Below are 127,439 nucleotides of genomic sequence, written 5' to 3' on the forward strand. Positions count from 1 at the left end.
CGATGTACCAAACACGTGATTTTTTTTTTCAAATTTTCTTTTTATATTTTTAAATTTTAAATAAAATTTAAAAATAAAATAATTAATCTATTAAAATTTTCTTTTCTTACTTTCATTTTTTTTTATAAATATAATATTATTATATAAGAATTATGGGCTGAAATTTAAATCATAGGTAGCATAGCCCAAGTGGGAAGGCCCACCATTCCAAACTCAAGTGCATATGCATTGGATACCCCCACATCCTTTGATTTTGAATAAAAGGACAATTTGATATCTTGGTCAAAAAGCATGCAACGAGGGCAAACCTTCAATTTTCATGACTCCCGGTTTCAAATTATTTTTCTAAAATTCTAATTTTCTAATTTAATTCTTAAAACTTCAATTTTCAATATTTTTAAAATCTCATTTTTAAATAATTCTTCAAAATTCCTATTTTCAAATTTAATTTCCAATTTCAAAAATTTCATTTTTCGTATTTATTTATCTAATCATTATTATTTTTATTATTATTATTTATTTATTTATTTTTAAAATTCCATCTTTAAATAATTCTTCAAAATCCTGACTTCCAAATTTAATTCCCAATTTCTGAAATTCCAATTTTTCAATTTCCGAATTTAATTTCCAATCTCCAAAATTCCAATTTTCACATTCATTTATTTAATCATTATTATTTTCATTATTATTATGATTTTATTTATTTATTTATTTTAAATTCCATCTTTAAATAATTCTTCAAAATTCCGATTTTCAAATTTAACTCCCAATTTCTGAAATTCTAATTTTCCAATCTCCAAATTTAATTTCCAATTTCCAAAATTCAAAATTTCACATTTATTATTATTATTATTTTTTAAATACCATCTTCAAATGATTTTCAAGATTCTAATTTCCATAATTTAATTTTCAAAACTCCGATTTATTTCAAAATCAGTTTTCAAAACTTCAATTCCTTAATTTAATTTCCAAAACTCCAATTTTCAAATTTAATTTTTCAAACTTTAATTCTCAAATAATTTTCCAAAATTCCAATTTTCAAATTTAATTTTTAAGAAATCTCATACCCAAATAATTTTTTCAAGCTCCAATTTCCATGACTCCCAGTTTCAAATTATTTTTTTGAAATTCTAATTTTCTAATTTAGTTCTTAAAACTTTAATTTTCAATTTAGTTTCAAAACTTGATTTTCAAAATTTGTCTTTAAGATTATTTTTAGCACCTTACAAAATAAATGATTAAAAAAATGAACCAAAAATATAATTATATCTAATCTACCATATAATAAACGAGCTTCTATTTTGATTGGTCCTTTGATCTCAAAAGTTTATAGGTGAAGTTCGTCTAAAGTTGAGTGGTCCAAGTGTGCAACTTGCCGGATCAATCATACCAAGCTATTTTATTTATTTATTTATTTATTTTGGTAATATTTGTGGCAATAGATTAAACACCTCCAATCCCCAATAAAACTGTGACTAAATCCACTGATCTTTTGGATAAAAATTCTTTTGGATAAATATATCGTAATTAAGATCCCTATATTAATCACTAAACAATTCATGTTTGAAAGTGAGAGTGCACTAGACTTTTACTCTAACCAACCCCGACTCATGTCAAGCCAACATCAAAATCACTTTAAAAGAAAAAATACCAACACACCGACATTCAACCAGATGAAGTTGAAAAGAAAGAAGGCCCTTGGATGGTAGGTGTGAAGGCATCATGAAATTTCCATATATCTCTGTAGAAGAATTTTCAAGAATGCTCACCTAATAGACAACAAAGCTTTCCTTGTACTTTTCAGTCATCAATGCAATTGAAATATATGGTTTTTCAAATGAAAAATTATAGGTTGTGTTTAGTTGTGGGAAAATTGTGAGAAAAGAAATTAGAAAGAAAAAAAAATGAAATATAGATTTAAGATTAATAAATTATTTTTATTTTATTTTATTTTATTTTATTTTATTTATTTAATACTTTAATGTAAAAATTAAATAATTTAAATATATATAATTTTTTAATTTTAATTAAATTTATTATTATTTTTAATACAACTAAATACATAAAATAATTTTCCTTATCATTTTATTTTTTTCCTCCTTTGAATATCCTGAAAAACAAATATAGGCATAGTTTTTCATTATACTAGAAATATTTATCAAAAATGAGATGCAAAAAGGGAGGCAGTGGACAATTGTGGCTTACAACTTTACATATAGGTTCGGTGGATTAAAGGCTAAATGAGATACTAATCATTTTCTCACTTTTCTCACTTTTCTCTCCTATCTTTCTTCCTTACATTGCTTTTCTTTATCACTTCTTCACTTTTCTTTTGTTTGCTTCTCACTTTTATTTTTTCTTGGGCTCATTCAATGGCCATCCTTGGATCTTTTTTCAAGAAGTGGAATGTGTTTCTTTTCTTATTTTTTTGTCTGTCGGTGAGGAAAAGAACTGTCGACTTTCTTTGTAGTTTCGTAGAAGGGGGGGCCAGCACTTTTAAGACAAGAAACTTAAAACCCCCATTGTATTTTAGCAATCATGGTGATGGTGCTCGTACAGTGGGCTTGAGAGGAATCATTGATTTTGGTGGGGTTCTTTATCTTTAATTATTTTTCATTTATTGGAAGATAGTGGGATTGGAATTTTTCCTTATTTTGGATAATGGTGGGATTGATTTGGTAGGAGCGAAGAGTCAACAATTCTTTTATAACTCTCGTTCACTTTATTTTTTTTTCACATTTCTCCTTTAGATTTTACTTGGTATTAGTGTATTACACATCTGTGGACCCTGCATTTTGGCAGTTTCCACGCTTTTTATTTATTTAATGAAAAATATAATTGTTTTAGAAAAGACTTGGAGTCGCCACTTATTTTTATTTTATTTTTAAAGAGAAAAACAAAATAAGAAAGAAAAACCCTAAATGTGACTCATAAAGGAAAAAAACAGGTTTGTGAAAAACTGAGTGTAGGTTCGGGGGTTAGGTTACTTATTGGAAAGGTACAGTAATGATCGTAACACCCCTCTAAGCCCTTAAAACGGGTCTCTACTAAATAAAATGAAGCAAGTATGACAATTGATTGATCAAGTATGGATACCAAAAGAATATCAATCTAAAAATAATCAAATGAACAAGAAAGGTAGAGACTGTACCTAAGTGATGAGTTGATTATTTCATAGAAAACGAAGATTAGTGAACAAATACAAAATAATTGCATACATGTCATAAAGTAAGGCAAGTCAATACAACATATCAATCAATCAATTAATGGAAAAATTACACATGTTGGGCCCCACCAAAACCCGATTTGTCTTGCATGAATTGGTCTCATAAATTTCATTATTTCAAAATTATGAAAAATTCATTATTGCTTATGCAAAATCAAGGGAAACAGAAGATTATTTAAAAAAACCGGAGTGGAATTAAAACTGTTTAAGAGAAAGCTGGATTTTTTAAATTTATTTAAAAATTGGAGTCTTGGGAATTAAACTTAAGAATTTGGATTTTTGGAAATTAAATTTGAAAGAAATTGGATTTTTTTTAAAAAAATTATTTGAAAATTAGAGTTTTGAAAATTAAATTAAGGAATTGGAATTTTGGAAATTAAATTTGAGAGAAATTAGAATTTTGAAAATTATTTGAGAATTTGAACTATGAAAATTATATTATAAAAATTGGAATCTTGGAAATTATTTGAAGATGAAAATTTTAAAAATAAAATAATAATGATAATAATAATAATAATAATAATAATAATAATAATAATAATAAACAAATGTGAAAATTGGAATTATAGAAATTAGAAATTAAATTCAGAAATTGGAATTTTGAAGAATTATTTAAAGATGGAATAAAATAATAATAATAATAATAATAAGAATAATAAATAATGATTAAATAAACAAATGTGAAAGTTGGAATTTTGAAAATTGAAAATTAAATTCGGAAATTGAAATTTTGAAGAGTTATTTAAAGAAGGACTTTTAAAAAATAAATAAATAAACGAAATAAAAATAATAACGAAAATAATAATGATTAAATAAATAAATGTGAAAATTAGAATTTTGGAAAGTGAAATTTAAATTTGGAAATCGAAATCTTGAAGAATTATTTAAAGATGGAATTTTTAAAAATAAATAAACAAATAAAAGAATAATGATAATAACAAAAATAATAATGATTAAATAAATAAATGTGGAAATTTGAATTTTGAAAATTGGGAATTAAATTTGGAATTTGAAGAATTATTTAAAGATGGATTTTTTTTTTAAAAATAAACAAATGAAATAATAATAATGAAAATAATAATGATTAAATAAATAAATGTGGAAATTGGAATTTTGGAAATTGGGAATTAAATTTGGAAATCGGAATTTTGAAGAATTATTTAAAGATGAATTTTTTTTAAAAATAAACAAATAAAATAATAATAATAATAATAATAATAATAATAATAATAATAATAATAATAATAATAATAAATGTGAAAATTGGAATTTTCGAAATTAAATTCGGAAATTGGAAATTTGAAAAATTATTTAAAGATTGAGTTTTTAAAACAAAATAAATAAACAAATAAAATAATAATAATAATAATGATAATGATAAACAAATGTGAAAATTGGAATTTTGGAAATTGGAAATTAATCGAAAATTGGAATTTTGAAGAATTATTTAAAAATGGAATTTAAAAAAGTAATTAAATAAATAAATGTGAGAATTGAAAGTTTGACCGCATTGATCCTCATTTGACCATCCAAATTATCGCGATATATTGAAGATAAAACGATAAAATGCCAATAAATCACAAGAAAATAGGTGAAATTCACGATAAATTGATAAAATATCGTGGAACCGATATTTCTCTAACATATATCGTGTCGAGATGCTCCGATACACGATAGTTTCCTCCTTGCTCCTGGAGCACATCCTCTTCGATTAGAAAACTACTGATTTCCTCTCTCTCCCACCCACAACTCTCCTCCTCCTACTAGCTTCTCCTCATCTCCTGCCCAAAAAAAAAAAAATATCTCCCTCTCTAAATCGCCTCTGCTCCTATTGTCTTTCCGTCCCCTCTGGCCGCCTCAACCAGCTCGCCTCGTCCCATCTAGCCATGCAGCTTCAACATTTTTTAAATCCTAGTCCTTTAAAGTGTGAGTCTACAGGACTATACTTCTTACTATTTATATCTAATTAAAGTCTCTCAATTAAAATTATTTTTTATTAAAAAATAATTAGTTAAATAAAAATTCCTACTAATAAAAAAAAAAGATAAGATTATAGCTATAGGAAAAAGAGATTTTCACAAAATTTTCATAAGATTTTCCTAAATTTTGTACCTTAATATTTAGGTCATATTTTTCGTACCTCAATACATAAGTAACATTTTGTACCCTAGTACCTAGGTCATTTTTTTTAAAAATTCTTTTTAATTTTTTGTATTTAAATCACATTATTCATAACTCAATACCTAGGTCACCTTTTCTGTATCTTAGTAACTAGGTCACATTCTTTGTACCTATGTCACGTTTTCTATATCTTAATGTTTAGCAATTTTTTTCAACAAAGACTTTTATTATTTTACAATTATTTTCCTAATGTTATTATCTTTGTTTTGTTTTTACCTTTTATTTTTAATATAAACTTATTGAATAATCAATTTTCCTAAAAGCTTAAACTTAGAAGATTTGATTTAATATATATATCATGCTCCTTAATAAAACTTACTTTGTTTATTTATTTATTTTATTTTTTCTTATATGATTAGGATTCATTTGTTCCTGTTCTTTGTCATACTGATTAATTTTTATTATACTTTGTTAAATTAATAGGTAAAAATAATTAAAAAAAAAATATATGTGTCTACATGCATGCACATATTTATTTATCTAGATATAAAAAATATCATGTATTTCTATATGATTATATTTTCTCTCCTCTTTCAATTTTTTCCCAAAAGCATCATTAAGAAACCCTTATTTTATTAGTTTTGATAGAATTTTTGAACCATTTAACTTTTAGCTAAGACCACTACAATCCATGTAATTCTTTTAATCGTTTTTTCATAATATTTATATAACAAGATATCACAATTATGAATATGAGAAATCCCCTATTAATATTTAGGTCATTGACGATGTTATTTCGTGGGAGTTGGATAAGAAATTTCCTGTACCTTTCAAGAAATGTAGATCTTAATAGGAAATGTGCATGAACCCAAACTACTACCCAAAAGTCAACAACACCGATAACCTTTCACATTGAAACGTTGGATTCAAGTAAACCTTCCTTCCTAAGTTATTGCAATATTCCTCTCTAAGTTTTAATCCCTTGGTATTCAATAACATAATTGTAGACCCCTCTTTTCAAGCCATGCTGGGACTATTCTATTAATTTTTGTTTTCATAACTTAAAACAATAAAGGGCACCTCAAGACCCGTGGGGAGAGGCCCTTTCTGGAAAAAGAGAGACCTGCTGCGGGATGATCGGCCATGCTGATGGTCAGAGGTGCCATGCTTGCTGAGGTGAGGAATAGTAGGGCAAGTAGTGGCTTGCCAAAGAAGACATAAACAGGAGGATAGTCTGGGGTTTTTTTGGGTGGGGGATCAGTTTGGTTGGCATTGGAACGGTTCTCTATTCAAAGCTCTCCGCGGGTATTATTCGATGTAGTCCGTGGCATTAAGTCTCAAGATGCCATTGAACTGATAAGTATGCAGCCAATTGTTTGTAATTTGGCAGCCCGGAAAGGAATGAAAGATGTTGAACTTATGCACATGCGATATGCTCTGGAATCTGTGGTGCTTGCACTTGGAACTATGGAAAAGAGAGTTATGGATGAAACGGAAGGCTACTACCAAGAAGTTATATACCATTCGAAAGGCATGAGGAACCATATGGAGGCCATGGGTAGTATTCCACGCAAGTTCTTGATGGTCTACTCGGGATGTACTGATCTTACTACTTACGAATGGGGCCGAGCTTCTCACATGAACAATCAGTGTCAATTGGGCCTTCCACGATGGGCCGTCCCACTAGAGGGGATTCTGGTATGGATGCGCATGGATCCTGGATCAAGGGGGCCTTTCCTTCGTTTTGATACGCTACCCGGGCCCGCAGCTGCATGGCTACCTTCAGGCCTGCAAGCGCCGACCACTGCACTTATTTTATCCATTCTTCTTATTTCATTTACTCGTTTCATTTATCATTCCCTCGTTTTCCTTCTTTATACATCCCCAAATTAATTTCCAAAGGACCCTATTATCACCCTCATTAGTTTGATCACTTCTATTTCCGTTATCATTATCTCTCTAGTTGTTCATTTATTTATCTTCCATCTCTAAATATTTCTTCTAATTTCCAATCTTGAAAATCCCACTATTCACCTTCATTTGTTTAAACATCATTTTTGCTAATTATTATTGTTATTTCCTATTTATTTACTTATTTCTTTTAAAAATTTCAATTATTAAAGTTCCATTCTTTAAAAGCCCGACTTCTAAAATTAATTTTTAATCTCTTCGAAAACCCGACTTCCAAATTGAATTCCCAATATAAAAATTCCATTTATCTCCGCTATTATTATTATTATCATCCCATTCATTCATTGATTTACTCACTTCTTCATTTCACTTAAAATTCCATCTCTAATAATTCTTTAAATCTCCAAACCCAATTTCCAATTTCCGATATTCTAAACTTTCACAAATGTTTATCCAATCATTATTAGTTCATCATTATTATTATTCCCTTTGCTTATTCATTTGCTTAAAATTCCGACTTTAAATAATCCTTTAAAATCTTGATTTTCAAATTTAGTCTCATGAAATCCCAATTTTCCAAATTCCAAACTTAATTCTCAATTCCTAGATATTCTAATTCTTGCATCCATTCCGTTATTTGCTTGCTATTATCATTATTATTGTTATTTTATCCATTCATTTCTAAAAATTCTACCTCCGAACGATCCCCAAGATTTCCAATTTTTATAATTCAATTTTCACAGTTTCCACTTCTCAAATGACTTTCAATTCTGGTTTCCTTCAAAATTTAATTTCTGAAGCCCCAATTTTCGTAACTTAATCCCGAACTTTCAAGTAATTCTTCGAAATCCCAATTTTCTTTCAAATTTAATTTCTAAAATTCTTATTCTTAAATTTAATTCCTAAGAATCCAATATTCAAATAATCTCCAAAACTCCAAATTTTCAAATAATCTCTAAGATTCCGATTCTCAAAATGAATTTCAAAAATCCAGTTTTCCTTCAAACATTTTTAATCCCTATTTGGTGATGCATGTGATATGTTTCGTGCTCTATATTGCACACTGACTCTCTTTTTATGATAGCGCAATGTTCGTTCGTGGCCCGGGTACGCATCCACTCCTATTCTGGTCATTCTCTATTGCATGTTTCGACTCTCATATGTGCATAATCGCTCTGAGTATTCATTGATTTTCTTATTGATTGCCACGTCAGCTTCATTTTATTAGTAGAGACCCGACCTTAGGGACTTAGAAGGGTGCTACGGTCTTTACCGTACCTTCCCGATAAGTAACCTAACCCCTGAACCCGATTCGGTTTTTCGTAGATCACCTTTTCCAAAATAAGGAGTTGCACTTAGGGTTTTTTTTCTTATCTTGTTTCCCCTTTTAAAAATAAAACAAAAATAAGTGGTGACTCCAAGTCATTTTCTTAATCAATAAAGATCATTTTTTTTCAAATAAAAATCGAGCTCGCCATCGAGTGGGAAACGCATGAGCCAAAATGCGGGGTTCACAATAATGCCTTTCACAAAAGTAATTTTCTTTGTCATAAATAATTAAAGTGGTGAAAAAGTCCAATATCATTTCAAATATAAGATTACTTTAAAAATTAGATCTTAGTAGTATATTACAAGAACATCTAAGAAGTCACAAATTCTACCAAATTGAGAAATCAAAGAACTTTTCTAAAAATTAGATTTTAGCAAAGTGAAGCTTACACGTAGAATTTAAGGATCCCCATCTTCATATGCTTCTTTGCTAAATATTTTATTGCTCCCCAGACAATGATATTATTTCCCCATATAACCATGGGATCCAGCTGTGTCTGCTTGGAGAAATCAAAGAACTTTTCTAACAATACCCATTCATCTAATTATTCATAAGCAATACAAATCCAATTCTAAGTGCTAAAACCTCATGTTAGGGTTTTAAGAATTAACATTCGATTTGTAGCCCAAATAAAGTTTATCAATAGAACAATTGTAGGGTTGCAATGATTGATATGTGTGTCACACTAATGCATGTGTATGTATGATAAACATCATCAAGTTCCTAAGATGCTTAAGCAAAGGGTCAGTATGACTTTTCTTGGACTGACAGACATGGCTAATTCGTATATCCTCAAATTTCCCAATTTCCCACATAGCCAATTTGTATGAAATTGGATTTTCTTCTGCTCCATAAGAACTTCACTGTTTATGGATCTGTCTTAAAGCAACCTGAATGCCATTTATCAATTTTTATGTGATAGAACAGATAAAATCCTTCTCAACTATGTCCCTCACAAGAAAGCCTTTAAGCAAAGAGTCTGAAGCCATGGTCACAAAGTTGCTGATGGGGAAGCCTACTCTGTCATCCTATCATCCATCTCTCTAGATGGGTGGGATTGGACAACAGAGGAGTTCAAGGGTTTTTATATTGGCCACATAAGTTTACTCATAGACAAAAGATTACATGCTAGTTTTGGAACATATAGAACAAATTTAAGATCTATGTTCTCGAATAATTTTACTAAGCCTTTTCCGACTACAAGTGAGAAACTACCATCTGCAATCCTAATTTTTTCACTGCCAGAACATGGTGAATAAGTGTTGAACATATTTGAAAAACTAGTCATATGGTCAAAAGCTCCAGAATCAATTATCCATGGAGTAGAATTGAAACAACATGAAAAGGCATTAGGTGCACTACCTATTTGTGCTAGAGAAACACTAGGAATACTAGATGGAGAATTGGATTTTAGCAGTTTTAGAAGGTGATCTATCTGCTCCTTGTTGAAGGGACTTGACTTTGATTCATTGACAGTAGCATTGGCCTTGGGATTTGAACAATTGCTTCTCTCTCCGGGCTTGCTGTTCGACCAATTTGTTGGTTTTCCATGGATTTTCTAGTAGGTTTCTCGAGTGTGGTGCAGTTTGTTACAATAATCGCACCAGACCCGTGGCCTTTCTCCAGACCCTAGCTGAAAACTAGCTATTTTATTGGTAGAACCTTCAACAACACTAAGAGCAAAAATTTCAACAATTCCACTATTAGATTTCTTTCCCAACATTACGTTTTGACGGATTTCTTCCTTTCGAACTTCAGCAAAGACTTTGCTGATTTTAGGAAGAGGAACTCTACTAATAATCCGTTATTTTACCTCATCAAACTCTACATTGAGTCCAACAAGAAACTTATAAATCCTATGAGCCTCCACAGTCTATTTGTAATGATTAGCATCATCAATGGACTTCCATTCATAGTCTTTAAACATATCCAAATCCTGCCAAAGATGCTTCAATGAACTGAAGTACTTGGTGACAGATTCTTCTCCCTGTCGAATCTCACCAAGTTTAAGGGTCAGTTCATACACTTGGGATTGATTACCCAAATCAGAGTACATCTGATTCACATTATCCTACAATTCTTTGGCTGTGGAGTAGCACATATAATTGGAGTTAATCTCCTCATTCATGGAGTTAATCTCCTCATATTTGTCATCACCATTGAATTTTCTGTATCCCAGGTTGTGTACATAGGATCCTCCGATGCCAGTGCCACCTTGTCTCCAGTCAAGTACCCAATCTTCCCTCTGCCTCTAAGATACATGCGAACTAATTGAGACCATCTTAAAAAATTGTCACCATTGAGGCGAATTGTGGTAATTTGAATAGGATGGGATTCGGTATTATGGGTTTGGGTTGCAGGTTTAGTTGCTGAGCTAGAAGAGAAAACAAGTGGGTTTGACTCAGAAGAAACGTTAGACATGGCTATTGGTTAGGAAAAAAAATATGCAGAAGAAAAAAAAAATCGCAAGGGTTTTTTGGGTGAATTAGGGTGACTCTGATACCATGCAAACAGAATAGAAAATGAATATATTTTTTTTAATTCTATTCTATATTTAAAACTGTATACATGGCATCCTCTTTATAGAGGATTTTTCTCAACACAAAAATAGGAAACAACTTAAGAACCTAACAATATACAGTTGTCTAACAGATTACAAAAAAATAAATCTCCTAATATCTTGTGCATTTAAAACTCTTAATATCTTTCTAATTATCTCAGCCGATCCTATCTTTTTCAACAATATCCATACGAGTTTAGTGTGAAATCAAATCGTGAAGTAGGATTTTGATGTACAGAGAAGGGTCAGGGTAACAGGGTTTGATTTGGGTAATACGAGTTTGCAATTATTTGTCATGACTTTCTATTTTATTTGCTTCTTTTGTTTTTTTGCATGATTTGAATCAATCCAAAATCTTAAAGATCTCCAGATTCAAATATGATTGGTCTGAGAAGCACAAAGAGCACATCGTCACACCATTATCACAAATTTCCAACGAAAATAGGGAAGAAGAAACTCTCCATAATTCAAAAAAAAAAAAAAAACTCAGTCACTTTGATTAACAAAACTAGAAACTAGGAAAACAAATGATTTGATCATTACGAGCTAAACAAATAACAATTAAGAGATTTTCCTATACCATAGGTGCCTTGTATTCATCTCCACTAAAGCCTCAGATTCTAAGCTCCTAGAAGCATTAGGGGTGTGAAGCAGAGGCAGTAATTGTAGAACATTGAAAAATGTTTGCATTGTTCACGTTATTGTAGGAGAATGAGTAAGAAGTCATCGAAAGAGTTGATAGATAGTCTCTTGATGGATTCAAAGGTCTCCATGGAAGAAACCGTCGTTGTTTGAGAATCAAATTTAGCATATCGCTGGAAGTCTAGGTGCCTTTTTTTCTGGAGTCATTAGATAAGATTCAAACTCAAAAACAGGGTCCTTTAAAAAGTTGTTCTCAATCATCCCACAGTCTTTTGAATACCCAAGAGTAAAAGGAGAGGAGTTGTCATAGCTGGTTTCAAAGTTTTCAACTGTTTGTAGGAGGTTTTGCTTGTCTGGCCACTCGACACAGAACCCAATCATCCAACTGATTAAAAAATTAGAAAAAACACTAAAATTAGCAGTGACTGGGTTGTTGATTAAAAACACAAGAAATGAAATATTAAACAAGTGAACACATAAAGATTATCCAGGTGAAGTTCATTAGGTCCATATAATTATTTTGTTTTTGTTTGCTCACGGTTCCCAAGATTCAACCAACATGGAAACCATGCATTGTTCCCCTTTCCCTTCTCTTCATCTCTTTCATTCATCAGTTCCCCAACAAATTGAAAAAACTCAAAGACTCAGTTTCTGATTTCATCATAAGGTTTGCAAATTTTTTGCTTAAAGAAGCACTTCCCAAACACTTCAAAAACCTGAAACATAGGATTCCTGTTTTAGTAAAAGAATCTACGAAATTTTGTTTCCGAGAAAAATAATCCCCTTCTCCTTTTTCTCTTTTCCCTCGCCTGAAAAACCTCAAACGTTCAACTTCATTTTCCATCATATTTGTTGTTACCTTACATAAGAAACGAAAAGAGAGCTAAAAAATGAAGCTTGAATCTCAAAAGATTACCTGACACAGAAACCGTCTTCCGGATTCACAGTCTCCTTCTCCATTAGGATTCCACTGAGAAATCAAACAAGCAATACTAAAACTGAGATTGAATGAAAACGTGAAGTAGAAACTGGGAGTTTCTAGGGGTTGAACACGCAAACCCAGTTTCAAGACAAGTGCTTAAGCCCTCTGCTGTTGATCTCTTGGCAGTCAGTGTCTGGACAAGACAGATTTCGATTTCCCATTGGATGATTTTGCCTCCCAGCGGAGCTCGCTGCTACGCGCTTTTCGGCGCCTGCTATTCGATTCCTACTTATGTCACCTTCCTCTGAGTTGGCTCCTACGAGTTCCATGTCATATTCCTCTAGTCCATCCAACGATACAAATGCAACTGAGTAATATTATGTTATCTGAAAATCGGTTTTTACGAATATACTATTAACTCGAAATTACAAATACATCGAATGTTATCTAAGATATCGGTTTTTTCAAATATATTAATAATTTGAAACTACGAATACATCGAGATGCATTGGACAAATCAATAGATGGAATAAAATTAATCAAAACTTAAAAAATTATTAGGTTAAAGTTGTTTTATTAAACAAATTAATGTAAAAATATCAAAATTAATGATCTTAAAAAGCTTAAAAGAATATTAATATGAAAATAAAAATTTTATTTCATTAAAAACATATTATATTTGAATATTTAGAAATCAAAAGCATTATATTTATATTTTTAAAATAATTTTGTTTTTAAATATTGACAATGATTGGCTAAAATAAGATTTTATTATAATTTATTTTTTTGATGTAAGGATAAATTTATATTTATAATAAATTAATCATTATTGCATTGAACTCTAATTCATAATTAGATTAGGAGTTGTGACTAACTTAAAAAAAACCTAAATAAATAGCAAATTCTAATTCTTATAAAATTCTTAAAATTTTTCTAATTAATTTTATCCAAAAAAATTATATATTAAAAATTCTAATTTAAAATCAGAGTCATATTTATCAAATTTTCTAGAAAAAATATCTTAAATTCCTTTAATATATTTATATTCATTTATTAAAAAAAAATTTAAAACTACTATTATTAAAACATGTTATATTACATTTTAAATAAAAAAATTAAATCATTTTGAAATTTCATTTTGAAAGCATAAGAGTTTATATAAAATATGTTATTTTTGAAATTTAAATTCTAAAAGTTTATTTTAAAAAAATGTGATGACAATTTTATGCTGTTGGTTAAAATACTTATATTAACATTGATTTATTTAAATAATTGAAATTAGTAAAAATTATATTACTAATTTATCTTATCAAATTAATTTTAATTTAAAATTATATTTTATAAAATATAATAACTTTATTAATTGTTTTAATATTTTATTAACTTTTGAATAAAGTTATCTTTTAAATATTTTAAATTTTAAAAATTAAAAATCAAACAAAATTAAAAGGATAAATATTAAAAAAATAAAAGCGAAGTGATATTAATTTTTTAAAGTAAGATTAATGTTGTAAATCTGGAAATAATTAAAATAAAAAGATAGTATAAAATAAAAGGGTAATATAAATTTAAAATAAAAAATAAATATAAAAAAATAATTAAAAAAAATATTTTCAAGGTGATTTTTCATCAAAACATCGACAATTTTAACCGACACGCCCAATTTTTCCACCAAATTTATACCATTTTATCAATTATTTCAATCCATTTTTTTTATTTTTCGTTTTTTTCTCCTCGTTGACTTATCTTCTTCATTTTTGGCATCATCCACTCCCAATATCCTATATTTGGTGACAATTTGGAAAAATATTCTGAAATTTTCATCCTTGATGTTACCTATCCATTTACATGTTGCTTTATATTTTAATTATATTTATTTATACCTTCGTCTCATTGATTGTACTTGATTATATTTTTTATACATTTGTTCCATTATTTGTTCTTGTTAGCCTAAAGATTCTCCTAAGTATGTTTTGATGATAATAAATCATGGTTAGTATGCTAATAATTGAACATTGAGTTAAGTTTTAGGTATTAATGGAGAAAATCGAAAGAAATGACAAGTGAGGCATAAAAGAATCCATGAAAATCAAAGCCAAGGGTGTATGAAGTCCATTCAAGCTTAGGAACTCAATGTGAGATGAATATTTGGGTGCACCTAAGATTTTTACTTTATTATGCATCTTTTGTGTACTTGGTTTTCTTAAGCATTAAGCTTTAAAGATCACATCTTATCTAAACTTGAGTACATTTTCACAAAACTTAGGCAAAACTATCATAAATTAACCCACTACTTAAAGATGTTGTCTAAGTATTAGATGGTTTTCAAAAAGAAAAAAAGAGGTTTAGGCCTGTTTTTAGTCCAATCAATTGAGGACGAATTGAACCAGCTCAACTAGTTGAGAATTGACTCAATCAATTACCTCTTCCTAATCGAGGATACAAAATTACTCTTGTTTTTGTTCAAAATCAGACAATGAGTTTGCATTCTCGTTCGAGGATACAAAATTACTCTCGTTTTTGTCCAAAATCAAACAATGAGTTTGCATTCTTGGTCGAGGCTTGACCCTTCTCAGTCCAGGTCCAGTCGAGACCCAATGGAACCTCAAAAAGGCCAACGCTCAATTGTTATGCATTTAGTGCCTTAATGACTAGTGTAAACCCTCCTTTTTGTCTTCTTAACACATGTGGTTCTAGGTGTTTCATGTACTTTTCTCTTGATTTGTAGTCATCCCTTGGTGGCCCATTGACACTTGGGATTCTTTGTTGAGGGATTTATTTGGACCTTTACTATGAATTTGACAACCTCTTTAGTTTAGTTCTAAGCATAAGTTACTTAGATTTTTTTTAGGATAGTTTCACTTAGGTGCTTTTTTGGGCATGGTTACTTAGTTCGATCTTGAATTAAATTTCATGCTTTTAGTATTAGGTGAGCATTTGGCTTCGATTTTTTATTGCATGAGAATACCAATCTTTGGTTGTCTGAATTTAATATTTTGATTATTACCTATTGCAATAGTTTATTTATTTATTTGTATATGTAATGTTTATATTTTATTTATTTATTTATTTTAGAAAATTGCATGAGATTCATGATTCTAATTTTAATTTGCATGAATTAATATTTTGGTTTTCTTATATATGCATGTGATTGATCTTGTTATTTTCTTTTTAAATTTCATGATTTCTAATTTTCTTTAAATATAATTGCATTGCATGCATTTTAATTTTAATTTTATCTTAATTTGGCTATGTAATGGAGAATTCATGGAAAGTGTGGATGCATTATGGAGATATTCACAACTGAATTATTTTGGGAAGAGGCACCACCAGAATTTGGAAAAGATCGAAGGCACTCCATTGCAAAAGAAAAAAGCACAAATTCTCACATATTAAAAGGAAACCCGGACTGCTAAGACTTACCTTAAGGGCCATGCTTTCACGTAAAAGGAAGCTCCATTAGTTTTTTTTTAGGAAACCACAACTGTATGCTTAAAAAGCATATTGTGCACTATAGGTTTGGAAGGAAGATCAGTTGGAAAGGTCAGCACGCATTCATGGGGGAGCATGCCATCTATTTGTAGGAAGAGTGTCAATGTGAAAAAGTGTTTTAGCAAACACGACAATTTTTTTTACAAAATTCAAAATAATATATTTTTTAAATTTTAATTTTTATTCCGTTTGACTTAGTCTTTTATATTTGGGAAAAGTCCCATTGGGATTGTGCTAGTAGAGTCCCGTTCCACTTACAAGTAGAATCTTGTTCCACTTACAAGTAGAGTCCTGTTTTGATTACAAGTATTGGGACTGTGCTAGTGGCTTATAAAAGCAGGTCACCTTTCATTCTCTATATACCAATTTTTTAGAGAGTTTTTCAGAGACCCTTTCATACATCTATCTGGAGGAATATTTTAGAACCTGAGCTATACATGTCTCACTTACATAATGCACCCAAGGTGAGATTCTCTGGCTTTTGAATCCTGGAGGTAGACCACTGGTACCCTTGTGCACCGAGTTCGTCTTAGAGGAGGGTGGATCTATTTCAAGGACAGTGTTTGTCATGCCTTAGCCGATAAGTTTCCTTGTTATTTAGTATGTTATTTGTTTCTCTGTTTTGGGCTAGTCCTTTGTTATACCCTTAAAAACAACAATCTTGAAATATATCCCAGATGGAAGCTTCCTTAGTTCACACCTGTCCTGACACCTCTAAGATTGATCCCTTCAATGAGACATTTTTCAAGAGATGGCAAGAAAGGTTTTTCTCTGCAATTGATGTAGTGAACTTGGGACATATTTTGACTGACCCAAAACCAGAAGATAATTCTAATTTGTTGCCTACATGAGAAATGGGAAATAAACAAGTTAGACATGTTATTCTGAGTACCATTTCTAATGAACTTTTTGATATTTATTGTCAATTTAAAGTTGCAAAAGAAATTTGGGATACAATGAATAAAAAAATATATCTTGAAAGATGCAGGAACTTAGAAATATGCCATAGGGAATTTTAGAAATTTCCAAATGACTGAGGATAGAGAATCATCTCAAATCCATGACTACCACTTGTTGATTAATGACTTATCTATTGAAGACATTAAATTACTCGAACTTTTGTGGCTGGTTATTTAGTAGAGACTCTTCCAAAGTCTTGGAAATCTACTAAAATAACATGAAATATAAAAGAAAACAAATGTCCCTAAAAGATGTCATAATCTATATTAAGATTGAGGAACAAAATCGAAATAGGGACAATGTCGAGAAAGCTAAGGAATTGTCTTATAAGGCTAATGTAGTAGAAGAAAAACCCAAACCCAAAAAAAAAAAAAAAAATAGGTCCAGAAAACAAAACTTTGGGACCAAGCCCAATGCATCAAACAAGGACCAAAACTCAACTATTAAAGGGTAATTTCTTTGTCTGTGGCAAGTTTGGACACCATGTAACTCAATGTCACCATAGGAAGAGAAATGAGAAGTCCAATTCAAAGGAAAATCTAGTAGAGACGAAGGTGATCACAGTAGTAATATCCTCTGAGGTGAGCATGGTCACCAATATGGAGGACTGGGTGGTAGACTTTGGGACTACCAGGCACATCTGTGGGAATAGAAGTGCATTTACTTCCTATACCACTATAAAAGAAGATGAACAAGTGTTCTCGAGTGATTCTAGATTTACTCCAATGATTGGCAAAGGGAAAGTTCTCCTCAAGCTAACCTGTGGAAAAGTGTTTACCCTCAGTGATGTTATTCATGTGCCAAATATCCGTTGGAACTTGGTGTTAGTATCTCTGCTTGGGAAAGTAGGAATGATGATCTTGTTTGACTCTGATAAAATAGTTTTAACAAAGAATGATGCATTTGTGGGGAAGGGCTATTGTAATAAGGGTTTATTTATGTTAAATGTTTATGATATTATCAATAATTATGCATCTTCTTTTTCTGCTTACATAGTTGATTCTTGTGATATTTGACATGGTAGACTAGGACATGTGAACTTTTCATATATGAAGAAAATGGTTGAATTGAGTTTAATCCCTAAACTATCCTTAGAAAACCATGGAAAATGTGAATCTTGTGTAAAATCTAAAACCACAAAGAAATCTTGGAAAACAGTTGAAAGAGAATCAAATCTACTAAGTTTAATACACAGTGACTTAGGAGACCTAAAAAATACAATGAGTAGAGGTGGTAAGCGATTCTACATAACTTTCATAGATGACTACTCAAGGTATACAAGGGTATATGTTTTGAGAAACAAAGATGAAGCAAGAGATGCTTTCATCAAGTACAAAAATGAAGTGGAAAATCAACTAAGTAAGAAAATTAAAAGGCTTAGAATAGATAAGGGAGAAGAGTATAAGTCCAACCCCTTTAATTCTTTTTGTGAAAATCATGAGATCATTTACGAAACTACTCCTCCTTATTCTCTTGAGTCTAATGGAGTAGCAGAAAGGAAAAATAGGACCTTAAAAGAAATAATGAATGCAATGTTGGTAAGTTCAGGAGCACCCTTGAACTTATGGGAGGAAACTATCCTCTCCGCTTGTCATATTCAAAATAGAATACCTTACAAGAAAATTGGTAAAACTCCTTATGAGTTGTGGAAGAGTTATGCACCTAATATAACATACCTGAAAGTGTGGGGGTGTTTAGCTAAAGTTCTTTTCCTTGAACCTAAAAAATGAAAACTAGGTCTTAAAACCTTTGATGCAATGTTCATTGGCTATGTTGAGAATAGTGCAACATATAGGTTTATTGTTACTAAGTCAGAAAATAGTCTTGTAGATGTCAATACCATAATAGATACAAAGAATGTAGATTTCTTTGAAAACATCTTTCCTATGAAACTAAATGGTGAACAAGAAGTTCAAAAAACAAGTAGAGACGAGTCTATTGAACCTTCTGAATTTGAACCTAGAAGGAGTGAAAGATATAGGAAAGAAACAAACCTTGGAGATGGTTTCTACACCTTCCTAATAGATGAGGACCCTAGATCCTACAAAGAAGTTATAACTTCTCCAAATGCACCATTCTGGAAGGAGGCCATTAACAGTGAAATCGAATCAATCATGTATAACCATACATGGGAGTTAGTAGATTTACCTCCTAGTGCAAAGACTATTAGTTGTAAGTGGATCATTAAAAGAAAGTTAAAACAAGATGGGTCCATAGAGAAGTATAAAACTAGTTTAGTTGCCAAAGGCTTTAAACAAAGGAATGATGTAGATTACTTTGACACCTTTGCCCCTATGACTACAAAAGAATCAATTAGAGTATTGATCGCTCTAGCTTCCATTCATAATCTAGTGATACACCAAATGGATGTCAAGACTACATTCTTGAATGGGGATTTTGAAGAGGAAATTTATATGGAATAACGTGAGGGTTGTGTAGTTCTAGGGAAGAAAAAAAAGGTGTGTAAGCTAGTTAAATCACTATATGGGTTAAAACAAGCTCTGAAACAGTGGTACAACAAGTTTGATCATGCATTAGTAACTAATGGATATTCCATTAATGATGTTGATAAGTATATCTACAGCAAGTATGAGGATAACACATGTGTAGTCATCTGCCTTTATGTTGATGACATGTTGATCTTTGGAACTAGCCTAGAGGTTGTGTGTGAGACAAGAAATTCCCAGGTTCTAAGTTTGATATGAAAGACCTAGGAGAGATAGAGGTGATTTTAGGAATTAAAATAACTAGAACATCCAATGGGCTTAAACTTTCTCAAGAGCACTATGTTGAGAAGATCCTAAAAAAGTTTGAACACTTTGATTGTAAACTAGTGTCAACTCCTTAATTTCCTAGCTCACAGCTGAAGAAAAATAAAAAACAAAATGTTGCCTAAATAGAGTATGCTCATATCATAAGGAGCCTAATGTACTTAATGAAATGTATTAGACTTGACATTACTTATGCAATAGGTAGATTGAGTTGGTACACCTAAAGTCCTAATCAGGACCATTGGACTGTTGTTCGTAGAGTCCTTAAGTATTTGAGAAGCACCATTAATGATTCATGCCTAATTGGTGTCTCAGTTGATTCGTGTCCAGCTGGTGCTCCTTGATTGAGGGATTAATCAACAAAATTTATAACCTATTACACCATATACTAGGGTAGCAAAGACAAAGCTACTATAGCATAGTGGCTCTAGGATCGTTCATTGGGATGGGTTTTCACTTCACAATTGATATTAATTCAAAGCTGAATTGGTGCCTTTTCATTTCAAGGTTAGCTTTAAAAGAAAACATAAAGATGCTTGAAAAATGATTGGTTTTAAACTAACCAAAAATAGTAACTGATTTTAATTACAAAGAAAAGTGTTTCTTGGAGTTTAGATCACTAGGCTCAGATTCTTCATACAAAAAGGGAGTTCCGGTCACTTGTTTCTTTTCCTCGCATTAGAGAATTAACATATAGTTCCTTCTCCAACCGGTGTTGTACAGATGCTTCCCATTAATGGGTTCAAACACTAAATCCCTCTCACTGATGCACCTTGCAATGGCTCATACCTCTCACCTAGCACTTGCCATTCAAGGTGATCTTTAACCTTGGATTACCCGTCAAAAGTTCGCAAGAGATAACTAATGGATGTCTCCTTGGAGTCCAAAAGCTTACCAAGTGTTGGCTATTCTAGAAAATCCTACCTTCAAGTCACCTCCCAGAGGCTCGCAAGGGGTAAACTAGTGAATCTCTATGGATGGAGATCACTTGCCTTACCAAGTGTTGGCCCAGGTGATTTAAAGGAGTTTTAAGTTAACTAAAAAGATAAAAACCATTAACGGGTCACTCTTTCTCTTCATTAAAAACTAAAACAACAAAACTTCCAATTTATGCATGAGGGAACTTACCCGGCTTTCTTCACTCCAAGAGACAAAAAGCCTAGCCTCTCATCCTCTGAGGAAAAATCCTCAAAGTTTGATTGGCTAGAAAGAAAAAGAATGAGAAAACAAGAATATATATGAAAAATAGAGCAAGTGCTCTGTTCGTTGATTCTATATATGATATATTATATGATGGATTATCCATTTTACAATAGATGCAAGGGAGTTTATATAGGAAGGTAATTTACCCTTCCTTGGATACTTCCTAGCTAAGGAATTACATGAGTGGCTGAATACAAGGAGAAAATGGAAATTTAGACACAAAAATATCAGAAGAAAAGATCTAAAAGAGTCGGTGCACAACTATCGGGAAGCTTCAGGACCGTTTCGCAGGTGAAAACGTGGTCTGCGAGATTTCGCAGATGCACAAAAAGGGCTGCGAAATTACTTCGCAGCAAAAGGTTGATTCCGCACCGCTGCGAAGTTGGCTTACATCTTGTGGTGTTTGGCTTCCATCGCGTCGTGAAATTTCAGGGGGAATTCATAGCACTGTGCAAAAAGGCTGCGAAATCATTCCGCAACAAAAGGGTGTGTGGACCCCGCATTTCGGCTCAATGCGTTTCCCACTCGATGGCGAGTTCGATTTTTATTTCGAAAAATTGATTTTTATTTGATTATTTGAAAATGACTTGGAGTCGCCACTTATTTTTGTTTTATTTTTAAAGGGTAAACAAAATAAGAAAGAAAAACCCTAAGTGTGACTCCTTATTTTGGAAAAGGTGATCTACGAAAAACCGGATCGGGTTCGGGGGTCAGGTTACTTATCGGGAAGGTACGGTGAAGACCGTAGCACCCCTCTAAGTCCCTAAAGTCGGGTCTCTACTAATAGAATGAAGCTGACGTGGCAATTGGTGAAGTAATCAATGAATAATCAGCATGATAGCACATATGAGAATCATAACATGCATAAAGGATGACCGAAGTGAGAATGGGTACATACCTGGTCAGCAAACGGCAACACGCTATCACAAAATGGGGTTAGTGCATAGCAATGAGCATAAAGTATATCACTCATATCATCAAACCAGATAAAGAAACACCAATAGCATGCATGACATCTCATTCAAATTCATTTTTATTTTAAAGAAGATTATTTGATGTGGGGCCCCCACCAAAGCCCATTTATTTTGCATGAACCAAATCCGTAAATTCCATCATTAGGAATTACAAAATTTGATTCTTGCTTATTTTAAAACAAAACAAAAGAGATGTGAAAATGGTTTGCCAAGAAGGAAAGATGGCAGCAAATTTTATTAAAAACAGAATTTTGGAACCTAAAGAAAACCTAAGGATGAAAGATGGAAAATATTGAAATTATTTGAAAACTGATGTTTAAAAAGTTATTTGCAAGAAAGGAGTAGAAAATTATTTTCTAAGCCAAAAGATTGATGGAATGGGAGGTGACACGTGGCATAGGAGTGACTAAGCAAGCCATGCAGACTAGAAGCGCAAACTGGGGGCACCTGGAGCACTGACTGCATAATATTCTCTCTGCCTTTGATGTTCTTGTTCTTTCACTTGTCTTGAGAAGTTGTACTGATCAAGCATAGAAAGAAGTCGAACACCATCATATGAGAACTCGATTCCTCTTTCTTCTTCTCAAGCTTTGGCTTTCAAAGTCAACGCCTCTGTCATTGCAGGAATTTTGCTGACCAAAGTTCGGGCTTTTTCAGCATGCTTCAGATGAACATGAGCACCTCTTCCAGCATTATAACGACTACCATCCCTGTTATACTCCCCAAGCCAGCACTCCTCATCACATGCAGCCAGCCATATCACAATACTGTCAAGTATTTCTTTCCTGCTAAAAACTTCCTCTGTTCTTGCCGCTCTTGAAGATGATGACAGTTGGTATGCTTCTGATCCCGTACCGTGTTGCAATAGAAAGGCTCTCATCAGTGTTCATTTTCCATCACAATCTTATCATTCGCATACCTCGGATCAGCCATGGTAACCCCTTTAACGCCCTCCATTGCTGCCTTGAGAGCAACAACGTAGACCAAGTTTGCAATATCAGCACCTGAAAAACCAGGAGTTCCTCTAGCAATCATCATCAAATCAACATCATCCTCATTCAGAACCTTTGACGTATTGGATTCCATGATCTGCCTCCATCCTTCTGCATTTGGGTTAGGGACAGCAAATGTGATGATCAAATCTGGGAATAGTATAAGTTAGCAGCCATCATGCTAGCCAATAAACAAAAATCCCTGGTGATTTCAGTAGTCACCCTAGGATTATCATCACGATCCCCACCCTCATCTCATCTTCTAGAGTTGGAAGGATCCTCTGGGATTATGAACTCATCCTTAACCACATTGAATTTATCAAAAGCAGCCCGTGCCCGCTGTCGCCACGTATCAGAATCATGTTCCTCCAATCATGAAAACATCTCCAGCCTGTGACCCCATTTCATCCTGTAGCTGTCCTTTCAAAGATTTCAGTATTATTCGACCCCATTTCTCACTTCTCATCCAATACGGAGTTTAAGTTTCCGTTCATTTCCCCACTGATTTCGTCCTTTGACATGACGTGTTCAGTCTTGAACTCAGCACAAGATTTCATAGGAAAGCTCATAGGATCTTATGCATGGAGGAGCAGATTGGGGTAAAAGGGATTTACTGAAGTCATATAAGTTGCTGCAGTTGCATGGAATGGAGGTATGAATCCAGATGACTGAAGCACAGGCAGCGCCTCGAAAATTTCTGGAAATATCTACAGGTGCACCACGCGATGCTGCCCCGAAGGTTGGTGATAAATTTTCTGGTGCATGTGGAGGAGATTGAGGTTGATTAGGATAATCTTCTTCTTGTGCAGTTGAGGCTATACTTTGATTGCTTGGGGAAGGACCCTTAGTGGTTTCAATATTCTCCTGAGAAGATTCTGCTGGTGTAAGAGTAGCAGCATCTGTAGCTGCTGATGTAATTGCAAGCTCCATCAGTATGCTTCCAGTGGCTTGTCTGAGGGCTTTTTGGGCTCATAATTTTGTATCTAGTATCTCAAGAAAAGTCAAGCCCTTGCACTGGTCCAGACTAGTGAGTTCTTCAATCATATTGGCATTTTCGAAGTTTATCTTGTGACTCATTCCATGCAAACCTTATCAGTGGGTCAGATTCAACTCTTCCATTAACTTCACTTGCCACATCTACATGGACTACCCTTGCGTGGCCTCTGCATGAACCCTTAGCTGGAAGATCTTATCTCCGCCTCTGCCACCTTCGCCCTAACTGACGCAGCATCTCTCACAATAGCTTCCCAGAAGGATGAAACATAGGCAAGGCCTGCCATAGAGAATATAGATACTGACCAGAATTTCGGTTCTGCATTATGCAGAAGTTGGCGCCCCTGAAGTTTCCTCTTCAATGAATGCAATGAATCCACATGACGGAAAACCAAGTTCTCATGACGCATGTTAGAAGAACCTTTGCACACCATTACCAATCCTTATCCAAGATACTTATTTGGTATCAACTAAGCCATAACTATATTGCTTAATCATCTCTTCATTTGATCAATCTTTCGGAACATGCCCAGAAAACATTATCACATCCTTGTAGAAGAGGGTCTGGGCCTTCACTGGTATGATTTGCAAAATGGAAGCCTTATTGCCAAACTTCACGGCATGGACGCCATATGCCACATCAAAATACATTCTGCCAGGCTGAGGCTCACCTGCAACGTACCCAATAGTCCACTTCCTGCATGTCTACGCAACTTTAAAACATCATGATGGCGCTCCTCATCTACTGCACTTTTCAACAAAGTCATGGATGCTATGTATCTTGTGCCTCAGGCATTTGTCAGCGCCATCACTACCAAAGTCATCTCAGAAACTTTCATTTGCATTGAATAATTCCGGTCAATGGTATCCATATTCTTCTTCGTTATGCACATAAGATCTGATACCTTCTGCCATATGTGACCATATCCCCATGCCCCAAGGTGACAGCTGAGATCGCACGTGATGCTATGTTGCAAAGCTGGCCAGAATTCCCATTCAGGACAGTTATCTGTCGAGCTAAGGCAAGTTGTTTAACCCTCATTCTAGCCGTCAGACCTGGGCAGCAATAGCACCAGAATAGTCAGCTTCACCACATGATGAATCCTTTTTGGAGCCCTTCAATTAGATCAGCTTGCCCCATATAGAAAAGCCGATCAATGACTTGAAGAGCGGCTCGTTTCTCATAGAGTGTCATGCGCCCTTGAGGGAGCACGCGGGGTGAGGGCCATTGGGGCTTGCTGAAACTGGATCCTATTTCAATTTGTTGACATGGAAGATGGGGAGTATCCAGTGTGCATCTTCATTTGATGCTTCATTTCTGCTGGCGTTTTCTCAAGAAAAACCTTCAAACTCGGATCGGGCCTATGTCATGCAATGGGCAATATTTGGTGAGAAAGAATGTACTGAGCACTTGGAGTTTGTTTCTTCGGTGGGCTTGTGGATGGTCATGAAGAAGGGAGGCTATTTGAACTGCATCCTGATCGCTTTTTGGAACTGGAAGAATGAGAACCATTGCGGGCACATTAATTCCCCACGGGATATAAGTGATTGGAGTATCTCAATCACTGACACTGAGACCACCAAGTGTTGTGGCTCACTCTGTGATTATATGCAGCGTGGTTGCTGTAGCTAAGGTGGGAGGAAGATAACACAAGAACCTCGAATCAATAATGACAGAGAAGAGAAGGTGCTCACACATCTCCAGAAACTCCCAATGCATTTAATCCCAACGACAGTCCCGCTGTAGGGCAGCTATTCCAGCTACATGTGGTGCAGCCATGCTAGTTCCAGAGACCATTGCAAACCCTTTTCCAACATAATTGGCCTCATCCGTTCCATTTGGAGACCAGACAGCCCAAATGAGAGAACCTGGAGCCAGAATATCTGGTTTGAGAAGATCCGCATCTTGGAAGTTGAAATCTCTTATATTGGGTCCCCGAGCAGAAAATAATGCCACCTGAGGTGCTGATTTGTGGAGATATGTATGCAAGGGTTCATGCATGCAAAGGTCATGTGAGCGTGGGTGAAATGGCCAGGAAATAGCTAAGGAATGGGTAACAGGGCAGTGATAGAAATAGGTTCGTGGTGAGGTGGAGAAGTGGTTTGGTGATGTATATGAGATGAAAACGAGGAGCATGGGAATGAGTTTGATCCATACGAAAGTTGAGGAGACAGGTTGGGTAATGAAGGGTAATGAGAAGGATGCACTTAATGGCAGAATGGATAGGTGAGAGAAGATAATGAGGAGAGTATCAATTTTGAGCAGTGGGTTTATGGGTATTTACAGAGTAGTGACATGCATGGGAAGGTTTAGAGAGAAAAGTGGGGCAATGGCATGTAGAGAGAATGAAGACTATGACGGCAATGACTTTGCTTGAATTGTGATCGATAATGGGATGCAGCTGCCTTCATATAATGCATGGATAGAGGAGCTTTCATGTCAAGAAACGACAAAGAAAGGACTTGGGCATGGTTTGACTGGCGCACCGATGAATACTCAAGTGGTGATATAGCTCCTGCAAACTGAAGTCGTTATTATCCAACAGTGCCAACTGTGGGCCTTGAGCTTACAACTCATTAAAAACCCAAAACTTGATTCCCCAACATGGGAAAACCACCAACGCCGTTTGCAATCTTCCTCACTCGAGAATAATCAAAGTCTCAAGGATAGACACTGCCATGAACAATAAGAAACTTTGGTCTCAATAAATTAGTTGTCTTCTCAAGCAGGTCATAATCAGCAAGGCCTGTAGATTCATCGAGTCGTTGGGGCCTAGACTCACAATAAATTGAGGTGCCTGATATCCGTCTTTTAGGGGCCATGAAACTATGAGACAAGTGGCCCTACGAGGTAAGTCCAAGCCTATGATCATGCCATGTAGATGGAGAAGGACAGTGCATACTTCAAAGGCATCTGGAGAAACAGACAATGGTTGAACATTGACACCTCTCGTCTTTCCATTTAGGTGGAATGCTGCCAAAGCCCTCTTCTGACTGAAGATTTCCAGCTCATCAAAGAACTCATTGCCACCATAGTATCCTCTACAAGATGATCTCTAAGAATATTTGTTTGTGAGGCAAGAACCAACAACTTCCATCACTCCTCGGGATATGAAATTCTCTGAGGCAAATGAGCTCTAATATCTTCATTTGTCGTTGTCTTTCTTTGTAAATAATTACACACACTTCATGACCAGCTGCATTCAGGTCATAGTCAATACAACCGACTTCGCTACCTCCATTTCCAGGCACAGTGACAGACACTAAGGAAGGTGACTTCCCAGTAATCAAGCTTCTTGTGATATAAGATCTGCATGGCTTAGCCGAGTTCAGTTTAATTGGGTGTCAAATCCCATTGGTCAGTAGACCCATTTGGAGCGAAACTGAACCCTTTAATCCAAATGGACTGTTACAGAGAGCACAAAGCAGCAGTAGGATTAGCAAAACCCAAAGCATAAAAGCGGGTTGTGACCATGGCAGAGATTCCAAATTAGAAAGCAAGCACAAAACCATCCATGGAAGAGGTTATCCAAGGTTTTGGATGCTTATGAAGTTTTCCTGCAAGTTGAACGAATCTGTGACAGAGTGCTTTCTGATCTAACCTGCATAGTTTCAACATGTACCACATCATCCCCATTCACGGTACCTCCAATCACTATGTCACCCTTCTTTCTTCGCCATAGGCCTAGCATCCTCTGTGAGCATGTTCTTGAACCCACAATCTCCCGCTTTACCTCATGGAAACACGTCAACCAAAATAGCCCACCCATCAAGTGACTGATTCAACTCTGATATCCAACATCTCAGATGCACCAACAACAGAGGCACAAAAGGGTAGGAAAGGGGGCCAAAACAAAAAAGAACGAGGGAAGGATAAATGAGGAAGAAAGTAAAACATAAGTGTATAGAGCCTCATTTCAGGTGACATCCATGGGCTAATACAAGTGAGGAGATCTCAAGCTAGAGTTACAAAATATATGAGGAACAGAGTTCTATTAACTCCAAGCCAAGCCACAAGAACAGCAGTAAAATCAACAACAATAGAGTATAAAAACGATCCAGAAATCAACAAAATTCAGTACGTATGACCCAACACAAATTGATGAGCAATGCAGAGCAAACCAAAATGAGAAAAGGGTGAGAAAAACATGAATCAAAGTAAGCGAGAAACTCACCTCAAACTCACCTGCGGACGCTCCTTTCTCTGTTCTCTCCTTCTCTAAGCTCCAGCTAGCCAAAAACACGCGCAGAATCTCCGTCAAACAGCCATCCAAAACCTCCTCCTCCGCAGCCTCAAATCTCTCTCTCTCTGGTTATCCCCCTCATCTGCTCATCTCCTCCAACTGGTATCCCCCTCTCTCTGGAAAAGCACCACCTGAAAAGCACCCCCCCGGTTCTTCTAGCTGCCCTCCCTCCTCTCAACAGAAAAGCACTCCTCTTCCTTTTCTTTAGGCCCTGCTCTCTGCCAATATCTCTGCTTTTCTCCCGGATTTGCCCCTCCAACAATTTCTGCAGCAACAGCCACCATCACCTTCAGGAGACGCTCCCCCACAACAGAAACGTACCTCCTCTGCAGCTCCCCCTCCAGGTGTCGCCTCCTGATAGCTCTTCAAAAAGCACTATCTGATTCCATGGCAGCCAATTAAAAGACGCCATGTGGCCTCCGATGGTTGCGACACTTGGCAAAACAAGCTGCATGAAAGACGAGCCCCAAATGGGGGTCTACAGGGTGATTTCGCAGCACTTTGCAAAATTCTTCCTTCAACTTGGAGTGATCGGCTTCCAATGGCTGTAACTTCCTCATTTCAGCTCCAAATCGTACATGGTTTGAAGCATTGGATTATTGACTTCCTGAGCTTTCAAATGATATATAGCATGCATAAATTGGACATCAAGAAGTGCTCCAAAAGTGGCTGACATGACTGTCATCAAGAATGCTTCATGACTAATTTCTCTTTGCTTCCCCTCCTTGCATTCCGGATTTGCTTATGGCAAAGGACTTCAAAGATTTGGTTCTTCATGTTTTTGAGCTCTTCATTGCTTTGCCATGGATTCCAAATAACTCTCCTCAATCTCGTATTGCTTTGGTGATCAAAAAGTTATCAAAACACCAAAACTTAACACAATTTGATTAGAATTGATTGCAAGGGTCCTTAACATGTTAATTGGGTTAAAAGGTAATAACTACTACTCAAAAGTGTTTAAAAGAGTTAATTACAAGCTATAAAATAGCACTTTTTGAGTAGTAATCAATTAACTATGGTTTGTGTTATAGTGGATTTCCAAGTGTCCTTGAAGGATTTAGTGATGCAAATTGAATCTCGGATTCAGATGAGATTAAATCCACTAGTGGATATGTTTTCATCATTGGTGAAAGTGCAGTTTCTTGGAAGTCTGCCAAGAAAACTTGCATTACTCGGTTTACTATGAAGGCTGAGTTTATTGTCTTAGAAAATGCAAGTTCTGAGGCCGAGTGGCTTAAAAACCTCTTAGCAAATATCCCTTTATGGATAAGACCAGCCTCATCTATGTCTATGCATTGTGATAGCCAAGCTGCAATTAATAAGGCTAAGAGTAAAATATTTAATGGGAAGAACATGTATATACGCCTAAGGCACAATATTGTGCGGCAACTGCTTGAAACAAAGGTTATATCCTTAGAATTTGTGAGGTTAGAGTTGAAATTGGTCGATCCTTTTATCAAACCACTAAATAAGAAACTAGTGGAAGAAACATCGAGGGGGATGGGGCTTATGCCTATTACAGAAGTCAAGAGTGGTGGTAGCCTAACCTATTAGAATGGAAATTCCATGAAGTAGGTTCATAAGGGTAATAACAAATCACTTGTTGACTTGAGGTGCTCTATCAATTTTAATTGTATGAGAGTTTATCCTTATGGTGTAGATAAAGCGTATTTTTCATTGACTAAGGTTGAGTGTTTACTCTTAATGAATGCCATATTCCTTATGGATGGTATGTTTAAATGCAGAACATACTTGATGGATTCACCTATATGAGAGTGGAGGTGGGACCGCTTCCTATGCGAACTTAAGCAGGTTCTCTATAGCTCTCATGAATATCCAAGTAGGGTGCATGACTTACTTATGCCAACCCATTTTGTACAGCTCGTAGTGTATTTGAGAAAACCAATGTGGATAAAAGTCCTTAGAGTTACATCAAGAAACATTGGTTCATAGAAATTTGTTTTCACCGTGTTTTGTGATTCAATACTTATTTGTCCTAAGATTGGTTCATAGCCTTTGGGCACCAGTACTAATGCATTGTATTTTCTTTTTTTTTTTTTTTCCATTTTTTCTTTCACATATACACTTTGTGAGGAATTGTAGGAAGAGTGTAAATGTGAAAAAGTGTTTTAGCGAACTCGACTTTTTTTTTTTTACAAAATTCAAAATAATATTTTTTCTTAATTTTAATTTTTATTCCGTTTGACTTAGTATTTTATCTCTAGGATTGTGCTAATAGAGTCCCGTTCCGCTTACAAGTAGAATCTTGTTCCACTTACAAGTAGAGTCCTATTGGGACTATGTTACTGGCCTATAAAAGCAGGTCACCTTTCACTCTCTACATACCAATTTTTCAAAGACCCTTTCATACATCTATTTGGAGGAATATTTTAGAACCCGAGATATACACATCTCGCTTACAAAGTACACCCAAGGCGAGATTCTCTAGTTGTTGAATCCTAGAGGTAGACCACCGGTACCCTAGTGTATCGAGTTCGTCTTCAAGGACGGTGGATTTGTTTCAAGGATAGTGTTTGTCACGCCTCAGCCGATAAGATTCCTTGTTATTCATTCTTTTCTTTGTTTGTTTGTTTTGGGCTAGTCCTTTGTTTCCATACCCTTAAAAACAACACTATTTGTACCGAGCTTTCAATTAACAAAAAGATGTCGGTCTCATTGAACATTTTAACAAGCTTTTATGATGCTTTGGTAAGATCATATTTGTGTAATTCTGATCACTCTCTGGATTTTCTAGTGCATATATCATTGCACAAACATCATTTTAAAAGACACCATGCATAGCACATAAAAGGATACCATAGTTGATTTGTGAAGATGGAGATAAAAAGGTGGCTATTTTGTGGGCCACACGTATCCAGAAGAAAAAGATACCACACATAAGAGATTAGAGGCAACTGGATATTGAGTAGGGGGCTTTCTTTGGAAGGAACACAAATTGGTCTTGGATTAATGGAAGAATTCTAATAGGATACTGTAGACCCTCAATTTTGTCCCTTTAACACATGTCTTTAAGTTCTTTTTCAGTGCTTTGCAGTAGTTCCTTGGTGGCCCAGTACTACTCACCACTTACCTTTTTCTGAGTCACCTTGGAGACTTTGGTTGAGGGATTATCTGACCCCTTATTGTGACCCTTGGCAGCCCTATTTTAGACTTAGGCTTTTCGTTCATTTTTAGGATAGCTTTTAGGGTAGCTCATTTAGGCACCCTAGTGTCACGGACTTAGTCGTTCACTAAGCTCGTGCGGCACTTAGACAAGCCAAGACGCTTGATCTTGCTAAGTCAGCCTTGCTCCTTCAATGCTTAGCTTGCTAAGCTAAGACACTCGTGACTCGAAAGCCTAAGAAGCTTGGTAGGCAACTCTTTAAAGAATGGAAGCTCTATTAACTCAAGAAAGCCTTTACAAGTGCTTTGATGCTCACTTGCTTGGTGCCTTGGCCAAATGAGGCCCTCATCTATTTATAGGCACCAATGGAACTCTCTGGAACCTTGGAGGGTTCCTTACAACTCAAGACTATTCTAGAATGTCCTACATCATTCTAGGTACAAGCCTATATACAAGTATATACAAGAGTCTTCTAGATTTCTCTAGAAAGCCCCGGACTCCTCTCGTGCCTTCCACCATGGTGTAGAATTGTGTGGATTCCTCCAGGCTTCTCTAGAACCTTCCACACTCTTCTCACTCTAGGAGTCTCCAGAAGCTTCCTGGCCCTATATAAGGCCATGGGGGAGGCTCATTTGAATCAGCTTGTGACACTCTCCCCCACCTATGCCGCAGACGTCCTCGTCGCGCCTGCTGCCCGGAACCGCTCGATTTGCTCCTGGAACTGCCATAGTGCCTCTGCTGGTTCCCAACTAGCCTCGCTTTCTGGTAGTCCCTTCCATTTCACTAAGTATTCCGTAGCAGGAGGTACCTCTCGTCTCCTGATGACCCGATCTGCGAGGATGTGTTCTACCTCCTTATCATAGGAGGTCATGACTGCTGTAGGTGCCCTCTTAGACAACCCTCGGCTTGGATCATCCTTGTCTCCGTGATAGGGCTTCAAGTAGCTTGCGTGGAAGACGGGATGAATCTTCAACCTCGGGGGCAGCTCGACTCTATAGGACACCTTGCCGACCTTCCCAAGTATGGGGAAGGGTCCTTCATACCTCCTCACAAGGCCCTTATGCACCGGCCTTAGGGACTTGAATTGTTGAGGAAGGAGCTTGACAAGCACCATGTCTCCGACCTTGTACTCCATGTGTCGTCGCTTTTTGTCAGCCCACTTCTTCATTTTCTTAGCGGCCTTGTCCAAGTATGAGCGTGCTATGTCAGCTTGCTCATGCCACCCTTTTGCGAACTTGAAAGCCGCTTGACTTCTCCCCGTATAGCCAATCGTTAGAGTGTGAGGAGTTAACGGTTGTTGCCCTGTAGCTAGCTCGAACGGGCTCTTATTGGTCGCCTCACTCCTTTGCAGGTTGTATGAGAACTGGGCTATGTCTAGCAACTTAGCCCAATCCTTCTGGTTGGCACTCACGAAGTGCCTCAAGTATAGCTCCAATAAAGCGTTCACCCTCTCGGTCTGCCCATCTGTCTGTGGGTGAAAGCTTGTGGAGAAGTGAAGCTCCGAACCCATAAGCTTGAAAAGCTCCGTCCAAAACTTCCCAGTGAAACGCGGATCACGATCACTGATGATGAACTTCGGCAACCCCCAATACTTGACTACATCCTTTAGGAATAGCCTCGCCATCTCTTCCGCAGTGCAGTCAGTCGGGGCTGCTATGAAGGTCGCGTACTTAGAGAACCTGTCCACTACCACTATGATCGTCCCACTGTCCTCCGACTTAGGTAGCCCGACGATGAAGTCCATGGTGACGCTGTCCCATGGGCGCTCTGCTATGGGTAGTGGCTCCAACAGGCCTCTAGGCTGTCGTTGCTCCACCTTGTCTTGTTGGCACACAAGACAAGTCCTCACATAGGCCTCAACCTCATCCCGTATCTGAGGCCAATAGTAAGTTGATTCGAGTAGTGCCCTTGTGCGCCGTTGCCCAGGGTGCCCCGCCCACTTGGTGTCATGGCACTCCTTTATCAGGTTCCGCCTTATATTCCCCCACTTAGGCACATAGAGTCGTCTCCCCTTAGTGTAGAGTAGGCCGTCCTCCACCCAAAACCGCTTAGTCTTCCCTTCATGAGCCAGGGTGATGAGGCTCTTAGCCACTAGATCATGTTGCAACCCCTCCCTTAGAAGATCCATTATGTCTCCTTGAGGCTAACTCGTCATAGACGCTAGCTCCGCTTTGCGGCTTAGGGCGTCGGCCACATGATTAACTGTAGACCCTCAATTTTGTCCCTTTAACACATGTCTTTAAGTTCGTTTTCAGTGCTCCACAGTAGTTCCTTGGTGGCCCAGTACTACTCACCACTTACCTTTTTCTGAGTCACCTTGGAGACTTTGGTTGAGGGATTATTTGATCCCTTATTGTGACTCTTGGCAGCCCTAACTTAGACTTAGGCTTTTCTTGTTTTTTTAGGATAGCTTTTAGATACACTTGGCCCATTAGGCACCACCTTAGGCTCATTTAGACACTTGGCCCATTAGGCACCACCTTAAGCCCATTAGACACCACCTTAGGCCCACTTAACCACCTTAGGCTCACTTAGGCATCTTAAGCCCACTTAGGTTACCTTTTAGGGAATTTTTGCATGCTTGCATGGTTGGTATGGAATGCATTTTTGTATGGCTTGCATGACTTGCATGACTCGTTTATTATGGAGTTGCATATCTTGGCTTTTTATTATTATATTTTTGTTTATTTTATTTATTATTTTGTCTATTTCCTCCTTTATTTTATTTTCCTATTATTTTGTCACATTTTCGTAATACTTGTCCTTAATAATCTAATAATTTTGTTTAAATGTTTTATTTATTTATTTATTATTATTATTATTATTAGTATAGTTACTTTTACTGATTTTTTTATCATAGATTAGCCAAATGGAGGACTTGGAGCACATTTTTGGTAAGGAGTTGGCTGCACATTCTGGAGGATTCTGAGCACGTTTCTATGAAATTCTGTAGGCTGATATTTGATAGAGGCCATGGATAAGGAAGGTTATTCATTTTATAGAATGATGGATCATTTAGTGTTTTAGAAGGAAGGAATGAATAGAGAATATCTTTGGGAAGGTGACTCAGCAACACGCAACTGCTTGCTAGCTCTCTCCGGGTTGGTGAGTGATTTTTCCTTGAAGGTGGAGTCAACGAGAAGGTGCAGAACACGCTCATGGAAATGGATCACGCCAGTTTTGGAAGGGTGGATTCAGGGCATGATAGAAGGACACTCATGGGAATGAATGAAGACAATTTTGTGGGGAAGATACAAAGGGAGAGAGGAGTTTTTCTTTAGAAGGAAAGGAAATTTTTAGGGAAGAAAAAAGGAAAATAACGCAGCATGGAAGGGGAAAAGAGGATCAACTGAGGATTTTAGAAAAAGGGGGAGCACTCTGCAGAAAAGGGGAAGAAGTTGCAGCCACACGGGGGTAGGAACACATACACAGGCCTGCCATCTACAGGGGAGTCTAGGGGAAATTCGCATCTGGGAGAAGAGAACCATCAGCCGGTTGAACACGGGTTTCCTGCTGAGAGTAGTCTACGCATCAAATCTTCATCTCCACGGGCTGCATCCATCATCAGTCCGTGCATCTGCTCTTCATCGAAACGGCTCCATATCAGGTTGCGGAGCGTGATCTTACACTGCAAGTGTCACGGCTGCACCCTGCGCCATACCAGCCGCACATCTCCGGAAGCACCTTCAACACGCACCTCCACCTGAAGGAGATCCACTTACACGGCTGCCACTTTGGGAAGAACAGACCACGCACTTAGCCGCTGGGTAAGTTTGGTCTTTATGTTGTGTTTGCTTTAAAAAAAATATAAAAGTCTGGTCTGATTCCTATTTAGATTATTATATTGGGTTGAATGTTTTATGGTCCAGTACGTTTCCTTTAATATGGCAGCAAGAATACTACTTTTTGGTTTAATTGCTTTAGTTATTATATTTGGTGTACCATTGTCAATTTGGATTATTATATTAGGTGAGTGGGTTGATTTGTTTATTAGTTCCAATACGTGTTTGCTTTAATATGGCAATACAATCTCACATTTGTTTATCTATTTTTTCTTTATTCATCACGTTAAAGGTTAGTTTTAATGTATTATATTAAGTTCATAAAATATGATTTTAGACAGCTTCACATGAAAAATATATATATATTTTAATCTTCATTTGATATGGCTTTAATTCGTCTAATTATTGATTGTTTATTTATTTATTTGTTACCAATTTAATGCTTTGTAATTTATTTAATTATAAATAAAATTGATTCTATAGGATAGAGATTTAGTTTTAAAAATCATTTTTGTTAGTTTTTAATTTTACCTTAGATTTAAGCACTCTTATAAAATTTTAGTTCATTAAAATAATTGATCATATATATATATTTATCCAACTATAAATTAATTAATTAATTAATTAATTATTGATTTATTATTCCATCTTGAAAATTATGATTTTTGTCTAATGTGGTTACAATTCATTTTCTTAGTTTGACAAATTAGTTTTTTTAGTATTGGTTTGGGTAATTTTTGTTAATAATGGAAAAGTTAGGATTTTTTAGAGTTTAGATAATTTGTGATGATAGTTAAAAATTTAGAATTTTGATTAGCATTCTTTTTGTTCTCAATTAGGAAATTCATAATTTCTTTTAGTTTAGTTTTAATTTATCTTTTAGTTTAAATGTTATTAAAATTCAGTTTATTAGTTCAATTGCTTCCATGTCACTCTTTTCATATCTAAAGGTTGTTAAATTTAATTCATGATTTATCCTTTTAGTTTATTAGTTTTAGAATTTAAGTTGGTTAATTTATTTCATTCCGCGTGATATATTCATGTTTTAAAATAAAATAAAATAAATAAATAAATAAATAAATAAATAATTAATTAATTATTTTAGTTTTGACTGATCCTGTGTTAGTTGATATTTTTTTAGAGTTTTAATTAATTTGGTTGGTTTCATATTGTTTAGTTTATGTTAAGATTTTTTTATTCCATTTTTCCATTAATTCTATGCTTTCGAATTGTAGACAATTAGTTTAATCCATCCCCATGTTATCATTTTGTGTTTAAAAATAGTTCATTTTAGTTTTTTGACTAATTTTATTTAGTTTGTGTTTGTTTTCTTTTATTCAATCGTTTAGTTAGCCGATTAAATTTATGACTCCAAATCGTTAATATTAGTTGATACGTATCGTTTGTACTATTTTAAAGGTCACATAATATTTAGTGCTTGATTAAGTTTATCTTAAGATTAAATGTTGTTAAAGTTTCAGTGCTTGTAAGATCTAAGGTTTTGGTTTATCACTTTGGTCATCCTTTGTCAAAATCAATTTTTAGAGGCTATCGAAAAATAGTGAAGATTGGCCTCCATTCCCACCACTTCAATGTATTTTATAATTTAAGCTGAAAAGTGGATAGAATAAAGCTGATAAAGTTGCAATTGAGTGAATAATGAAAAATAACCATTTTTTAAAAATTAAGAGTGAATTTGAATCAAACAATAACTAAAATTTTAAGAAGAAATAATCAATTCAAAATTATATTGGATTTGAATTCGATATAACAACTGGTTCTTATTGGTGGAGATAAATCTTAAATTCAATATATTGTTCATCAAAATAGGGAAAGAGCTAAAAATCTCCCTAAACCAATGTTAGATTTACTTTAAGTCTAGATTATCATCTACCTGATTGGTGCAGAACCAACAATGAGGTATCCAATTAGCCTCCACGTGACATAGGTGATGATTGCACCTACACAAAGGAATGTTCAGATGGGTTTTCCAAATGCACCCCTCTGAAGCTTAAGTCAAATGTGGAAGACTTGAGCAAAAGATTTTTTAGAAAAGTGACAATCGACCTTCCTTTTGGTGAATAATGACTATTTATCCTCACCCAAAAGTAACGTCTTCTTAGTGCCTTAATTATGCCTTTGATTGCACTTTTATTGTCTTTAATGCCAATGATTGTCAGCTTGTAACGATTGTTGCACCTTGATGAGCCTTGAAGTTTGACGTTTTATGCTTAGTAACAATTGCAACAATCAGTGCACTTAATATCAGCCATACTAAATGCTTGACAGGCAAGAATGCATAGTGCCCGAATAGTTTACGTCTATATGCACCTTGGGGTGGACGGATAGTGCTACACGGCTACTGTCTCAACATGAGTCATGTTGGACGGTAGAGAGCACCATACATACCCTTAAGATATAATTCATCATTCTAATTGTCAATTTACTCAATTAAGTCATAATTTTAACTCAAATTATCTTGTAGTTTATATAATGAATCCACACAACATTATTGAATTTAAAGGAAAGCCTAGCCACTCATGGAGAGAAGAATCATCCAACACTATATGTTTTGTAAGTTAGAAAAGGAAAATGAAAATTGCAATAAAACTCAAAAGAGAGAAAATCTCGTTTATAGTTGAAGTTATAAGTTGCTAACAAACTACCAAGATGAGTTGGCATCATAACTCCTACAAAATTGCATCTCTAGGAAATGGTTAATGTAGAGAAAATAGAGGAAATGGTTAATGCAGAGAAAATAGAGTTTCATATCTACTAAAAATTTTCTTAAAATAAATTAGGATAATTCTTTTTCGCATTTTTAAAATAAATAATTGAGATTTGTTTTAAAATTAATTTAGGGGTAAAATTGTCATTCATTGAAGTTTTCTTAAATAATGTAGACATAAAATTATAATTTGTAAATTTCAATAGGATTTTTTTTTTAAAAAAAAGAAATTAGCATAAAATTGGATTCTTTTGATATTTTCAGTTAATAATTGGCATTTGTTCCGAAAATTATGTAAGGATAAAATGCCTATTTAGAGGAACCTAAAAGTAATAATTTAGGCATGCATAAAATTATAATTTTGTAAAGATTTTTTGAAAGTAACTTTAACAGGATTTTTCTGAAAATAAATTAGAGATTGTTTTGATTTTTTTTCTTTTTTCTTTTTGGAGATTTGTTTTAAGAGTGTTTATATTTGCTATCACTAAATATCTCCACCCATCAACCTGATTTAAAATTTGTTTTAGGACAAAAATAATCAGAAATAATGAAAAAACCTTTAAGCTCCCAAACCATAAGGCTTGAATTTATACTTTCAAACATATTTTTGTTGTTTGGTCTTGTAGGTTTAGACACTACAAAATTGATTGTTTTTTATTTTTTTCATTTCTATTCTACTTTTTTCTTTGAAAAAAATTCACTCAAACACTTTTTACTATTCATAATTTTTTTTAACTATCTTTACAATAGATTTTAGTCAAAATTTATATAAATTATAAGCACTAAAATATATTCATAGGACAAACATAACATTAATGTGTGGATTGAATATATATATATTGAAATTAACTTTGAACTTATCTTAAATATTTTTTTTTGTGAACAAACATGTTTTGAAGAAAGGATTTTGCCCTAAGGTTTGTTGTTGAGAAAAAAAATTGAGAGAACAAAGCAGAAGACAGGTGCAAAAGAAAATAATTATGAGAGTTTAAGATATATTGAAATTTTTTATGCAAATATATGTTAATAGAATTAATGTTTTAAAGCGAATGTAAATAGTATTCATGTGTAGTAGAGTGATTAGGTGAATGAAAATATAAATTCTCTTGTTTTAAGTTTAATTTAGACATAAGATAATTTTCAGTAGAAATGTTCTTTAAATAGATTTGGAATAAGATATTATTAATAAGTTTTGTTGAAACAATTTGAGAGTAAAGCGTATTAATTAGCTTTTATTAAACTAGTGTATTTTTTAACATTTATATAAAGATAAAATAGGTGTTTCTTTTAGTCGCTTTTTGTCAATAATTAAAATTTTCTAAAAATATCTTGAAGAATAAAATGATTTTTTTTAGTATATTTCTTTTATAAATAATTGTAATCGAAGTGGTCATTCCTCTATACCTTTTTGATAAATAATAGAGAGCTATTGAAGATTTTTGTCTATAAGATATACCTTTTTATAACATTCTTTTAAAAAGTAAATTAAAATTTTCTTTATATATTTTTGATAAAAAATAAAATAAAAATATACTTAATTCATTTTCATTGATCCACTTAAATTATCTACTCATGTATTTTCTCGTTCTTTTATCATAAATGCTATAACCATCATATGTATTTCACGTTATATTTCTTATTAATTAATTGACCATACTCATCTATTAATTAGTAAAATGTCATAATGCCCTCCACTTATAAGCTTAAAGGGATATGTACCATAATTTGTCGTACCTTCCTTATGAGTAATTTGGCTTACTACCCGTTCTTGATTTGAGGACTAGTCTTACTGTTTATAATCACACAAGATTTTCTTTCCTACCTTACATCCTTTCAGGCATGATGTTTTTAGTCCCCAGTGACCTGCCAAAGTTAATGCCATAGGGAAGCATCTTACATGTCCCGCTGGTAAGATCGGTCCCCTTGTATTCAAGCTTCTTTTATTCTTATACGGGGGTCCTATCCTCGATTGTTCCCCATCTCAAAACGTAAAGCCAATTCATCGAATAACAACCTTCAAAGAAGCAGATGGTTTGTCTGTCAAGGAACTCATAACAATACCATATACTTACAGTACACCTCCAGAAAAAGAAACAGATGAAATTACAGTGGATTTGATTTGACATACTCTACTTAATACAGGGTACAGGGTGGTGGTAGTGGTGGTGACCAAAGTGTAGACGCTGACAGGAGAGAATGGAAACATGGGTGGGTCTGTATTCCTTCATATTCCGTCAAAATTCCTTCAAGTATTTGACAAGCTTTATGCCTGTTTGTTGGCTAAAGTATTTGACTTTAGGCCAGGCCTACTCCTATAGAAAGCTTGAATACAAGGGGACAACCTTGGGACAATCTTTGCAACACTCTGAGCTGATTCATAAAACAGTTATGCAAAACTACATGTGGACTTTTTTTTTTTTTTTTTTTGATAGGTAAAACTACATGTGGACTCTGCAACAAGAATATTTAACTATGACCTAATCTAATGAACCATTGATCTTAATCTTGGGAACTAATAACAGAATGAGGATAACAAGTGTATAAAATGTTATAATAGAGTATAAAAACTAATAGAAAGAATTACAACATTGAAAATTAAACCTTGTCCTCAGAACTGAGTAAGTTGCTCAAGTTTACGTGCCTGAAAAAACTTGCAACGACCTTTACCACTCGATTCAATTTCTTCGCTCTTCCTCTTGCTTTCAATGAAACCAGCACTGCTCAATTTTAACTGCCGCTTACCATTCCTATTAGTGGAACCGTCTTCATCAACTTTATCAGCCTCCCTAATAAAAAACCATAGCATTGAAAGTACTTGAATTTAGCACATAAAATATTTATATGCATAGATAATAATACATGTCATTAATTTGGAAAGGTTTTAGACTTCTAGTGAAATGGATGTTATCTGTAGTTTTTGATTTGATAAATTTAGGGTTGATCAACAAAAGATTTACTGAAACAGAGATTAAAGTTCATATCATAGTTATTAGTTTTATACGTTGATTTTCTATTAATGCATTTTGGTCATCCATTCTTATATTGGGTACAGAAATCCGATAATCAACACAGAGTTAAATACAGTCTAATGCAGATTGATAGTAAGATAATTTAATATAGATTTGATTAATAGTCAATTCCTTATTAAATAGATGTAAAATCCAACAGTCTGTTTTTTAGCTAAAACCCAATCCAACAAAATCTGATATTATAATCAGTCCACAAATCCACTCAACTCAACCAACCAACCTGAAAATATGTTTAGCAAAAAAAAAAAAAAGCTTGGGTTAGGTGACTTGGTTTGAACATCGAGTTGGATTGGTTTTTAGGTAAATGAGCTTCATGTTAAGGTTGCTTTGGTTGACCCAGTATGCCCGAGTTGCATCCTGGTACACAAGACAAACTTATGTAGTTGTGATAGATGAGAAACAAGAAATCAAATTTCAAAGCCAATGGAAAGTGGAAGCAAAAGAATACTTGCAGTCTTCTATCACTATCCTATACATAAAATGAATAATCTAAAGTAAAAACAAGTAACTTAAGAATAACATTACTCTCTCATATGATTTATCTTCTCTCCATGTAAAAGAACACCCTAGCTCAATATAAAAAAACTTCTTACCAAGAGATGACAGAAAATTAAGACAATTTACCCCAATATGGACTTTTCAGATGTGGTGGATCTGGCCTCATGCAATCAACTCCCACTTCTCAAAATTTTATTCTACACTCAATTGCAATGCTTTTGATGGTTATCCATGCATGACCTTAATTCTTAAGCTCTTTGGTGAGTTATTTTCTTCCACTGGTATTATTGGCTTGAACCCTAGAACATCTTGGAGATGATGGTGATTTCTTTAGGGGGCTTGATAAGAAAAGGACCAAAGTGCTGAGGGTTTGTGCTATCCTAGCTACTTTATGGGAGATCTGGACCAAGAGGAATACAAGGATTTTCAAGAAGAAATTTATCAGACTAGATACTATAGTTATTATGCTTTGCTGACGTCCTTTTTATCAAAGTGTTTGTGGATGTAGTTCCCTTGTCATGGTGTGATAAAGCACTAATACGTGTAATTAGTTAGGGCCTTCCTCTTTTTATTTCTTAAGTTTCCTTGCTGCTGCTACCTGTACAGTCTGTTACCACAAACTCTCTTATAAATAAAATGTTGTCCAGAATCTGTTTTTTGAGCTGGTTCTTTCTTCATCTCCTCTCTAAAATTTCTATTTTAAACCTAAACTCCATTTTGGTATCAGAGAAAGTTATATCCAACCATGTCGACCTTTCCTCCTACTCCTGCAAGCAATTCCAACACCACCACAAATAATAACCAAAACCCAGCTCCACAAATAAACCAAATGACCTTACCTTCACCTTCCCTTTCTCAATCCCTCTCTATCAAATTGGACAAGACAAATCTGCTGTTATGGAAGAATCAACTTCTCAACGTGATTATAGCAAATGGGCTGGAAGATTTCATAGATCCAGATCAGTCCAGTCCACCCAAATATCTCGATGCAGCTCGCCGACAAGTAAATCCTGAATTTGTGCAGTGGGAGCGTCTGAATCGGTTAGTAATGAGTTGGATCTATTCACCTCTAACTCCAGGGATGGTTGGGCAGATCGTCGAATATTCTACTGCTCGTGACATTTGGGCATCACTGAATGAAGAGTATGAATCGCCCTCCATAGCCACGGTAATGAGTTTAAACTCTCAGCTACAGTGAATTAAGAAGATTGATATTCCTCTAAGTATTTGTCTCAACTTAAATTTGTGTTTGATAAATTTGCTATTATTGGAGAACCTCTATCCTACAGAGATAAGCTCACTCGTTTTCTAGAGGGATTACCTGAAGAATATGACAATTTTGTCACTTCTATTCACAATAGATCTGATAGACCTTCTCTTCAAGAGGTTCACAGCTTACTGCACACTTATGAGTATAGGCTTTCTCAGCGATCTGTGGACCAGAACTTGAATTTTCCCCAAGCTAATGTCACTACCTATCTAGGAAACAAGAAAAACCAGAAAAATCATTACCAGCATTATCCCAAACAACCACAAATGCCTAACTCCTTTCCATACATCAAACCACACTATATAATCACTCTCTGCATCCTCGCCCAAATAGCTTCCCAGGTTTATTGGGCAAACACCCCAATACCACTTCTTTTTTACAGCCTCGTCAACCAGGTTACAATAACTGCATACCTCAATGTCAAATTTGTGGCAAATCAGGTCATATTGCCCTTAATGGCTATCACAGGACAAACCTGACTTATCACCCACCAGTTTTCCCAAATGCAGCAGCCTTCAATCCAAATGGTCCTGGCCAAACGAGTTCTCCAATCTCAGCAATGCTCACTACTTCTGCTGCACCAACAGGTCTTTTCTCTCAATCATCTGACAATTCTTGGTATATGGATTCAGGGGCCACACACCATTTTACCCCTGAATTTGGGCACATGACTGATGCAATGCAGTACTCAAGTGGTGATCATGCTCTGGTAGGCAATGATAAGCAAATTGGTATATCTCATATTGGTCATGCTTTGTTACATAGTTCTGTGAAACCCCATACATTTAAATCATGTGCTTCATACTCCTGAGATCTCTAAACAGCTTATTAGTGTCACTAGACTTTGTCCTGACAATAAAGCATTTGTTGAGTTTTACCCCACTTTCTTTCTTGTGAAGGACCAGCAAACGAAACAACTCCTCCTCCAGGGCCATCTTGAGCATGGTCTTTACAAACTTGCTCAGCCTACCACTCTCACTTCCAGTTCCGTGTCTTCATCTCCCTCAACTCAATTCTTCCCAGCTCCTCCTGCTCAAGCCTTTCTGTCTCAACAAAATCAAGTTGTGTTGTGGCATAATCGTCTTGGCCATCCTTCTCCTAAAGTAGTTCGTCAAGTTCTACAGTCCTGCAATTTGAGATTTTCGAATTCTGAACATTTTTGTTCTTCCTGTCAATTGGCCAAGAGCCATCGTTTGCCCTTTGTACTTTCAGAATCTCGAGCAATGAAACCTTTTGATTTAGTATATTCTGATTTATGGGGACCATCCCCTATTGCTTCTGTCACTTAAAATATTTTCTCTTGTTTATCAATAATCATACACGCTTCACTTGGTTTTACTTGTTAAATAATAAAAGTGACACCTTCTCCTACTTCCTTAAATTTAAACAACTCATTCAGACACAATTCAGCAGAACCATTAAGACCTTGCAAACAGATTAGGTGGGGAATTTTGACCCCTTAAACCGTTTCTTACCAACCTAGGTATCATTCATCATCATCCATGTCCTATTACTCCTGAACAAAATTGGAGGGTCGAACGAAAGAATCATGATGTTGTTGAAAAAGGCCTATCCTTACTTGCTCATGTCTTTGTACCTTTATCCTTTTTGCCTTACGCCTTTCAATCTGCTGTTTATCTTATTAACAGGCTGCCTACACCAGTTCTTTCCAACAAAACACCATTTGAGTTGCTCTATCACTCTCGCCCTTCCTATGACTCAATTTGTGTTTTTGGTTGTGCTTGTTTTCCCTTTCTCCGGCCCTATAATCAAAGTAAGCTCCAATTTCGCTCTATTGAATGTGTCTTCCTTGGGTTTAGCTCCCATCATAAGGGTTACCTTTGCCTTCAAAAGGACACTGGTCATGTTTACATCTCTTGCCATGTTGTGTTCAATGAGCTGTCTTTTCCTTTTCATTCTTCCTCTTCTCCTTCTTTCTCATCTCCAACTCACCAACCTCCTTCTCTTCCTTTTTCTCTACCTTCAGCTTCTTTTTCTCCTCCTCCTTCGCCTTCTCATCCATCTTCTCTTCCTCATAATCCTGTATCCTCCCTCTCTCCATCCTCTTCTTCTCTCCCCTCTTCCTCATAGGACTCTTAGATCATGAACTCCATAGAGATATCACCAATTACTCCTATTGTTGACTTACAGGGCCTTGTCAATACACACCCAATGGTTACTCGCTCCAAGGCTAGAATTTATAAGCCTAAACTCCTACTTGCTGACTATGGTGCTCCATCTGAGTTGGATCTCTTTGAACCAACTGCTTATCACCAGGCTGCAAGGCATGCTCATTGGTGACAGGCTATGGACACTGAATTTTAGGCACTTTTGAACAATAATACCTGGACTTTAGTTCCCCCAACACTTGGACAAAAGGTTATTGGTTGTAAATGGGTTTTCAAGGTTAAATTAAAACCTGATGGGTCAGTGGAATGCTACAAAGCTCCCCTTGTGGCTAAAGGCTTTCATCAAACTCATGGGTTGGATTATTTTGAAACATTTAGCCCCATTGTTAAGCCCACGACTATTCGGATTGTGCTCAGCTTAGCTCTTACCTTCTATTGGTCTTTAAAGCATTTGGATGTTCACAATGCTTTCTTAAATGGTGACTTGGCTGAAGATGTTTTTATGAAGCAACCTATTGGTTTTATTTCCTCTACCGCAACAACTCATGTTTGTAAGCTCAACAAGTCACTCTATGGTCTAAAACAGAGTCCTCGTGCTTGGTACAACAAGCTTAGCAATTGCTTACTTCAATGGGGATTCTCTAGCTCCAAATCTGACACCTCTCTGTTTGTTCTTTATTTTGGCTCCTCCATTACTATTCTCTTGATCTATGTCGATGACATCATTGTCACGGGTAGCGATTCTTAGTTTCTGGGTTCTCTTATTTGCCGGCTTAATCAACACTTTCCCTTGAAGGATTTAGGTGCTTTATCTTATTTTTTGGGAATCCAAGTGACTTCTACTGCTTCTACGCTGCATTTATCTCAACAGAAGTATATTTCTGACCTCCTTCATCGTGCCTCCATGTTCGATTGTAAGCCTATCTCCACTCCATCTTCAAAGCCATGTGTTGTTTCACGGTCTAGTGCAGAGTCAGAATATCACGGTCTCGCTAATGCAACTGCTGAGTTAATTTGGATTGAAGCACTTCTTACTGAACTTCATCTTTCCCTTCCTTTGTCCCCTGATTTGCTCTGTGATAATCTCAGTGCCACTCAGCTCGCTGCTAATCCTATTCTCCATGCTCGGACCAAACACATTGAAATTGATTTTCATTTTATTTGAGAGCGTGTTGTCAACAAGTCTCTTCAAGTTCATTTCACTCCAAAGGAACAACTGGCTGACATATTTACCAAGCCCCTTCCTATACAATGCTTCCAAAGTCTCAGGACCAAGCTGACAGCCCTTTTCCCAGCCCGATCAGCTTGCGGGGGGATGATAAAGCACTAATACGTGTAATTAGTTAGGGCCTTCATTTATTTATTTCTTCAGTTTCCTTGCTACTGCCACCTGTACAGTTTGTTACCTCAAACTCTCTTATAAATAAAGTGTTGTCTAGACTCTGTTTTTTGAGCTGGTTCTTTCTTCATCTCTTCTCTCTGAAATTTCTGTTTTAAACCTGAACTCCATTTTGGTGGATATGCACCCTACTTGAGCAGGTGGTCCTAGACGTGAAGTCGTCATCATTGCATTGACCTCTACTTCCTTGGGATGACTGTTCAGATGCAGAGGGGGTGAGATTATGGTCATCACCAAACCAAGTGATGATGGAGAGGCCGCCTTTAGCCTTGATAGAGAGCTTGAACAAACCTTCAAGCTTGAAGGTTGAGATGTTTGCTTATTAAGAGTGATTCTCTGGTTGTGATTTATCGGCTACCTTTTGGGAATCAGACGCCTTGGCACTATGCTCATCTCACGAGGGAGATTATGGATATTTCCATAAATCTGGGGATGCCACATGGAAGTTGGTTTCCAAATACACAACCAACCCAGATGCAGATTTTTTTGCTACAAGGGGCTTCATATTTCCCCTTGGAGAGGTTTGAGTGATTGTTTTGATGCATTTGATCAAGTCTCTCTGCTTAAAAACACTTCTCATAGCCTAGATCTAACACAAAGGAAAAGTAGTCATTTTCCATTATTACCCCTACCTCAAAACTGTGTCTGATTTTCGACATTATTGACAATAATAAGTAACACCAGACATCATAACTTCTAGTTCCAGCAACTAATGGATTTACCAGTTTTAAATTGCCTTCAATTCATTCATGAGGTGTTTGCCAATATATCAGGAGTAATGGTGGTGATTGCTAAAATCACAATTCTACATTTAGTACATGAAAGCATAGACTACCATACTAACAATTAAACCAAATCTTGTGGAGACGGAACTTGACAAGTAAATGTAAATTGAGGACTCACCATAGTACTTCAACAATGTCTTTGGAGTAGGCAGTGCATGTAGCCCAACTGAAACGAACCAGAGTCGGAAATCCAAATACCAAGTGTTTGTGATGTTGCAACCAGGACTTAGTTTCAGGATCTAAAAACATGAAAACAAAACAAGTTTTCTTCTTATGCTTTCAACAGACATCCATTTTCAACTCAATAACCATTCCAAAGCTCCACATAAACCTAAGAGAAACTTTTCACCTCCAGGATATCCGGATCCAAAGTTCCTATGCATATTTTCAGCAGTTTCAACCAGAACCCAATCTCGTAGGGCTCGGTCTCTTGTCACCTGAACAATAAAAAAAAAGGATAACAATGAGAATATGAAGACCTTGACGGGGAAGTTTAAAAAGGAAGTTGATCACCTTTGCAACTATGCTTGCTCCACTTACAACTGGATAAAGACTATCAGCTTTCTTTGCAACAACAAATTTTACAGCAGGAAATCTTTCAGACAGTTTAAGCCTATACTTCTCTGCATCTCCCACTGTGTCCACGTAAACCTGAAAGCATGCAAATATTGAATGGTTCTAGCCTCGTGAAGAGTTGATCCACGTAAACTCAAAGAACTGTGAAAATTGCTCAGATCAGCCAAATGTTTCTAAGATATCTATATATATGTGTGTGTGTGTGTGTGTGTGTGTGTGTGTGTGTGTGTGTATGTATGTCTTACTTTATGTCGTTATGAGGTTTTGCTAGGCTTTGGGATGTTAGGCTTGCTGAAATGCATATTACTTTATTACTTTATTACTTTGCATTAAGTTTTTAGTGGGTGAAAAAATAATATGGAATATCAATTTAGCAAGGGTTTTGATTCCTGTTGGAAAATTTGCGAGTTGGAAATTATGGCAGATTGTGTGGCAAATTATTGAATATTTTTCCAGCCCATATAAGCTATAATAATTGTATAATTGTACATAGAATCTCCTAGGATTTTTTCCTTTCTTAGCATTCTTCAGTTATCTTATTTATCTTTGATAGCATGATCCTAGGCATTATATCCTAGGCTATTTCTATACAATTATTTTGAATATATTCATATGTAATCCTACACAAAAAAGGTAGCAGAAATCATTTCACAAAAGGGTTTTAGATCTTAATAAGAACATGGTATCAAAGCTAGAATTTGCTTTGCCTAATCACTAGCATTCCAATGTCCCGTGCCTTGATTGCCAGGAATTTTTTTCATATCATATCCCAGTAGTTTTTGACCCTCTATTAGAAACATTGCTTCAGATTAGGCCTTCATTGCCCCTATTTTTTTTTACTTTCATATCCCTTCTTCCCCTCATAATGTCAAACACTTCAGAGGTTGATTCTTCAATATTGAGCCAAACCACAATCCAATAATCAACACCACTTGCTGAATTCCAGAACATAGTAGGATCCTTCAAACTCAATGGGGGAAATTATTTAGAGTGGTCACAGTTGGTAAAGACTTATATTAAGGGCAAAGGAAAGTTAAGCCATCTCATTGGACCTGTTGTAAGGATGATCCAAGGTTTGTCGTGTGGGATGAAGAAGACTCTCAAATCATGTCATGGCTTTGGAACTCTATACAACCAGAGATAAACCGTACATGCATGTTTCTCTCAACGGGCAAGGAAATTTGGGAGTCCGTGTGTCATACCTATTCTAAGGTAAGGGATGCAGCCCAAACATATGAACTAAAGACAAGGATTCACAACACCAAACAAGGTATTCTTTCCGTAACTGAGTACTACAATGATATTAAAAGTTTTTGGCTTGAACTTGATCAATAAAAGAATTTAAGAATGAACTGCAGCATAGATGCAGCAATGCATCAAGAGTTCATTGAATGAGAGGGTGTATGATTTCTTGGCAGGTTTGAATGTGGAATTGGATCAACTACGAGTCCAAATTCTTGGGAAAGAGCCACTGCCATCTCTAAACGAAGGCTTTGCAACAGTTAAGAGGAGAAGAAGGAAAGAGAAATATAATGTTAGAAAAGGGAAACACCATGGACTGATCTGCTTTAGCCATCTCAAAACCAAGTGGAAATGAAGGAAGTGTTGCGGCTAATGCTGCAAACTCTGATAGAAATGAAGGGAAGAAAACAAGTGAGAAAGACTCCTTACGGTGCAGCTATTGCAAGAAAAATAGGAACACAAGGGAGACATGCGGGAAGCCTCCATGGCAAGCCCCTAAATTTCTTCAAGGGGAATGAGGGTAAAGGGGTTAATTCTGGCTATAAATCACAAGCCAATCTTGCTGAAATTGGAGGAAAACAGCAGGAAGAAAGCTTTGGCCAAGAAATGGAGCTCAACAAGGAGGAAATTGACAAACTTAAAAGATTCATTTCCAAACTAGAAAAACCTGAGGGACATACTCATTTTGCTCAAATAGGTAAGTATTCCTTCTCTTTGAGTGCCTCTAAAATTCAGTTTTCCTAGATCATTGATTCAGGGGCTTCAGACTATATGGCCAATTCTTCAAAAGCCTTTTCTAATTGCATTCCATGCCTGGGATATCAAAAGATCAAAATTGCTGATGGTACCTTAGTAACTGTGGCTGGTCAAGGAGATGTCTTCTTAACATCTTCTCTGACATTAAGAAATGTCTTACATGTTCCAAAACTATCAGTAAATTTGTTGTCTATTCCTCAAATTACTAAGGACCTAAATTGCTCAGTCAACTTTACACAATCTGAATGTTCTTTTCAGGACCTTCTTACAGGAAAGTGATTGGGCATGCTAGAGAAGAAGGGGGATTGTTTCTCCTTGAAGCTGAAAGTGGCACAACATGTCCTACTCCTCGTACGTATTTATCAAAACATCATACTCTAGCCGAGGAACAAGTTTGGTTATCCCATTTTCGTCTTGGTCATCCTCCTTTTTTATTGTTGAAAAAAATATTTCCTAATATGTTTGAAAAACTAAATGTTCAAAACTTCCATTGTGATGTTTGTGAGTATGCTAAACAACACTGTTGTCTTTTCCTTTAAGTAATAAGAAAAGTTTAGTTCCATTTAATTTGATTTATACGGATGTTTGGGGACCTACTAAAGTTCATAGCATTTCTGGAGTAAGCTGGTTTGTTTTGTTTGTTGATGATTGTATTTGATTTACTTGGGTATATCTCATGAAACAAAAATCCGAGGTTAGCATAATCTTTCCCATTTTTCAAAACATGCTAAAAAATCAATTTGATGCCAAGGTCTTCGGAATAAGGTTAGACAATGGAAAAGAGTATTTTAACTGAAGAATTTCTGAATTCCTTTTTATATTGATATTATTCGGTACACACCATACACATATATATACACAAATGACTGAATAAGAAAATATCAATCTAGCTTGATTCTCTCCTCAAATTAGGAAACTGAATCCTAAGGAAATATCCTAAATGATCTCTCCTTTTTTATTCCTAAAATACTTTCTTAAATTAAAACCCTAACTTTGAATGCCAAATTTCAACACTCCCCCTCAAGCTGGAGAATATATATCATATAATCCCAGCTTGCAAGTTAGGTCTTCGAAGTTAGGCCTAGGTAAAGCTTTGGTGAGGATGTCTGCGGTTTGGTGCTTGGTAGGAACGTAGTTCAATTGAACCGTCTCACTAGTCACCTTCTCTGTGATGAAGTGTCTGTCAATCTCAACGTGCTTGGTCCTGTCATGATGCACGGGGTTCTTTGCTATGCTTATAGCTGCCTGATTATCACACATCATCAGAATCGGAGATGAACTCGTTTGTCCCAGTTCACTAAGAACCCTTTTTATCCAAATCCCTTCACAGATTCCCTGTGCTAGTGCTCTGTACTCAGCTTCTGCACTACTTCTGGCTACAACTGATTGCTTCTTACTCCTCCAGGTAACAAGATTTCCCCAGACAAAAGAACAGTATCCAGAAGTGGACCACTTGTCAATGATGTTTCCTGCCCAATCCGCATCTGAGTATACTTCAGTGTCACGATTCTCTGTTTTTCTGAAGAATAGACCTTTCCCTGGTGTCATTTTTAAATATCTAAGAATCCTGTAGACTGCTTCCATGTGTTCCTCAGTGGGGCTGTGCATGAATTGACTTACAGCACTCACTGCAAAACCAATATCTGGCCGAGTGTGTGAGAGATAAATCAAGCGTCCGACGAGTCGCTGATATCTCCCCCTGTCTACCGGTGTACTCTCTTTCTCGATACCAAGTTTCTTCTGACTATCCATAGGAGTATCAATTGGTTTGCATCCAAGCATACCGGTCTCCTTAAGAAGATCGAGTATGTATTTTCTTTGAGAGACTACAATTCTCTTCCTTGATCTAGCCACTTCCATACCAAGGAAATATTTCAAATTTCTAAGGTCTTTAACTTCAAACTCTTCTGACAAATACTTCTTCAAATTCTGTAATTCTCCATATCATTCCCAGATAGAATAATATCATCGACATAGACTATCAATATGGCCATTTTCCCGGCATGAGACTTCTTGACAAATAGAGTATGATTAGCCTGACCTTGTTTGTAGCCCAGCTTCAAGACTGCCTTTGTGAATCTATCAAACCAGGCTCGGGGAGATTGTTTAAGGCTGTACAAGGATTTTTGGAGTTTGCAAACCTGATTCTTTGTCATACTCATAGTTCTGAAAGGCGCGCCTAAGGCGCGCCTAGGCTCGGGACGGCCCGACGCCACCCTCCGGCGCCTCGCCTGAAGGGAGGCGACGCCCCTTCACGAAGGCGCCGCTTAAGCGCGCAAGGCGCTCGCCTCCAGCAAGGCGCGAGGCGGTCGCCCGAGTCGCCTCCGACGGCCAGACCAGGTACGCGATCCTCCTTCTCCTTCTCCTCCTCCTTCTTCTTCTTCTTCTTCTTCTTCTTCTTCTTCCTCCTCCAGTCGAGTTGCAGAGACGGGGGGAGCCCTAATTTTTTTTTTAATTTTCTGGGCCCAAAACGACGCCGTTTTGGACCCTGTTCACTTAAGTGCACAGGGACCAAAACGACGTCGTTTTGGAGCCTGGTCACTTAAGTGCACAGTGACCAAAACGACGTCGTTTTGGACCCTGGTCACTTAAGTGCACAGGGACCAAAACGACGTCGTTTTGGACCCTGTTCTTTAGAAAAAAAAAAACAGGCCAAAACGACGCCGTTTTGGCCTGTTCCTTCCATCCAGCCCCCTTTTCTGGTCTCTCTCAACCCGAGACCACTCCATTCATTGCCCTAGCCTCTTCCGTGCTGGAGAAGTGAAGAAGAAGAAGAAAAAGAAGAAGAAAAATAGGGGGAAAATAGGAGAAAAATAAAGGGGAAATAGTCACATACCTTCCGGACCTCGGTATTTTTCTTTTTTCTTCACTTTTCTGCATTTTTTTTCCATTCTTATCTCATAACTCTCATTGGTAATTTTTTTTTTTAAATATAAATATTATATTTTGAGTTTTTGACATAAAAATTTTACAAAATAAAAATAAATAAATAAAAAGCACTCTCATGCATATTTGTTGTTAATGTGATATGCATTTTTTTTTCAATTTTTTTTCTTAATTTAATTATAATTATTTTATTGTGGAGTATAGATAATTTGTTTGCAAGATGGATAATGAGAGTGAAACTCAAGTGGACTCTAGTGCAAGTGGAAGAAGAGATCCGGGGTGGAAATATGGTCGTTTGGTTAATGAAAAAGATTTGAACACCATCATATGCATTTTTTGTGATAAAGTAACCAAAGGAGGCATATATAGACACAAACAACATCTTGTTGGTGGATATAGAAATGCTAAAAAGTGTAGAAAATGTCCGGAACATGTTAGAGAAGAAATGGAAGAGTATATGAGTTCCAAGAAAAATCAAAAAGAGCAAATGAATATGGGGAGCGAATATGTTAATGAAGATTTGTTTGGTTTGGAAGATGAAGATATTGGTGAGGAGATTAATAGTAGAACGAATGTCACCAACATTTCTAGTGGAGGTAGTAACCGAGGAGGAAGTGGTGGTGGGACGTTTTCTTCAAAAAAACCAAGACAAAAAGGTCCTATGGATCATTTTTTCACTCCTAATGCAGAGATGGTTGTTCAAAATCGAAAGAGTGGAAAGATGAATCAAACTACCATCAATGATGCCTACAAAAAGGAAGCAAGAGAAAGAGCTTGCATGCTTATCACAAGATGGATGTATGAGGCTGCTATTCCATTTAATGCAGTCACATATCCGAGTTTCCAACCAATGATTGAGGCTATTGGCCAATATGGTGTGGGTATGAAGGGACCAACTTTTCATGAGGTAAGAGTTACTAACCTTAAGAAAGAATTGGCTCTCACAAAAGATTTGATGAAAGATCATATGGTGGAATGGGGGAAAAATGGATGTTCAATTATGTCGGATGGATGGACCGATAGGAAAGAGAGAACTTTGGTGAACTTTTTGGTTAATTGTTCAAAGGGAACCATGTTCATGCAATCCATTGATGCTTCTTCAATGATTAAGACGGGAGAAAAGATGTTTGAGTTACTTGACAAATGGGTAGAGCAAGTTGGTGAGGAGAATGTTATTCAAGTTATAACAGATAATCACTCAAGTTATGTGATGGCAGGTAATAAATACTATTTCTTGAATTTTTATTTACTTTTAAAATTTGAATTATTTATCTTGAGAACTTATGTAAATTTATTATCTACAATTTCATATAGGGAGGTTGTTAGAATTAAAGCGCCCACATTTGTATTGGACACCATGTGCTGCACATTGCCTTGACTTGATGTTGGAAGATATTGGAAAGCTACCAAACATCAAGAGGACATTGGAGAGGGCTATATCACTAAATGGGTATATTTATAATCGCTCAGGGCTACTCAACATGATGAGGCGGTTTACTGGACAAAGGGAATTGCTTAGGCCTGCTAAGACTCGGTTTGCAACTGCTTTTATCACATTATCGCGATTGCATGAACAAAAAAACAATTTGAGGAAGATGTTTACAAGCTCAGATTGGTCAGATAGTAAATGGGCAAAAGAGCAGAAGGGGAAAACTATAGCCAACATAGTTCTAATGCCTTCATTTTGGAACACTATTGTGTTTTGCTTAAAGGTTTCGGGTCCCCTAGTTCGTGTGCTTCGTTTGGTTGATGGTGAAAAAAAAGCTCCTATGGGATACATCTATGAGGCCATGAATAGAGCTAAGGATGCAATTGTGAGAAGTTTTAATGGAAATGAAGAGAAGTACAAAGAAATCTTCAACATCATTGATAAGAGGTGGGAGATTCAGCTTCATCGGCCTTTGCATGCAGCAGGGTACTTTTTGAACCCGGAATTCTTCTATGATAAGCCAGAAATAGAGCATGATGCCGAGATTATGAGTGATTTGTATAAATGCATCTTAAGGCTAACAAGAGACCCTGCTAAGCAAGAAAAAGTTGTGGCCGAAGTGAGTTTGTTCACAAATGCCCAAGGACTATTCGGGAATGAGTTAGCTGTTAGGACAAGAAAGACTAGAGCACCAGGTTAGTTATTTAGTTTTGTTTATTTAAATGATTAGATTGTATTTTTGCTAAAATAGGTGAATGGTTTCACTAAATTGTTAATATCTATACTACAGCTGAATGGTGGGCTGCATATGGAGCTTCAGCTCCAAATTTGCAAAAGTTTGCAATGAAAGTCCTCAACTTAACATGCAGTGCATCAGGTTGTGAACGGAATTGGAGCATCTTTGAAAATGTGAGTGACCAAATCCAAAATAATTACAAGTAATAGTCTAATAGAGTCTTGAATGTAACTTAAAAGTTAAAACTTTAAAATATATTTATGAGCTTATGAATTTTTGCAGATTCATAGCAAGAGGAGAAATAGGTTAGATCATCAACGCTTGAATGATTTGGTGTACATCAAGTATAATCGAGCCTTGAAGAGAAGATACAATGAACGTAGCACCATTGACCCAATTTCCTTGAAAGATATAGACGATAGCAATGAATGGTTGATAGGGAGAATGGAAGATGAGGATTCTCATGGAGGTGCACAAGATGATTTTGTATTTGATGATGACAATTTGACATGGGGTGATGTTGCTAGAGCTGCTGAAGCTGAGGAGGCTAGGTTTGATACTAGAGCTAGAGCTAGAGCAAGCTCAAGCATAATACCACCAACAAGGGGGATAGCTTCAAGTTCTAGAACTTTGCCTTCTTATTCACTAATAGATGAAGATGAAGATGGAGACATGGTTGATTCAGCAGATGAAGAAGATGGGGAAGGCTACAAATGTGGTGATGGAAATGATGATGATGATGATTTTGTTGATTTAGAGGAGGAGTGATGATTGCTTGTTGTGGACAAATTTGTGATTTAAGTGTTTGTTAATGATGTTTTTGAATTGTGGACAAATTTCATGTTTTGGACCTTTAGGTTTGGAAACTTTGGATTTGGATATGTATTAGGCAATTAGCAATATGGATTTGGATTTGTTTTTATGCTTGGAGTTCTTTATTTTTATGTTTTTTGTTTATTAAATTGAAGTTTTGGATGATATTTGATGATTTATGTGTTTAGGACAAATAAATGATTGTTAAATTTGATTATATTATATAAAAATATATATGTAAATTAGGGTGCGCCTCACTTCACTAAAGCCCGCGCCTTAGATGCGCCTTGCGCCTCAGGCTCCAGGACTACTTTGCGCCTTGGTGCGCCTTGAGCCTTTTAAAACTATGGTCATACTTCCTTCGAAACCAAGTGGTATTTCCATGTAGACTTCCTCTTCTAGGACACCATTTAGAAACGCATTTTTTATGTCCAGTTGTTGCAAGCACCAATCTTGATTGACAACCAATGAGAGAAGAATCCTGATAGTGTTCAGTTTTGCAACAGGAGCAAAAGTCTCCTGATAGTCTATCCCATAGGATTGTGTAAACCCTCTAGCTACCAAACAAGCCTTGAATCTCTCGACTGATCCATCTGCTTTGTATTTTATGGTGAAAATCCACTTGCACCCCACGGGCCTCTTCCCAACTGGCAAATCTGTGATAGTCCATGTCCCATTCTTCTCAAGTGCATCAATCTCATCTTGTACTGCCTTCTTCCATTCTGAAATTTTGAATGCCTCTTGTATTGTGTTGGGAACCTGAGTATCATCAAGAGAAGTAGCAAATGCTCTGTAAGATGGTGATAGCCCTTCATACGTAACATAATTCCCAATTGGATGATCTGTACATCTCCTAACACCCTTCCTCAATGCAATCGGCAGAGTAGAATCATCAATGCTGGGAATTAACACCTCTCCAGCCCTATCCTCATCTATGTTCTCTTCAGGTAGACTTGAAATGGAGTCAATATATTGGCCACATGTTGGCTGTGATCCGTGCTCTAATTCCTGTCTTTTCCTCCTCCTGATGTAAACTTGTAAGTTCTCATTAGCAAGTTGTGGAGCTATAGGTTGAATAGGCATGGGAGACTGGATGGTCATGGGAGAAGGAACATTTGTGAGTTGGGCTGGCTGGACTGATGACGGCATGGGTGTGGACAACTCAGTGGGCGCGGATTGGGAAGGATTTGGTGACTCTGAGTGAGAAAAAGGTACAGTCTCAATAAGAGACTCCCAAACTTGATGTTCATTCATGCTCTCCCCCTAAACATGAGATTTGGGATAGAAGAAGACATGTTCAAAGAAAGAGACGTCCATGGTGGTGTAAAATCTTTTGTTGGTTGGAGAATAGCATTTGTACCCTTTTTTGGTTGGAGAATACCCTAGGAAAATGCACTTATTGGCTCGAGGAGCAAATTTGCTACGATTTTGAGGATACACATGAACGAATGCATTGCAACCAAATACTTTGAGTGGTAAATCAGAAGAGGCTGCACGGGTGTGAGGGAATTTTTTTAAGAGGAGTTGACGTGGGGATTGAAAGGTAAGCACTCTGGATGGCATACAGTTAATCAAATAGGTAGCTGTGAGAATGGCTTCCCCCCAGAAATAGTTTGGAACATTAAATGAAAACATAAGGCACCGGGCAACCTCCAAGAGATGTCTATTCTTGCGTTCAGCCACCCCATTTTGTTGTGGGGTGTCAACGCAAGAACTTATGTGGATAATGCCTTGATTTTGAAGATAAGTACTGAGACTACTAGTAAAGTATTCCTTTGCATTATCTGACTTGAGGACTTGAATTTTGGAATTGAATTAATTTTGAACCATAAGATTGAAGGTTTGAAAAATGTGTCCGACCTCTAACTTTTCTTTCATAAGGAAAACCCATGTTACCCATGTATGATCATCAACGAATGTCACAAACCATCGAGTGCCAGAAATATTTTTTATCCGTGAGGGACCCCACACATCACTATGTATTAAAGAGAAAACAGTCGAAGGTTTGTATGGGATTTGAGGATATACTGTTCGAGTATGCTTTGCAAACTGACAAATTTCACAGTGATAAGATGCTGGATTTTTATTGATAAATAATTTGGGAAACAATTTTGCAAGGTAAACAAAGCTAGGATGATCAAGGCGATAGTGTAACATTATAATCTCACTATCTTTATTAACCTTAGAATTTGACACAGAATTGAAAGACTCTAACATACTCTGAGACTGTACGCAACTTGCTTGAGAGACTTGGTTTGAGAATTGGCCACATGGGAGGAGGTAGAGCCCAGAACACAATTCAGCACTTCCAATCATCTTCCCCGATTTCAAGTCCTGAAAAACACACGAGTTTGGATAAAATTTAGTAACACATTGGAGATCACGGGCCAATTTCCTAATGGACAAAAGATTACAATCCAAGTTTGGAACATGGAGGACAGAGTCAAGATACAAGTCTTTAGTAAGTTTTATGGAACCTGTCCCGACAATTTTTGACTTTGAACCATCAGCAATATGGACGGATGAATGACCATTACTTGGCTTGTAATTTTGAAGAATGGCAGCATCTCCTGTCATGTGATCAGAAGCATCTGTGTCCACTATCCATGGCTTCATTCCTCCTCGATTAGCAGTGAAGGTCATCCCGGTAGTACTGCCACTGCCAACTTGGCTTAATAGTTTCTGTAGCATCTCCATCTGCTCTTTGTTGAATGGACTCGGCTCGGGAACAGATGTGCTCTCAGAGTTGGCAGCCACGTGTGCTCTGCCATCTCTGTCAAACCGTGGCTTTGGTTTCCAATCAGCCGGTTTGCCATGAAGCTTCCAGCAAGTCTCCTTATAATGGCCTGGTTTCTTACAATAATCACACCAAGGCCTATCCCGTTTCTGACGATTTCCACCACTACTATTAAATGACCGAGCAGCAAGGGCAGAGGCATCCAATGTTGGGGCAGGTTGCTCTTTGGATCCCATCATCACTTTCTTTCTACTTTCTTCACGCCTAACCTCTGAAAAAGCCTCCTTGAGACTTGGCAGGGGTTTAATGCCCATGATTCGGCCTCTAACATCATCCAATTCCCTGTTTAGTCCTAGGAAAAACTTGAACAGTCTCTTTTGTTCCACAATTTGCCTGTAAGTTGCTGCATCATCTGAACATTTCCATGAGTGAGTCTCGAATAAGTCAAGTTGCTGCCAATACCTTGTGAGTGTGTTGTAATACTGAGTAACTGACTGCTCTCCTTGGCGGAAGTCATGTAGGGTTGATTCAACCTGAAAAAGTTCTGAATTATTTTCAGAACTGGAGTAAGTTTCTTTGGCTGCATCCCAGATGTCCTTTGCAGTCTCAAACAGCAAGAAATTTTCACCTATGTCATTGTTCATGGAATTGATAAGTCATGACATGATCATGTTGTTTTCAATCTTCCACTTCCTGAAACCCGGTTCTATAGTTTCTGGCATGGCTGCTTCTCCAGTGAGGTACTCGTCCTTTCCTTTACCGCAAATGAACAGCAACACAGATTGTGACCACTGTAAATAGTTATGGCCATTTAATTTGTGTCCTGTGATGAGAATAGGAGAGGAATCATTGCCACCAAGGTTTGGAATTTCATAACTGCCCCCTGATTCTGGTGCCGTGACGGTGGATACTTGTGATATGATGCCATTCCGTATTTTGTCATGGAGATGAGGAAGACAGCCGAATATGGTTGCTGGAAATAGGGAAGAGAAGAAAATCAGAGATACCGGCCTAATGGAAAAGAAAAACAACCGTGGCACCACCGGAAAGGTAGAAGAACACTTCCCAAGGCACGTGCAGGGATTGGGGTTGAGAAAAAAATAGCCGGAGGACGCCGGAAAACTGTTCGAAGGGCCCGCAGAGGCAAAAGAACCCCAAAAGAGGCACGTGCAGGGCTCGGATGGCAAAACAGGTATGAAGGGTGGCTAGTCGGCGTCAGGCGAGGCTAGAGGAGGAAGCGCGTCGCCGGAAAGTGGCTCACGCGCCCTCACACGCCGGCGCATGAGATGCAGTCGCCGGCCGGAAAAACGCGCATGGTCGGCGCGTGGGTGGTTTTCTGGCTTCGATGCTTTGGGAAAAATTGGAGATCTCCTCCAGGCGCTCCTTGCAGTGTGGGAAAAAGACGTCATCGGGAAAGTTCGCCGAAAAAGTCGTCGGCGATGAATGTTTTCTGACGACGATTCGACCGACCGGAAAGCGTTTTCTCCCTTGCCTCTGAGAACAGGGACTAATGGCCGGAATGAGAGATGACCAGAGAGAGATGGTCGGATTGAGAGATGGCCAGAGAGACTTGGCCGGAATGAATGATGGCCTGAATAAGAGGCGGCCAGAAAGGATTAGGGTTTCAGAAAACTGGCTCTGATACCATGAAGAATTTCTGAATTCCTTTTTATATTGATATTATTCGGTACACACCATACACATATATATACACAAATGACTGAATAAGAAAATATCAATCTAGCTTGATTCTCCCCTAAAATTAGGAAACTGAATCCTAAGGAAATATCCTAAATGATCTCTCCTTTTTTATTCCTAAAATACTTTCCTAAATTAAAACCCTAACTTTGAATGCCAAATTTCAACATTAACCAATACCTTACACCTTATCTCCAAAAAGAATGAATCATACATTATTCATCTTGTAATGATACTCCCCAACAAAATGGGATAGCCGAACATAAATATAGGCATCTATTGGAGATCACTAGAGTGTTGATTTTTCAAATGAATGTTCCAAAGTCATTTTAGGGAGAGGTTGTCCTAACTACTACATACCTCATAAATAGGCTACCCTCTCAAATTCTTAACTATTCTAGCCCTATTGAAACACTTTCTAGATTTTTTCCAAAATTTGATGGTTTCAACCACCTTTTTCCCCAAGGATTTTTGGATGTGTGGCCTTTGTACATATCTATGTTCATCAAAGAACTAAACTTGACCCAAGAGCCCTTAAATGTATCTTTGTTGGTTATTCTCCTACAAAAAAGGGTTATAAGTGCTATCACCCAGCTTCTAAAAGGTTTTTTGTCACTATGGATGTATCATTCGATGAAAAACAACCTTTTTTTTTTTCTAATCCTTATCTTCAAGGGGAGCCTTTGCAGAAGATGAGGAATTCTTTCCTAGCCTACCTACTCTTCCCATCCTAGAGAACTCCACCAAAACTGTCCAAACTAAGGGATCAGATTTTTCCATAGCAGCCACTCCAGAAAATACCAAAAAAATAGCCCCAGAAAATGCCTCAAACACTGCACCAGTAATGCCAGATTTTTCTGTAGCTGTTACTTCAGAAAATACCCAAGCAATTGCCCCAAAGAATGCCTCAGAAACTGCACCAGAAGCTGTCCCTGAGTTACCCAGATTTGAATCGTATGTGCAAAGTTCAGAGGGGGAGGATCTTCAAGTGCCACTCAAGGTCTATTCAAGGAGGAAGCAACTGACCCCAGAAACTCCACATGTCCCAGTCATTCAACCAGAAAAAGGTACTAATTCTAATGATCTTGATGCACAAAAAAAGGGCAATGATTTCTTTAGCCTTAATGATCTCGATTTGCCTATTGCCCTTAGGAAAGAAAAAAGACAATGTACTCAACACCCCCCTTGAACCATTTTGTTTCCCTTGAAAAACTATCACCTTCTTACCAAGCCTTTGTCTCAAAACTAAATTCCATAGAGACACCAAAAACTGTCCAAGAGGCACTTAGAAATGACAATTGGAGGAAAGCAATGATGCAAGAAATGAGTGCACTAATAAAAAATAACACATGGGAGGTTGTTGATCTTCCCATAGGAAAAAGGAAAGTGGGTTGCAAATGGGTGTTTACCACAAAGTTTAGGGCTGATGGCACACTAGAAAGATACAAAGCAAGACTAGTGGCAAAGGGGTACACTCAAACTCATGGAATTGAGTACCATGAAACCTTTGCACTTGTGGCAAAGATGAACACTATTTGGATTTTATCGTCCTTAGCTACTAATCTTGATTGGCCATTGAAGCAACTAGATGTCAAGAATGCCTTTTTACATGAAGACTTAGAAGAGGAAGTCTATATGGAAGTGCCATTGGGGTTGGAAGAAAATTTTGATCAAGGCAAATTATGCAAGCTCAAGAAGGCTCTTTATGGACTTAAACAGTCACCTAAAGCCAGGTTTGGAAGATTTACAAAGGCAATGAAGAGTATGGGATACAACCAGAGTCAAGGGGATCATACCTTATTCTTCAAACAGACATAAATGAACAAGATAATAGCCCTTATTGTATATGTTCATGACATAGTCTTGACAGGAAATGATCCTGCACAAATGGAGAAACTAAAAAGGCAACTAGCTAAGGAATTTGAAATCAAAGACCTAGGGAAGCTCAAATACTTCCTAGGGATTGAAGTTGCACACTCCAATGAAGGAATTGTAATCTCACAACAAAAATAAATTCTAGATCTACTAAAGGAGACAGGAATGAATGGTTGAAAACCGCAGAGACTTCAATAGAACAATCTCACAAGCTAAATGAAGAAGGAAAAGAAAGCACTCCAATGAATAAAGAAAGATATCAACGCCTAGTGGGGAAATTGATATACTTAGCTCACACAAGGCTTGATATAGCCTATGCAGTGAGTGTAGTAAGTCAATTTATGCATGATTCTAGAGAAGTGCACATGGAAGCAGTATTTAGAATGCTAAAGTACCTAAAGTCTTCATCTGGCCAAGGCATTCATTTCAAAAGGGGAGGGAGTCTAATCCTAGAAGCATAGACGCTTCATTTTTTTTGTTTCTTTTTGGGCTTACTGTACAAACATTTTTAAACCCTACCCTTTGAGTGTAATTCCGCTAAGCTGGCTCTTGATTTGTACTCATTAGGGTTGGGTTATAAGGGATGTTGTTGGTACACTTGCATAGACCTTTTTGTTAGCCTTCTTTATTTTGTGGAGGTTTGCTTAGTTTCTTTTGATCAGGTTTGTATTTCATAAGGAGGATCTCTCATCCTTCTTTTGTTTTTTCTATTAATACATTTGTTTGTTTCTGATAAAAAAAAATAATAGACCCAAGATCAACATCAGGGTATTGCACATTTTTAGGAGGAAACTTAATGACCTGGAGAAGTAAGAAGCAATCGGTGGTAGCAAGGTCTAATGCATAAGCGGAATTCAGGGCTATGGCACATGGAATTTGTGAGCTTCTTTGGATCAAGATAATGCTAAGTGACCTTGGAATCAAATGGAAAGAACCTATGAAACCCTACTATGACAACAAGTCAGCCATCGGCATTGCACACAATTCAATGCAACATGATCGAACTAAGCACGTGGAAGTGGACCGACATTTTATAAAAGAGAAACTTGAAAATGGGCTGATTTGCACTCCTTATATTCCTACAAAGGGACAGCTGGCTGATATTCTAACAAAGGGGCTTCATACTCGGTAGTTTCAAACTATCTTAAGCAAGCTAGGAATGAGAAATATTTATTCCTCAGTTTGAGGGGAAGTGTTGGAAAATTTGTCAGTTGGAAATTCTAGCAAATTGTGTGGCAGATTATTAAATATTTTTCCAGCCCATATGAGTTGTAATAATTGTATGGTTGTACATAGAATCTCCTAGGATTTTTTTCCTTTCTTAGCATTCTTCACTTATCTTATTTATCTTTGATAGCATGATCATAGGCCTTATTTCCTAGGCTATTTTCATAAAATTATTCTGTATATATTCATATGTAATCCTATACAAAAAAGGTAGTAGAAAGCATTTCACAAAAGGGTTCTAGATCTGAATAAGAACAATGCCTTTCATTATATAAGTGGATAACAGAGTTCTGCACCACACACTAGAGAGAAGTTAATATGTTGAAAAATTAGTTTAGATTTGCTGCTAGGTTATGAGAAAGGAGCAGAAGAAGTACATACAGAAAAGGAAGATGCCTGAAACATGAAAAGAATGAGCCTTGGGTTTCTAACCCATCTCATTGTGCAATATATTACAGTCAATCCAATTTAAAGAACAAAAAAAGGGTATGGCCCTTTTGTCAACCCATCTCAAATTGGTATGGATAAATTATACATGTCCAACTCGCTGCAACAGCATGCAATCAGATACCATAAGATCAGTGAATGAAATCATCAGTTAACAATCACTGAAACTGAACAGTACAAATCCATCCTCTGAGTAATTTCTCTTGAATGAGGTGTTAGTGGACTTCTACATGCTATGTTGTTTTATGTTGTGCTCAATTGTTGGTAGCATTCAACCTTGCTCCCAGTCAAGGTTCCTAAAAGGCCTATTTCTCTGAATCAGCAGATCATACAGGTGGAGACCCCTGTCCCAACTGAATTGCAAGGAATGACCTATACAGACAGATAAACAAAAATTCAAGACTAGAGGCTACCAAATACTTTATAATTACAGTTGACCATTTTACCAAATGGGGTTTCTTTTCAAGAGCTCCACCCCCAAAGGAAATCAGATTGAATCTTTTTGAGCCTCAAACACATTGCATTAACAATGGCAAACAAGGACATGAAGTAAACATGGAGGCTAGAAAGAGTACTTTTCAACAAAGTGAGTATCCCACCCTTAGAAAGGTACTGACGTTTCCATCAAACTAGTTGTCTGAAACTTTTCTTCTACCACCTTCCAAACTAGAGGACTGGTATAGAACCCCTAAAGGAAGCCCTAGATAACTGGAATGCACTATCTTTCCCAACACTAAGAGTAGAAAGCTCCAATTAACATGGTCATATGCTTTTCAATGTCTAACTTGCAAAAAACACCTGCCCTAGAGCTTTTTGAATAACATAAAAAATTTGTCTTCCCTCATCAAAAGCTTTTTGCAAGTTTGAAGCCACCTTCCCACCACTTTCTTTAACTTGTTAACTAAAACCTTTTCTAAGAGTTTTATAGAATCCCCCAAAAGGCTAATAGGTCTAAAGTCCCTAAAATCTTTGACACTCTTAAGTTATGTTTGTTCCCAAAAAGTTCTAAAGAAAAAAATTGTTAAGGAAAATGATTTTCTCATGGTTGTACTACGGAAATATCAAAGAAAATCAAATATAATTATAATTAGTAAGAAACTTATATATTTTCAAATTATATGAAGCTACAAACACTATCTTTCGATATATTGTCTATGTGGGACCGTGGGTCCTTGGGTGAAAGTTCCTAAAGCCCTCGAGGAAGACACTTCGACGTGGGTGTATGGGGTTGGCCCTACCCCTAGGTTTTTAGTCCCTAAAGACATAGGGTTGGTCCTGCCCTTAGGTTGTAGTCCCAAAAGACACAGGATTGGTCCTGCCCTTGGGTGATAGTCCCAAAATAGTCATTATTTATGACTGAGTATCTTTTGGAGCATTGATGGTTGATATGTACATTGGTGAAGGTTAGCAGCTTATCAAGTGTGAGAGGATGGATGAAGCAAAGCAGAAATGAAACCATCAACAACATGCATGCATGTGTGACATTATTGCATATTTGTTAATGGTTATAAATTGTTTATCATGCATGCTATTATATGTTTAATTCAAGGTTTTAAAGAATATGCACAAGATGGTTATAAACTTTCCTACTAAGTTGTGAACTCACCCTATCCCTTCCACCTTTAGATGCAGGTCAGAAGACATCTTTTGGGATTAATGCTTGAGCATTACTTTTCTGTTGATTGGATGTTGTTTTGCTGGCGTTGAAAGTGTTTTGAGGCTTTTGCCCTTGTATCATACAAAGACTAAATTATTTTTGAAGGAATGATGGAATGTATATTTGTTTTTATACACTTATAGTATGGGCTACCCTTAGTGAACCATGGGGTTTTGGCATGTAAAAAGTAATGTGGTACAGGTTTTCTTCTGTGAAACATATCATATTTTGTTAATTAATGGTTACACTGTTTATCACAGGATGTGTACTTCTTTATAATAGGTTTCCACATCCTCATTTTGCACAAAATCAACTAGAAACTCAACATTTAAATTTTTGTATCCCCAGTTTTGGGAGTACTAATTTTGTATTTGAGTATTAATTAGTAAGTCAGAAATCCAAGGTGTGACATAGCACCTTAGCTATAATTTCGTAGAGGTTGGTCACCAGACTAATGGGTCCAAAGTCAAATATTCTATTAGTTCAACTCCCCCTAGGCACTAGGGCAATGAAAATGGAATTTGTGTTCTTATTGATGACTCCATTGTCATGAAACCCAAAGAAAACCTTTAACAAATCCTCTTTAATGATATCCCAACAATCATGATAGAATGCAAGTATGAAGCCATTTAGGCTTAGTGTCTTTTCCTTATCCATGTAAAAGACAAGAGTACTAGCTGCTTTTGTCTAGGAAATTTTAGAACCACTCAAACGACAACGACAAACAACATCTACCAATGCCTTCAATAACTAAAGATGGACATCCATGTAAATGTCAATATGCTCTTTGGCACGACCAAGATGTTCATAATCCTATCTTTTGAACTTTAGTTTCTACAGCTTTCACTTGCTCCACCTCTCTTAGAGAAAATATCAAGAGCAAATGTCGTAAGAATAGAAAGCTTTGGTGGCATGATGCCTCTTCTACACTCTTTATAAACAAAGATAATTATTTTACTATTATATTACATACAAAAGCATACAAATAATGCATAAAACTAAGAATCGACAAAGGGAATCAAAGTCCAATTGTGAATAGAAAAGAAAAACAATAAAACCTCTGAATCCTTAAAAATAGAAGAATATGAAACAATAAGTTACAGCCTTTCTGAACACTAACTCCCTTGAGACTTACAAATCTCAACAATCTTGAGATTTCTTTCTCTTCAAATAGATGAATATAGAGGCCTAAGAATAATTCTTAAAGATGTTTATTTTTTATACCTAATAAAAAATAAGAGGTAGCATACGTAATTTTAATCACTTTGAAAACATCTCATATTCTTAGCCTTGGAATTTTCAACATCTTAAGAGGTGCTACAGAGTACCAGTTCTTTTTTGGTGTAGGACATAGTAGAACCAGTTAAGTGACAACAACATCTACAAGTGCCTTCAATAACTAAAGGTGGACATCTGTGTGAATGCCAATCTGCTCTTTGGCGTGACCAAGCATAAGCTTAAAGCTGTCGTTTATTTTCTTGGAACAATGAAGAGAGGCACCTCTACAATGGAAGGAGAATCACAGCCACCTTAACCAAGATTCAGAAGAATTCAAACTTGTTGAATTGAAGAAGGTGAGGCTCTGAAGCAAAACTTGGGCCTCATGCATTCTCTCTTTTAGTTGTGTAAGGCAACATCTTCTAGACAAGTGGGTTCTTAGCAAGGTAATTATTTAATTCTTCAAACATGTTTCTCCATTTTGAATAGCATGTTGACAAGGAGATAAGTTAGCCAAAGTTGAGCAACTTAAGTAGTTGACAAATTTACCAACGTAAAGTTTGAGTGGGTGCATCTCAGATTTCCTAGGGAGCCTTTGGGTCTCTGACTAAAGATTCTTCAATTGAAGTAACCAAGACATAATCTTTGAAATTTTGGACTCTCTTAGTTCATAGGACATTGACTCAACTAGTTCAATATTGTTACAGATGCTATACCCTAATTTCTTCACTAGACCAACATAGATAAGAAATTAAGCAAACTTGAGGTAATTAGCTCCATTCAATTTCACAATTGTGGTTTTCAGGGAAAGAATTTTAGCTTGAACAGTCTCAACTCAACACATGTCGCTAGTTGTGTTGGACTTGCTAAGTACATTTGTAAGTATTATAACATAAATGCAGAACAACTTTACAGATAAGCAAGAACAAACCACACCTCAAGAACAATGTCAAGAGTCAAGTTAAAAAGCATGCGCCACACAGCATAAGAACAAAATTTTCAAAAAATTAACCAACATCTAAAAAGGCAAAAATTGCTGTCAGAAGTAACTGAAAGCTAGAAAAAGAGATTTAGAAAACAATGAATGAAAAAACAGTAACAAACAACCTCAGTTTGGTGAGGACTCTTAAAAAGGGAGTAGAAGTAAAGGAAGAGGGATAGAAAAAGAGAGGAGAGAAGTAAAAGTACAATGTGTATCCCTAAAAGAGGGTGAAAAGAAGTGAGAATATAATCAGTGTACTTGAAGGACCTCTCATCCTTTGAGAAACATGCTCGTGTGGTTCTGACCAATGTTTCCTCATGAGTTCTGCAGCTCTAGGAGAGAATTCAATAATGAATTAAAAGATTAAGTCAAGAGAGAATGTCCCAACACCATTCCAGCTTATCTGATGAAGTGACTCTAGTCTGAAACCAACCGGATCAATGGGCACATGCAGAACTACCTATGGTTGTGCAGTACAAAATTTAGTCGTAGGGCATCTCAGAGATTCCTTCCCTCCTTCCTTTTCTTGATTTATATTTTTATTCTCTTTTATTAAAATGAATTTTTTTTATCAAAAAAAGAAGCAAGTATAGCATGAAAATTGGGTTGCTCAACCATATCACAACCACACATATGCTATGTTGATAGGCATATTCTTGATAAGTCATTGCCAAATAATCCAACTTAAAGAGCAAAGACACATATATCCCTTGTGCTATCTTGAGAAGCAAAAGAAAATGTAACCTAGTTACTATTTTGAGAAATCATATTTTCATTCAGTTAGCACTCTCTAAATTCTACGGAGTGAGCTTTTCTCTACATATAATTTTGAAATTGTAGTTGATTAATTACTTCTAGTTGATGTAAGCACAACTTCTTTATCAGATTGCGTCCAACTGCAAAACCCTAAGGAATATAGTCAAAATCTGATAGCTTTATTGCTACATCCCATTTGTTCACCCTATGCTCAATACTTGGAATGTTTAACTATTTAGAATCACACCTGAACTTTGGAAACATATTTTTTTTTTTTATAGCCTAAACTCTAGAAACATATTTGAGAGGAATAATCTCATACAAGTTAAAAATGTTACCTCAGTTAAAAGAACTCCCATGTTTAGGACCCTAGTGATGAGGCCAATTGCAGAGTCATGAGATATTTCATTTAGATTTATCTTGTTTCTGCCAACAAAAGAAAAAAATAATCAAGTTACAAAGCTGCAATCGAGCACAAGTTTACAAGTTATTATACTTTACTAACTTCTTTAGCATTTTAGCTGAGAGCTCCCGTGGATCTATGACATCAACAGCCCATCCAATGGATTCATCAGCCTTTAAATTTTCAAACAATTCCTCCCTCTTCTCTTCTTTTAGAGTCTTTGAATCTGAAAATGGAAAAAGAAAAAAAAAAGATTTAAGTGACTGGAGGTAAACAATCACTTTTATGGATATTAATTAGCAAGGTCAAGCAGCTCATAATAACCATTATAAACAAAATCCAGAGTGTAGACCAACTAGTTCATACAGAGCAGGTATAATGGCCATTTTACTCTTTAATTTGGTGTTGATGAAGACATCTGAAAGACCAAAATAAGAACCAAGAAGACAAATTTCCCTTCTTCAACATTTTATCCAAAATCAAATATCAATTATAGCTCTAACTTTCATCCCTCTCATCCTTGAAGGGAAGGTTGTTAAAATCAAGGATTTTAAACCCATCAGCTCATTGGCTATAAATAAGATCATTGCAAAGATTCTTCCAAAAGGCATCATGAGGCCATAGCCCCTCTTAAGGTGACTTTGTTTAGGACAAGGAAATTCGTAATGACAAAGTTGTCTAAGAAGGATTGTTCTTAAGCCATATTTCAACAAAGCCCATGATAATGTCAATTGAGGATTCTTGAACCGTACTAAACCAAGAAAAGAGCTAGGTTGCAAACAAGGTTGTTCGATGAGAAGACACTTATGTCAAGAGAATTTAGATAGATTAGCATCTTCCATTGGTTAAGACTAGCATTTAGCCCTTTGAATACTTGAGGCTTCTCTAAAGAAGCAACCTCAAAGCATCACGATTACTTAGTCGATTGTCACATCATATGGGCTAAAGATTAATTTCACATTAAAATTGCATAGACTTACTTATGCTCATTATAATTGTCAGCAATTCCATGACAAGTTCATTGTATGGTCTTAGAATAAGTTTAATGCCAACTTGAGTTCACATGATCAACCACGAAGACCAATATTGTTTAAGATGGGTCAAGTTCAAGAGAAGTTCAAGTCAATCATCAAAATTGAAGGTAATATGAAAAGATGACTTGGTTTTAAACTAATATAAGATGGATTGCAGACCCTAAAGAGCTATTTTAGAGACCTTATTAAGGGTTTGATATGCCTAGGTGTAGACCCTCCATTTTGTCCTAGTAGCACATGTTATTCTATGTGTTACGAAGCAATCAAGTCCCGAAGCACAAGGACTATATATTGTAGTACTTGACAAGAGTTTGGTGCTGTTTTTCCTTAAGGGTTAAACAGTTATAAAGTCATGACAAAGCAATGCAATGTGTCTAGGATAAGGTTCCTGAATAAAAAAAGGGTATGGGCGTCTCATTAAAATGAATATGCAAATAAATGAAAAATGTCAAGGTTTGAGTTAGTTGAAGTTCCTTCCTACCTATTCTTGGGAGAAGGTCCTTACTCAAGATCAGCTCAAGAGGAGGGCCTGGATTTTAGCCAACAGATGTTGCTTGTGTTGCGTTGAAGAGAAAACGATAAATCATATCCTTGTTCATTGTTCTAAGACGAAGATTTTGTGGGATCTTGTGTTTTCTCTTTTTAGGGTTAATTGGGTTCTGCCGTTTTCGGTGAGAGACACTCTATTAAGTTGGTATGTTTCTTTTAAGGACAAGAATCCTAGAAAGGTTTGGCGGGCAGCTCCTCTCTGTTTATTTTGGACAGTTTGGAAGGAAAGAAATAGGATAGTTTTCAATAATGAGGCTTTGTCGATTCAAATATTGAAAAACTCATTTGTTTGTAATCTCTTATCCTAGGCTAATTCTTCTATAGTTGTAGGCCCCTTATCTTTGTTTAACTTTGTGGATTGGTTGGGTTCTTGTTGAGGGCCGGTGAGTGCTTGTACTTTTGTTGCTTGTTTTAGGTGTCTCTTGTATACTCCCTGTATGCTCCGGGTTGCCTTTCAAGCACCCTTTTTCTAATATATCTTTGTGCTTTTGCCTATCAAAACATGGTGATATGCAACCCATATCTTTCATAGACACCAAACACTCATTTTTTTACATCCTTTCTCTATTGACCACCTTCAACTAATTACCTATATACCAACCTAAGTCATGCTATGAAGAGACTTTGCACCCTAATTGCTACTCCAACATCAATTCTCGATTTAAGGTCTTTCCAAGCAACCAATGAACAATGATAGCAACAAGAATGGGATGTTATCTCAGCAAGATTAAACCTAGTGCTAAGGTGAATGAGTCAAATCAGGTTTATGAGGTATCGAGGTTCCCTTTATGCTAAGAGTAGCAAGAATGAAATGCTTCAACCTCCTCTTCCCTCACCTTAACTCCTGAATTTAGCCACTCATTGAGAGTGACAAGAGAGAGATTGTTTGGGGAAGTCTTGCAATCCTTGCGATCTAAGCTCCCAAGGTTGCGAAGTCAATGAAAGCAAGGGGGTAGCAAAGTGGGTTGCAAAGCTAGGTTGCACAAATGCCTGGGTTGCAAACTTAATGAAGGAGGAATAGGGAATTGGTGCAAGCAAGGGATGGCAAAGTGGGTGACACAGGGCACTTTAGGGGGTGTCTTGGAGACTTCACGAAGGGGATGGCAAAGTTAATGAGGAATGGGGGGTTGCAAAGTTGGCTACCCACTGACTTGCTTCTTCTTCCAACATGATTTTCATCTCATTTTCTAGCAAAACTTGCACAAACTCATCAATTTACCTAGAAACAATGTTGGTAATAAAATTAACTAAATGGAATGATTTATGGATTATGAGTGGTGCAATTCATAATAAATAAGTATAATAAATCATGCATTTTTAATGCCAATCAATATCTATATCCATATAACTATCCAACACCATTTCTACATACTCATATCCATATCAATACTTAACACCATATTCATATAAATATCCAATACCCATATTTCTTTCCCAATTCATAATCCACTCAAGTCTTACATACAATACCATATATACAATAGCAAATATCCAATCCCTTTTGTTTCTGAATTCTTAATCCTTTACTACATCCTTAATAGAATGTAGTCACTAACTTTGATCCTTGCTCTCAATCACTAACAGAGATGTCACCGCTGATAAGAAAATTCAATCCCTCAACAACAAAGAAGAAGATTAGTGACTAAGAAGGCACTAATAATCCTCTTCTTCTTTGTCATTGGTAGCTTAGATTTTTCTTATTAGTGGCAGCATCTCCAATGGTGATTGAAAGAAGGACTAAAGTGAGTGATTGTCATTACCCTAATGAGTAGAGGATTAAAATTAAAAAAAAATGGATTAGATATTTGGCATTTTATATATGGTATGTGAATATGGCTTCAGTAGAGGACTAAGAATTAGGAAAGATATATGTGGTACTGGATATTTTCACAAATGTGATATTGTATGGATATGGTATTGGATAGTTACATGGATATGGATATAAAAGTATGAATGTGATTATTTATGTGTATGAATATGCAAATTAATAAATTAATACATATCCTAATAAGTTTATAATATTTGAAAATTGAGAAAAACAACAAAAATATATAGCAAAGTTCATAGAAGAGTATATGAATATATTTAATAATTGATTCATAAGAAAACCTACTTTAGCATATTGATGTTTATATTATATCAATGGACATTACTAAGAATGTCTAATTTGGTAAAGTTCGTAAGTTTATTAAAATGAATAAATAATTATCAATGTTATGTAACTAAACACTTTTCAAAAAATTTAGATGAATGTATACCAATTTTTATTCATACTAATTATAATTATTTCTAAATCTCAACTTTTGATGTAGAAAAATATATTAAATATATTTTAATAATTGACCTAACTATACGCATGCTTTCATGACTATTTCAACAATGTTAAATATGATACAAGTTTATTTTTACTAAACATTTAAAATTATATTTATTTTTATAATTTTAATGGTATTTTGCTGTGCTTTGAAGTCATAACGCAACCTTTTTAGTTCTTATCCCAAGGAAAGGAGGGGCAAGCGATGTGCAAGATTTCAAACTTATTAGTCTTGTGGGGAGCCTTTATAAAATTCTTGCAAAAGTCCTAGCTAATAGGCTGAAAAGTGTGATTGGGAAAGTGGTATCGAACAACCAAAACGCCTTTATGGGTGGAAAATAGATTCTGGATGCAGCCTTGGTAGCTAATGAGGCGATCGACTCAAGGAAACGAAGTTCAAATGTGGGTTTAGTTTGTAAATTGAACATTAAAAAAGCTTACGATCATGTAAATTAGAAGTCCCTTCTTTCAGTTTGAAGAAGATGGGTTTTGGGCCCAAGTGGCGTTAATGGATTTTTTTTTGCATTTCTACTGTGAGAATGGCAGTCTTAGTCAATGGTACTCCTACTGATTTCTTTTCAACGCATAGAGGCCTGAGGCAAGGGGACCCATTGTCACCTTATCTGTTTGTGCTGATTATGGAAGCTTTCAACGGTTTAATTGCTAAGACTAAAGAAGGAGGCTTCATTACGGGCATCAAAGTAGTGGGGAGAGGTGGAGAAGGGGTCCATGTCTCTCACTTGTTTGCAGACGACACTCTTCTCTTTTGTGAGGATAATGAGGTTCAGCTGAAGTTTTAGAAGTGGATTGTGACTTGTTTCGAATTGGTGTCAAGTCTGCAAATATACTTGCAAAAAAGTGAAATTATTCCAGTGGAAAGCATGGAGGACGCGGAAAGAGCAGTTGATCTTTTTGGAAGTAAAGTAGGGAAACCCCCTACTTCTTATCTAGGCTTACCCCTTGGAGCCCCTTATAAGTCGTGTGGAGTTTGGGACATAATAGAGGAAAGATTCAAGAGGAAATTGGCTACTTGGAAGAAACAATACTTGTCCAAAGGAGGAAGACTAACCCTTATTAAGTGCACTCTTTCAAACCTCTCGATCTACTTTATGTCAGCTTTTTGTAATTTCAAGGAAAGTAAGAATCAAATTAGAAAGAATTCAAAGAGAGTTTTTGTGAGGTGATACAGAGGAAAGGAGGAAGATACACTTAGTAAGTTAGTCGATTATTTGTAAAGATAAGGAGCATGGAGGACTGGGGTTAAGGCACTTGGAGGAGCTCAATCAAGCTTTGTTAGGCAAATGGCTGTGGAGATTTTCCCTTGAGAGGGAGAGCTTTTGGAGGAGAGTCATTAGAGAAAAATTTGGGGAGGTGGAAGGGGGTTGGACCACTATGAGGGATTCTTTTGGGCTAAGCCTTTGGAAAGATATTAAAAAAAGGTGGGAAGAGTTCATTCTTAGAAGTAGTATCCGTATTGGAAATGATAGACACGTGAGTTTTTGGTGGGATAATTGGGTTTGGGAGTTCCCGGATTCAATGAGAAATCTTCTTCTAGAATGGAAAGTTAAGGGGCTAAGGAAGAAGAAAAGAGCACTGTGGAAATTGGCACTAATTTGTCTTTTTTGGTGCATTTGGGGAGAACGAAATCGAAGAACTTTCCCAGAGGAAGAGTTGTCTAACCAAAATCTGAGGAAGCTCTTTACCCATTCACTATTAGAGTGGTCTCAGCAGGTTTTGGGGTTAGACAATCCCTCTTTTTTTTGAATTTTTTTGGGTCTCCTTAATGGAGACTAGCCTCCCTATTGTAGGTCTAGTTTCTCCTTTTTGCAGCATGGTTGGGTTTTCTTTGCATACTGCCTGTATACATGGGGTATGCCCCCTGTTTTTAGGCATTTATTAATTCAATCTGCTTTGTCTATCAAAAATAAATAAATAAGTAAACTTTCTAACTTGCATATTGAGTGTATTGTCTAATATTGTTCAAGACGTTGAAACCAATGCACCTGGATAACTCTTAAGTCAATGATTGATACCAAAACTTTAAATCATGAGTGTTGGCACTCTACTAGTGCATTAAAATAGAAGAAGTCATTCTTTACACCTTCATGTGCTACCAACTCAAAGGGCCTTCACTCCCAATGCAAGTAATGCCAAAAAAGCACAAGTTTGACTGTTTTTCTAGAGAGCTAATTCCTTGAAGTAGACGATTCTTAATCCCTGCCATTTCTAAGATTGAATAAGCTGTTTTAGATCTTAGTGCCTACAAATAGGACCCTAGGTCACTTGGAATCACTTGAACACTTAGAATTCTCTACATTTTCATCGTAGATCAGTTTAAGAGTCTTTGAGAGAGAATGAGAGCCAAGTGTTCATCAGATTACAATCCAAGCTTATGTGCAATTGAAATGATTCAGCCCAAATTTGTTTTGTTTTTGGAGCATAGATTGTGATTCAACTATTCATTGTTGAAAAAATAGATCTGAATTTATTTCAGAATTGTTTGTTGAAGTGGTCTCAACTTCCTATGACTGTGATCTAATCTGGCATGACCCCAAATGTCAAATTCAGGTGCAATTTGAATTTAGTGTCATTCTGAAGAAAGATCAGTGGCTGAGAAATCATGGTATGACTCCAAATGCCTTGGTGACATGTCAAGGATGAAGGAAATCTCATTGTGACTTTGGAGTACCTTGATGTGATTCCAAGGTCGGGAGATCCAGTTGTAACAGGATGGCACAAAATAAGTGATCAGTGATTGATCAGCTGCACTCATGTTTAGTAAACCTAGGCTATGTAATTTTGATTATTCATTTTGGATTGTTGCTAGTCAGATTGATCATGGTTTTTGACCTTGGGATTAGGTTTTCCACATGAACCTTTGTATTCTACGAGTGTTTTCATTATCCATTGCATAATCACAAAATGCATAGCATAAGCAGCTATTTGAAATTGCTCTTAATTAAATCGGTTTAAGTCACCCACAAGTTAATTGAAGTGCATCACTGAAAATTTATCACAAGATTCACAACCTAATAAGAGTCCCATATATTGAGATAATTTCAGGTTTTAACAAGTGGTATCAAAGCAATTTCGGCTTCAATAATTAACTTTTTATAATCATTTTTTTTTTAAATGAGAAACAAGCGATGTATTAATTATGAAAAAGAGTTCGTGAGAAGGATGAGGAATCCTCCCCTCAAATACACAAACCCAATCAAAACAAATAACTCCTCCACTATACAAGGAGATGTAAACAAAAAGATAGATCACAAAAAAAAAAAAAGTACAAAGATAATCTACTTTGCCACCCTGAAACCTTTTTCTTTTGCATCAAATCCCTCCCACTTCAAAACTCAAGGTTGTGAAACTTTAGCCTCCTCATTTAACAATGAGAGAAATAGAGTAATGGTAGAAACAAAAAAAAAATTTGATATGTAAATTAAGATAATATATTAAAAGCTCTTGCAAAATGGCACAACAAAGTACACACGAAGTATATAATTAAGGCTAAAAGGCAAGCAAGAGAAGAAAAAAAAAAAAAAAAAGGAAACACAAATACCAACCACTCTAACAACAACCAACCCCCTACATCCCTAGAAAGCTAGACTATCCCTAGCAGGAACTCCCAAAACTAGTGAACACCCCCAACCTATACCAACTAAAACACAACCTAGAAAGAACACAAATTGTCCCTTGAACAAGTCTGTAACCAAAATCCCTCACCTAAAATGCGAACAAAAAAGCAACCTCACAAAATGAGTGTTGAATCCCCACTGCTCCTTCCCTTCCCCCGACTATGAGAGGAGAACTATTGTAATTAACTGAGCATTTTAGTTTTCATGTTTCCCTCTCAAAATGGGATGATGAGAAAGGTTTCCCTTTTCCCCTTGAGACCTTAACTCCACACCCTTTTCCTGCCTTCATTTTCCTCAGAAGGGAGCTAATCTCCTTTTCAAAACTCGCAACCAACATCCCCACAAAGCTATTAAAATTGGCAAACTTACTAGGAAGGCTATCAGAACTAAGCTCTTCCCCCACCGAAATGCATGTTGACTCCATGGCCTTAGAGGGCTCCAACTCCTTAGCCTCGACCACCATCTCCTTATCTGAAAGAGCAACACTCCCTAGAAAATCCAACAAATTGTCATCTTGAAGCATCATCCTTAGCAGCCAAAATCCAGATCCTAAAGACCCCAAGGAAGGCCCCACCTTTGACTAAATCACTGGACCACTGTCAAGAACGGAATACTCCAAAAAAGAAAAAGGAGGAGACGGGGAAGATGATACCCTACTCCCGAAACCCACTCTGCTAAACCTTGAGATGTCGCCTCTAGAAGCGGATCGATGAAGGTCACCATGGAGTTGACTAAATCTCCACCAATAGAAGATCTTTTAAGGCTCTCTTACGCCTTTTTACCCATAATTCCATTAATAGGTTTAGAAAAAAGATCTTTGGGTTAGCCCTCTAAAAGTCTCAAAATGCTCCCTCCAAACAAGCTTGAGAATTTTGCTATGGGCTAGCCCAATAAGAACTTGCAAGGGCTCCCTTCCCCCAAAACTTCGTCTTTAGAAGAACTAAGGCCCAACGGCTCACAAGGAGACCTAAATAGCTCACTGACCTTGGGGCTAGCTATTATTTTCTGTAGATAAGGTTGCCTCCATCATTGCATGTGCTGTGAGACTTGACTCTAGACCCAATGCCTGAAAGACTTCCTCCGCACATTTCCCTTCGTCCCACTCCACTCTCTCCATCATGCATGCACTTCCCACCCTTTCATCTCTAACCTTTAGATATTTGTAACCCCCTTAGAGACCACCTTCGTTAACCATGAAAACTTCGCACCATAGTTGGACAACAAAGACAACTTCTCCATCCACAACAAGCAACAAGCTTGACACCTTCCTCCTACTCAACTTGATGAGGATTCTAGCCCATTCAAGTGATGCCTCTCCTTTGTCTCCTCGTCCACTACCACAAAACCTCCACAAGCATCGCCAAGCATCTTAAAAAACTCTCTTCCCCACAAATGCACTGATAAACCTACGCAAACACTTTCTTTAAAGTAGGCAATATTTGACCTCCACAAATCCAACTGCAATCTTCTTCCCTCAAATAGACTGGCCCCAAAAGCCAAACCCTTACGGCTTTAGAAACATCTTCAAACTCAAATAAAATGAGAGGGCATCCCAACAAAGACAGATGTAGATCACCTTTCAATCCTCAAGAATACATAGCCTAAGATTTCAACAAGTCCATAACCAACATTCTATCTAAAGAAATATCACACCCCCCCACCAAACACTTCTTGGGAGACACTGAAGTGCTCATAACCTCCTCTATCCCACTCTCAAAACAAAATGTCTCACCCACCTCCCTCTTGCCTCTATCCAGTACCTCTACAAAGGAAGCATGCTTTAAAAAAGTACCTCCTTCATTTTCTTTTTTCTTTTTTTTGATAAGTAAACCAGAAATTCATTAAAGAAGAGGCAAAAAGCCACACAGTATACAGGTGGTATACAAGGCAGCTAAAGCCTCTAAAACAAAAAACCAAGAGAGACTCACCACCCCATAAGTGGATACTAACCACTCCAAAAAGCTTATAAGGGAGAGAGACTCCTCACCTATATACAATCTAGCCCAGATCCGTAAATTACAAACAAAAAAATTCTTGAGTTTCTGGATATTCAACGCACCCCCCCTAAAGGCTAATCTATTCCTCTCCTTCCAAACCGTCCAAAAAATACACAACGGGATGAATTTCCAAACCTTTTTCCTTTTCTTCCCCACAAAAGGGTCCCTCCAACTAATTAAGACCTCCTTTACAGTTTCTAGAAAGGCCCACTTAACATCTACTAACCCAAGAACAATATCCCACAAGACTCTGACTGCTATACAGTGTATAAGAATATGATTTACATTTTCTTCTTCACAACCACACAAAAAACAACAATTTGGGAGTTGTAACCCTCTTTTCTAGAGCCTATCAAGAGTAAGCACCTTCCCCCACATCGCTTCCCAAGCGAAGAAAGCGACTTTGGTTGGAGCTCTATCCACCCAGATACACCTTAAAGGGAAAGCGGTGTCATTAGGATTTGCCAGCAGGCTATACGCTTCCTTGATCTTGAACTGTCCATTTCTTCCTCCCTTCCAAAAAACTGAGTCTTCCTCCAAAGAAGGCCAATGACTTCTCAAAACATGGATCAAATCTCCTACCATATCCAACTCCCAATCATTAAAGTCCCTCAAAAAAATTAGATTCCAACCTCCTTGACCAGAATTTTGGTCCCACATTTCCTCCACCATTGCATTCCTATGAGCAGCCATGACAAAGAGGTGGGGGAAACAATGGGACAGAGTTGTACCAGTAGACCAAATATCTGTCCAGAATCTGATTTTGGTACCCTTCCCAGCTAAGAACGCCATATTATCCTAGCACCAAGCAGATTCTTTCAAGATCTCTTTCCAAACCCCTACTCCAACCTCCCCGTTGGCCTTCTTTGTCCTCCATCCAAGACCCTCTTGCCCATACTTTGTTATGATTACTTGTTTCCAAAGACTGTCTTTTTTACAAGCATACCTTCATATCCACTTACTTAGCAAGGCTTTGTTCAACAGGGCTAGCTTCCTTAGGCCTAGCCCCCCCTTATTCTTATCCGTACAAACCACCTCCCATTTAACTAGATGGGTTTTCCCCTCCAAGTTCCCCCCCACAGGAAGTCCCTTTGCACTTTCTCTAACCTTCTAGCAACAATCTTGGGCATTCGGAAAAGAGACATTTGATCGATTGGCATGCTAGCCAAAGTGCTTTTTATGAGGGTAATTCTCCCCCCTTTGGAAATATACTATCATTTCCAAAGCGCAAGTCTCCTCCTCACTCTCTGTTCCACCCCATCCCACACAAAGGTGGCCCTATTAGGAGCCCCTAAGGGCAGCCCCAAGTACTGAGAGGGCAAGGATCTCATCTTGCATCCTAACTCCACTGCCAACTCTTCAACCTCATCCGCCTCACCAACTGGGATGATTTCACTTTTGGCCAAGTTAATCCTTAGACCTGAAGCAGCTTCAAACCAGAATAGGATCCAACTTAAATGAGTTAGGTGCTCTTTGCTAGCCTCACAGAACATAATTGTATCATCAGCAAAGAATAAATGGGAGATGTTCATAGGGGATCTTCTACCACCCCGAATGCTACATCCTAACAGGAATCCCTCCTCAACAGCTCTCCTAATGAGAACATCCAACACTTCCATTCCCATCACAAAGAGGTAAGGAGATAGGGGATCTCCTTGTCTAAGCCCCTTAGAACTTGGGAAAAAGCCAGCTAGAACCCCATTAACCAATACTGAAAATTTGGTTGACGATAGGCAACTCCACATCCACCTCAACCACTTTGACCCAAAGCTCATTTTTTGCAATACCTTCAACAAAAACTGTCAGTTAATGCTGTCATAAGCTTTCTCTATATCCAATTTGCAGATGAGCCCCTTCTCTTTTCTTTTATGCCACGAGTCTATCACCTCATTTGCAATTAAGGAAGCATCAAGAATTTGTCTTCCCATCACAAAGGCATTCTGGGCAAGGGAAACCACCTTTCCTACCACTTTCTTGAGCCTATTAGCTAGCACTTTAGCCAACAATTTATAGAGCCCCCCCAAAAGGCCAATAGGTCTAAAGTCTCCCAGGTCCTCAACCCCACCTTTCTTAGGAATCAGGACCAGGAAAGTGTTATTGAGACTCTTAAGAAAAGAACCATGCTCGTGGAATTCCTTAAACATTTCCATAATCTCCTCTTTAGCGAAGTCCCAACCGCTTTTCCAAAAGGCCACAGTAAAGCCATCCAGCCCAGGGGCTTTGTCCCCATTCATCTCCATTAAGGTCGAATGAACCTCAGCTTCTGAAAAAGGAATCTCCAGATTCTCCGTTTTTTGCTGACTGATCTAATCTAGCCGAAGCCTCCCAATATCCGCCTTCTATCCCGTATCTTCTGAAAGCGACTACTGGAAAGCATTAGCAACTCCTGCCCTCACTTCCTGCTCCTCTGAGAGCCACTCCCCATTAATCTTAACTCTGACCAGGGAGTTGTTTCTACGATATGCATTTGCCATACGATGGAAAAAACCCATATTTCTGTCCCCTTCCCTTAGCCAGACCTCCCTTGAAAGTTGTCTCCAATGAATTTCTTCTAGAAGCACCCACTTTTTATAACTTTCTTTTGCTTCCTTTTTTAACTCCGTTTCCTCCACTGTCAAACTTCTCTTACTTTCCACCCAGTCCCAGAAATCCACTTGTTGTAGAGCTGAAGATTTGTTACAATCCAGCCTCCCAAACACCTCTCTATTCCATACTTTCAAGTTTTGTTTGATTCCCTTCATCTTAACAACCAGTCTAAAACTAGCACTACCCTTGACCTCCATCCCCTGCCACTAGCTTCGAATAAGGTCTTTGAAGCCCCAACCTTGAGCCACATGTTTTCGAACCTGAAAGGAGAGGGACCTCTTCTTATCACACCCCCCACAAGAAGTACTTGGAAGTGATCAAAAACAGGCCGGGCCAACCTGCTTTGGAACACTCCACTGAAATGATCTAACCAGCTAGAGGACACAAGAAACCTGTCCAGTCTAGCCCAAGACTGGTTATTAGGACCCCCACTCCAAGTGAACTCTCCCCCCTGTAACGGAAGATCCACCAACCCTAATTCATCAACAATCTCAACAAATCTCCTCATCTCTGAAGTTATTCTTGTCACAATATTGTGTGAATGACCGAATACCTTGGCCTTGAGTTTTGTATATTATATATAGACTTTACAAGGATGCTTTACATGGAAAGCAAATAAAAACAAATAAAAGCAAATAAATTCTAGCATGATTCTAGCCCTATACATGTAAACTATAATCTGTCAAATAATATATACTAACTGTACAGAATAATAAATGGAGAAATAAGGAAACAATTGTGGGCTAAAATAAGGAAAGAAGGGTGGGCTAAATTAAGGAAAGAAGTGTGGACAGCTTGTGGGGTAAAATAAGGAAAGAAGGGTGGACAGCAAAGCTGTCCTTTGACAACCCCCCTCAAATTGATGCAGGTTGATCAACAAGCATCAATTTGCTACTTAGCAAGCAATGTCGATGACGAGGGAGAGCCTTGGTGAAGATATCAGCAATTTGTAAGTCAGTGGAAATATGTGGAAGAGTGATAACACGAGCTTCAAAGGCTTCACGGATAGAGTGACAGTCCACTTCAATATGCTTTGTGCGCTCATGATAGACAGGATTGGCTGTGATCTGAATAGCGCTTGTATTATCGGCATGTAGAGGTGTAGGATCGGTCTCAGAAAAATCTAACTCCGCAAGCAAACCTCGAAGCCAAATGATTTCAAAACAAGCAAGAGACATCGCCCGGTACTCAGATTCCGTAGATGACTTAGAGACTCTGTCTTGCTTCTTACTTTTCCAAGATATCAATGCATCACCTAAGAACACACACCAACCAGTGATGGAGCGACGGGTATCCGCACAACCAGCCCAATCAGCATCACTATAAGCAGCAAGGCGAGTAGAATTGCCTGCAGGGAAGAACAAGCCACGAGTAGAAGTGCCTTGAACATAGCGTATGATCCTACGAACAGCAGCCAAATGAAGATGACGAGGAGTCTGAAGGAACTGGCTGACTTGCTGTACAGCAAAAGAAATGTTCGGTCTAGTAATGGTGAGATAAACAAGGCTACCCACCAACTTCCTGTATAAACTGGGATCAGCAAGTAAGTCGCCTTCCTCTTTGCGAAGCTTGACATTTAATTCCATGGGAGTATCAACAGAAGTAGCCCCTTGTAGACCAGCTGTAGCCACCAAGTCACTCGCATACTTATGTTGATTGAGGGAAATACCAAAGGGACTATGATGCACCTCAAGACCAAGAAAATATGTGAGAGACCCAAGATCTTTCATATGAAAGGACTCGGAGAGATGAGTTTTGAGCTGACCAAGTAAAGCAGAATCGGAACCAGTGATTACAATATCATCAACATAAACCAAAAGAACAACAATACCCATGTCTGATTTCCGAAGAAACAAGGAAGTGTCGTACTTACTCTGCCTAAATGAAAATTGTAATAAAGTGGTGCAGAATTTATCAAACCAGGCCCTCAGAGCCTGTTTGAGACCATAAAGAGAGCGACGAAGCTTACACACATGTGAAGTCGGAGAAGGAAACAATCCCGGGGGTGGCTTCATATAAATACACTCTTTAAGATCCCCATGAAGAAAAGCATTTTTTACATCCATCTGATGTAGTGGCCAATCACTGGAAGCAGCAAGAGCTAGAATCGTACGAACAGTAGTCATTTTAGCCACAGGAGCAAAGGTCTCTTCATAATTGACACCATATTCCTAATTATTCCCAAGTGCAACAAGCCGAGCTTTGTAACGATCCAAACTTCCATCAGATCGAACCTTGATTGAGTAAACCCATTTGCACCCCAGAGGAACAATAGTGGGAGGACAGGGCTCAATGTCCCAAGTGTGATTGGCTTTCAGAGCAGCAATTTCTTCCTGCATAGCTTGTCGCCAACAATCATGCTTAGTAGCATGTGAGTAGCATGTGGGAATATCAAATTTGGACAATGCAGCAGTAAGGGCTGAAATAGAATTGCCAGAACTGGAAGAGGGAAATCCATACCTATTTGGAGGTACAGACACTCGAGAAGAGCGACGTACTGAAGGTGCTGCAACTGACTGCATCTGGAGCGTGGTAGGATCAGATATCGGGTAAGCCACCGAAAGAGACTGTGGGCGGGAGCGTCTCGTATACACAATACCTGGTTGAAAGCAAGAGCTGACTGGATGAAGATCTGAGAACTGTTGCTCAAAAGAGGGAAGGACCACAGTAGAAGAGGATGACACAGTAGAAAAGGATACAGGAAAGAAATGTTGATTTTCAAAGAAAATAACATTCCTAGAAATACGTGTACGATGTAATGTAGGATCATAGCAAACAAATCCTTTTTGACACATATTATATCCTAAGAAAGCACATCGAACAGATTGAGCAGATAATTTATGTCGTCATGAGGAGGTAAATGAACAAAGCATACACAACCAAAAATATGAAGGTGATCATAACTAGGTTGCTTAGCAAATAAGCGGAAATAGGGAGACTCCATATGTAGGACTTGAGAAGGTAAACAATTAATCAAGTGAGTAGCAGTTTTTAGAGCCTCTACCCAAAACATGGATGGAACAGAAGATTCTAACAAGAGAGTACGTACCACATCTAAAAGATGACGATTTTTGCGTTCGGCAACTCCATTTTGTTGAGGAGTAGAGGGACATGAACGTTGATGAATAATACCCTTAGAAGCCAAGAATGCTTGAAACTCAGTAGACAAATACTCACCACCGGAATCTGTGCGTAATGTCTTAATAGAAGTAGAAAATTGATTGTCAACATACGCTAAAAACTAAGTGAAAGTACGAAAGACCTCAGATTTAGAACGAAGAAAGTAGACCCAAGTAAATCTGCTATGATCATCAATGAAAGTCACATAATATTTAAATTTCTCATGTGAACTAATCGGGGAAGGTCCCCAAACATCACTATGGATAAGATCAAAGCAGTGAGATGCTCTACTTGCATGCAAAGGGAAGGGAAGAGTTTTACTTTTACCAAGTTTGCAAGAATCACACTCAAGAGATAAAGAATAACAATCCTTATTACTCGGTAAATCAGAGTTCAATACATGAGATAAGATCTGAGTATTGGGATGGCCTAAACGACGATGCCACACCATACTAAGATCTGAAACATTATTACAAGCAAAAGACTTAATAGAAGAAAGTGAAGAAAAATCTGGAATAGGTAAAAATAGTGGAAACAAGCGCCCCACTTTAGGTCCCTTCGCGATTGGCTTCCCCGTTACCTGGTCCTGCACAACACAACCATTACCAGAAAAATTAACAGCACAATTGTTATCAACTAATTGGCCAACTGAAATAAGATTCGTGGAAAGCTGAGGAGCAAGGAACACATCAGTGAACTTAGAAGAGGCATCGCCAATAGCAGCTATGGGTAAAGAGCTGCCATTGGCAGTCTGAATGGAAGATTGACCAGTGTAGGGCCGAACATGACACAAAGCGATGGGATTATTAGTCATGTGATTAGAGGCCCCCGAGTCCACGTACCAGAGTTTAGTAGAATTGTTATCTTGAAACCCCATTGCTGATAATGCTGAAATTAACATCTGTTGCACCATTTCTAGGGTGCAGTAATCTGGTGCAGGAGGTGCAGGAACAGAGCACGCAGTTGAAGGAGAGTCGTGTGTTGCAGAAGTTGCTACAGGAGGGACAATAACCGAAGTCTGAAATGCTTGGGCCTGACGATTCTGGGGGCGAATACGACATTCTTTGATAATGTGACCCTTCTTCTTGCAATAAGAACAAAACTTCTTAGGGCAAGTGGCAGCAATATGCCCATATTCCTTGTAGCAAAAACACTACAAGTTTTTAGAATGCATAGGTGGTCCGCGTCCTTGGGCAGCATAATGTCACGGACTTAGTCGTTCACTAAGCTCGTGCGGCACTTAGACAAGCCAAGACACTTGATCTTGCTAAGTCAGCCTTGCTCCCCCAATGCTTAGCTTGCTCGGCTAAGACACTTGCGACTCGAAAGCTCAAGAAGCTTGGTAGGCAACCCTTGAAAGAATGGAAGCTCTTTATTACTCAACGAAGCCTTTACAAGTGCTTGGATGCTCACTTGCTTGGTTAGGAAGTGATTTGGGTGGTGCCTTGGCCAAATGAGGCCCTCACCTATTTATAGGCACCAAGGGAACTCTCTGGAACCTTGGAGGGTTCCTTACAAATCAAGAATATTCTAGAACATCCTACCCTATTCTATGTACAACCCTATGTACAAGAATATACAAGAGATTCCTAGAAGTCTCTAGAAAGCCTTGGACTCCTCCCATGCCTTCCTCCATAGTGTAGAGATGTGTGGACATCTCTAGGCATTTCTAGAACCTTCCACACTCTTCCCACCAATGGCTTAGTGTAGATGGCTCTAGGAATCTCTAGAAGCTTCCCTCCTCCTATATAAGCCCATGGGGAGGGTCATTTGAAGCATCCTGTGACACTCTCCCCCATCGATGCCGTCGACGTCCTCGTCGTTGCCTCGTTCTGAAACCTCTCGATGTGTTTCCAGAACTTTCTCAAGGCATCCGCATGTTCCCAGCTTACCTGCCCCTTAGGTAGTCCTTTCCATCGGACTAGATACTCTATCACAGGAGGGACCCCTTGTCTCCTGGTGACCCGTTCAGCCAGGATATTCTTCACCTCCTTCTCCCGTGAGGCTCCAGATGGATGCAGACCCGTGCGCTTTCGATGCTTAGAGTGCTGCTTCCTCTTACCCACTGAGTTCACCTTTCCCTTGGTGACCTCTTCCATGTGTGTGCGGGCTACCTCAGCTCGCTCCCCTTTTTCCTCCTTTACTTGCACCCCTGCTAGTAAGGAGGTCTTAGGCGTACTAGGCTTTGGGTTGAATTGGAGGGCACCTAGTAGTTGCATTGAGCCCATATGTGCTTCGTCCTCCTGCTCCCTCTCCTCGATCATGGCACTAAGCGCCTTCCTCTTTGGGCAATCCCGTGCCCAATGTGGACCGTCACATAGGAAGCATTTGGTTTTAGGCGTGAACTCCTTCCTTTCCGCCTTACCCCTTCCTTCTCGGACGTTAGGCATCTTGCCTGATCCCTTTTTAAGAGCATTGTGGTCCCTTGAAGCCTCGTCTCCCCCACCCATGGCGTGGCTATCCTCCCAAGACTCAACCTTGGGAGAGTCTTCCCTCTTATAATCCGTTAAAGACTCTGCTACTGCCATGGCAGTGGCTAAGTCTTGAACACCTCGGCGTCTTAATTCCTGCTCAGCCCACCCTTGCAGGTTATCCATGAAGTTGAATAGCAACTCCTCCTCAATCATGTTAGGAATCTCAAGCATGAGTGAAGAGAATTCCTTGACATAGTCGCGTATCAAGCTTGTGTGCTTGAGACGCCTCATGTTTTTCCTAGCCAGGTAAGTCACGTCCTCGGGGTAGAACTGCCTCTTGATCTCCCTCTTGAAGTCCTCCCACGTCTCTATGGTGCAAATGCCTTTCTCCATATCGGCAAACCTTCGACGCCACCATAGAGTAGTTGTGTCAGTAAGGTAGAGGGTCGCAGTTCTCACCTTAGCCGCCTCATCCGTCAATGCGATAGCTTCGAAGTATCGCTCCATATGCCATAAGAAGTTATCCAACTCTTTGGCATCCCGTTTGCCACTAAACCCATGTGGCTTCGGCACCTCCACCCTAGATGCCTCATGTATGGCCATGACCCGTGCCGACACAGCGGCCTTGTAGATGGCCAACTCCTGCCTAACTTCCTGGTCTCGGGACTCCATCCAAGTGGCCAAGGCCTCTATCCTTGACTCCATGCTAGCAAGCATGCTCAAGACCTTTCCTTAGAAGGACATGAACTCCTCGTGTGACACTGGCTGAACTTGTAAGACTTGCACCCCCTCACGAAGGTCTTGGATCTGCTCCCTTAGATCCTCTAAGCCCTTCTCCATGCCTTGCTCGATCAAGTCCAACCCCTCCCGAGTGTCCGCCATGGCTAGCTCCACCTTGGCTAGCCTTGCCTCCATGTTGGCAACGGCATCACGAGATTTATCCTTCTTGCCCCTGCCCCGTGCAGTAGGCTCGGTCTCCCTCCCCCGGGTTTGCTCGCTACTCTCCTCCACGTTGGAGCCTGACATGCTTCCTTTACTATGCCCACCTCGCAACCGCGCTCTGATACCACTTGTCACGGACTTAGTCGTTCACTAAGCTCGTGCGGCACTTAAACAAGCCAAGACACTTGATCTTGCTAAGTCAGCCTTGCTCCCCCAATGCTTAGCTTGCTCGGCTAAGACACTTGCGACTCGAAAGCTCAAGAAGCTTGGTAGGCAACCCTTGAAAGAATAGAAGCTCTTTATTACTCAAAGAAGCCTTTACAAGTGCTTGGATGCTCACTTGCTTGGTTAGGAAGTGATTTGGGTGGTGCCTTGGCCAAATGAGGCCCTCACCTATTTATAGGCACCAAGGGAACTCTCTGGAACCTTGGAGGGTTCCTTACAAATCAAGAATATTCTAGAACATCCTACCCTATTCTATGTACAACCCTATGTACAAGAATATACAAGAGATTCCTAGAAGTCTCTAGAAAGCCTTGGACTCCTCCCATGCCTTCCTCCATAGTGTAGAGATGTGTGGACATCTCTAGGCATTTCTAGAACCTTCCACACTCTTCCCACCAATGGCTTAGTGTAGATGGCTCTAGGAATCTCCAGAAGCTTCCCTCCTCCTATATAAGCCCATGGGGAGGGTCATTTGAAGCATCCTGTGACAATAAGCTACAGTTGCCGTCCCGGAACTGCCATGAGATTGCTCCAAAATAGCTTGAGTACTAAGGCGTTGCTCTTCGCGAAGTAACTCACCAAAACAAATATCAAGAGAGGGAACAGGAGATCTATTCAGTAAAGAGGAGCGGGCAGATTCATATTCCGGACGTAGTTTCATAAGAAACTGATCACGCCGGGTAGTCGCGTGAATAGTCTGAATAGTTGAAAGAGCGGCAATAGGAACATCCGCTGTAACCAAATCAGCATATTCATGCCAAAGAGTCCGAGTAGTAGTCCTGGATGGAAAGACTACCATGTTGAAACATGACAATCGCATGTTCTAATTGAAATCGACGAGCATCGTTATCCTGATGATAAACTTTCTTCAAATAAGCCCACATAGATTGAGCGGAGCGATGGGGCCGCAAGTGGGTAACAATATGAGGCTCCACTGAACCAAGAAGCCAAGACATGATGCGTGCATCAAGCACAGCCCATGAAGGAGAAAACCCAACATCCTGAGATTTGTCAAAAGTGGATGGTTTTTCAACATCCGTGCCATCAATATGACCCCAAAGGTCTTTTCCCTTGAGAAAAAGTTCAAACTGAAATGCCCAGGTAGAATAATTTGTGCCTGTAAACTTAACACACAAAGGTGCGGAATCCATAGGAAATAAATAGAACCCGAGACAAAAGGATTGACCAAAAAAATCCCAGAAGAAAACTGACCCACGACAGCCACAGAAATACTGAGAAAAATGGTTGTGGTTGGGTGCAGCACGGATCAACACAGACTTGACCGAAAGACACGAGAGGCACCTCCGAAACCGAAAAGACAGAAAAGAATTTAAGGGAAGAAAAATTAGCAACCTTGCTCTGATACCATGTCAAAATATTGTGTGAATGACCGAATACCTTGGCCTTGAGTTTTGTATATTATATATAGACTTTACAAGGATGCTTTACATGGAAAGCAAATAAAAGCAAATAAATTCTAGCATGATTCTAACCCTATACATGTAAACTATAATCTGTCAAATGATATATACTAACTGTACAGAATAATAAATGGAGAAATAAGGAAACAATTGTGGGCTAAAATAAGGAAAGAAAGATGGGCTAAATTAAGGAAAGAAGTGTGGACAGCTTGTGGGGTAAAATAAGGAAAGAAGGGTGGACAGCAAAGCTGTCCTTTGACAATTCTCCTCTAACTACTCATTTCCTTTTGGAGGAGGGTGATGTTAAAATCCCCCCCTAGGCACCAGGGGTCTTCCCAAAGACCTCTAATCGCCCCAAATTCTTCCCACAGACATTCACTTTCCACTTTGGTGAACGAACCATAAACTCCCGTGAACACCCAAACAACCCCATCTTCTACATTCCTGAACCTGTAGGATAAGGAGAATTGGCCCTCCTCCCAGTCCAAAATGTCCAGCGACCTTTTATCCCAGCAAATCAGGATACCTCCCGCAGCCCCCTCCGCATCCATAGCTCTCCAATCTAAAAATCTCCCCAAGCCTAAACTTCACACAACACCCTCCGACATAGGTTGAATTTTTGTCTTCTGGATACATAGTAAATCAACCTTCTGATTCCTTATGAAAGTCTTGATAATTTTCCTTTTGAAGCTATCGTTTGCTCCCCTCACATTCCAACTCAAAACCTTTAGCTTCATTGGACTACTGCGATTTGACTCCCTTTGCCCTATGAGAGGCCTTTCTACTTATTTCCCCCCTCATAATTTACAGAGCACTCCAACCTCTTGAACTCCCTTTCGAACTTTGACTTCTCCAGAAGCTCTTTGTCGTGTATCCTCTCCCATCTCTTTTTGATTTTAATCAAGAAGCTCAAGATTTCCTTTTCCAATCCCTCCGTCGGAAACCCCAGAAAGTGGTTGAACTTTGCCAAGCTACTTTCCTCCCATTTTTCCTCATTCTTGTTTCTCACAACTTGGCCCTTGGGCACGCCACAATTCTCCTCCGCACCCCTGGCTTTATCGCTAATTATATTAGCTTCTCCCAAGTCCCAGCAGCCATTACCATCCTCATTAGACCCCTCCTCCACTGTCAACCACATTGTGTTCTCACTCCAGAATTCCTCCCCTATAACCCTAGAACGAACGTAAAACCCCCCCTCCGGAGCCCGATCAAAAGAAAGAGAATTAAGATGAGAAGCCCCCAAAGCCCTTTTTCCCTTAGAATATAAAACCGACCCATACCTCAGAGCTTCCACTTTGAGAGCCCGGTCTGTCGTTGAGTAGCTAACTTTCGATTGTTGCTTCCTGAAGTCCTCAGTTTCCCAGGCAACTAGGGGCTCCGTCTTTGAGAAGTTCACACTTCTGGTAATATTGCAGTCCAAAAGACAGGCCTTCTCCTGAGGGCCTCTGCTTAATGCCTGGGCTAGGGACGTGACTGGGCTGGCCCTTTCCAAGCCAACAAACCCAACCAACTTTAGGCAGTCCACCACTTCAGCCCGCCACCTAGTCGATGGGCCTGCCTCTGACCCATCTACGACAACCACCACTTCTTTTAACTTTAAGCCCAAAGATGTATTTTGCAAGATAGGCCCACCAGCCCTCCTCGCATCTTTTGAGCCCGCGGTCGGGCCTGATGCAAGAGGCCCAAGCGCCAACGCATTAGGGGAGGCCCGGTCCCGAATCGCCGAGTCTTGGACCCGATTTACAAACGCCTCCCGGCCCAACCCACTCTCCTACGCACCCATCCCTTTGGCTGGCAAAGTCAGCGTCTCGAGCCTCGCGCTCTCCGACTCTTCTTCCACATGCAACCCCGCACGTGAATCGACTTCACCCCTAACCTCACCACTTTTTCGCCCGGACGCTTCACCATAATCCACCAAGTTCTTCCTCAGCACCGGTTTGAGCTCCCACCAAAGAGTAAGGTAGTAGACGACCTCCTCAACTTCGATCTCCAACACGCTCGGCATAATATCTCCTTTCGTTTTTACCAAGATTCGAGCCCACTGAAGCTCCCCCAACATCTCCGTCTGAGAATCGATTGCAACAAAACCCCCACACTCTTCTCCCCCTCTTCTCAAAATTGTTGGGTTCCACAGCGAGATTGGGAGTCCATCGATTTTGACCCAGACTTCATTTCTTAACTCCTCTACCCAGCAACCGGTCCTAGGGTTCCAGTGTTCCAGCCCCAACTGGAGCCCTCCTAACAATCGTTTCCCTAAGGATAGAACACGTCTTGCTTCTTCCACAGCTTCAAACTCCAGCAAGACCCTATTCTTCTCCAGTCTTGCCAGCCCTAATTTTCCTTTCAGCCCCCAAGAGTTGGCCAATAATCTCCCCAATTTCTCCAAGTCCTCTCCTCCTGCTACACTAGATTTCCAACTCACAACAATGCAATGTTCCAATTTCCGCAGATTTCTGAGTGTTTCCTCCCTTCTAACTTCACTCTGATTGAATTATTAACCCTCCAACTTGGTCTCTTCACTACTTCTGCATACAATCTCTCCAAGGCAAATTTCCCCACAACACTTGCTTCCTGCTTATTTGCTTTTCTGCCCAAAGCTCCTTCCATTTGTAGTAGTTTCTCCGCCATAGTCACCCATCCCCCTTTGTCCCCTCTGCCTTTCGGAATGAATATACTGAAACTCTTCCTTTCCGAATCTACAACCCCTAACCGAAGAAACCAACCCGCTCTGTTGATACCTCGCATCAGCGAGTACGATCTCCCCTTTTCCTTCCACCCCCTTCCCCATTTTCCCTCTTTCTCGTCCTTAATGCAATGGTTTAGACCCTCCATGAAAAACCCTAGGCTCTCCGGTCCCAGTCGGACCCATGACGAGACCCCTCTCTTCTTCTCCACAATGATTACTTCGAGTTTTCCTTTTCTTTCTTCTAATATGATCTCAAACACCTTGGACTCCACTACGAAACTGCTCTCCTTCTTCGATTCGCTGCACTATCTTCTCCCTCCTCACCGTCGCGCTTTCTCTCACTCTCTCACATTTTCTAACTCGGTTTTAATCCATCCAATACCTCCTTCCTTTTCTTCCAATCGTCGAATACAATCCTTAGGAGCCTCCAAAAGCCTAAGCTCAAGAACAACTCTGATGCTACAACTTCTTCCAATGTTGGAGGCTTGGAGCTTGTGAAATGGGGAAATATACCTATTCTTATGTCAAAAAGGAACCAAATTTCTATGAAATTGGCCCTTGCTAGTAGCTTGTAGACATGTATGTAAAACCCAAGTGATCAAAGTAGCTTCACAAGTTTTGTAGAGAATGCCTTGGTAAAGAGAGAGTGTGTGTAGAATGCTCTCATTTGCAATGCATGGTTATGAGGAGTACTTGAGAGGTTTTAACAAATGAGAAGACCACAATGGATTTATGATAAGATCGTTTATTTAAGTCTTCATATCTTATTGGTGAAACTCAATACTTGAAATTCAACAGATCCTCTATTTTCTTTTTTTTTTGAGAAATAACTAAAATTCAATGACTTCAAAAGAATTGAACGAGGAGTCGTATGAGATGAAAATCTCACTTTCAGTTCTACGAATAGCTCATAATGCTGCATCTCTTCTAAGGATAAGTGAAAGGAAAAAAAAATAATAAAAAAAAAACAAATAATTTCATAGAGATGGCATGTTGCATGCTTGCAGCCATTTAGGCCTGGTGGAGAAAAGCAAGGGATCCTATGCAAAGAGAAGGGACCATGGTATTGAACCTGACACCAACCACTATGGATCCATGGTAGACCCTCTACATGGGACATTACTACATTTTAAATTATTTCCTACAAATATAGTTGCAGATCCATCAGCTTACTTCCAATGCCTCAAATGAGCACAATTTAGAAGCACAACAACTACAGCCACCTTATTTACTTATCAATAAAAAAAAACAACTACAGCCACCTTATTTAGCTTCTCACCTAAAACTTGCATTATTTTAAACAACTCCAACACCTCTGCGGTGATGAGGATGAATCTCTAAAATATACATCAAGAGAGGGAATTAGAATCGAATTAGTATTAGTTGGGATTAAATTAGGATTAGCTAGTTCAATTATAATATAATTAGAATTTAAGTCATGATATGTTATTAGAATTCTAGTAGACCTTGGATTTCTTAGAAAAGCCTATAAATAGGCTAATCAACGTAAATCAAATGGATGAATTAATTGATATTAATAATATACTATTTTTTTCATTGCAAATGTTGTAATCCTCGATGATGAGACTCTATTGATTTTCTTCTAGGTGAGACTCCCAGAAGGCCTTAATGAAACTCTAAGGATTTCCATCTTTTTTTCATCGTTTCTTCTTTCTCTCTATTTCTTTTGTTATCTTATTTTTCTCTACCATAAACTTTATTCTTTATTCTCTCCTTACACCCTAAAACAAAACCCTAGCCCACCTACCCTTAAGTGTAGGCAACCATCTAGGGTTATCCTACATCAATCTTGGTATCGGAGCGAAAGTTCTTGGCTTGAAGGCATATGCAATTGAGCAAAGCAACTTATGGAAGCATGAGTTCTAAAAAAACTTCTAACAATCAAGATGTCGCTACAATACGCTTGGAGGAAATTTCAGCCACACAACAATCCCATCAAGATGCTCTAATACAACTAAATAGGAAACTTGATGAGATCATGAAGTTATTAAAAAAGAATCAAGAAAAACGACCAATTGAAGATGAGATTGCAAGTCATCAATTTAGACAATCGCCAAGTCAATCACGCAAAGAACAAGACAATTTTATGATGGGGAATCAAAGAAGGGGCAAACTCTTTGAGCGAGATGATGATGTGACAAAAAGGGTACGCCTTGAAGTTACTAATTTTATGGAAAACTAAATCCAACAGCTTTTCTTGATTGGATTATGTCAATGGAAGATTACTTTGATTGGTATGCAATGCCCGAAAATAGAAAGTTCGTTTTGTGAAGGGAAAGTTGAAAGGAGCAGCACATCTATGGTGACATAATATTGAGAATCAACTTCATAGAACTGGCCAACCACCTATAAACACATGGGACGAAATGAAGTTGAAGATGAAGGAGCACTTTCTCCCAACTGATTATGAACAACTTATGTATACAAAATTGTTTTCCCTTAAACAAGGTAACAATTTTGTATTGAGCAAGGTAACAAGTGTGGGAAAGTGGGAAAGTGATGCTCAGCTTGCAGCCCGTTATAAAGTTGGACTTCGAATGGAGATTCAACTTGAGATGATAGTTGCACACACTTATACCATAGACGATGTTTATCAACTAGCCCTCAAAATAGAAGAAGGCATTAAATTTCGGGTTTCCAAACATCCAAGTTCACAAATAGGGAGCACTTTCTCCAACCAAACAACAAGCAAACCTTTAAGCACATCAAGCTTCAGAACTTCTAATCATACGAATGGTGCAGGCAACACTCAACAGACTTCAAATATGGCTCATAAAGATGATAATAAGGGTAAAACTTCAATGAGTATTGAAGATAGAAAAGTAGATGTGACTCCTTTATGCTTTAAGTGTGGTGGGCATGATCATTATGTTGTTGTGTGCCCAACCAAAGGTTTACACTTTTGTGTTGAAGAACCAGAATTTGAATTGATAAGTTACCCAAAGGAAGAAGAGACCCACAATGAAGATGAAATTGATGAAGAATGTGACTACTATGATGGTATGACGGAAGGACATAGTCTTGTAGTGCGACCTTTATTAGTTGTCCCAAAGGTAAAAGGAGAAGAAGATTGACGATGTACTAGCATTTTCCAAACAGGTATTTCTTGCCAAGGGAGATTATGCACCATGATCATTGATGGAGGTAGCAATTTGAACATAGCCTCGCAAGAACTTGTTGAGAAGTTAAACCTTAAAATAGAAAGACATCCTAATCCATTCCAAGTAGCATAGGTTAATGACACCTCTATCCTAGTAAGTTTTCACTGCTTTGTAGCATTCCCTTTTGGTAAGAACTTTGAAGAGTTTGTTTGGTGTGAGGTTTTACCCATAAAAGGAAGTCCCATTTAGCTTGGAAGACCATGGCTTGTTTTATGAAAGGGTCCAACATGATGGATATGAAAACACTTAAGACACTTGTGTGCAACGGGCATAAGAAGATCCTCCATCCAATGAAGGAAATTCTACCACTTAGGCAGCCAAAGGAAAAATTAGCATCCTTGAAACTAGAAGAGCCATCATACTCTTATTAAGAAGCAAGTCGAAGTTACTAGTAAAGAGGAAGAAATCACCAATGATGAATCTCAAATGCAAGAGGTGATGGAACTAATCCTAGTTCAACCAATAAAAAAGCTCAAAGAAGTTGTAGAAGCTTCAGAAGTACCAATGTTTGACTTCACAAGGCAAGACATTATCATGGTTGAGCAAACATGATGAATTTGCTGAAATTTATTTTGAATATAGGGAATTCAAAAATCTTATTCCTCTACAAGACAATTTACAAAAAGAGTATGGGAAGCAACTCTCCACAAGCTTGTTGAAGACACATAATTATTTCGAAAATTATCAACTTGTTTTACAACATCGAAAAGTTTTTCGAAGTCTAGTATGTCTTGCATGAAATTGAACAAGTTCAAGAGATTTTGAGATCCTGTCTTAGCACAATAAAGAGACGACGAAGAAAGAAATGGTGGAAGGCATTGCTCAGAATTTCAATTGACCGTGGAAAATCACTAAAACTTGAGGTCAAGTTTTTTTAAAGTTGGGGGGAATTGATGAGGATGAATCTCTAAGAGATATATCAAGAGAGGGAATTAGAGTCAAATTAGTATTAGTTGGAATTAAATTAGGATTAGCTAGTTAAGTTATAATATAATTAGAATTTGAGTCATGCTAGGTTATTAGTGTCTTAGTAGACTTTAGATTTCTTAGAGAAACCTATAAATAAGCTAATCAATGTAAATCAAAGAGATGAATTGATTAATATTAATAATATTATTTTTTCATTCCAACTGTTGCAATCCTCAATGGTGAGACTCTATTGATTTTCTTCTAGGTGAGACTCCTAGAAGACTTTAGTGAGACTCTAAGATCTTCCATCTTTTCTTCATCGTTTTTTCTTTCTCTCTATTTCTTTTTTATCTTATTTTTCTCTACCATAAACTTTATTCTTTATTCCTCTCCTTACACCCTAAAACAAAACCCTAACCCACCTACTTTTGAGTGTAGGCAACCATCCTAGGGTTGTCCTACATCATGCGGACTTCTAACTGTTGACAAAACAACCAATCACCACGTTCCAAGACACAACATGTATCTAGACATCTCCACAAACAATCTCCACATGGTTCTACTATTTCCAATCATAGGACAACTCCAAATCATTAGTTCCAAGAAACAACTTTTCTACTCAACATTTCATCATAGATCTGCCCCACATTCTCACATTCCCACATTCACAGCACATGCCAAGTTGATTTAACATTATCATGATCCTATCACATGCAATTCAAGCAAATTTCAAGCATCCACATTTGAACTGGCTATGTAATTGCTTCCAAATGATGTTTTAAGCTTTGAAAATTAATTTCCAGCAAAATAAATTAATGGCTAATATAAATAACACATGCTTCGAAACTGAAGAAAGAGTACAGAAAAGAGTGTCTGAAACCAAAACCTGCAAAGTTCAATGTAGAAAGGGTGTTGTGGTATGAGCAGGCACAGTACAAGCATCCATAAACCATTGGTCCTGAAAAAGAAAAAAACAGATAAAACAGAGTCTCACAAGAAGTAATGGAATGACTAAAAAATAGGGGAAAGCAAAAACCTAAGACAGGGCCACGTCCAGCTTCATCAATGCCCATCATGCAAGGCTCTGATGCCCATTTGGGAAGCGCTGTTTCAGATCCCATTTTTGCCACCTGCACCTTCCCACCAAAAACTCAGCCACTCAGCCTTTGTTGTCTTAATTTTCTTTTTGATATACAAGATGGGTATATAAATATTCCAAGAAGTGCCAAAATTAGATTATTTTTTTATAAAGTTTAGATCACATTAAAATATCCTCTCTTACCCAACACAGGTCTATCAAATACAAATCAAATCATTCATATCATAGATCTGGTTAATCATTTTCCAATTATTTCCATCTTTGCAACAAATAGATATTTGCCTCATTCTAGGTCCACTGGAATAACAATTCCTCCTTCAAAAGATAATTTCTACTTTATAAATAAGAGTGTTTATCAACTAAGTAATTTTCTGCTTCAAAAACTATTTATGTTTTTCTGGCTGTATGTGATAGCCATTCAACCAGAACTATATTTCTTCCCTATATGAATTTTATCCTTAAAAAACTATCTATTTTATGTTGATTGTACGAGGCAGTGATAAATCTGGAACCCCACACTAGATAGATTTTTATCACACAACAATTTGTTAACCATAAAGATAATTTCTTTATAGCAGATAGCTAATCTCTTCCTATTTTGTCCTCAAAAATTGAATTCAGTAATAAATTTTTTAACATGAACAATCCATGTGCTCGGTGGATGATGTGAAATTATAGGGGAGGAAAAATTTAGGAAAAATGAGATTATTCATGAAAGAAAGTTTAAAAAGGTAACTGGATATTCTGGATGAACTTAATATTGTGTAATTACCAATAAAAATGTTTCAAATTTTTTTTTTTCTGCTTCCTCAGTTTCTTTTGCCAAAAAACCAATGACACATTATGTTTAAAAATGAAAAGCCTTTATATTGTGTTTCGTTAAGCAAACTAACAAGGCTATTCATTTTCTGCAGCATCGCTTATTATTAACTTATTTTTTCTATGTAGTTTATAATTCTATAATCTCATTATTCTGTAACTTCTAGTAGACTTTCTTTTATTTTTTACTGTAAGAATTAAAGAATTGTTATTTGCCTCATTTCACATGTTAAAATGGACATGGGGACACCAAACAAAGAAACATTGGCTTAATATAATAATAATAATAACAACATCCTTTGCCTCTTCCTTTCACAACAGCACATAATCTAAGCGGTAAAATATTCAAGAATGTCAAAGAGGTAACAGGAGCACTGATGGCAACACATTTTAAATGTTCGCTGGCTTTAAAGAAATGAGCCATACAACCAACTGAGAACTAGAAGACAATCTTCTTTGATCAAGAAATAGATTTAGAGGCCTTGGTCTTGCCTCTACCTCCTTTCATTGAATTCAAAGAAGATCTCATTAGAATACTAGATCATAAAAGTTAAAGCAATATTTGTGTGTGTGACAAGCATTTTAAAAGAGGAGATCTAAATTTCACAAAGAAGATCATATACATACATACATCTATACAAATATATAGCCTCATTTCACACATTAAAATGGACATAGCAACACCAAACAAAGAAACATTGGCTTAATAAAATAAGCATTGGCTTAATTGGCTTAATAAAATAAACATTGCATTGGCTTAATAAAATAAACATTACATTGGCTTAATAAAATAAACAATTACTGGCTTAACAAAATAAACAAATGTTTAATTGGCTTAATAAAATAATAATAATAATATCTTTTCCCTCTTCCTTTCACAATAGCACACTAATCTAAGCAGTCAAATATTCAAGAATGTCAAAGAGGTAACGGAAGCACTGATGCCAACACATTCTAAATATTTGCTGGCTTTAAAGAAACAAGCCATACAACCAACTGAGAACTAGAAGACAATCTTCTTCGATCAAGAAATAGATTTACAGGCCTTGGTCTTGCCTCTACCTCCTTTCATTGAACTCAAAGAAGATCTCATTAGAATACTACATCACAAAAGTTAAAGCAATATTTGTGAGTGTGTCAAGCATTTTAAAAGAGGAGATCTAAATTTCACAAAGATCATATACATACATACATCTATACAAATATGTATACACACACACACACACACACTACTGATTAAATGATGAGAGCCATAAATTGTTAGCAAAAAATTAGTGCATGGAGGTAAAACTTGCAGATCTAAAATTTCATCAGTTGTACATCAAATCATAATAAAACAAGAACAAGAACATGTGCTTATTAACAAAATGCAATGAAAAAAATGAGAAACTCTTAAGAAAAATGATTGCATTAGCACAATTAGGTGAAACTTTAAATCCACAGATTTTAATTTTCATTCATTTCTTTCATATTTTTCAACATAATTAGCCATAAGAATGAACTAATAATACATGAACCACAACAGACCTACATAAGAGCACCAAGCCCACAGGTTTCAAATGCTCTCCAACTTTTAAGAAACAATAATGTGATCGACATAAAATGAAGCCTGACCCTCTGACATAGAGAAGGATTTAGAATCTTAAACTTGCCTGCTTCATTGAGCTGAACATGCAACGCTAACTGACAATTAGATCAAGCAAAACAAGAAACAAGAAAGACTTTAATTGGAAGAGGAGGCAGAAAATATGGGTTCCTGGCCTGGAACTAGCACAATAAGAAATTAAAAAAATAAGTACCCTGTAATGAAAGCTCCTCGTTTAAGTGACCTCACACCACCATGATTCATTATACAGTAATTCAAATTTAATAACATTAGAAATAATCAAAATAGATATATAAAGTAGCAAGTTGGTCTACTTTAAAACCGCTAATTGTATTTATTGAGGCCAATTCCAATACATATCCTGAGGATGCATCCATACCAAAAACATAATAATAATGAATATGATATAAATTTAAAGGTTTAATAATTCATAATATGATTGATAAATCTATTTTAATGTCAATAAAGACAAAGCAAGTTCGTCCAAATACAAGTATATAATTAGGTGGTCCAAATATAAGTATATAATTAGATATTATAAGAACTTAAACTTCAGTGTATGTTTATAACACCAAATGATATAATTCTAGTCAGATCAACTAGGTAAAAAAATCTCATCTAATTTAACAAATAAAAGCAAAATATGAAATATAATATTTTAGTACTCATCTAGATACACTTTCTATTTAAAAAAAAAAAAATAGAAAATAAAAGTAACATCAATATAAAATATTGTAACTCTTATATAAAAGCTATGAACTTACCTTAAATATTTCAAAATTATTTTTAAAATTTGAGCCATTAAAATTTAAGGTAACTCTCAAAGAATTCTTGCATTCTATATAGAAGTTATTATCATTTCCTATTTGACAAAAAAAAAAAAAAACAGAAAACAATAAGTGTATTCAAACGACAACTTAAATTTTGTCGATAGAAAAATTGCTGCCCTTTAAGGATTGGAGACAAATTCACATGTCTTAAGTTTGCCTCTACCTCATTGGTTGACATTACTACTAATTGGTTGACAAATGAGGGTCAAGACTGGTAGCATGGAATTGGCACATGGAATAAAATTGAAAACCATTTGGTCTTTTCCATGCAGCCTTTACACTTAAATGACCTCACACCACTATACTTCCTTTCTTGGCTATTCAAATTTAAAATTATGGAAACAATTAAGATAACTATACAAATAACAGGTAGAAACCAAAATTATAATATGATGACAATAGATATAGAGAAACCACAATGTGTAACCTAATTAATTTATTATAAAGACATCATGCATAATTATAAGTATTGGAATTTGTGAACCTATTTAAAACATTTAACTACATATAAATGAATTAACTAAGTAATGAATCTCATCATATTATTATTAGCATGAAATCAATTATAAAAACGAAATATCAACTATTATATTCAATCATTATTCAGAAATCTCCTTTGATTCCTTCTGTAATCCTTAAATTTGAACAATCATAGGATTAAGCATGTGGTGCAAAGTTACTTAAGTGTGGAGGTTAGGTTTGGAGACCAGCTACTTTTCAATTTTACATGATGTGCCAATTTCATGTCATTTCTCCTTAACTAGTCAAACTCAACCTCCCACTACTAACATGGTAACATCCATGCCGGCAATGTATATTCTCTTTCATCAACCAATAAAAATCAACCTCCTCATACAATACATACCCCTTTCTCCTAGAAAGGGAAAAAAAATTATTTTCTTTAGTTTCATTTGGCTTCTAATGTTATGAAAAATGTTTAGACAACAAAGTTTCACATAATTATTCATAACACACCTACATTATGAAGATTTTATTTTTGATTTTTTTTCATCACATTAGCAAATAAATATTTTTTTTTTTTACTTAACTTCATATAAATATAGTATTATTTATATTTGCAAATTATTGAACCTGCAAGAAGTGTGGCTACAAACAACCAAAAGATTCCTTTCTTTTTCTTTTTCTTTTTTTTTTTTTTGATAGGTAAATTTTTCCAAATAGAGGTATTCTTCCAAATCTCCATCAAGATTTTCTAGCAAACAGATAGAGAGAAAGGGAAATGCAATACTGGATTTGCACCCTAAGAGTATTAGTTTTTCTACTACATGAAGTTCATAGATCATTTTACTTGTATGATTATCCTGATCTTTTTATAATAAAGAAAATTTTTTGCTTCAAATTTTGGGACTTTTCAAGGGATCTATGATAAAGAGCTGGCAACAACTTGATGAAGTCGATAGTTAAACTCATTGTTTTATCTGGTAAAAATCCATTACTTTGGGAATTTGTAAGTTCATCTTTGGTTAGAGTCAATCCTTTCAAAAATTTTACCAAGTAATGGAGCAACTTTCTCATTTATTCAATTAATTAGTGGTTACATTATAAACAAGATCAAAGCAACTGAATTTGCAATTTATTATTTTTCCATGGCACATGATCTTCTATACAACTTTGATATTAAGACTCGAAAAAAATAAGGTCAAGTCAATCCAAAACATATTCATTCATATGTCTTTCCCACCAATTTATCACAAACATAAGCTTGAATTCCAGCCAAAGTTAAGAGCAGTATAAAAATTATTAAAAAAAAAAAAATGAAACCATGAAACTAAATGGAGCAGGGAATTATATAAACCTGAAATAAGGTTGCTTACAGCTGGTACTCGGTGACTGCAATGGTGCTGGTACAAGAAATACAGAACCGAAAAAGTGGTGATGGCAGTGAAGCGGTGGCCGTCGGTGAGATGGCAGTCCGGCGAAATTGATGGGCTTTGGTATATCCAAAGGCACCAGAAATGGAGGTGATCTGTGGTGGTGACTTATGGCGGAATGGATCTCGTCGGCGCCTGGCCGGAAGATGAATGACAATGGTGGAGAAAAGAGCAGCTAGGAGCTGCTGTGGAGGTGATTGCAGTGAGGTGTAGGTGTCGGGAATGGTGGAGCTAGAGGCTGCAGCGGCGACCGGCTGTGAAAGTGAGATGGCCGCTGCAGACGCCGGCAGTGTTGACGGCGAGGGTGATAATAGTCTCTGTCTGTCTGTGTTTTTCAAACTTTTGGATCTTCCTCTCCCCTCCCCAGCCCACTCAAAAATATCCAACTTTACAGTAGGGTTTACCGTGTTTACGAGTCATTTGATCGAAGGGATCGAAATAATCCCTAATTCTTAGCATCTCTCACTAAAAAATAAAAAATAAAAATACTCCCTTTTTTATTAAAAAATAATCTTTTCTTTAAAAATTTAAATGATCAAAATATTGAAAGACATTTATATTAAAATGGTTTAATTTTCAAGTTCATACGCAAATGTTAAATTTATAAATTTAGGATCATTTCATTCATTTTAATTAATTAATTGAATATTTTCATTAAGAGAGTTGGCCCTAAAACCAAATATTTTTACACTATCAATATTTTTATAATTTTAAAAAAAATGGACTAGATTGAATAAGTGACTGGATCTTGATCTGGTCCAGTTCACACTTGATTTGGTTCTGATCTTCTGTTGTTAAAAAAAGGGTCTTTATTTGTTATACATGACCCACTCAACTTATTGCCTCTCATAGTCCAAAGCCCTTATGACTTGAATGGGGTTTATAAATCTCTTTTCATCCCCATCAATTTGCTATGGGAGATGAGCGGTAGCTTATTTAAAAAAAAATTCAAATGTAGCATGGAACGACTACCTTGCTACTTATCTAATGAAATTAAAATCTATGTAACTAAAAAATAATCCATGTATGTTATTTGAGAAATTAAATATAAGTAAAATAATCTAATATATTTGAAACTTATAAAATAATTTATATAATTTTTCTTCAATATTCAACCTACGTTTTCATATTTAGATATTATACATATTTTATTTAATAAATTTTAAATTATTAATACATTTATATAAAAGGCGAAAAAAATAAATATAAGTGATTTTAATTATGAATATTATACATATTAATTTTTAAAAAATATTTTTAATTTTAATACAATATAAAGTAATTATTTATGTATTTTGGTTGATATTATTTTGATTTTCTTCCTAAATTTATTTTTTATGTTCTTGCAAGACTATGTTTGTTATTTTTAATTTTGTTTCTACTAGAAATTTTAACTGTTTTACCTCTTGGGTTTGTAGATGAGGGTTCATTAGTTTTTAATATATATTTTTTTAATTAGATGAACTGGCATATAAATTATCAATATCATATTTTATAATTTCTCTTTTAATTAAGGTTTCTATAGCAAAAAGTTCATCAAAGGCTTCTTTTTGTATAGTTATTTCATATTTATTCAAATATTTAAGAGAAGTTAGATTTTGTATATATGTGGTTAAATCTTTTACAAAGGTCCTTAAATTATGTAATTTATCACAAGTTTCTCTAAATTATTTCCGTTGAGCATACAACCTATTATTAAGTTCTTTTACACGATCATAATCTAAATTATATGTACCAGGGGATAAGGAATAAAGGACATTAATTCATATCAAATCAATAGACTAAATAAACATGCAAACTAAATGAACAGATAAAACAAATATAATCAAACTTTTAATGGGGTAAGATAAAGTTCGATACTTTGAAAATTAATTTGAATCAATAGTTTTCTTTCCTAATTAATATACTAACAATATACATGACGCTCTTATACCAACTTTTCCCATTAATATTCATAATTAGTTATTCACAGTTAAGGCAATGGTAGGAACCTTGAAATTTCTCGTTCAAAATCAAAGTTTAAAACCAAAACCAGTGTGAATGCATTTATTATACTTATTATTTTAAAATAAAAATTTTCAAATACAATTTGGAACCATTTATTACATATTATTATAATATTTATTTAAATAAAAACTTTTAGTTTATAGTGTGAAAACATTTATTACATGAAAGTTATGTTTTTGAAGATCAGTTGTTTCAAATATTCAGGCAATAAACTCAAGATTTAAAACATCACTTTGTGTCAAGGTAATACCCCCCTCCAACCAGACAAAGTCTCCCTAACACACCACTTTTCTGGCAAAAACCGGTTTCAGGTCAAGGGTTAAGACTAAAGACTCTAGTTTAAAAACTTGATTTTACACCAAAAACTTTCTAAATAACCCAATCATTTTTCTTTTTTAATTTGATGTAAACATTATATATATATATATATATATATATATATATTGCAGATATTAACTAGTAAAGAAAACTGAAATATGAATCAAATAATTTTCATTTCCCTATTTTATCTTTTTACCCCTTTTACCCCTTAAGGGTAAGAAAAAAGACACAAAATAAAATAAATTCAAAATAAAATGAGAGCAGAAATTTAACAGAAATTTCTTACTTTCTTGTTGCTAATCATAGAAATTTACAAGGTTGAAGATTCAATCGAAACTCTGATCTCTTACTTCTAACTTGCTACTTACTTTTTTCTCACTTCTTTCTCACTTGCTTTTCTTTTTCCCTCTATGGCTTATTTATAGATAGAACATTTACAAACAACACTTGAAATTTTATTCAAGTTCTTAGGGTAGTTAATAGATGGCAGGACAAATATTTACAAGGTGTTCAGAGGTTTGGTTAACAATAAATACAAAATAAATACAAAGATGGTAAAGTCTTATGAAATTTGACTTTTGTTTCTTCTTTTACCATCCGTTTGGTTACTTCTTCTGTCCTTTTATTCTCTTTTCTATCAAATGCAGAATACATGGCTTTACTAGTTCTGACTTCTACTGCTACATTAAATTCTTGTAGTTGGAGACACATTTTTTGCTTCAATGTTATCATTGTTGACATCAACCTTCCATTACATTTTGCAGATTATAATAACTTTCATCATCAAGGTTTTCCCAAAATGATGCGTCATCACTGAGGTAAGAAGATGGTTTTGGTATTTCTACATTGAGTTCGGTTATAAAATCTTGTTCTTAAGGAGTAATAAGAGGTTTTGGAATAATAATGTGTTCTAAAGGTTTGTTTCTCCATATGGACATGGTTTTTTGTTTTTTTTTCTAATGAAATGAAATAATTTGTTCCAGGTTGATCTAAGATCATAAATTTGAAAGGCTCTAAAATGAGTAAAAAAAATTCTTGAAATTTATTTGGACGGCTCATTTCCCATTTTGGTTTTTGTTGAGGAATCAGTGGTTCTTTATTATGTTTTATATAAACATGGTGATAGGTTGGTACTACAGATCCATCGGTTTGAAATAAATGTAGAATGGTTTCAAAAGAAATGTCTATCTATTTTTCGATTTTAAAAAGATAAGTTAAAATATCTTTTAATTTTTCTGTGAAATTTTCAAGGATTTAAGATTCATAGTTCATAAAAACATTTTTTAAAATTCCCTGATCCATGAATTGGGGTACTAAATAAAAAATTTCTTTATTTACAACAGACATATTTACATAAGTTAAATATATAACAAAGAAAATCTCAGGGTCATGATATGCCATATACCCTGTTTTTATCCCGACATTTTTTGTTCTAAAATGTTTAAACAAAAGTTCTTAATTTTTAAACACTTTGTTATATTGGGTTTGTAGAAAGAAGGTTTCTACTAAAGGGTAGTTATTGGCTCCAATTAGGTTTTTAATAACAAGTTTTTCATATTGTTCAGATAGAAGAGCTGATTTCTTAATTATACTAAGCATTTCGGGTTGACTATTCAAACAATTGGTTTAACTAGTTGACACTGTATTGGTTTTCAAATCCTTTATCAGTCTTTCTTGATTTTCTTGGATTTTGAGGTTTTGAAATTTTTAGGTTTCTAAATCAATCAGTTGGTTTTGAAGGTTTTGTAAATGTTGAGCTAAAGTTGACATTGTTTTTCCATAAGCGTATTCTAAATTTTGGTTTAGAAAACTTTGTGGTTTTAGGGACCAAAAGTCATCTACAATAACCTTATGTTCTTAAAAAAGGTTTTGAGAAAATAAAGAGTTAAACCTTAAATTTGGATTCAACACTTAGTTCAGACATATGGTTCCATATTAAAAGGTTCTAACTTTTTTAGGTTTTCTTTGAGCCATATTCCTATAACATAAAATCAATCATTAGTATTATCAATATTATTAATTATTTATCTACTTAACCAATATGCTAATATATTATCTTCTCCTTTAATATGTTCAAATTTAGGTTTGAAACCAATTTTTATAATGTTTATAGTTTGGATATATATAAATTATGTACACATTAATATTAAAAGCAAATCTAACTTGGTTTTATGGGTATCCTTTTATATGCTTGAGGTCATGGGTTCAATTCCCATCCCTCCACTTCATTTCAATTTCTTATTTTCAAGCATGAATTGCAATCCCCCATCGACTACACATGCTACCCAAAATGAGTAATTAGTATTTAAACATCAAGTGGGGCTAACATTTATCAAGTTTAACGTGTTGGGTTGGGCTATTAATGCGCCACTTGAGCCCACTAAAAGGTTGTGAAATTCAAAATATAAAATGGTTGATGTGGTGCCAATAAATCAACATTTCACCTAAAATATCGAGAAAATGTGACTATTTTGATGATAACTTGTCTATCTTGTGGAAATATATCAACAAGATATTAAAAGTTAAGACATTCCATCATGTTTAATAAAATGTCTATCTTGTTGAAATATATCAACAAGACATTAAAAATTAAAACATTTTATCATCTAAATCATAAATTGTATTTAATAAAAGAGCATTCTTATGTTGTTACACAATTCGAACTGGCGGTTTCATCTAGCTACCAAGAGCTAGATCAATAGCACAACCATTGATTCTGTCTAAGTAGCTTAAGATGATGACGACTATTATATCACACAAAAGGTTGTTCGGATGGTTGATTACTACCAAAAAGTGCTATTTTGTAGACCTAATTATAATGGTTTTAAGCACCTTTGAGTAGTAATCATATTCATTTAACCTAATTAATTCATTAAGGTCCTTAGTAATTGGTTTTAACCATTTTGTGGCAAGTTTACATGTTTATATCAGCTTATGAATCAATTCAAGCATGCCAAATGATGGAGGAGCTACTCGGACAAGTTAAAGCAAGCTTTTAGCTACACCAAAGCAAGCCAACAAAAGGAGAGAAGCAAAGAGAAGCAAAGAAAAGCAAAAGAGAAGCAAAGAGAAGAAAGGAGGAAAACAGAGGACAGCAGCTGCAGTCTTCTTTGGCACTTTTGGAGCACTTTCCGAAGTCCATTTTTTACATGCTATATATCATTTTAAAGCTCAAGAAGTCAAGAATCCAACACTTCAAACTGTGCACGATTTGGAGCTGAAACGAGGAAGTTATGGCCTTCGGAAGAAAACTGCTTCAGGTGTGCGAAAATTTCGCACACCCCCTGAAGGTGTGCGAATGGTGTGCGAATTTCGCACACCCCCTTCAGGTGTGCGAAAATTTCGCACACCCCTCCCCTGTTTTGCCGACTCCACATGAGATCTTTTCTTTTTAGATATTTTTGTATAAATTTCCATTCTTCTCCTTGTAATCCATCAATCATAAGATTTCTTAGCTAGGAAGGTTGGAAAAACTTCTCTATTTATACTCCTTTGCATCCGTTGAAACAAATAGAGAATTATATGTAAGATATATATAGAAATATATAAAGCTTGGTTTTTCTCTCTTCTCCGGTTCTTCCCCATTTCTATTTTCTTAGTAGCCAAACATCCTTGGTGGATGAAATCCCCAAGGATGAGAGGCTAAAACCTTTTAAGTTTCTCAAAGTATGGATGTTATGTGATGGCTTGGATGCATTCCCATGGAAATTTCTCGCACCCGGAAGGTAAGGTAATCATTTTTCATTAATTGTTCATTAATGCAAAGTTTAGTTTTTATTTCCATTGGACAACTTCCAACGGCCAATACTTGATAAGCTTTTGGATTTCTATCCATTAGTTATCTCCCATGAGCTATTGGAAGGTGAGGTTTTCAATTCCAAGTTTTGCATTAATCCATTAGAACCAATTTCAATGGCCATTGAAAGGTGAGTTTATCACTTGGAATGACTTTGAGTTGCCAATATTTGGTAAGCTTTTGGCTTTAGACCATTAGTTATCTCTTACGAGCCATTCAAAGGAAGTCTAAGGTGAATAACCATTGATGAAATTCACTACCATCTGTTTTGCCATTTTAAAGGATTAAAACTTGATTTGCTAAATCCATACCGGTTCGGGAAGCAAGCATCACCATAGTTGCAACCCCAACGCGAGGAGCCTATCCTGAGATTTCCAATTTGCATAAAAGCCAGAGCATAGCCATCCTATCTTTGAGAAACTTGTTTTTACACCCTTTCATTTTAGTCTTTAATGTTAGCTTAAATTAGTTTAAATCTTTCTAAAACATTTACATCTTCTTTTAAAGCTAACATCCATAAGAAAATCACTTATTTTCCTAATTTGAATATCACTTGTGTTTGCGAAAACCCTTCCCAGTGAACGATCCTAGAACCACTATTCTATAGTAGCTTGGCTACTTTAGTAATAGTATTTAAGGTATAAATTTTGTTGATACGCCTTTAAAGCTAAGCTACCATGAGTCGCATCAATGGTTTATCTAGGCACGCCTCTCTGATGTTAAAGTCAGTAAGTGGCTTAAGCAAGTAAGAGAATTTTGCAGAAAGAAAACACATATAATTTGTAAAGTCTGCATAGTTATTTATACTTTTTACAGTATAAAGACTTTCTAGGTGTCATAATAACACCTTAATTGTGCTTGATTGCGTGATATTATGACATTGAATTTTGATGCATAACGGTTATCTTACCATGATAGGTCGTTGAGAATGAAATGTTTTCTAATAATAGTTATAGTTAATATGGAATGTGTCTAGTGCACAATCTGAGCATTAATGGGTGTGTAAATGCATAATGGACGGCCAAGCCTTAGTCATGTTGTATTCATGTAGGATTTGTCTGTCTTACCTACTTTAGGACAGGCCAGTCACTCGGTCTTAGGGCCATTGGGCCATACGGTTGAGGGTGGTCTCCCAGATGGCTTGTCCAACCAAACGACCGTGAGAAAGTGGAGGACTTCAAGATGATCTTGTAGAGGGGGTCCCATAATGCTGCCCAAGTCTTGCAGTTGGGCTCAGATAGACATTAGACAACCAAATACAAGAGTTGTGACTTTTGGAGAATTTGAAATCATGGCACCAAAATCCATGTGTCCTATGTTCACTTATTGTGGGGTTATGTTAATCAAGGCGTTGTGTTAGGCGATGCACCCCTTCGAACGCCTCAATTTTTACAACCATACCTTATATAGGCTGGTTGCTTTTAGGCAAATGGTTTATTCCTTTGTTTCTGTTACTCTTAGCTATTTTTTCCTCTTTACTGGCAATGCTTCAGGCCTTCATAGTTTCCACTGTCGACGGTCCATTCTCGGTGAGGCTACTTCGCTTCCACCACAACGCAGTTTGCTAGGTAGGTAGTTCCTCTTCGATCCTTATTTTTATGGCTGTTTTCACTAATGAATGTACTTTGCCCATTGTTTCTGCTTATGCTTTCCATAAGTCTTTGTCAAAATCTCTTCTTGCATTAGTTTGATTGTGGCTTTAGAGTCTGTTTTTGCCTCTTACTAGCATTATGTTGAGTTCTATAGTGTTTTTAGGCTTAGGCAAGATTATGGTTCGAGGCCATCAACGCTATTTGGACATGACTTGCTCGGCAAGTTTTGTGTCAGGTCATTTAGGGTAAGATCTATGTGATGAATGTAGCTTTTGGTTAGGTTTCTTTATAGGGTGTCCTTCTGCTGACTAGTTGGCGCTTTTGCTGTGCAGGTGTTCATTTAACCATTTTTTTCCATTTGCAAATATGGACAGAAGTGGGGTCGCATCTACAAGCGGTAGAACTTAACTCGGCAGGGATAAGTTGTCCCAGTCTAGTTGTTTCCTAACGGGACGTCCGATCAGCGAGTTGTCCAAGTAGGAGTTCTATGCGCGTTGCTACATCCCGAACTATATTTCTATCTAACTACTAGATGGAGAGGCCTCATCTACAAACGGGCTTCTTAACAACATAGTCTACTTCACCAAAGAACAATTTGCAGTGAGACTCCATCTACCCATCTCCTCCTTAGTGAAGCAATTTTTGCATTTTTCTTGGATTCCTCTTGCCTTCATTCATCCCAATGTCATCCGAATTTTGATAGGATGCAGTGTATTAGATACCCTATACCAGTTGGACTTGTCTCTACTGGAGGTGTTATTCGTCTACAACATAAAGATAAGCCTTAAGGAACGATTTAGTCTGTCGGCTCACATCCCATCTTTGCAATTCGTAACCAGTCTGCCGAACTTCAGTAGGGGTTGGGCCAAAGGACATGCACTGGTGTCCGATCTATGGAGTGGATCAATTGAGGGTCCAAACAGACTATTAAGCCCACACAATCTCTAGAGATACCAAGTATTGAATGTTTTCATAACTTGTATACTTATTTCCCTCATTTTCTTATGACTTCCACTTATATGTGTCATGTCCGTGCAATCAAAGATAGACGAGGCCACTTGGCTGAGTGGGTAGAGAAGTCATCATTTACCCGCCTCAACAAATTGTTTGAGATTGACCAGTCCGAACTGAATCATAGTGTGCTACTCACTGAGAAGAATCTGAGGGTCATTCTTGCTCAAGCTAAGTCGTTTATAATCCCTCTTCTTCCATGGCTAACACCATTGATTCTTGTGCTAGGCTGGCACTTCATGCTGAAGGACTTGCCTTTCTACGAGGTTATTCGTCTTACTGACGCCAAGGCAAGACAATCTCATTTAAATGCTCGGGAGAAAAAGCGTAAAAAGGGGACTTTGTGCCAAGGCCCTAGTTCCACTTCCCGAGTAACTTCAAGTTTTGCCTCCTAGCCAGCAAAGAAGAAGATTGTCATCTGACTTCAAGCTCAAGAGACCTCAATCGAGCCAGACGAGGCGTTTAGAGCAAAGCAAATTAAGTGGTATGAGACTATCGAGCCGGTTGTGCCACATATAATTGAAGAAACAAAAGAAGAAGAAATGGCTACCAATATATGAGTCGGATTTCACAAGCGACAATAGAAAAGGCTAAACAAGGCCATTGAAGTTGGGCCCTCATCAAAGAGACAAAAGACGGGTGACAAGGGCTTTTCCTCCAAGCTTGCTGCCACTCTTTTGCCGATGTTGATTCATCTGTCTCTGCTTGCTCATAAGGCACAGGATGTGGAAAACATTCCTTTTCATGGGCTAAAGGAGACGGTCACCGTATCAGGTGATGACTCCATACCTAGTGTACAAACTCCGTCGGTTGCTCTTGTCAATGTGCCCAACTGAGAAGAGCTGGACGTTCTTTTGGAGCGTTTTCCAATATTCACCAACATGGAGCCTTCAATGTACCATATGAAAGAGCTTTTCCCAATACTAGAGATGATTCCAGTGGACGTGATTGTAGACCCTCAATAGAACTTCATGGCTCGTGTCCCACATGGGACCTCAGACGAGACAATTGAAGTGATCATGCGCTTGAAAGGTTTTTCAGTCATGTAGATGGAAGAAGTGGTATGATACCTTTTACACATAATGCATGTGGTTTACATATCATTTTTCCTTACTTACTTCCCTTGGTTCTTTGTGACAGATTGTAGTCAGGGTTCGAAATCTGATGAGACATTGTTCTCATCTTTTTGAACGACTGAAAGTAGTCGAAAAAATCAGAGCATACACGACCCATGGCCTGCACTGCCAAAAGGAGTTGTTGGCAAAGATAGAGATGGCCAAAATAGCCAAAGGTGCCACACGAAAGGTGGTAGTTAAGGGCATAGATTTGCTGAGAAAGGCAGAGATGAAAAATCATATGCTTCAGGTCGAGATTCGTCAATTGAAATTGGATATGGCCACCATAGAATCATCCAAGGTCAAAGCTAAGAAAGAAAGTGCTTGGCTAAAGTAAGAGCTCGAGCGGACTGTGTCCGGCTTCGCCAAAGAAAAGAAGGAGTTGGAGGCGGCTTATCAATAGTAGATGGATTACATGTTCTTTTACAACTATCGATGTTGTATGATGAAACATGGTATCATTGATGATATACCCAACATTCCATCAAACAATGAGGTTGAAGCTGAGTTGGAAGATGGTGTCAGGCAAGGAGACGGCTTGGAAGTGAGAAATAGATTTGCAACAACGAGCCGTGAAGATTAAGATATAGCCTGAGGCTACTGCTTTCATTTTCCTTTTTTTTTTTTTTGGTCGTTTAGGCCTTTTGATTGTATAGACATTGGCCTTTTGGCCCTTTTTTGGATGCTACAAATGAACATAGTTTTCAATGAATTTGCATGTTTGTGAAATTTGTCTATGTATTTGGTTTGCACCATCATCCTCATTGCTTAGTTCAAGTTATTCCCTTAGCCTTGAGTGACATTAACTATCTTGGGCCTTTTAGCCTTTCTCCTATAGGAACTTTAAGGCTTGTGCCGCTTAGGCTATGCCTTGATGTTCTTTAGATTTATGGTTTGCGCCATATTGGTCATGTCATTTACAATCTAGCTTATTAGCTGTTTATAATCCGACTTGTTAGTCGTTTAAAAATGAAATACAATTTGATTTATGCACAAATTGTTTATTGATAAGATTTCTTCAAATTTGCTACAATCCAAGGATGAAATTGTGGCATTCCGTCTAGCGTCTGTAGATGGTATGCCTCTACTCCTCCCTTTTTGAGTACAACATAGGGTTCTTCCCAATTAGGTTGTAGAATAATCGCGAGAGCGTTATTTTGTTGTACTAAGCTATTGTTCTTTGCTGGTACGGGGCTAATCGGATAGCTGCGACCTCATGATCCTCATCTGCCCAGTTTAGGTGTACTTCAAGATTTTCTTCATTGGTTTCCGATTCTTGCACTGTTGTTCTAACCATAGGTAGCCCTATTTCGATAGGAATGACAACTTTTATTTCTTATGCCAAGGCAAAGAGGGTGACCCTAGTAGGTCTCATCTACTGGTGGTTTTGTAAGCCCATAATACACCAGACAATTCGTTTACTCATTTGCCTCTTGCCCTTTCCAGCTGTTTCTTCAAAGAAAACAATGTTTTATTCGTCACTTTTGCTTGCCCATCACTTTGTTGATATCGAGGTGTCGAATAAACGTTTTTGATCTTCAATTCTGAACAAAACTCTTGAAAGGTACTACTATCAAATTGCGACCCATTGTCTGTGATAATGGCTTGAGGAATTCCGAATCGGCATAAAATATTTCTCTAGATGAACTTTGTCATGTCTTTGTCTTTGATGTTAGCATAGGCCTCAACTTCCACCCACTTGCTAGAGTAGTCTATGGCTACAATCAAGAGGTTTTTTTTAGCCATGCCGGTTGGTAAATGGCCAACTATATCCTTTCCCTACTAAGCAAACGACCAATGATTGGTTACTAAGTTAAGGTAGTCGGCAGGCAATCGAGGGATAGGTGCATGCCTTTGACATTGATCACATTTGCAAACATAATCCTCAACATCTCATTTTATTGTAGGCCAGTAATGGCCTTTAGAATAGGCTCGATGTGCCAAGGTTTGTGGGTAGTTGCCCTATACACCTTCATGCAATTTAGCCAAAACATATTGAGCCACCAAATCGGTCAAGCATTTCAGATAAAGCCCCCCAAAGAACTGTTTATACAATTGATCATTGATCAAAGTAAATTGGGCAGCTTGAACATGAAGCTTATGTGCTTATTTTTCGTCCTCCAAGACTCACCGGTGCAGAGGTAATTGGCAATGGGCTACATCCACCCTACATCTACATGGGCTACATCATGGACTTGTTTTGATGCAATAGAAGGCATGGCTAGACGTAAACTAGCAACATGATAGATTCAGTGATGGGTAGGGTGGCGATAACTCTGGCCAGTGCATCTACTTTTCTGTTCTCTTCACGGGGAATACACTTGACTCGCCAATTAGCTAGCTTAGCTAAATGAGATTCCACACCATTGAGGTAGCGAGCCATACATTTGTCTTTGGCCTCATATTCACGCTAGATTTGCCTAACCACTAATTGGGAGTCACTTCATATTTCTACTTTTGATGTTGCAAGTATCAAGGCGAGTTCGAGTCCAACTATCATTGCCTCGTATTTAGCCTCATTATTAGATGCAAGAAAATCGAGGCGGATGAACTACTCTATTAGCTACCCAATAGGGAAGAGTAGTACGAGTCCTACCCCAGCCCCTGATGTTCTTGAGGCTCCGTCTACATACAAGATCCATCAATGGTTGGTGGTGTCAATTTGTACCCATTTTTGGGGTAGCTCAACTATAAAATCTATGAGGACCTAGTCTTTCAGTGACAAGCGAGGCTTATATTGTATGCCATACTTGCTTAACTCAATAACCCACTTCATCATCCGTCCAGATAGATCCGGCTTGTGCAAGGTGACCTTTAATGGTCGATTTGTCAAAATTGTCACTAAATGTGCTTAGAAGTATGGACGGAGCTTTTTAGCAACAATGTGCAATGCTAGCACTGTCTGCTCTATTTGAGAATAACAGGTCTCAACGTCCATCAAAGCTTTACTCACGTAGTAGATGGGTTTTTGCCCATCTTTTGAGGCTTGTCGGAACAAGACAACGTTGACTGCGAAATCTGACACAACAAGATACATGTATAATTCCTCCTCCTCTGAATTGCTTAAGATAAGAGGTTCTATGAGGTATTGATTAATAGCATCAAAGGCACTTTTTCACTCCTCTGTCCAGCCAAATGTTTGGGCTCCACTCAAAGTAGTGAAGAAAGAACGAAGCTTATCAATGAACGGGGCTATAAATCGACACAAGACTGCGAGACGACTCGTTAGTCGTTGCATTTCCCTCTTAGTGGATGGAATGGCTGTCTCAAGCACGACTTTCACTTGGTTCGAGTTTATTTTGATTCCTCGTTGAGTAACCAAAAAGCCAAGAAACTTGCTTGCGTTAATGCCTATTATACTTTCACATTAGGCTGAATGCTTCTTCCAATTGTTGAATGTGTTTTGTGTGGGTTTTACTTTTGACGACTATGTCATCAATGTACACCTCCACTGTCCGTCCCATCAATGGTTTGAAGATTTTTGTCATCAACCTCTGATACGTTGCACCCACATTTTTTTAGCCCAAAAGGCATGACGTTATAGTAGTATAATCTATAAGGTGTGATGAAGACCATTTTTTCTTGATCAAGACAAAACATGGGGATTTTGTGGTAACCGAAGAAAGCATCTAGGAAAGAGAGCATTCAATTCCCACACGTAGAATCAACGATTTTATCAATTCGGGGCAAAATGAAGTTATCTTTCGGGCAAACATCGTTTAATTTTGTATAGTCCACACCTACTCGTCGGGTTCCTCTTTTCTTTGGGACCATGACGACATTGGCCAACCAATCTAGATAGGTGGCTTCCTTGATAAAGCCAACTACCAATAGCTTATCGATTTTCATCTGGATTACCTTTTGGTGATTTAGGTGGAAGCTTCTGACTTTTTGTCTCATAGGACACATGTTTAGGAGAATATTCAATTTATGAGCAGCCATAGAAGGGTCAATTCATAGCATATTCGAATGGGTTTAGGCGAAGACATTCGCATTTTGACGGAGCAAGGCTTCTAGGTGGCTACACTCCTTTGTTGTTAGCAAAAAGCCAGCACTTGTCATACGACATTTTTTGTTTGATAAGGTCAAATGTAGTAGAGGATCAGCATTTGGTGGATCTCTTTCTGCATGCTACTATAATTGTTATTGGCTTTTCGCACTTGACGATTCAGGTTCTTCTCCAGCAGGGTTTGTTTTCCTGGCTTCTACAATCACCAGGTAGCATTGTCGGGCAGTTAATTGACTGCCAAGTAAGTCCACTTGCCCAGCCTCAGTAAGCTAACTCACCATTTGATGATATATAGACGAGATGACTTTCATTTTGTGTCGCCATACCCATCCTATAATGGCGTTGTATGGTGATAAATCCTTAACTACTGAAAATAAAAAATTTTAGGTGACTGGGTTGGCCTGGATGGGAAAGATGACATCACCTAGGGAGACTGTTGATGCTCCATTGAAGCTGATCAAGATGCAATCAGGATTTTCTAAAGTAAAAGAGAAGTACCGTATTTGTCTATAGGTGGACATTTACAGGAAATCGATAGAGCTTCCTGGATTAATTAGAATTCTATGCACATTGAAACCATTGACTCCAAGTGTTAAGACCAAGGCATCCTCGTGCGGCAGGATTACCCGGTTGGAGTCAATGGGAGGGAAGGTTATGGGTCTGTCTATCGATCGACACTTTCACTAGTGAACGTGCACTAAATGGTATGCACTTTCTCTCTTACAGAAGCTGCACGAACTAGACTTCGTCTTTGCCTTTTAGAGTGGTATTTTTTATATACAAGCCCTCCATGTATATAGTTGATGATTGCTCTGGGTGTTTCAGGAGACAGAGGGGTCCGTTCGATTACATCTACTTCTTCCTGTCCACCGGGGCACAAACAATAACTTTAGGTGTCCAACCTTAATGAGTTATTCTACCAGGTAGTGTAGATTCTGGCACTGCTCTGTGGTATGTCCATGCTCCTTATGGTAAAAGCATTGTTGCTTCCAGTCTCGTCTGGTCGGATCAGTCTTGATCGACTTTGGCCATCTGAAATTGGGCACCTCTTGAATCAGTGGAAGGAGCTACTCATAAGAGACGGTCAGTGGGGTGAGCTTGAGGGGTTGCTGTTGTCGTCCGTCCTACTTTCGTCCCCCTTGTCTAGACTGATTATTTGGGGGCTTTGAGTTTCGACCTTATTATATTTTGTTGGCCGGTTTGTGACTAGAACCTGTTGAAAAGCTGCTTGAACACCATCTTTGTGCATGGTGTACTTATCTGCCTGCCTAAAGAAATCGTCCATTGAGGAGGGCAAATTTTTGGCAAGAGACTTAAAGAACGGAGTGTCAGGGCTTATGCTTCGTTTGAAGATCTAGAGAATGGTGTCCGTGCTATAGGACTCAACCTGAAGTGCCGTTTGACCAAACCGCTTCATGAAGTCCCTCAGCAATTCGTTTTCTTGCATCTTAATGTTTTGCAATGTGCTTATATTCTATTTTTGGCATGCAGAATATAAGTAGTCACTGATAAATGCCTCAGAAACGTCAAGAAATGAATTGATGAAGTTCTGAGGGAGGCGATGAAACCACGATAAGGTCGAACCGTGGAGGCTAGTAGGAAAAACCTTGCTGAGCAGTACATTGTTCCTAATGTCCAATCTGATCAATGGTTAGTAGTGCAACAAATGATCAAATGGGTCACTTGTACTATCGTACATAGTGAACTTGGGCACCAGGAACCCTCTAGGAGGCTCGTAGCTTATGATATGAGGGTTGAATGGAATGGAGAGCATATCATCCAATCGTCAGCTAGTAGAGCCTAAAGTGCCTTTCCTTTGGACTCGAGCACTGTTGGTACCTCTGCCTGCGGAGGTTGCAAGCTTAGTGATGCTTCCTGTTTCGGTTGGCCCAACCTAGCCTTCAAGGCATCAGATATGTGCGAGAGTGCCTAGACCCGTTGGTCTTAGGGCCCTAGGCGGGCCCTCATGGCATTAGATAAGTGAGAGCTATCGTTGTCCCATTTTCCATTTTCCTTTATTGGAACTAGTGAACTCGTCGGGGTGGGACTAATCAGTTGAGGCATAAGCCTATTCAAGCCAAGTAGGAGAGCAACTAGAGGAAAAGTCTTCCTCATGCATATGGTGAGAAGACTCTACGTGCCATGAGGCTGACCGTGTTGTCTAGTTACGAATTCGATTAGGGTTGGTCGATTGAGGAGAGGTGTGATGGCTCTACGAGTGATGTCCCTCAGCCATCTGAGCTCGTAACTCCTGATTTTCTTGTCTCAACTGCTCAGTTTGCTAGAGCAGTGAGTGCTACGACACTCATTTTCTTTTTGCTTTCTTTCCATTCTGGTTTGCTAAGCTTGGAATTGGTCGGCCATAGTGGTTGTCTGAGATACATTAGACGTATTGGTCATTGTGCTAGTATGCTTTTTGTTCATTCCCATAAATGGCTCCAATGTTGTTACACAATTTGAACAAGTAGTTTTGTCTAGCTACCAGGAGTTGGATGAATAACACGACCATTGATTCCATCTAAACTGCTTAAAATGAAGATGACTACTGTATCTGCACAAAAGGTTGTCTGGATGGTTTGTCTAGGTCTGCCCCTTTGATGTTAAAGTCAATAAGTGGCTTAAACAAGTAAGGGAATTTTGTAGAAAAAAAATGTATACCATTTGTAGAGTCTGCATAGTTATTTATACTTTTTATGATGTAACGTCTTTCCAGGTGTCTTAATAGCACCTTAACTACACTTGATTGCGCGATATTATGGCATTGACTACTGATGCATAATGACTATCTTGCCATGATGAGCCGTTGAGAATGGAATGTTTTCCAGTAACAGTTGTAGTTAATACGGAGTGTGCCTAATGCACAATTTGCACATTAATGGGTATGTAAATGCATGTTGGATAGTCGAGCCTTAGTCATGTTGTATCCATGTAGGATTTGTCCATTTGACCTACTTTGCGACGGACCAGTCACTCGACCTTAAGGCCGTTGGGCCATACGACTGAGGGTGGCCTCCCAGACAGCTTGACCAACCAAAAAACCGTGAGAGAGTGGAGGACTTTAGGACAACCTTGCAAAGGGGGTCCCACACCTTATATGGATGATATAAGTGGCAAGAATGAATGGCCAAAATAAGTTAACACTTTATCATGAATCTTTTGAATAGGTGCATAAAGTTAGCATCTAAAGAAAAACACTCTATAATAGTTTTGTGTTATTTCCATATAACCTTTAACATAACCATATAAGGATCACTCAAGTGGCAAGAATCAATGGCCAAAATAATTGATACCCCATTACGAATCCCTTGAATAGGTAACAAACAATTACATAAAGTTACGATCTAAAGAAAACACTTTATAATAGTCTAAGGATTATTTTTCTATAACCTTTGACATAATTAGGGCAAGAACTTGCATGAATCTTTTGAAGAACCATAATAGTTGCTTAACTTCCTCCTTAAAATGCCTTGCTTGGTTATATGAAAATTTAATTCCATATTATTTGACAAAATATTTGCATATTTGACAGGAGAGATAATTAAGACTTGACCTTAACACTTGTTCAAGAAATAGGGGCAACTCTCTTAGAATGAATACCTAATTGAGATAAACACTTAATCTAAGCTAAATGATTATGATTGACATTGTATTTGTTAACTCTAAGAATCTCTTTTCTAGTAATAACATGAGTTGTTATTTTTCATGGCAATCCATCAACTAAACATTTAACTCATATATGCTTAGGAGAGTTTATCATTTGCTTACATCGAAACCTCCTCCCTAAGGATATCAAGTATATTGAATTGTGAAACTTTTTTGTGTTTCTAAATGTGTGACTTGACCCTAAAATAGCTTCATGATATTAGTTAGACTCTAATGACATCACTTTTGATTTTACACATCTGGTTGCAAAGCTTCTTCATTTTATTCTATTGGTATTGTGTAGTGATTCACAAAATGTGGCAAATGTAACAATATTTCCACCAATAAAATTGCATATTAAACTAATAGAAGTGCATATATAGTTAGCTTAACTACTTTACTAGATAGACAATGTGTATGGTGTATTTAGGTTTAAAAAAACATTACCAAATTGCATTCTTTCTATCCAAGGATGAAAAAAATATTAGGATGTATTACTGACTTTTTGTTAACATATCAAATATCGAGTGAGTCCAACACAATAAGTGCAACGATATCTCTTTCCATTGAAATTTTCAAAATTTTCTACATTTATCATTGATTTTTCAGTGACATGCCAATATTATACCAATTTATCAACTATACATTTTCCTTAAATAAGATCATATGTTAGGGAAACCTATCCAACCCAATTAGAGCAAGCCCACCCGACCTAGAAAGAGTTGTAGCCCAATATAACCAAAATCAAAGTGCATAACCACTAGGCTAGTGGTTAAACCTAAGAGCTCAAGTGTTACATGGGTTAGCTGCAACCATTAGACCACAACTCTAATTATGCCATACTTGCACATGCAAAATTTATATATATTATATAAACTAATTAAAATAAAATTACTACAAATAAATCAATTTTAATTATTTTACTATATATTTTATAAAATAATTAAATGCAAAACAAATATAAATTTAAAATAGAATTCTCAATATTTTTAAATAAAAAACTTATTTTAAACTAAATATATTATAATTTTAAATTTAATATATTTTTAAATTTTATATATGATAAATAGAATCTCATAAAATATATTATACATATATTTTTTAAAAAAGTAAACTTGAATATTTATATTATTTCTTATTATCATTTTTAGAGTTTTCCCCAATATTTCGATGGATATTAATTAATTTTCACTCCACCAATATTTTGTATCAAAATATTCACCCATATTTTCCCAAATTATCAATATATCAATCGAAACCAATATTTTCATCCTTATCTATATCTATTATATCTATTTCAGCCATTTATTCTCTCTATGAATGCACTATATTTCCACATGCAAATTTATTGGTATGCAACTTCAAATTATTGACATCTCCATCATACTCTAAATCTTGAAGGGAATTTGGATCATATTTCAAGGTGTATTACAATTTTTTCCTTTTTTTATTTATTAATATTCAACCTCTCACATTCTCCATCAAGTAATTCATAAAATGACATTCCATGGTAAATAAATCTTCTTTTAGTTTCACCCGCCCATTGTCATTGAATTCAATTTGACCTCTTTCATGAAGGTAGCAATAAATTTTGTTGCTACGTTCCATTGGCTACTTAAAGAGAATATGTTAAATTATTTTTCTTTATAATCATAGTCTTAATTTGTAACCATCTATACAATTCAATACAAAAAAAATAATAATATAAAGGTTTATAAAACAAAAAGACTATGTTCAAGCATAAAAAATGAAAAAAAAAAAAAAAACAAAAGATTCAATAGAAAACACTTATAAAGTCCAAGCAAGTTAAGGCCAAAATTGTTAGTTTTGTTTTATTTATTTATTTGTTTTTAATGAGTAAAAGTATAATTCATTCCAACATCAAATAGATAAAGGAAAAATATATTTCCAAACCTTGCCAAGTCAACGATAGAGAATGACAGTCATAGAGGATTACAATTTTATTGGTAAAAAAATTGTGAAAATATGCACAATTTCAAGGAGAGAGTAATAATCAAAATTATTTAAAAACTATTTGTCATATTGGTATTATTCTCCATTTTCTCATATAATAATTTAAAACCTATTTTTTAATTTTCATCTAAGCTATATCCAATCAATCATTCACAATTGTTCAACAAGTTCTCATATTGTTTTTTTGGATTTTTTTTAAGATCATAAACCAAATAGAACAATCATAGCAATCAAGCAATGAAAAAAACTTTCATTGTTGGTACTTCAATTTTTTTTTTTTTAAATATCAACTTATATGGAATATTTCCCTTTTTCCCTTGACATATTGGTATCCAAATCCAAAGGGGTTCAGTAGCCTATTTGCAATGTAACCACTATTGTGCTTAAGAAACTCACAATATTGATGGGCCTAGGATTAACACAATGCATACCTATATATACATATATAACTTACATAATTAGAAAGAAATAGAAAAATAGAAAAACATAATTTCTTAAATAACAACTTCCATCAAAACAATCTAGAAAACAATTTTCGGCTTTGATGTTAACAAACAATGGAATAGCAGAATGACTGACACCATGAGGTTTCTAAGCTTAGTGTCATTAGTTATTTTCTTTTAGTAAAGTTGCTAATCATTGGAGATAAAAAAATTCTCTCTAACTTACAATGAAACAAGCTTGCCTTGCTTATAATTTTTTTGTTACATGTTGTCTAACACTGATGGGTTGGGCCTTGTAAGCTTTCTCTTCCTCTAATATTTACAACTTTTAAGTTTTTCTAAGGTGTTTGCATTTATTTCCAACTAACTTTTTAAGTTGAATGCAACAAGTTATTAGGTTAGGTGGTTTTACTGGTCTTTTAGGAGGGGTGCCCTTGGATGCTTGAGATGGGGATCATTTGATTTTTTACACCTTTACCATACCCCCAACCCCCAATGCTTTGGCAAGCTCTTATTTTGATAAAAGGTGGGGGCTTAGATATTTTAGGATATTGCTTTTTATACCTTAAATGGCCTTTAGCCCCTAATAATTTGACGAGCACCTCTTTTGACAAAAGATTGGAGTTTAGACTTTTTCTTTCTCTCTTTCTCTCTTTGGTTGAGATAATAATGATGAAGAGGGAGATTTATGCAACATCAATATTTATTTTTTTAAAATTGCAATTTCCAAACATAGGCTTGCATGTCTCTTTGTTTGGGTGCCACCACATCTAATTGGGGGGTTAGCTCCCTAATGAGAGTTGATTTCTTATTTAGGCCACTTAATGATGCTTCCTTCTTTGTTTGGCATTTTTGAAATTTTTTTTAATGGTCTTATTAGGTGAGTTTCTTTTCATATTGTGCTTTATGCTTGGATTTTTTTTTTTTTTTTCATTTTCCATACTTCTAAATTTTTTTCCATAAATGATGAAGTTGTGGAAGAAGATGAGGTCTCTTGGTTCTGTCAAGGAGTTTTGAGCAGAGTTTTATATTTTTCTATTGATAACTTGTGCTTTATGGATCCAGGGGATGTAGATATAGTGGCGGGTAGTTCTTTGAAGTGTGTTACAAATTGTCGCAATCTCATTATTGGTTGGCCACTTGCACCTAACTCTATTCATTTGAATAATTGTCGGTTCGTTGCCCACCAATAGTGAGATTGTAGTAGTTTGTAACACTATTTTCTAGAATTTATTTTATTTTATTTTGTTGAGATATATGGTACCTCAAACTCTTAATACATTGTTTTTTTTTTTTTTTTTTTTTTTTTTTTAAAAGGAGATTTGTTTATTGATGGACAATATGCTTCATATGATGTTGATGTCCCTATCACCGTCTTTTCATTTGGTGTTATAGTTGTAACCAATACTTTAAAATTGGACTAGACTAATTGGTTAGATCGTGGATTAGACCTAAATTCAATTCGATTCACTTAATTAAGTTGGCATAAGGTTAAATTGACATTGAACCAATCTGTCTTACGGTCCAATCATTAAACCAATGGATCAACTTGATCGGTTATCAATTAAAACAATTTCAATGGTTTAACTTTTTTTTTCTCATGTCATGAGCCAACATTCTTAAGCCCAATTGCAAAATCTATTGGTTTTCTTAAATTCACACAACGGGTGTATTATTCACAAGCCTAATTACACCTTTTAATTGGGATATCTAATGATCTCATAAACATTTTTACTTCTGTTTACTAAACTTCCGATGTGGAATTCATAGGCTATTTTTAAAGGTAAAAAGCCAACTACAAGGGAGTGGAAGGATGGATTGTGGAGCCTGGTTCTTTAGCTCTCTAGTAAAAAAAAAGTCAAGGGTGCACCACCAAACATTATTTCATTAAAAATTATTTACATTATTTAAAAACTTATAGATAAATAAAAATATTTATGATTTACCTATGTATTATAGGATATTAAATATCAAAAAATATAAATAAATAACTAATAATTTTGAAAATAATAAAATATATAGTGATTAAAATCTAAACAACTTTAAATAGTAAATCTTATTTTATCTTAATAGTTAAAATTAAAATTTAAATATATTTAATAAAATTAGAAATATTAATAATTTAATAAATCTTCATGTTATCCTTATCATAATTTAAGCTAATAATATTAATTATAAAATTCTGAAATGTATTTAAAAATTTTAATTATTTATAATTTTTTAAATTTCTTATAATTATATTTGATTTTATGTATTATAAATTTTTTCATAATATATATATAGATATATATATATATATATATATATATATATATATATATATATATTAATAATGTCACCGGTCAATGACCAATTCGATTATGAAAACATTGATTGATAACTAATTTTGAATTGTGAATTGCTCCACCCTTTCTTCACCTATTCTTTTAGCAGTTTGAATTCCTTCAAGTTCCATGTTCTTTTGTTTGGACTCAAGTTGTGGAGGTTAAGCTTTAAGAAAAGTTCCCATAGACCGTGCCAATGAGTTGTAAAACTTTTGTTTTTTTTTTTTATTAAAGATAAGGAAATTTTTTGTTGCATATAATGAAACAAGCTAGACCTTCTTATAATTTTTTCTTATGAGTTGTTTGACACTAGTATGTGGAGTCTTATAGGCTTTCTCTTTCTCTAATATTTGTTATTATTATTTTTTTTTCTAGCTAAGACATTTACATTTCTTTCTAACCAAGTTATTAAGTTAGGTGCAGTTAAGCTATTAGGTTGGGTGGTTTTACTAATCTTTCAAAAGGAGGTAACTTTGGATGCAGAGATGGGGATCATTCTTTTTATTTTTATTTTTATTTTTATTACATATGGATCATATAATTTGACAAACCATTTTATCAAACAAATAATATTGTAATGTTTATATCATTTATCCATCATATCATTCATTTGGCTCTCTCCATAGAGGATACCAAAAAGAATTTTTATTTTACAAAAAATAAATAAAAGGTTTTATTTGCCAACCATTAAAATGATAGAAAGAAATATGAATAAAATAGACAACATCATAGGATTCCATTACACTACAAGACATACATAATTTATACATTTAGCATAATAAAATTTTATTGTTTTCTTAAAGAACTTAAGAGTAGAGAAATTGTAGAGGATTAGAAGGCACTGTAGCAATTTAGGACTAGAGAATGTAAAATTTTGGATTTTGTTTTAAGTTTTGAGAATTAGGGCTCTATAATGAGAAGCCTAGGGTCTTCAGAATGCTGAGTTTTAGGTGAGCTCTATCTATTGGTGTAGTATTGATGTTTGGGACTTTGGAATTCTTAAGGTTTGTTGGTGTACATGTCAACCCATTAATTAAGGATAATTTGGGTATTATAAAAACCATAAACCCCTTAACCTAATTATATACCATATGCTGGCCTTTGTGATTAGTTTTGCAAGTTTTATGATCGTTGCTTCAATTATGAGGTCCAATTGACCCTAAGAATTATCTAGTGAAAACTTAATTAAAAAAATCAATTAATTTAGTTTAAAAATTAAAATAAATTTAAGTAGCACCATTCCTTTTTCATATTATTTTTTCTATTAAAATGAAATTAACATTATCTTTTATATAAAAAAATTATAATTAACTAAAAATAAAATTTCATAGAAATTGTGTTTTAAATTATTGCAAATGAATCATTATTTTATTAAAAAAAACTCATCTCATACAATTAATTAAAAAACTTTGTTTTTTTTTTTAAAATTGAAATGCACTTCCACCAAAAATTATATTGTTTCAATTGAGGATATATATTTATTGAAGAAGAAAAGAAAAACGAAACATAAAATAAATAAATAAAAATAAACTTTTTAAAGTAAGAAAATAAATGGATAAACCAATACTTATAAATATATAAAATATCCAAAGAATAGAGTACATGAAGCATTAGAGATGAAAATGGGATGGTAGAGTTTGATAAACAATTTATAAATTTAAAACCAAATTGATAGACTATGCTAACTCTTAAAACCAAATTCATTCATGGGTGTCTCATTTTTTTTTTGTCACTATATTTAACATCAATCAATGGTTTTAACAGAAAACTAATCCTTATATAATTAAACATTAATGTAAGGAAAATGGAATAAAATAAAATAGAAACAAATTAAGTTAATAAAAACAAATGAACAAATAGATAAATAGTAGGGGAAATCATGCAACCATATATCACAAAAAAAAAAAAAAAAAAAAAAAAATTTTAGAACTTTGGTCTTACCTTTTCAATTTTAATGTGAAGTGGGAAAAAATAATACTCATTCATGCATTCTCGTAGTGTTTTCACATTTGTTCCAAAATTACCCTCAAAAGTTAAAATACAAGTACACCTACCACTTAAAAAAATCTCTTGATAAGTATATCTATCAATGATTTAAAAACCAGACTGGACCAGTGATTACTACTCAAAAAGTGCTATTTGATAGCTTTTAATTAATCCTTTTAAACACTTTTGAGTAGTAGTTAGTGCCTTTTAACCCAATTAGCATGTTAAGGCCCCTTTCAATCAATTCTAATCAAATTGTGTAAGTTTTGGTGTTTTTGTTAGTATTTTGATCACCAAAGCAATATGAGATTGAGGAGAGTTATATGGAATCCTTGGCAAGAAATGGGAAGCTTAGAGGCATGAAGAATCAAAGCTTTGAAGCACTTTTGCCATAAACAAGTCTGAAATGCAAGGGGAAGCAAAGAGAATCCAGCTATGAAGCATTTTTGATGATAGTCACTGCAACCACTTTTGAAGCACTTCCTGATATCCAATTTATGCATGCTATATGTCATTTGAAATCTTAGAAAGTCAACAATCCAATGCTTCAAACCGTGTGCAATTCGGAGTTGAAATGAGGAAGTTACAGCCTTTGGAAGATGACTGCTCCAAGCTGAAGGAAGGATTCAGAAAAGTACTGCGGAATTAGCCTTTTGTTACGGAATGATTTCGCAACACTTTTGTACAGTGCTATGGATTTCCCCTGAAGCTTCACGCCGCAATGGAAGCCAAACACCACAAGATGGAAGTCCACTTCGCAGAGATGTTGAATCAGCCTTTTGCTGCAAAGAAATGTCGCAGCCCTTCTTATGCACCTGCGAAATTTCGGAGACCTCATCTTTTACCTGCGAAATGGTCCTTAGTGCTTCCCGATATTTGTAATCGACACTTGGAGATATTTTTCATTAGATTTTTGTTGTCTAAATCCCCAAATTCTCCTTGTAAGCCACCAATTATAGGATTCCTTAGCTTTTAAGTTAGGAATTTGGCTAAAATATCCATGTAATAGCTGTAATTGTAATTTTGGTTTAAATAGAGCCCGAGGAGCCTGTTCTGGAGGTGATGAACCTTTTGTAAAAGTTTCAAAGGAAGAAATACACAGAGCTTGAGCTCTGCTTTACCTTCTCACTTTGATTGTGTTTTTTAGTTATTTACTAAGTTATGCACTCTCTGAGGAGCTTTCCCCAGAGAATGAGTAGCTAAACCTTTTAGTTCCTTGGAGTTAAGGTTGCCGGGAAAGGTTCCAAGTGCAAAAATCAGAAGCTTTGTGGTTTCAGCTATGAATGAAGAGAGAGTGTGTCCCGTGAATGGTTTCTAATGTTTTTAGTTAACTTAAAACGCCTTGGAGTCACCTGGGCCAACACTTGGTAAGGCAAGTGATCTCTAACCATGGAGATGCACTAGTTTGCCCCTTGCGAGCCTCTGGTAGGTGACTT

The 127,439-nt window shown here is 36.6% G+C and overlaps 1 protein-coding gene and 1 long non-coding RNA gene across 8 annotated transcripts; both read right to left on the reverse strand.

Annotated features, from left to right (window-relative positions):
* Positions 1–12,381: 12,381 nt before the first annotated feature.
* LOC117910449 lies at positions 12,382–12,982 on the reverse strand. The gene is made up of 2 exons (XR_004650670.1): positions 12,707–12,982; positions 12,382–12,506 (listed from the first exon to the last, which is right to left on the reverse strand). It is a non-coding gene; the product is annotated as an uncharacterized LOC117910449 (long non-coding RNA).
* A 27,458-nt stretch (positions 12,983–40,440) lies between these two features.
* Positions 40,441–102,184, reverse strand: LOC117910448 (ribonuclease H2 subunit A-like). Of its 7 annotated transcripts, none has more exons than XM_034824521.1 (9): positions 101,727–102,184; positions 96,574–96,667; positions 96,424–96,495; positions 68,626–68,749; positions 68,459–68,546; positions 47,599–47,736; positions 47,435–47,522; positions 47,204–47,324; positions 40,441–40,761 (listed from the first exon to the last, which is right to left on the reverse strand). In XM_034824521.1, the coding sequence occupies exons 2-9, from the start codon at positions 96,656–96,658 to the stop codon at positions 40,584–40,586; spliced, it is 894 nt and encodes a 297-aa protein (XP_034680412.1). In that variant the 5' UTR covers positions 96,659–96,667; positions 101,727–102,184; the 3' UTR covers positions 40,441–40,583. The 7 variants fall into 7 exon arrangements, with proteins under 7 accessions (XP_034680412.1, XP_034680414.1, XP_034680411.1 ...); XM_034824523.1 differs by having other exon boundaries at positions 96,574–96,673; XM_034824520.1 differs by having other exon boundaries at positions 101,708–102,184.
* Positions 102,185–127,439: the final 25,255 nt, after the last annotated feature.

This window comes from Vitis riparia, unplaced genomic scaffold (assembly GCF_004353265.1).
Source record: "Vitis riparia cultivar Riparia Gloire de Montpellier isolate 1030 unplaced genomic scaffold, EGFV_Vit.rip_1.0 scaffold745_pilon_pilon, whole genome shotgun sequence".
Classification (NCBI taxonomy): Eukaryota; Viridiplantae; Streptophyta; class Magnoliopsida; order Vitales; family Vitaceae; genus Vitis; species Vitis riparia.

Coding starts and splice junctions, on each gene's coding strand:
- LOC117910448 (XM_034824521.1), bottom strand. CDS start 96,658: ATGGGATCTGAAACAGCGCTTCCCAAATGGGCATCAGAGCCTTGCATG. Junction 47,325..47,434: donor TGGATCCGGATATCCTGGAG/GTGAAAAGTTTC, acceptor TCATGTTTTTAG/ATCCTGAAACTAAGTCCTGG. Junction 40,762..47,203: donor GACATTGTTGAAGTACTATG/GTGAGTCCTCAA, acceptor GTTTTTTATTAG/GGAGGCTGATAAAGTTGATG.